At 36.1% G+C, this 143,776-nt stretch overlaps 8 protein-coding genes and 5 pseudogenes across 13 annotated transcripts in view; 6 read left to right on the top strand and 7 right to left on the bottom strand.

The window, feature by feature from the left end:
• Nucleotides 1-4,386: 4,386 nt before the first annotated feature.
• On the top strand, nt 4,387-26,823 carry LOC132167082 (proline-, glutamic acid/leucine-rich protein). 2 transcript variants are annotated; one of them, XM_059577977.2, is made up of 13 exons: nt 4,387-4,744; nt 5,922-6,038; nt 8,933-8,997; nt 10,070-10,175; nt 11,147-11,218; nt 12,109-12,168; nt 12,285-12,414; nt 12,489-12,682; nt 12,849-13,033; nt 14,187-14,314; nt 17,143-17,405; nt 24,032-24,275; nt 25,992-26,823. In XM_059577977.2, exons 1-13 carry the CDS (start codon nt 4,475-4,477, stop codon nt 26,786-26,788), a joined length of 2,631 nt encoding a protein of 876 aa, XP_059433960.2. In that variant the 5' UTR covers nt 4,387-4,474; the 3' UTR covers nt 26,789-26,823. The 2 variants fall into 2 exon arrangements, with proteins under 2 accessions (XP_059433960.2, XP_059433959.2); XM_059577976.2 differs by having other exon boundaries at nt 12,846-13,033.
• A 16,451-nt stretch (nt 26,824-43,274) lies between these two features.
• Nucleotides 43,275-44,174, top strand: LOC148587403 (secreted RxLR effector protein 161 pseudogene; annotated as a pseudogene).
• A 19,992-nt stretch (nt 44,175-64,166) lies between these two features.
• On the top strand, nt 64,167-67,069 carry TBL36 (TRICHOME BIREFRINGENCE-LIKE 36). The gene is made up of 5 exons (XM_059575358.2): nt 64,167-64,507; nt 65,163-65,334; nt 65,430-65,611; nt 66,343-66,501; nt 66,607-67,069. Exons 1-5 carry the CDS (start codon nt 64,212-64,214, stop codon nt 66,908-66,910), a joined length of 1,113 nt encoding a protein of 370 aa, XP_059431341.2. The 5' UTR covers nt 64,167-64,211; the 3' UTR covers nt 66,911-67,069.
• A 3,962-nt stretch (nt 67,070-71,031) lies between these two features.
• LOC132167893 (germin-like protein subfamily 3 member 2 pseudogene) lies at nt 71,032-71,673 on the bottom strand (annotated as a pseudogene).
• Nucleotides 71,674-76,145: 4,472 nt separating this feature from the next.
• Nucleotides 76,146-77,298, bottom strand: LOC132167206 ((+)-cis,trans-nepetalactol synthase NEPS1). The gene has a single exon (XM_059578115.2). It carries the CDS (start codon nt 76,990-76,992, stop codon nt 76,207-76,209), a length of 786 nt encoding a protein of 261 aa, XP_059434098.2. The 5' UTR covers nt 76,993-77,298; the 3' UTR covers nt 76,146-76,206.
• A 1,269-nt stretch (nt 77,299-78,567) lies between these two features.
• On the bottom strand, nt 78,568-79,209 carry LOC132167712 (germin-like protein subfamily 3 member 2 pseudogene; annotated as a pseudogene).
• A 1,892-nt stretch (nt 79,210-81,101) lies between these two features.
• On the bottom strand, nt 81,102-82,515 carry LOC132167309 ((+)-cis,trans-nepetalactol synthase NEPS1 pseudogene; annotated as a pseudogene). Its single transcript, XR_015911452.1, has 2 exons — nt 82,135-82,515; nt 81,102-82,044 (listed from the first exon to the last, which is right to left on the bottom strand). The product of XR_015911452.1 is annotated as a (+)-cis,trans-nepetalactol synthase NEPS1 pseudogene (transcript).
• A 1,774-nt stretch (nt 82,516-84,289) lies between these two features.
• Nucleotides 84,290-85,419, bottom strand: LOC132167386 (germin-like protein subfamily 3 member 2 pseudogene; annotated as a pseudogene).
• Nucleotides 85,420-89,790: 4,371 nt separating this feature from the next.
• ACR12 (ACT domain-containing protein) lies at nt 89,791-98,478 on the bottom strand. Its single transcript, XM_059596198.2, has 10 exons — nt 98,184-98,478; nt 97,147-97,201; nt 94,087-94,209; nt 93,238-93,332; nt 91,640-91,724; nt 91,444-91,503; nt 90,970-91,025; nt 90,667-90,772; nt 90,497-90,565; nt 89,791-90,037 (listed from the first exon to the last, which is right to left on the bottom strand). Exons 1-10 carry the CDS (start codon nt 98,345-98,347, stop codon nt 89,975-89,977), a joined length of 876 nt encoding a protein of 291 aa, XP_059452181.2. The 5' UTR covers nt 98,348-98,478; the 3' UTR covers nt 89,791-89,974.
• A 5,847-nt stretch (nt 98,479-104,325) lies between these two features.
• Nucleotides 104,326-125,929, top strand: LOC132166876 (uncharacterized). Of its 4 annotated transcripts, none has more exons than XM_059577721.2 (15): nt 104,326-104,447; nt 105,785-106,292; nt 106,579-106,807; nt 107,310-107,590; nt 110,572-110,739; nt 110,898-111,674; nt 111,775-111,869; nt 114,589-114,651; nt 114,766-114,854; nt 116,820-117,494; nt 117,732-117,803; nt 118,434-118,504; nt 118,630-118,687; nt 124,502-124,769; nt 125,020-125,929. In XM_059577721.2, exons 2-15 carry the CDS (start codon nt 105,874-105,876, stop codon nt 125,736-125,738), a joined length of 3,984 nt encoding a protein of 1,327 aa, XP_059433704.2. In that variant the 5' UTR covers nt 104,326-104,447; nt 105,785-105,873; the 3' UTR covers nt 125,739-125,929. The 4 variants fall into 4 exon arrangements, with proteins under 4 accessions (XP_059433704.2, XP_059433703.2, XP_059433705.2 ...); XM_059577720.2 differs by having other exon boundaries at nt 106,573-106,807; XM_059577722.2 differs by having other exon boundaries at nt 106,537-106,807; nt 124,502-124,673.
• Nucleotides 125,930-129,189: 3,260 nt separating this feature from the next.
• On the top strand, nt 129,190-131,190 carry LOC148587402 (uncharacterized). The gene is made up of 6 exons (XM_088512593.1): nt 129,190-129,253; nt 129,671-129,735; nt 129,799-130,038; nt 130,141-130,253; nt 130,395-130,680; nt 130,969-131,190. The coding sequence occupies exons 1-6, from the start codon at nt 129,190-129,192 to the stop codon at nt 131,188-131,190; spliced, it is 990 nt and encodes a 329-aa protein (XP_088368719.1).
• Nucleotides 131,191-135,526: 4,336 nt separating this feature from the next.
• LOC148587401 (uncharacterized) lies at nt 135,527-136,945 on the top strand. Its single transcript, XM_088512592.1, has 5 exons — nt 135,527-135,647; nt 135,777-135,965; nt 136,080-136,242; nt 136,490-136,600; nt 136,717-136,945. Exons 1-5 carry the CDS (start codon nt 135,527-135,529, stop codon nt 136,943-136,945), a joined length of 813 nt encoding a protein of 270 aa, XP_088368718.1.
• A 4,558-nt stretch (nt 136,946-141,503) lies between these two features.
• Nucleotides 141,504-143,776, bottom strand: part of LOC132167752 (uncharacterized) — a 5,295-nt gene continuing 3,022 nt past the window's right edge. The window contains 4 exon segments of the mRNA XM_059578776.2: nt 141,504-141,730; nt 141,732-141,898; nt 142,238-142,409; nt 143,047-143,291. Of these exon segments, the coding sequence (XP_059434759.2) occupies nt 141,700-141,730; nt 141,732-141,898; nt 142,238-142,409; nt 143,047-143,291 (615 nt within the window). The 3' untranslated portion in view covers nt 141,504-141,699.

Below are 143,776 nucleotides of genomic sequence, written 5' to 3'. Positions count from 1 at the left end.
AGCGCAAAATGCGAAGAACAGCAGCATAATGAGTAGATCGAGGTGCACTCATAAATTGACTCACGAAATGAACAGCATAGGCAATATCAAGCCGTTTAATAGAAAGATAAATGAGACTGCCTACTAGCTGCCTATAGAGAGTAGCATCTGATAAAGGCTCACCAACCGTGGCTATAAGTTTGACATTGATCTCAAGGGGGCTGCTCACTATTTTACTATCTGTTAGACCCACTGGAGAAAGTAGGTCAGATCCATATTTGGCTTGAGATAGATAATAACCATCATTACTCGAAGTAACCACAAGACCAAGGAAGTAGCTGAGTGTCTCCAAGTTCTTCATTTCAAAATTTTGGCTAAGGAAGGATTGAAGAGCACGAATGCCTGAAATGTCATCACTAGTAATAATCATATCTTCTACATAAAGAAGAATAAGGATAATATCAATATCAGTAGTCCGAAGAAAGAGGACTGAGTCATATGAACTAGAAACAAAGCCTTGTTAAGCAACCACAGAACTGAATTTGGCAAACCAAACACGAGGAGCCTGCTTGAGACCATAAAGTGTCCGACGGAGTCTGCAAACTTTGTGTGGCAGATGGTAATAGCCAGGTGGAGGGTGCATATAGACTTCTTCTGTAAGATCACCATTGAGGAATGCATTTTTAACATCCATCTGAAATAACTGCCAATGACGAACAACAACAACTGCAAGTAAGGATCTGATAGAGGTTAGTCTAGCAACAGGAGCAAAAGTCTCCTTGTAGTCAATACCATTCTCTTGAGCAAAGCCTTTCGCAACAAGAGGAGCCTTATAGCGTTCCACAGATCCATCTGCACGAGTCTTAATTTTATAAGTCCACTTACATCCCACTGCAAACTTCCCAAGAGGCAAATCCACCAAGTTCCATGTATGGGTTTTAAAAAGTGCATCTAGTTCATCACATATAGCTTTCTACCAAAAAGGGTCAGCACTAGCCTCACGATAAGAGTGAGGTTTGTGAAGAGTAGCAAGAACAAAAAAACAATGATAATCATGGAGATGGGCAGGTGGTGTTCTTATCCTATTGGGGCGACAAGGTTCATGGGAAGGCTCGGAAGTGTGTGATGTAGCAGGAGGATCTGTAGTCGAATTAGGCAAATTAGGAGCAGCCGTAGAAGGTTTGTCCAATGAGCTTAAGTTATCTGCAGATGATCTAGGAAATAAGACAATGGAGGGGTCAATGAAGACAGGAGAATATATGGAGGAGGAATGCGGAAAAGACATTTGACTAGTGAACATTTTATGTTCCCAAAACTCTACATGACGAAAGATCTGTAGTCGTCGGGCAATGGGGTCATAGCAGCGATAACCTTTTTGAGTGACGCCATAACCAAGGAAACAACACAAGCGAGAGCGGGGTTCAAGTTTGGTACGCTCATGTGGAGGAAGAGTGACAACCCTTCGGTGGTCCTTCTTCTTCTTATATTCGAACTTCTTAGGCAATTTTCGAGCTAACTTTATTGCTTTCAAGGTTTCCTCTTCATTGATGAATTCCTCCACCTTATCTAACAGTTCTTGGAGGTTGTTGGGTTGTTTCTGTGCAAGTTTTCTCATCATCGACTCCTCGGGAGAGATACCTTGATAGATGGTGGAAAATATCACACCATTAGTGGGCTCTTCCACCTTTAATTTTTCCAGATTGAATCGGATCATAAACTCTTTCAAGCTTTCTCCCTCTCGCTGATGGAGTGTTAGGAGATACCGGGAAGGCTTCTTTCTTTCTCGGGACCCCAAGAGTTGAGTTAGGAAGATCCGTGCGAGATCTTTGAAGGTACTTATGGAGTTAGGCATCAAGCTCTGGAACCATTCTATGGCATTTCTTAAGAGAGTTATGGGAAAGGCTCGGCACGCTATTTCGTCAGGTGTAGCATGGAGCGCCAGGTGCATTCGGTAATTCTCTAAATGCTCAGTTGGGTCCCCAATTCCACTGTAGCTCGAGATCTGAGGTGCTTTAAACTTATTGGGGAGTGGATGGTCAGTCACCTGTTTGATGAATGGCATTTCTGTCCCTGCAAAAAGTTTACTAACCATGGCGGTCTTATGTTTTTCCTTCCATTCCATAGCCTTGCATTGCATTTTCAACTCCGCCAAGGCTTTGTTGACCTCACTTTGTTAAGTAACTACCAGCTGATTCTGGTGGCCGGTCGATGGTTGACCATTTTTAGGTTTTGTGGTTTTTTGGGAGTTTTTACCTCTACGAGCGTTTTCCCGAGTATTGCACTCTAGGTTGCTGTTTTCCCCTCCGGTTGTTGTTTTGTTGATCACTTCCATGATGGCGGTGACGACTTTCACCCTAATGACTGCGACCATCAGAGTGGTGGTTGTGGTTTCCTTGCTCCTCCAAATGTCCATTCCGATTGACTTCGGACTGGGATTGTGCGGGGAAGCGCAGCTCCTCATTTTGTTGAACGAGGAGCGCCATTTGAGCTTCTAGAGCCACAATGCGCTCCCTATCTCCTCCAGTTTGTGGTGCTGGTGGAGGTTGTTGAATGGCCTGAATCGTTGATTCCTTGCGGCGGGCTTGGCTTCTGGAGCTTGTGTTCACCATAATCACATATTTTATTTTGTAAGAACGAAAAAGATATCGTTTCCCACAGATGGCGCCAAACTGTTGGTACAGTTTTCAGTATGGTGGACCCAAGGGGTGAGATCAACTTTGGATGTCACTCCTTTAATCTGCAAGATAGAAATGGGGTTAAGAGAATACGCCGGGGGTGTTCTGGCGAATCCTCCTCCGATGCTAAAGTTAGCTCCTTTCTGAGTTCTGTATAATGTTTAGTGAGAATGAGTCATGTCCCTATGTCTTTGACTTTCATACCCTTTTATAGGTGTAGTGGTGGATGTGACGATGATGACCAGGCAGAGGATCTGGTATCCAGGCGTAATGGACGGAGAAGTTAATATTACTGTTCCCTGGCCGTTATGGTCATTGTGAAACTGTTGTTGTTGTTAGTCCGAATCCCGAGAATGACGCATAACTGTCACAGCAATTGACCCAAAGATATTTGTAATCAAGGTCGACCCAGAGAATGGTCCGTAATGGCGGTGGCTATCATGAATGTCGATCCAAGAGTGATTTGTAAGTGTTCCTATAATCAATGAGTATCCAAGAGTGTGGGTAACCATTGATGTGATTAATTCATGTGTTTGACCCCGAGATTGTTGGCTTGATGACCGCTGCAAACGTGGTGGGGGTAAGTTATCTCGAGCTGTCATAGAATAGCGATGGCGATGGGCTTAGACTTTCAGTATTAGGCTGTGCTTGTAATATCATTTTGGGCTTTTATCACCCACTATGGGGCCTTGGGCTTATTGAGTTTGGTGCGATTTTTTTGTGTAACGCACATATTTTTTTATAAAAAAGTAAAAAATTGCAAAGATGTTGCAAAAATATTGCAAAGATGTTTTTTTGTTTTTGTTTTTTTTTTTTATTTTTATTTTTATTTTTTATTTTTTATAAAAAAAATTACTGCTTGAATCTTTGCAATTACTTTATTTAATAAAAACATATAGACATTTGAAAATTTTGACAAGATTTAACAAAAATTTTTAACAAAAGTTGATAATTGAAAGAAATTAAAAGTTTAATACCGTTAATTGAGAGCTTTTGCACTTCGTAATACTTTCAAAAAATCATGTGAAAGTTTTGGGGGATTTTGTAAATTTATTTTTTTTATTTTTATTTTTTATTTTTTTCATTTAAACTCTAGTGGTAGTGATGTGGCACTTCCACATCAGTCTGTAAACCGAATACGTGTACTACAGTTTACTATAGGGGTGTAAATCCGGTCCCGGTTTCCCCATTATGGGCTAAAACCGGGAACTGGAACCGAGGTACCTGGTTTTTCATTTTTAAAAACCGAAACCGGAATTGGGTACTTGGTTAATCGGTTCTACAATAATCGGCTGGTTGTAGTTGATACCCAGTTATCCGAACCGGGTAACCAGTTTTTTATTTATTTATTTATTTATTGCATTTTGGGCTTATTTTGGTATTGGGCCTTTTTTTTGGGTTTAGGCCTAACTTTTGGGCTTAATTTAACTATTTTGTGCCCCATTTAAAGAAAACAATTAAAAAATATTAATAAATATACTAAATTCGAAAATATATATATACATATAAAATTAAAAATATATATTATTATTATTATATATATATACCCAGTTATCCGGTTACGGTATTTAAAAACTCCAAAACCGATAACCAAAATCGAGCACGTCGGTTACCCATTTTTTTCCAATCGGTTTCAAACCAATTTCCTTGTTCCGGTCCGGTTTCTCGGTATTTTTCACGCCCCTATTTTTTTACTGCACCCTATATACTTTTAGGCTTTTAGAAACAACGGCTACCAAATCTGGGGTTTAACAGAACGACCTTAAAACCCTACTCTCTCTCAATCTCAATCTCAGAGCTCAAGCTCCGATTCCATCCCAATGGCGGCATTCAATCACTTCAAGAATATGTACGACGTCGCTCTGAAGCCCCGCCTCCTTCGAACGCTGATCAAAGAGCATGTCCCCGACGATACGCACCCGTTTCCGGACCCCGCTGGGCTCTCCACCGTCGTTTCGGGGATCAAGACGCACGGCCTTCTCGCCGAGTGGTCCTTCGAAGAATCCACGGACCAAAAGAAAATCCAGAACTGGAAATCCGCGGTCGATTCCTGGGTCGAGCGCTTGCTCTTGCTCGTCTCTCACAATATGGTACTCATCAATAGACCTCCGTTTATATGTTTGTTTATTGGTTTTCTTTTATTTTAGGATTAGTTGAAATGGGTGTTTAGATTTTTTATTTTTATTTGCTACAGTGTCTTGTGGTGAAATTGAAGTTAAATTCATGGGTTCTGTTGGGTTTGTTCAGAAAAGTGTGGACAAGAGAGGGAAATATGTTAATTTAGTATCTGTTTGTGTGGTGTTGGAGGTAAAGGATTAATTGTATTAGTCTTGTAATTGTACATAACGTTTGTTTTCGGTTTGAAGTAATTTGGAGTCAATTAATTTTTTTTTTTTTTTTGATAAGTAATTTAAGAGTCAACTAATTGGTTAATGATTTTGAGTGATTTTGCATTTGAATACATTTTTGTGAATGGGGGCGTAAAAGAAATGGTAGCTCTGAGTGGTGACATTTCACTAAGTTTTGGAGCTGAAAGTGTCTGAAACTGTGCCCTTGGTGGTGGTTAGGGCTTCAATTTGCTTTGATGGGCTCCTTCTGTAGAGTACATTTGTACTTCAGCTGGCATGTGGAATGCATTGGAGGGATATGATTTCTGTGGGCATCCAACTGGATGGCAAATGATCTCCTCTTCATGTTATGGATAGGTGGGTGGGTGGATTTTACCCATTCCTCGACGATATATACTCAATTAACCTCTAAAACGTTTTTGCCATGTCACTGGTATTTCCTTGAAGTATAGAGTTGGAACTATTTATCTGATCAAAATGTAGAAAATCAATTATGTTTGATGAGGATAACCTTCTAGTATTGATCTCTTGTTTGGACTGTGAGAAATTATGAGAAGTTTCAAGGTGAAAGCAAGGAAAATAAATATGTGAATTCAATTAATTGTTTTTATCAAATTATTTGCTTTGCACCTGGTGGATATATGAGAATTCACCTAATTGGTGGATTCTCAACCTTTTAACAGTGCTTATATGGTTAGATTTTAGTGGTGAATGGAGGATTTGACATCGATGTCGTTGGAATGAGCAATGCAAAAAATGTGTTTTGGCTTGAGTATTATTTTCTTAAAATTCTACCTTTAGGAGTAGTTTGTACCATGTGAGTGGGAAAAGAAAGAAAAATTCTATGTTTTTTGTTTTACTAGAAGACTCTAAATATTCCTTAAATATTTATTTATTAGATTGTTTGATTCTGTCCTAGCCAGATAAATGCTGGGCGGGAATCTGCTTACTGGGGGTGACTTGTCAAGAGTGCAGCTCAGATCGTTTCTTGGCATCATACACTCTTTGGTTTCAGAAGCTTCTACCATATATTCAGGTACATAAAGCTTAGTAGTTGTCATGCATTATAATTCTCATCTTAAGGTTTTATGGCTCTCCAAGTTTATTGTACTTGTGAAATATTAAAAAGCCTACTTACTGCTATTTTAAAAATTTTCTGAGCTACTTGTGGATCAATGTCACTACCATTTTTTTTGGTGAATAATTTAATCTTTTAAAGAAGTGCAGAGGTGGACAACTCATGTACACATGAAGTATACACAAAAAACACCCAATTAAAAAACGAGAATAGTTGTAGGCTGGCATCTAAACTTAAAGAGATTTGAACATAGTGGCTTTTAGTTCTGCTCCTATCCTTACACAATCTTTGAAGTTTCGGACATTGCATTCTCTTCAAATACACCACATTAAGTATAAAGGAATCATCTTTCAAACTTCTATATTATAGTGTATACCAAAGTGATCTTTCCAACAAGCCAACTGTTCCACTTGTTGGGGGCATGACCCACTTTATCCCGAAAAGAAGACAGAAGATCAAATCCCTTAAGTCTCTAGTTACTTCACAATGGAGCAAAAGATTATCAATGGTTTCTCCGCTCTTTTTACACCTAGATCTTCAATCCACCACTATAATGAGTCTCTTTCTTAAGTTATCCATAGTTAGCATCTTCCCTAAAGTTGGCGTCCATACAAATGTACAATGTCACTACCCTTCTCCTCATCATTTACTAAAATGGTGAGTACGAGTCAATGGAATAAGCCCCATGGCCTCTTATTACCATGTAAAGGACATGAAGAGCACAAATGCCCTTTTTCATTTCTATTCGGATGGACTTTGTCTTTCATAAGCTCGTTATTCATATTGCATTTTTGTTTATTATGAAGCAATGTATGGGGTGGGACTTACATTAGCTTAAATGCGACAACTAGCTACGATATAATGTCTTACCCTGCCAGTAGGCTTCCGTAAGGCTGATGAACTATTTCAAAACCTAGAGACTGAAAATGTTCTTGTCTTGGACTTGAAATGCTCGAGAGTAAATTATATGCGATCTGCATTAAATTGTCATTATGAATATGACTTTTTCCTTCTTCCTTATGGGTTCTAAAGGAAACCATTGTTCTAGGTAAATTTTGGATATCATATCTAGATGAACCATGTTGTGCAAATTTATTTAACTCGCAAGTGTACGAATCGATTGTAGTTAATGGATTGCAAGTGCGAGGTCGATCCCACAAAGAATTGTATTCTTGAAAGAGCAATTTATATCTAAACTAATTAAATCCTAACCTAGTTCCAAAAGGGTTTTGATTTTGGTTTTGAAAATTAAAAGACTAAACATAAACTAAATAAACTAAGTAAATCAATAGATAAAGGCACTAAAGATGCGGAATCTACACTCACCAAATCATAACAACATATTTTATATTCATCAATATTAACCCGAAGTTGTCACAATTTAAATCTTATGTATGTTTTACTATGCTTCAAAGAATTAATCAAAACCATCTCATGTATCCATTCATTGACCAAATCACAAAAGGAATTCAAATTTAATTGAAACACCAGATGTATTCGTAGAACAAATCACAAGGGATATCCAATTTTTATGAGTTAAAAACCAAGCAATCAATTATGTGAAATTATCCTAAATCATCAAGTGTATCATTGAATCACAACAGGATATCCAAGAATCATGCCACATATTGAAAAGAAGTAAAACAATTGAAATAATAAACCAATAATATCGGAATAATAAAAACTTACAATAAAACAATGTTGTTCTTCATCGGTGAGGCTTCATCCCCAACCTTAGTTGAGAATTTAGCTCCACATGACTATGAAACTAAAACCTAAACCTAAACCTAAAGAAAAACTAAACTAAAAGAAAAGCTGTGGATTACATTCTGTCTCCAAAATTGTATCCCAAAACTAGTCTCTGGAATTCTCTATCTTTTCTTGAATGCAAAGAAGTCTATTTATAGGCTTAGGGAAGTCCTAGAAGCCCAAGTAAACCTAGATAATTCGGAGGTCTGTCTCCCAGTCAAAATAGAAGTCTGAAATCGGAATAGGATTTGTCCAAATTTGTGTCCTTTTATTGTGAGGTGATTTTGGCATAGTAACCGTCCGAATTAGGAAAATCCTATTTCACAACGAATTGTAGCATTTTGAGTTAGCTTTCCAATGCCACTTGAATCACTTCAATCCGATATTTGAGCCGGAAGTTATGGTCAAAATACTGAGACGTGTACAGAATCTAAATTTGAATCCAATCCGAAATCTTATCCAATCTGAAATTTAATCCAATATGATCTTTAATCCGATTTAACCATTTTCTTGGATTTGGTTAAACTTAACCACATCATCTAGGTCTTCTCAAAGTATGTTTTCTTCCAAACTTTGCATTTTTACCTTTAAAGCTGTAGTTTTTCTTCAACGACTTACAAAATACTAAAAACACAAAACTAACACAAAACATTAAATAACGACAAATCTAAAGGATTAACTAATGTAAATAAAAGGTCCAAATATGCAATATTTCATATTTGGCACTTATCAAACCACTAAATCAGTCTACTCTTCTTGAAAAAAAAAATCTGGGACAATTGTCTTAATGCAATCCTGTTTCTATTTTGAGTAAGAAGACGATTTGTATTACATATGATACATCTGATAAGGAAATGAACTTTCTGCCTACCTGTTGAGATGGATAATCTGATATCTGCAGCTTAAAATAAGATGAAGACAATGCTAATCTTAAATTACCATTTCTTTTATAGAGCAACAATATGCTGAGAAACGTGCAACTAAAGATTGTAACTTGTCTGTTAATATGCCTAAAATATTGTTTGCATTTCAAAGCTTAAAATGTAATTAGATTTTTAAAATTCCTCTATTGACATGGCTGTTGTATTTTTTTTTTTAAATAGTCACCGGCAGATTCTCATTTTGTGAAGGTGGCTTCATGTGCTTCGCTATCAGATATGTTCACAAGGTTAGATCTCCTTTGTTTTTGGCATAAAATGAAATTGCATATATATATATATAAATTGAATTGTAATTGTGTTATATGTATTTTGGAGTTGCGTGGAATTGATTGATTATGTATGAGTTCAGATCCTGATATCCATAATCCAGCACCTCTCTCTCTCTCTCTCTCACACACACACACACACACACACACATACACACCTTGTCATGTGAGTCGTTTTAAAGAGTTTTATATGATGGTGGACGATAAAACACACATTTTGCGAAATAGGGGAGTTATGTGTGTGCATACAAAAACTTATACACAAAAACCCACCCTCATTTATTAGCTATTAAACCTTATGCATCTAATGGAAAATATAGAGATTAACTGCAAATTTATTCAACACTAAAAAGCACTATAATCTATGTCTCTCTCACTTGATATTATGGAGTAGCTACCCTTCTTTGATGATAGACTTGGTAACTTGGGGAGCTCATGAAGAACTTGTTGCATCTTCTGGAATAGGCCTTAAATTGATTTAGTGGCTTACGTTTGGCCAGAAATGAAGCTTCATATTGCACCAGGATCGTTCCAAAAGGCGCTTTCAATTCATAGACCTGGTTATATTTATTTTTTGTGTTTGTGAGCATGTCCACACGAACAAGAATATTTCTTAAAGTATATATCACAGAATTGTTACCTTATAAGAAGCCAATTTCAGAGTAGTCATATTTCTTGTCAAGTGAATCGAGTTAATTGCTTTGATGGGAAAATTGGATTGTGCATGTAATTGAAAAACATTCCTCAATTTCGCTTGAATTTCAAATTAATGTTTATGGCCTATGGGGTTCCCCACAGTGGTTATCAGTGTTCTATTAAAACAGCTGGTAGCTTCTACCTATGATTTTCAAAGACTGCTGGCATGTTACTGATGAATGGCTTCTATGTTGTACTTTGCTTCATCTAGTTTATGAATCATTTGTTCCAAGTCACAACTTATAATTTGATATCAGTGTATAGTACTTGTAGCTTGTATTTATTTGTCATATTGTGAGTTTTATGACTTGTTGAGCTTTTCTCTTTCCTGGATTAGGTTGGGTGGATTTTCAAATCTAAAGAAGGATGGCACTTCCCATGCTGGGAAAATTGTTCAACCAGTTTTGAAGCTGTTAAATGATGAGAGTTCAGAGGCTATATGGGTAAGAAGCATAAATTTTAGAGAACATTTAGATATAATTATTTTGGGTTTGTGGGTGTTTTTAGGTTGGTTGGGTTGTGAGTGTTGCTGCTTTTTGGGTTTTGGGCTTGTGGGAGCCCGTGTATATGTCCTGTGTACTTGGGCCACCTTACGCTTTTTCAATAAAGTTTTTCATTAATTATAAAAAAAATAAAAATTGCTTCAGGCGTTAAGCTTTGCTTGAGGAAATCCATGAACATTTATAAGTTTTCCTTCTTTTAAATTAGTTAATGAAAAATTTTCGTATGACAATTGCATTAAGCACTGCGGATGTCATTGAACAATAGTTTTTAAGTTTTTCTGTTTTTGTTCCATCCTAGATTGTGAGCAAAAATAGAGATGATAGAATCATTGACTAGTTGGCTAAAGAGGCTATTGTAGTATTGAACCATTTTATAGCTTTTGTGTTTGCTCAGTATTGTAAATCCATATTCCCATATCTTGATGAGTTGTTTGGATGATACTTATATTTGTGATGAAGATTATTTGATGGATAACATTAATTTGATAGTAACTTGTGTTTGATTTTGTGCATGTGCATCTTGCTTCACATGAGAAAATTGCAACATAAACATACAATTCTAACGCATGCGCTCTCTCTCTCACTCTCTCTTCCTCTCTCTCTCTTTGTCACTCACGCACACACATGTATTCACTCACACACACACACACACACACACACTGAGGTAAATGTGTAATCCTAATAGCATAAACCTCTTTCTTGAAATCTGTTGGTGTTAGAGATGCATTTTCTACCTTACCACCCCTTATTTCTGTGCGTGGGAATAAATTATTTTCTGGCAATCTTATTGTATCAGATTGCATGAAGATATATTATAATTGTTTGTCGTTGATGGTCTTATCAAAACACATTATGTGGACTAGTTTTCTGTCTTCAAGTTTCATTTGTCATCTCCGTCATGGTGTGTGCAGGAAGGAGCAGTTCAATTGTTATGCACTATTATAACTTACTTTCCATCTTCCATGCATCGTCATTATGACAGTGTAAGTTTTTCATCTTTTGTTCCAAGACTTCTTTCTATCAGTATTAGTATTGTATATATTTCCTATAAATATTTTACTTTACATTTCAAGTCGAACTTAGGAAATGTAGGTTGGGTAGTGGAATATATATTTGAACTAGTGACATCACATTCTATAAGTGCTTGTGCAACTACATCATCTTTTAAATGAAAGAAATGCAAGTCTCATATCTGCATATGGTTATTGAGCTTCATTTACACTTCATTTTGCAATCAAATGTCAAATTTGCAAATTTAAGTATGTAAACAATAAACCCCAAAGAAAACCTTATTTTGACAACATTTGATTCTTGAGTTTCATTCAAATGATTATATAAGTTGTCATAAATTACTTTTCCAAGTGAATGCGATTTTTAACATATGATATATGATTACTTTTTTTTTTCTTTTCAAATTTTTTATACTCAAGTATATTTTCATAAAATATGATTTGATACACTGTATGAATATAATTAATCAAGAGAATGTAAAAAAAAAAGATTTGACACTATGCATCCAGTGATTTCACATAAGTCTCTCACTTCATTGAAAATATAGCGCTATGTGTCGGGTGCTCAGTAGTGTTTCAGCTCTTTATGGTGATTCTTCATCCACATTTACCAATGCCCTTTTGATCTGGGTTAGAATTGGTGCTATAGATTCTAAAACAATACATATTAGAAGCATGTAATACAAAATTTTAGATGATTTACTGACATTGTGAAGATAAACCTTGTAATCTGCTCTCATTGTGGCTTATGTGTGGAAAAAGCCTAAAATTTCTCCTTTCTGGGCTTCTATTTCATTTCAAAGCCATTAGTTTTGGCTTGTTGATGCATTCATGATATGATGGGTACCAAATACTTCTTGCAGGCTGAGGCTGCTATTGCTTCAAAACTTCTGTCCGGAAAATGCAGTGTTGATATGCAGAAGGTATAGTGGTTATTTTTCCTTGGTATGATCTGTCTCTTGTATTTGACTAAACAAGCAAACTATGAGATGTATGTGAATTTGTTCTGAGGTATTTCTTTTTGGTGTTCAACAAGCAGAGGCTTGCCCATTGCCTAGCATTACTGCCAAAATCAAGAGGAGATGAAGAAAGCTGGTCCTTAATGATGCAGAAGATCCTATTATTAATAAATGGTCACCTGAATGATGCCTTCCAAGGTTTAGAAGAAGGTACAGTTGAAGAAATCTTGGTTGTGCTGGTTCTGGTCTTAAGCCTTGTAAGTGACAAATTTCACGTGTTGCAGAAAGTAAACGGAATGAAGCTGTTAGATTATTGGTTTCGGCTGGAAAAGATCCCCCACCTCCCTTAGGAGGTCATACATTGTCAGGAGAAGCCTCAGACTATCCCACAAGGAGGTCTGAGCGATTGCTGATGTCCAATGTCTCTTCACTGATGCTGTGCTGTTCAATGATGCTTACAAGTTCATACCCTGTGCAGGTAGTATTGTATAATTAGTTCTTTTGAGATGCTTTAACGAAAAATAGGAATGCAGATCTATTCAGTGTACTTCTTAATAGCGTTTATGCGTTCTGACTTTATTTTCGAGAATCTAAAAAACCGAGAATGCGAAATTTTTAAGATATCTCAGATATTTGGCTAGCAGGTAAACGCCCCTGTTCGAGCGGTATTAGTCCTTATTGAGAGAGTGCTGATGGTGGATGGATCATTGCCACAAGCCTTAATGCCCTTCATGACTTCCATGCAGCAAGAGCTCATATGTTCAAAACTTCCAGTTTTGCACTCATGTAGTTTGGAACTGCTCAGTGCAATTATAAAGGGCGCACGCAGGTAAATTAGAGTATTTGCCTGTCTTTTATATAACTATATACATGTATATATATACGGACATATATGTGTCATTTATTAACTTGGGTGGGAAGATGGTGCCTTTGTGCCTTTTGTGGTGTGTATAGAAAGAAATTAATGATAGAAGTTTTGAGGACCGCGAAAGGACTTTGGAGGAGATGAAGTCTTGACTTTTCAACACTTTGTATCTTTAGACAGTTGCTTATGTTTCTCCTGTGGTGATTAGTTATCATGATTTTCTTGTTCATTTTGCCCCTACTAGTTAGGTGACTTCTCTTGTTTACTTTCTGTGTATATAGGGTCACCTTACACTTTTAATGATGGACATTGCTATAATATTGTAAATTTATAAATGCCTTTATCTTGAAGGCATAATTTCTCTTTGAGATTTATGCCTAACCTATTTTAAGGTCACAATTCTTCATCCGCTTTTTTTTTATTTTTTTATTTTTTTATTTTTATTTTTTTTTAAATTTAATTTAATTTAATTTTTTAATTTAATTTTTTATAAGTAATAAGATTAAAGAGAAAAAAAAGCGTGTGGCGCCCCTAATTACACATGGAGTATACAAAGAGGAGCCAAAGCTGACCCAAAGAAAAACCCTAGCAAACCCACCCAAACACCCTCAAAACAATCCTCAGAGAAATCAAAGCTACCCCTAGAAAAACCCAAAAAACCACCCAAAAACCCTCAAACAAACACACCAACGCGATGCCCTACACAAATGGCTATGACACAATAGTCTTTCCCTTCCTTCTCCTGGAGGACGCACTAGCAATGCCATAGTTAATGGAGCTTTCTAAATTTAACAGCTCCCTTTTGCTCTTAATCCTAGGCCGCGCGACCTTCATCCACTTCTTTGTCCGCTGAAAATTTTTTTGAGGCTGGAGGTCCTTGAAATAAATTCATACTTGCATATTGTCAGGCTTACCATGGCTTGATAGAGACTTCACAACACTCCTAATCCTTTTAAACCAGTGAATGTAGAGTTATGCTTCAAATCCTCATTCTGTCACATTAATACATTCTCCTGGTTGTTTGTGGGCTTTTTTTTTTTTTTTTTTTTTTTTTTTTTCCTCAACCTCTTCTTGATATATCTTCTAACTTTCTGCACATGATTATTTTCCTTTGCAGTCAGCTATTACCACATGCTGCTTCTATTGTGCGTCTGATTACATCATATTTCAAGAGATGTGGATTGCCAGAATTAAGAATAAAGGTCTACTCTATAACAAGAGTATTGCTGATATCCATGGGTGTTGGTATGTAGTAATTCCTTAAAGAATATATATATATATATATATATATATATATATATATATATATATATATATATTGTTTATGTTACTGCAAAGCTGCCAACAGCAGAGCATCACTGTTTTCTTTTTGCCAAAGGAGTGCCCATACCTGAAAGTTAATATTGTGTACCATATCAATAAATTTAGAAATATTGTCTGTAGGTGATAGTAAATCATTTACCTTCTACTTATCTAAGAAAAATAAAAATCATATAAATCCTTTAAGTTTCCTCTTTTTCAAAGAGCGTTGTCGTTGTCAAAGTGGTTAGATAGTTGTTGATCTTATATTTTATATCCTTGTTAGTGGATTGTTGGCAATAATTGGAGTGCTAGTGTATGGAAGATGATGCGCGCGTGCCTTTTGTGGTGTCTATGGAGGGAAATGAATGATAAAAATTTTAAGCACATGAGAGGACTTTGGACGAGATTAAGTTTTTCAACACATTGTATCTTTTGACAGTTGCCTTTGTTTCTCCTTTAGTGATTAGTTATCATAATTTTCTTCTTTTTGGTAGCTTCTTCTATATACTTCCTGTGTATTTAGGGGCGTAGGCTTTTAATGATATTTTGATTACTTATCAATTTTTTTTTTTTTTTTTAATCTTATATTTTATATCCTTAAGCATAGAATGGGTTTATACCCATGGGATGAAATATTTCAGTATTATATAGATACAGATGATTTGACATGAACTTTTAGTAATCTGTTTTATAATTTATATGCCCTTGCAAAAGAGCCCTAGGTAATTCTAAGATTAAATACACAATATTAAAATAGGCCACAAGTATGTACCATAGAGCCTCAAGTCTACAAAAGGAACTAACCTGCACAGCCTGTAAACAAAACAAAGCAATTCATTGGGGAAACTAGGATCAAAAGCAGACCTAACATTTGTGTGAGCTGATATCAACCACTTCATACAGACTTTGACTAGCTTACAAATAGCATACCTTCCTTTGTCCCCAAATTGTTAAGAGGACAGTGGAGTACTTCAAGCTTAATACCTTGCTTTCCCGAAGCAGCAAAACCTTCACACTGTTTAAACCAGAAAATTCTCACGGTAGCTAATCAATAGATCACAGATAATCAACTCTCCCATGCATGTAATTATTATGCTTATCCAGCACTACAAGATGTTTCATTGTAGATTTGAGGGGAGCTAAATAAGTTTCATGAGTAGGCTTTTCTTGACATTTAGCTATTGAATTCATCAAAAATCTTTCGAAGGGTGGAATTTGTGGCTCAAAGATGCAAGGTTTAATTTTTTTTTTTTTTTTTTTAAATTTTTTTTAATAAATAAGTAATTCATTGAAAAGCACAAAGAGGCGCAACCCTAGTAGAAAACTGAGAAATATTAATGCCCCCGCCCAATGGAAAAGGGTCTTGAAAAATATCTTTTTGAGCTCGTCCAGCATCTTGTCTTGATCTTCAAAGCATCGTGCATTCCACTCTCTCCAAACAATCTACATTAGACACAATGGGTCTATTCTCTACACCCCCTTTACTGAATGATTACCTTTCTGACTCGGCCAGCATGCTAACAAATCTGCCACCCTTCTATGCATGACCCATGTGACATCAAAGAGAATAAATAGCACACTTCATAAGGCTCGTGCCACTTCACAATGAAGGAGGAGATGATTGAAAGACTCACCGCTCCGCTTACACATACAACACCATTCCACCACTATAATTCCTCTCTTACGCAGATTATCCAAAGTCAAAATCTTACCAAGAGTTGCTGTCCACACAAAGAATTATTGGCTTTTGTTAATAACCTGGTCACTTTGTTGGCTGTGTTGGTTAGTACAAATTTGGAGGTGTAAGTGTATTTGAGTGCTAAGTGGCTTATTTATCTGTTTTTTCAGCGGTTGTCTGGTCCTGTTATTGAGGGGAGATTTTTGTTTTGGTCTTTACGTGCTGTTGGGTATGTTTGTTTGTATTGCTTTGGATAAATGTTAACTTGGTATGGGTTTTGTCTTCTAGGTCAGGTCTTTCTATATAATCGCTAAATCATTGTTTCTGTTTCTTATAGACAATCTCTTTCGCACAAAAACATTAAGAAAAATCAGTTAAATTTTTTTCTTACTTACCTTCGCATGGCCTGCAGCTCTCTCAGGCCCAACAACACCTTGGCCCTCCTCTAACTTAGCCATAAAACATTCCAATTCCTCTTTTAGAAGGATCATCATTGTCCATAGTGTGTGAAAATTCGGGTTTACTCCCATATCATCCCTCAAGGACGTTTGCTACAAACGGTGTCAGCGTGATTCAAGGGATTCCTTGAGAATGCCCTTATCGTACTCCTGCCTCTGACATTCGGACCCCTCATTACTTTGCCATCTAAGAATTCCATAATTGTCGTGGACAATGGTGGCACTTGACGGAACCGTCCCCAGCCCTACCTGCACCTCCGCATACGACCAACCTACCACCAGCAGCCCCAGCTGAGTCCTTCGCTACCATTGAAACAGAACTGCCCATATCGATCATCTGAACACCATTGTGAAATACTTTGCTAGACGTACACCTAGCACCGAAAGATGTCTTGAAGAAAGCTAGCATGTTTCACAGCTCAAGATCACAACCTTTCCATCCTTTCCCTTCTTGTTGCTCAGGGATGACAATAAAGCTACACTAACCACCACCACTGTATTCCACCAAAGCCAAATTGGGCTACCTCTTGTTTGTGCATGAAGCTCTCTCTGGCTATACTTTGTCTAAAATTATCATTCTTGTTGGAAGTTAGATCTTGTGGTTTAACTAACAGACAGTCATATATCATGATCAGGGATGGCTGTGTGTCTTGCTCAGGAAGTTATCAACAATACATTTGTTGATTTGAATACCATTGGTAATGAGAATGGTCGCACATCTTCTAGTGCTAACTCAAAGCCCTCTTCTGAAGTGCTGCCGCAGCCAAGACATAGGAAAAGGAAACATGTTGATACAACTGGATATCTTGAGGAGAAGCATGACCCTAAGAACCATGCAATATCTCCAATTTCCGTGAGGATAGCTGCACTTGAGGCATTAGAAGCACTTTTCACAGTGGTATGTGTATTTCATTTATGAAGAATGTTGTATCAGGGTGTCTGTCTACGCATTAGAATTAATTTATCCTCCTGCATAATTGTAGTCAATAGTTATAATTTTTTATTTCTCAGTTTTCAAAATTTTCCCTGGAGGGTTCTCTTTTATTATTTTCAGAAGCTGGTTGTATCTTGATCTTTTAGGACTTAGAGAACTGTTTACTTTTTTATGAAGTTCTCAATTACCAAATATGCATTCTCTCATTGACTTCCAGAATTATATTTATGCATATCCTGATGGATGGAAATAGACGTGGTAGGGAAGACTAGATTGTTTTGGCATTTTGTTCTCCGTAAGTTATACTCGACATTGTTTACAATATAAAATGAAGAGTTATATGATTCATACCCTTCTTCCTTTACGTATACTTATATTTGTGAACATGCATTTAGATACTAACACATGTCAATTCCTGAATATAGGGATGACTGACACTGTAAAAGGATGACTATGTTTTGTGTTAAATTTTGGAGGAAGAATACATTTTATCTAGTGCATGAGGTTGATCACTTAAAATACTGTCCCAGTAACTTCTTTGTTATTGACAAGAGAAAGAGAATAGACCAACAATAATTGGATCCTGTATATCTTGCTAAATACTACAATTATGATGGCGACTTGGTTCATATGATTTTTCTTTGTTGCTTTAGAGGGTGAAAATGCATTTTTGGATGGTGTCAAATAGAAGTCTTCTAATCAGATGGTTCATAGTCCTCCAAATACTTGAATTCTGTTTGGTCTTGCTTGTAAGTTTGCTATGTGTTATACCAGATTGAGTCATTGGGGTTTCATGTAGAACTTCCAACGGAAGCCATTCCCCCAATGTTGGTTCGGTGTTTTGTTTCATTTTTTCTGTATATGCTGGAAGGTTTTTAGTCACTGGACAAAATTGCAATTAGTACATGTGTCTTCACTTTGACATAATCCTTTTGGCAATTACATGCATGCTAATTGTAATTCTGCTAAATATTATATGGCTGCAAGAAGCTTGAGACTTGTGTGGGTTTGTTTGGAAAAACTTTTTAGAGAGTTCTTTTTACTTTTTAGTTGTGATATGACACAAAGATGAAAGTATTTTTCAGTGTTTTGTGTTTTGAGTTGTTTATTAATACTTTTGCTTTTTTGCTAAAAAGAAAAAAGCTACCCTTAAAAGCGTTGCCAAAGGAGCCCTATATTTCTTAGCTGTTTGCTTCTATAATATTACAAAAAGAAACTTAATTTCATGGAGATCAGCGGGCCTCCTAGGTTAAGTACAGGGCCATGATAATTCATAGGGCTGTCAAATGGGCTGAGCTGCGCAAGCTAAGTCACAGATCATCTCCATTAGTAACAATCAACAAGCTCCATGTGGTCCAGGGAGGAAGCTTTAGGCTCGCCTGAGTAAAGCATGTTAATGAGATTATTGGTCTATACTAAAGATCAGAACACAAAAAAATTTGATTGCTTTTACTTTAAAGTAACTCAACTACATGTTAACTAGCTGAATCACAACTGAATTTGTGAATGCATTGTAGAAATATATAACATAAGGGGTAAATTATAAATTACATTGCTATGGTTAAGTGGTAGTTACAAATTACCTCATTGTCTTTTGGAAATTCACTATTTCCCTGTGGTTTGGAGTAAGATGAAAGTCTGATGTATCAATCCTAATTGTTATATTCTCCTACATGACATGCCCACATTACTTGATCATGAAATTTAGCCACCAATTGGTCCTCATTAGGGCTTAAAGCTTCAAGGAAGAGGTAGCAAAATAACTGTGTCCTTGGATTTGAAAAAAAGAAATAGCTCTGTTCCTCCCCATTTTGAGGGCCAACTGAGGACTAACTTCAATGTCATGGGGCATGTGCACATCACATGGCAGAATTCTTCAATTGGGATGGAAAATATGATGAATCCATTTTACTTTAAATCATATGGAGGTTTATGACAGTTTGTAAAAGATAGAGAGGTAATTTATTGTTATACCTTACAACAGAGAGGAAATTTATAATTTGCTGTAACTTATACAAGATGCACCTTCTAGGTTTGTGTTTATTCTCGATGGAACCACTGACAATGTGCTACGTTGGTCCCACATGTACTGGAACAACTTGTACTATATTTCTTTTTAGTTACTAAGCTTACATGCTAACTGATGAACCTATAACAAAGACTAGTAAATTTAGGACTTAGACTGATGCCTGCACTCCTGAACCTGCTATGTTGGTTAGGCAATTTTGGTCATGAAGTTTTTTTATTGCTTCCAAGATAACAACTTCTTTCCATATTTTAGGTTGTCAAGTTGAAATGGGAGTGTTTAGTGTATATTTGGACCTTATGACACTTGATTGCTCCAACTATTCTCTTATAATTTTGTTTTCAGGTTCTCCTTTTTCACTATTGTTGTATGGAGCATTATTACTGAAAAGTTTTTTTTTTGACAAGTAATCGACAAATTTTATTAAAAGGGTGAGGCGCCCCTAAGTACACAAGGAGTATATAAAAAGAAACACCTAACTGAAAAAAGCCAAAAAAAAAAAAAAAAACAGCCCCATTACACCCCAAAACCCACCAAGGCAGGTTCCACCAGCTGATCCAACCGTTCACTTCAACCCTAAGAAACCTTCTAACCCTATCATAATTATAGCCAAGGTAAAACCCCACCCACTCGCCTATGTCCCCACCCTTGTTGAAGCCCCACCTCACAAATCTAATGTGCCTTGCCTTTTCCACAGCTTGCATTGCCTTTGGCATTGTAGTTTATGGAGCTCTCCAAATTGTTGAGCCCCTTGTAGCCTTTTATACCACGATTTGAGAGAGAAGTTAATTCCTCACGCTGAATTTCTTCTTCAATGGTTGTCGAAAGAGCCAAAGTTTGCTCCTCACGACCTCGCAAAAGATCCCCACAATAGGACATAAGTCCTTCACACAATGCAACGCCCAATTTGAGTAACCCGAATCTCCTAGCACAATAGGGGATTGATACACAAAGGCGGATACAGGACTTCTCCAACCTCACCAAAACTAGAGAAGGGTCCATTTGCAAGACACAGCAATTTCTATCCCCATCTCCACTTGTTGCTATTCCCCACCATAAGGGGAAGAAGCCCCTGCAGAAGACCTTGTAGTATTGTCACCAACGATACTAATAGGCCAACACCCCAACTCATTTGGCTCCATCGCCGAAATTAGCCCAAGGGAGACCTAAACAACCAGGACATCACTTGAAAGGTGCGGAAGGACTGCTGGCGTGCTTCCCGACTGGCTGATGACCAAAGCCTAATTGCTATGCGGAGTGCTGATCCAGCAAAATCTCTCCTGCAGAGGTGGGTGAGAGGAACCCATCCCCTACATCGTCGAAAACTGCGACAGCCACCCCGTATAGGGTTTCGGCGAGGCCACCGGCTTGCACCTAGGCTAGGTGGAGCTCCACCTTGTTGCCGAAAAACCCATACTCGTGACAAGAGGACCCGAATCACTCACAAAACCTAGAGCTGAATCCTTCTTCGAAGCCCCCTTGGCCTTGGACTTGAGATTATTAAAAAAAAAAAAAAAAATCATGGGCTTAGGTGATTTCTGGAGGCGACCCCGATCTACCAATGAGTTCAGGGAAGCCAAACCTACCGGCGAGAACACTGGCCTCGGCGATAGTTGCAACTGACCACCGGCGACATCTAACAGCTTCGACCTAGCTTAAGTAGACCCATCATTCCGGAAAACACCAGACGTGCAGGACACTATATTAATTAGATTTTATTTATTCTCAAATAGGAATTTATTTTAGGAAAATATTGTGCGAAAATATTCAATCAAGAGGCTTGTTTTAATTCATTCATAATTAAAGACTTATTTAACGAAATTATTGTATAAAGATTTTGTTGAAAGGCTTGTCTCTGGGATAGGTATTAGTTGGACATCTCCACCTGCTAGTCCCATAATCTGAGCCTACAACAAAAAAATTGTGGAACTAACACTAGTCTATTTTATTGTGCACAAGTTCATAGTGTATCCAAATACATATAATAATGTTTTATTATAACAGGCAATAAATTAATCATTGAAATTTCATAATTGTAATACTTTATGTTATCATTCTTTTAGTTTGATATCTTGAATCGACATGAGAGTCCAACAACATTGCATTGCCAGAATCCATGTTGTATATTTGAAAGAGGTTGACCTCCTTGCGTTTCTCATATTACAATCCTCTTCTGGCTAAGTCCCCTTTCTTCTCGGTCCACAAAGACAAAACAATTTGAACCTAAGTCTATTCTCAACCATTGCTCCCTGGATAAAATTTGATGTAAATCCTGCCAGAGAATGCTTGGCTTACTTAAGAAAGCTGCTCTCTAGGGAGATTGTTGTGTGGGATTAGGGAGACGAGGTTTTGGACGGGGAGTATGAAGATTCCCATTACCCTTTGGATTTTTTTCCCCCGACCCCCTCGATTGGGTGTTAGATTGTGATGAAGATGAGGAGCCAACCTTGGCGCGGTTGGATGCCGTTAAAGAGGACTTTATTCGGAAAGTAAAGGTTGTGCGGCCTAAGCAAGAGGGAGCTGTTGAATTTAGAAAGTTCTCTTAACTATGGCGATGCAAAAGTGTCTTTTCGGCGAGGGAAAGGCAATGCTCACATGCGGTAGCGGAGTGTTCTTGTGGGTTTTGGGTGTGAGGGCTTTAGGTCCTTGTGGGCTTGTCGGGTTTCTTTGTTTAGTAGTTCCTGTGTTTTGGCGTTGTTGGGTTTTCGCGGGTGCTTTTTCTTGTTTGTTTGTTGTTTTTTTTTTCTTGCTTTTTGTGTCCTTTTTTTATACTTCCTGTATGCTTGGGGGTGTTTACGCTTTTTTTAAAGCTTCTTTGATTACCTATCTTAAAAAAAAAAAAGGATTCAACTTCTCTATTTGTGCATTCCCCCCCTCCTTCCACAAGACACGTGACACATAAACCTAAAGGAAAAGAAGTTATTGAATTTCTAATGAGATACAATGGCCTCTCTGGTGGGTCTCGTTGGAAGTGACTTAATGATTATCTTGACCTCTGTTATTGTGTTATAATTGTTCATTATTAGCTATGATGATTTTTTTGTTCGTTTTTCTTTTTCTAGTTAGGTGATTGTTGTTATACTTCCTGTCTACTTAGGGGCGCCTTACGCTTTTAGTAAAAATAAGGGACTATTACTTATTAAAAAAAAAAAAAAATTTTAAAGATCAGAAAACTGGTTGTCGTCATCATCATTTTTTTTTTTTAATGATTATCATTATCTTCATAATCATGATTAAGTGTGTCTCATCGTTGAAATCATCATTCAAGTTCTTGTATGTCTTTTGATTTTCTATACAGTTTAGGATGAGCATTCAAGATGCTATCCACACTGCATGCTGAAAATATTACATTCTTCTTTGTTAGTTTCTTTTGTGTCATTTTTCTGGTAGTGAAACTCAGAATAAGGAGACATTGTGGGTTTGGTTATTAGGAAATTGAAATTTTGAAATCCAGGTGAACGTCCTAATTTAAAGATTTAAGTCAATGAGACATGATAAAATGCCTCCATGTTTACTATTTTTGAATGTGTAGTCGACTTCTAATAGGGATATACCCGTAAACCGAATGTTTCATGGCATGCATAGATATAGGGTGTCCCATGCATTTTGGCATAAAATTAAATATACTTCGGCCCTAAAATTTTTTTGCGCCAAGGGCAGGTATTATGCTAGCTAAAAATGGTCCTAAAACCTGACTTGACCAATCTGATTTTATTTCTCTAAAATTATGGAGACTTCTGCTGTTGATCTAGAAGACAGGTAAAGGGAAGTCATCAAGTTGTACTTTGTGGAGAGACTTTGTTCATAACAATTACGCACATTCCAAAATATAGATCGGGATACCTTTTTTATTTTTGGATGTAGCTATCTTTTTTAAGAATGAAATAGTATTTCCTGGGAAGTATAGTCTATTAATATTCTGTTTATGTCTCATCTAATGGCGTTGATGCTTTTTAGTCCTCATATTTTATTCCATCAAACTGAATGGAGCGCTCAGCACGCCATATTTTCCCTTTGTCAGTGTGGTCTTACATTGAACTTTTAACATATTACTAAGCAATAATGCCACGTTTAATGGCATTGAGTTGTTTGTTCTTGTGCTAAATTCCTTGTTCAACTGGTTTCGGTAGCCCCTATCCATGATACCCGATGGGCTGGTCACTCAGGCCATCAATGGATGACGTTGATGACCTTCCTTTTAGGCTTTGTTGATTTTTATTGAAACTTAGATTGTAATTCTTTTGGGGACTTCAATGGGTACTGCCTGCATATTTAGGTTTACTCTTTGTAATAAAACTATTATTAGTTATTAATTTGAACAGTAATTTCCATTAATTCATTGCTGGTCCACCTTTTAGTTGTTTTAGCTAGAATGTCTAGTGCACCTGACCTAAATTATTGTTCATATTTATTCTAACAGAAGAATTTTGTGCTTTTTCCAAGCTTGTTTGTGTTCTTAATCTAAATATAAAGAAATATTAACTCCTTATTTACGCAATTTGGATTTTGTGTTCTTGATTTGAATGGATACTATTGAGTGCTAAATGTTCTATATTTTTCACAGGGTGGTGCTTTGAGATCTGAACGTTGGCAGTCAAATGTTGATCTTCTTTTGATCATGACAGCAACAAATTCTCTAGAAGGGGGATGGGTCAGCGAGGAGAAAAGCATTTTCCAGTTCAATGAACCTACTGCTATTTGGGTAGATTTTCAGCTTGCAGCATTACGAGCACTTTTGGCATCCCTTCTTTCCTCAGTTTGTGTCCGCCCCCCATATTTAGCCCAGGGCCTTGAACTTTTCCGGAGAGGTAATTATCTTCACCAACAGGTATCGTGATAATGATATCTGTCAGACGACAATAATGCTCGCACATTTTGTTTACTGACAATTAAGAGAAATATGTTGAGATAACAATTAGCTCAACCATTAAAATACATGTATTTGTAGAGAAGATACCGAATTGAAGGGTTGGGGAATGACATTTAGAAATTAGTGCATAGGAGAGAAAAAAAAAAGAAAAAAAAAAAGAAGCCTAAATGTCCTCTTTATGATAGCAAAGTTAGGTTGTATGTGGTTACTTGGTCTTGTGGAATGGCACAATTACAGGATGAGCACTCTAGCAAGAGCCCAAATCCCAGGCACAATATCTGTTATTATGCCTACACTTCCATCAAGATGCGAACACCCTTCACAACAAATGCTCATTTCTAAAGACAGCACCCCCTTTCCTTGGAAGAGCATTTGGTGTACTAAAGCCCCTCCGAGGGTGGCTTTTTTTTCGCTTGGTCGGCTGCTTTTGGCAAGATTCTCATGCTGGACAATCTTAGAAAGAGGAATATGGTGGTGATCAATAGGTGTGGGATGTGCAAAGTGGATGAGGAGTCGATTGATCATCTGTTACTCCACTGCGAGTATGCCCAATTTTTATGGAACGCTTTTTTTAGTCGTTTCGGTTTGGCTTGGGCTATGCCTTGTGGGGTGGTTAATCTGTTTCAGTGCTGGTGGACGGGTGGTCGTCCTCGAAGTGCCGTCGTTTGAAAAATGGCCCCTCTTTGGATCTTGCGGTGCTTATGGTCTGAACAAAATGGGAGATTTTTCGAGAATTCCGAAAGGAGCTTGGAAGATCTCTTGCACTCTTTTCTTACTACTCTTTTCACTTGGATGACAGCTTGGCTTACCCCCTTAGTGATTAATTTCGCTGATTTTCTTATTCTCTTCTCTTGTCCCCATTAGGCGTTCTCTTGTATACTCCTTGTATACTTGGGTTGCGCCCTTAGCACGTTTTCTATACCACATTACTTATAAAAAAAAAAAAGAAAAAAAAAGTGATCAAGTTTATTGGCCTTTATATCTTTCACTCATCTAGTTCAAATGCTTATCCTATAGCATTTTACAGGAATCATCCCATGGTGAGTCTGCTTAAAACTTATAACTATCATGGTCAAATTAAGATTTAGCATGTTTTGTACTCGGAATAAATCTCATAATAGAGTAGCTATTCTAGTTGGTGTAGTGGGTCAATTGTTTGTTGACGTTTTAGTTACAAAGAATAGCTATTCCCCTGTAAGAGCTATTCCTCACTTTTAAGGAATAACCATTCCGTCTCAAAAGGGTTGGTATAGCTATAAATAAAAAGAAATACAAAACGTTCAGAGACGTGCTACAATGACCTCCAGTTACCCCTCTCAATCTCTCTTTTCTGTTACCTCTGGTAATCTGTCTCTCGGCATGGCAGCCATGGAGAAAAAGTGACATAGAACCAGCTGGTGGTGCTCTTTTTTCTTTTTTTCTTTTCTTTGTTGTCTCCCTCTTTATAATCGTATCCCAGACACAATGGCTAGATCAATTCCTACCCATCATCTCCCCCGTCCTTTCCTCTTAGTGGCTGAGCACAAGCATTATTTGATGCGACACTATTAAGAGTAAAACATCTTTAGCTTGACAATACTATAGGTGTGCTACAATATGTCGTCAATTATTTGATTTTTCTCCATTGCTATAATCACATGAAAATGCCCTGCAGGCAAGCAAGAAACTGGAACAAAACTTGCTGAATTCTGTGCCCATGCACTTTTAGCCTTGGAGGTCCTTATACATCCCAGAGCCCTTCCACTTACGGATTTCCCCTCTGCTAGTGGTAACTCCTCTGAAGGAGTTGACCATAAATTTTCTGAAAACGTGTATTCCGGTACTCTGAAGCTCGATGGACGATTTACAAGTGACGTCCATGGGATAAGAAACAATATTCATGATTCCGACGATGATGACCTGTATCACAGCTGGCTGGAGAATGGCAAAGAAACTGAGGCTCCAGACAGCATCCCACATAACAATGCGAGGTATAATGAAGAGCCTTCTGAAACTTTAGAAGTTAGGAGTGGAGAAAACCTTCATGTGGATGGTTCATCTAGTGCAAGAATTCCAGAGAAAGTGGGGCAGGAGCCAGCAGCAGCTCGTGTAGATATGAGGAGGGGAGGCAACAGTGATGAGATAATGGTTGAGGCAGATCAATTCCAAACAAACATAGCACAAGTTCAGGAACCTGTGCCTTCCAAAGGTGCCATTGTTCCTGCAGAGGAGGTTGTGTCTGGGAGGTTTGTTTTAGGCATTGATGCATCTGATCATGCAGATAATGTACTTGCACCTGGGCAGGATGTCTTGGTGGCTAAAACCACTGAATTTGATACCACCGGTATGATTGCTCCGGCTACAACGTCAAATTCTGCGAAAATTACCGGCGATGCATTTGATTTGGATGGTGAGGATCCATTTCCTGAAATTTTTGATGATGAACCTGATTCTGATGATGAGGAAGATTAGGGTTTTGGTGATATTTATCCTAGGAGTAAAAGAAAGTTTTGAGTAAAAAGGTGTACTTACATTCTGTACAAGTTAAAGGAATCCAGATTGTAAGTCTAATTTATTTTTCTTTTTATTTACATATATAATCCAGACTGTAAGAATGCATAATTTTTGAATCATAACCAAGTACCCAGAAAAGTTCTATATAATTTATTTAACTGCGAATTGAAAATTTTACGTCTTTCTTAGTATCTATTTGGTTATTTTTTGTTTTTGGTTAAAGTCAAAAAGTTCTTTTTGACTTCAAAAGCTCTATTTTTCAACACAATTATAAATAAGCTCAAAATAATCTTAAAAACAGAGATTTATTTTTTATTTATTTATTTATTTATTTATTTTTTATCAATGAGATATTCAAGTCTCTTGGGACATATACTAGGTTTATTTTTATATGTGAAATTATAGGAATAAAAAATGTAGTAATGTGCACTCATGGCTAGATAGTTTGATGATAACATAATTTATTGCACGCTAGGTGACAATGAAGTGATCAACGGCCATGAGTCCTACAACTTTAGTTGAGCTAGCATTTATTTTATTTTCTTTTATTTTATTGTCAAGTGTGAGATATTGCAAAGTAGATTTTTTTGGAAAAATCAAATTTAGTCTCTAAATTTTTATTCGATTTCAATTTAGTCCTTCAATTGTTAATTTTGATAACTAGAACCTTAGTTTTCATAAGATTTCAAATAGGTTCCTTTGTAATTTTATCGTCCAATTAATTAAAGACATGTCACGTTAGACCAATCAATTAATTTCATGTGACACTCGTTTGACAAATTATGTACCAATTATACATGACACAATTATTTTAAATTATAAATATACTAAAAAAAAAAAGGCATATTAATAAATAAATAAAGAAGTTGTCGGCCAACTTTGCCGCATGGTACATACAATTGACACATAATATGTCAAACGAGAATCATGTAACATTAATTGATTGGTCTGATGTGTTATACCATTAATTAATTGGATGATAAGTTGACATAGAGAGTTATTTGAAAGAGAAATGTTTTGTCCCTAAGGGGTAACTCAATCGGTTGGAGACCACGCCTCATGAAGCGAAGGTCAGTAGTTCAAATCTCCACTCCCCTTCTTGTGTAGACATGTCAAAATAAATAAATAAATAAAAAGATATGTTTCATCCACTCTTAATTAAAATGAAAAAATATATATATATCAATATGTTAGACATGCACACCATGTCAGAGATATTATTCGGTATTCACTTTATGCTCCACTTGGTGCATGGAAAATTTAAAAATAATTGAAATTTCAAATTTTTGATATTTTAAAACTTGATGTTGGACAAAGTAGAAATCCATAGACTCTTTCTTGAAATGAGTATATTTTCTATAAATCAAAACAACAAGAAGCATAAGATTGGAAGTTTGTATTTTTCTTTTCTAACTTATTAAAAACAGGACAGGTAGGCGTGGAGACTGGCATAGGATTAATGAAATCCCAATACTAGAATTGGTTTGAAAAGGTGTACTCAAGACTCAACGTTCCATTTAAAAAAAAAAAAAAAGAAATGGAGCGGATATATTATTAAAATCAACTTAAGCATAACGCTCTACAGAGTGATATTAGAGATACAATATGAAACTTCCTCAATAACACCATACTCCACGGTAAAAGATAAAGTTGCTTCTCTAAACAGTTGGCTGCACCATTTAAATACCGTCTTACATAATTAATCTTATTGACATCCCAATACATATATATGATTTCTTTGTTTGCTTTTAATCAAATTTCAATCCAGTTGAGTGGCAATTGTCTTTAAATTTTGTTCTTTTTAATTTCAGGCATTGTGATCAACTTCTCAAATTTGTTTATTCTTTTTGTGTAAGTAATTATGTAGTGATAATAGCTTAAAAGTGCTTAATTTCTCTATTAAAGTGAGCATAATCAGACTTTATTTTATTATAATTCTTACATTTGATTTTTAATTGTGCAATAGTATTTAATCACTAACATTGAGTTTAATAAGATATAATAATGCAATTAATTGCATCTTTGTAGGAGTTGAAAAAGAATAAGACAAAAGCCAAGCCAAGCCAATAAATAAAAGAAAAACCAAACAAAAATTGGAAGAGGAAAATGTGCTAACATGTGAAAAGATTGAGAAAAATTGCACATGAAAAGCAAAAGAAGTTGTTTTCCTGCTTGCCAAACACAAAGGAGGAAAGCTCCGATTGGGATTTTCTGGAGAAGCAACAGCGCCGCATCGATTTCTGAATTTCTGGAGCGCAGTTTAATGTTTAGCATTTTATTTATGGAATTTATTTTCATAACTATGAGTGGTTAAATCTCTGGTTAGGGTTAGGGGTAAAGCTTAGTATTTTTATTATGTGTTCTTGAGACTATTTGTTGTTCTTTGTAGATGAATGATTGAATTTTGGGGATGCTTTGTAATTTGAGAATAATTTCATGCCACAAGTTTATTTTGATTCATTATGATTTTTGTTTATATGAAATGATTACTTTGTTTGATTTATTATGATTCGAAAATGCATTGAATGTTTAATTTATTGTAACATTGTTATTAAAATCAAATTCTCCACAAATCTATGTTTAATCTATTTTATATTTGATTGGTGCTTAATTCTTTTATCTTCCGAGTAGGAAAATTGATTTTTTATCTAGTTAAGTTAATAATTAAGGGTAATTACCTTTCACTCTCATCAACTACAATGCATTGTCACTTTGCCCCCATAAATTAACAATCCTACTGTCCGACCCTATAAGACTACAATTTTCTTCCAAAAAAGCTCATTCCGTCAGTCAACTACGTTAAAAAACTTGAATATTATATAACTTAAAAAAAAAAAAATTAAAAAATAATAATTTGGGTGAGGGGGTGGCCAGCAAGCCACCCCCAGAGGTTGCTAGGGGTGCCGGTGTATGGGGGTGGCGCGCAGCCACCCTAGCCGCCTCTGAGGTTGCTCGTGGGCCACCCCCAAATCTGGCTAGGGGATGGCCGCGCACCATCCCCAGCCACCCCAGAGGTGGGTGGTGGTAGTGCGCGGCCACCTGACGGCCACCCCCAGCTAGATCTGGGGGTGGCCAGACGGTCACCCCATCTTAAGGGTGGCACGTGAGCCACCCCAGGGTGGCTCATTGGCCACCCCCTCCCTTTTTTTAAAAATAATAATAATAATAATTTATATATTTATATTTTTTTGTTTTAATTTTTTATTTGAGGGTATATCTGTCTTTTAAGGAGATTTAACATCTAAAAGAGAATATTTCGTCCAATTTAACGTGATTAACTGATAGAAGGGGGGGTTTTGGAAGAAATAATAGTCTGATAGGGTCAGGTAGTACAGTTGTCAGTTCATGGGAGCAAAGTGACAATGCGTTGTAGTTGATAGGGAGAAAAGGTAATTACCCATAACAATTATATGTCTCATGAGTACGTAATATAATGTTACATGAATCATTAAAACCCTAGTACTTTTCTCATTAATTTTTACCTAGTGTTACTTCTATTAATTTAGTTTAGTTAATTTAATTCTAGTTTACCTTTTACTCAATTGCTCCAATAAAAAACTTTTTTGTGGAAAACCAAAATCAACTTCTTTTTTTTTTAAATCATAACCGGTTAACTTTTTTTTTTTTCAAAAAAAAAAAATCAACACAATATATAAAAAAAAGTTTAGAATTCAGACAACTGTCACAAAATATAATGATAATACATTAATACTTAAATTGTGTTTATAAGTAACACATTGGTCATTGTTTAATCCAATGTCAATTATTTAATTTGATATTATACGAATCATATCATCATTGTACATTATTAATATGATTCACTTGAAGTCTTGAATAAAGTATTTGAATTGTCATTGAATTATATGATTAAGTATTGATATTATACATTTATATTATTCATATGCATATGTAGACTTATATAGACTTATAAGTTTATAACATACATTGGAAATAAGTCTCTAGATATTTAATTGTTGTATTAGTATGAATTGGTATACTTATGAGTTATGTCATATTATATATGTATAATTTGTTATTATATAATCAAATAATTTAATGATCAATTGATCATGTGATATAATGATATAAATTATAGTGATAATATATTAATACTCAAATTATGATTTAATTATTTTTTAAAAAAATTACGATTTAATGATCAAGTGATTATATGATATAATCATATAAATTATAGTGATAATATATTAATACTCAAATTGTGATTTAATTACTTTTTTAAAAAATTGTGATTTAATGATCAAGTGATTATGTTATATGTATAAATATTTTTATAATTATAATTATAAAAAATATATTATATAAAAAGGTGGTTAGCGATTAGCGGTTACGGTTAGTAAACCCAATAACCGCAAACAGCTAGGCGGTTATAGCGGTTAGGCGGTTAGGCGGTTAGCAGTTAATACGGTTAAGCGGTTATAGCGGTTAAGCGGTTATAGCGGTTAACTGCCCGCATTGACACCCCTAGCTATCGCAAGTAATAAATTTTTGATAAGTACAAAGTTGATCATCACGAAATGGTAAAACACTAAAGTAAAATTCCTATTATTGTACGGAAAAGTAAAAATATTTGGTTTTTGTTTTCCACTTAAAAAGTGAAGCAATGAAGTGATTAAATTAACAAAACTAGTAAAATAGACCTATGTAAAAAGTCATGAGAAAAGTACTACTGTTCAATGATCCACCTAGCAGTCTTTACGAATTCGTGAGACATAAATTATTAATTCAATTAGGTAGAAAATCAATTCTCCTAATCAGAAGATAAAAGAATTAAACACCAATCAAATATAAAATAGACTTAATATGGATTTGTCGAGAATTTGATTTTAATATATAATGTTACAATAAATTAAGCATTCAATATATTTTCGATTCATAACAAATCAAAAAAAGTAAGCATTGTAGGCAATAACATAATCAAATGCTAATTAACACTAATTAAATAGAAGCGGAATGAATTGATTATATAAATACCTTCGGCCATTGCTTTGCTCAAGTGAAGTGAAGAAAACTTTTTTGCAACAATCAGAGAGTCTGAAAATAAAAAATTTAAAGAGAAGTTCTTCTAACCTATGCCAATCAATGCCAATAGATGGTTACACGGGGTTCTATCTATAGGTCAGGGACCCTCAATCTTTTTTGGTTAACTGATTTTTCTTATCCCATCAGGGAATAAAATTAAACTAATATTAGTGAAACCATAATTGTATGTATTTATTTATAATTATAATACACCACAATTACAATTATTAACTAAGTATCGCTACAGTGAAACTGTAACTATATTTATTTATAATTATAATAAATGTGACATAGGGCCATAAATGAAATTTCTTACATTCTCCCACTTGGCCCTTATGACACATAATTCATTCTGATGTTTAGTTCTACAATATGGCCATTACTTTATTTATTCCAACCATTCATGGAATCCTCCCACTCACCCAAGAAATATTACACATGAATCATGGCGGTAAAACCTTTATGTAATAAGCTGTTCATTCCATGCATTACATATATAATATTCCCTAAATGAGTACTATATGGGCAATCAAACTTTATGAATAAACTTCCCATAAGTTATTCGGGTCCTACTTTAATTTTATCCCCACAAATAAGGTAATAAATATGCACAAACTTTATAACAATAACTTGATGTTTATCGACTTATTAGAAAGAACTAAGTACAAAATGAATCAATGAGCCCCATATGCTCCACATGACTTTTAAACAGCTTTACCTGTAAACCTTTAGTCATAGGATCTGCAATCATCAATTCAGTACTAATATGCTCAATGAACACTTTATTTCTTTTGATGTTCTCTCTCATACGAAGGCACTTGATGTCAATATGCTTACTTTAGCTTCCACTTTATTATTCTTAGAGAATAACACGGCAGCATGATTATCGCAAAAGATTTTTATTGGTCTGGCGATATAATCGACAATTTTGAGACCACCAACAAAGTTTCTCAACCATAGTGTCGTGTAGTGGTTTCATAGCACGCAATAAATTCTGCCACCATTGTAAATGTAGCAAGTATAGTTTGCTTGTTGCTTCTCCAGGATATAGCCCCTTCAGCAAGAAGAAAGATATACCTTAAAGTAGACTTTCTACTATCTACACATCCAGCAAAATCTGAATCTGAATATCCAACCACCTCCAAATGGTCGATGTGTCTATATGTTAAACTGTAGTCCTTGGTTCCTTGCAAATACCGCATGACTTTCTTTGCAGCTTTCCAATCTTCCAATCCTGGGTTGCTTTGATATTGACCCAGCATTCCAACTACCATACAATAGGCTGCCGACTGCAGATGCATATGTAATATTTTTCATCTACTCTTATTCCAATGCATTTCGGAGGCATTGATCATTATTGAATTTATCCCCTTTAACGATAGGTGCTACAGAAGCCGAATAGTTCTTCAGTCTGAATCTCTTTAAAACGTTTTCAATGTAGGCCTTTTGAGACAGTTTTAATATTCTTTGCTTTCTATCTTTGTGAATCTCTATGACAATGACACAAATCCTTCATTTCAAAATTTTGAGAGAGGAATGATTTGGTCTCATGTGGCAAACCTAAATCATTATTTGCAAGCAAAATATCATCTACATACAAGACTATAAAGATTACTTTACTCCCACTGATCTTAAGGTATATACATTAGTCAACAAAGTTCTCAATAAAACCATATGAGTTAATAACCTTGTGAAATTTGATATACCATTGACGGGAGGCTTGTTCTAGCCCATAAATAGATTTCTTTAGTTTGCAAGCTTTTTGAGTGTTATCATCAAAACCTTCAAATTGTTTCATGTAAATCCCCTTCAAGATCACCATTTAGATATGCTATTTTCACATCCATTTGATGTAGCTCTAGATCAAAATGAGCTACTAATGGCCTGATTATCCTAAATGAATCATTCTTTGATACTGGAAAGAAGGTTGCATGATAATTAATGCCTTCTTTTTGTGTGAAACCTTTGGCCACAAGTCTAAATTTATATCATTCAACATTATCGGAAGCATTCGTCTTAGTTTTGTAAACCCATTTGCAGCATACGGTTACAGCTCCCTTCGATAAGCCAACGAGATCCTAAACTTGATTTTTAGCCATGGATTCCATCCCTTCCTTCATGGCATTTACCTAGAATGTGGAGTGATCTCTACTCATGGCTTGTGAAAATGATTTTGGATCATCCTTAGGCCCAACGTCAAAATCGGAATCTTGGAGGTATACAACATAATCACTAGGGCTTGCTGGTTTACTTATTCGAGAGGATCTTCTTAATCCTACTTCCTTCGCATTTGGAGGAGGTTGAGTAGGTTCATTCTGAACTTGTTCCTCATGAGTTAGCTATTCTGAAATTGATTGTGGTTCAAGGTAATCAGTTTTGATTTCCTTGAGCATAATCAAACGTCCTTTAGATGAAGGAGCTTCAGTCAACTCTTTGGCTTCCTCTAATTCAATCTTTTGAGGATAAACACTCCCACTATGTTCAAAATCCTCTAGAAATTTTGCATTTATAGACTGAACAATTCTATACTACGAGAACGACAATTAAACTTAAATCCTTTCGAGTTTACTACATTGCCAATAAAATGACCGCTTGTTATCCTTGGGTTTAATTTCTTCATATTTGGATTGTAAATCCTCACTTCAACAGGACAACCATATACGTGTAATTGATTTAAACTTAGTTTCCATTCATACACAACACTTTTTAAGGCTTCACTCCATAGAAATAATGGTAGCTGAGAATTACTAAGCATGCTCCTAACCATGTCCATAAGTGTGCGATTCCTTCTTTTTGATACATCGTTTTGTTGTTGTGTGCCAGGCATTGTGTATTAAGCAACAAATGCCTTCCTCTTCAAGAAATTGCGCAAATGAGCCTATCATTTGTCCCTTTTCTGTGTACCTTTCATAGTACTCTCCGCCTTTATCAGATCTTACGATCTTGATTTTCTTTCCATTTTGTTTCTCTACTTCTACCTTGTAGGTCTTGAAAGCATTTAGTGCTTCAGCCTTATCATTTAGAAGATAGAGATACATAACCCGTGTATGGTCATCAATTAAAGATATAAAATATCTTTGACCATTCAGGCAAGGAGTATGGAAAGGTCCATAGATATCTGTGTATGATTTCAAGAATCTCAGAACTCCTTTTGGCACCTTTAGTGGTCTTGTTAGTTTGCTTTCCCTTTATGCAATCCACACAAGTACCAAAATTAGTAAAGTCAATAGTTTTTAAAACTCCATCATTTACTAATCTTTTGATTCTCTCTATGGAGATATGTCCCAATCTCCTGTGCCATAACAAAGCGGAGTTCTCATCCATAAGGCTCCTCTTAATGCCAACATTAGTATGCAATAACAAACAATTGTTTTCAAAGTTGGGATCTAGATCAATTTTGAATAAACCATCAACTTTTATTCCACCACCAATAAAATTTTCACATTTAAAAATACTTAATGTAGAATTTATAAATAAAAAACCAAAACCAACAATATCCAATTTAGAAAGAAAAATCAAGTTTTTAGAAAAACGCGGACTGAAAAATACATTATCAAGATCTAAAACATATCCATATTTTAAAATCAATCTAAAAGTCCCAACTGCATCCACATGTGGAAACAATTTATTTCCTTAGTAGACCCGTTGTTCATTGCTTGTTGGTTCCCTTGTGTTGAGAAAACCCTGCATTGTGTTAACAATATGGATTGTAGAACCAGAATAAATCCACCATGTATTACTAGGAGCCTCAACAAAAAAAGATTCATGACATACTAAAGATATGATATTACCTTTCTTTTTGAGCCATCTTAGATACTTTTGGCAATCTTTCTTCATAGGCCCATTTTTCTTGCAGAAGAAACAAGTATCTTTTTTGCCATTTTGATTGATTGACTACTTGTTTTCTTGCTTAAAGTGTGGGGCATTCTTGCCTCTCTTGGTCTTTCCTTTATCATGAGTAGCCATGTGAACACTTTGTGGCTTCTCTTGCTTTAACCTCTCCTCTTCTTGAACACACATGGTCAGAAGTTCATTCACTGACCATTTATCCTTATATATGTTATAAGATATTTTAAAATTAGTATATTTAGAAGGGAGAGAGTTCAATATGAAATGAACCAAAAATGACTCAGATATATCAACCTCTAGGGACTTCGGTTGAGCAAACATGTCCCTCATTTCCATAATGTGCTCTCGCACACTTCTGGAATTGTCGAAGGTTTTGCTTGAAAGCTTTTTCATTACGGGGCTGGCTAAGGCCATATCGGAACTCACAAATTGTTCCTCAATGGCCTGAATGAATTCTTTTGCCTTGTGGCATTCTGAGATTAAACACCTAATGCTCTTAACAACATGAGATTTCATGAACGTGAGACTTCAGTGAGTAGATCGCTCCCACCGCTCATGCTTAGCAATCTCTTGTGGTGTACTTATGTCCATGTGGGCGGGTGGTTCGTCCACACGAAGTGACAAGTCAAGTTCTATACACCCCAAATAAAAAAGCAAATTTTCTTTCCATTCAGAAAAGTTATTTTCATTCAACATTGGAACAATACTTTTAATAACAACAGTAGGAATAGCTGTGATGATCAAAGAAAATAAAAATTCATTAATACTATGAAATTAGGGATGGCCAATACTATATCTGCGAGGATAGGGTATTTGGGCGCATTAACCTTCCGCCAACCTAAAATATTAAAATATTTTGTTGCTGCTACACACCCATCCAATATCGATCCAACTCCGACCTACACGCCAAATCATTCTCTTCCTCAAGGTGTTGGAAAAACATCTTCCTATATTGGTCATCGCCATCTTCCGAGACATCACAACCAACATTCAAATTACCATTTGAACTTCCTATATTGACATCAACGGTAGACAACTTCCCATCATTAAACTTATTGTATTGGTACATAAAACGTTTTAGGAGGGATTTCAATATGTTTTTCACTCATGTAGGCCCATTGCATCTTGTCAACCAAAACACCCTCATCTTGGAACGCGGGTCAAGCACTAAAGCAACATACATCAAAAAGTTGATGTTATCCATATTCCCTCAACATTGTTCATACTTTTGTTTCATACTAAGACTCACACTCCCTAGGATAGGATCACAACTAAGACGCCCATCACTCAGTGTATGTTGAATGAAATATGAATTGGAAGTGACACAATTTGGACCTAAAAAGTATTAAATAACTAAAATTAATAAATAAATAAATAATGAAAAGTAAAGTGAATTTGAAAGTAACTAATTTATAAACATTTACCTGAAAACTTCCATGTAACATCATAAAAAGTTTTCAAAAACCTCACAAGTCTAGCATTTTCCAAATCAGTAATGGAAGGAACAACAAACTGATTATCTTCTTCACCTAGTAGATCAAAAGTTTTTTCATATTTTTTAGCGGTACTCAATATTAAGTATGTAGAGTTTCATCTAGTTTGAACATCTAGACACACCATCTTTGCACAATTAATAATTTCCTGCTCTATATAACCTTTAAACTTTACCATCATCGTCGGTGAAGACCTCACATATTTTACCGCATTCCTTATATTATCTATACAATCTCCCAATTCGTCCAATCCATCACGTACAACAAGATTTAAAATGTGACCAGCACATCGCATGTGAATAAATTCAGCTTCCAAAACAATATAATTCTTATCTTTCAACCTCCTCTTTAAATAATCAATCCCCACACCATTTACCAAGGCATTATCAACTATAATAGTGTAAAAACAACCAATCCCCCACTCTATCAATGAACTCTCTAACATTTTTCCAATAGTGTCACTCTTATGGTTGGAAATTAGGCAAAACTTGATTATTTTCTTATGCAGTATACAATCACTATCTATGAAGTGAGCGGTAACACACATGTAGTTCAAAATTTGAAGGGATGTCCATGTATTAGTAGTGATGCAAACCCTTTTGCCGTGCAAAAGTTTCTTCAACGCAAGCTTTTCTTTCTCATGCAATCTTTTTGTAGGGTAATACGACTTGGTAATCTGAACATAGGTTCAAGTAAATTCGTCCATTTTCGAAATGAAGGACTCTCCACATGCCCAAAAGGCATCTCACTCTCAATGACATAATCAACCAACCCATTCCTTAAAATTTCCGGATGATACTTCTTGAATCCCAATTGGTTGCTAATAGTGCCTTTCACCAATTTCTTAAGTGACACTTGCAACAGAGTTTGGCCTTTGGGTAGTTTCGATTTCAAAAGTAGAGATGTTGGACAACCATAGGTAAGGTGGGTCATCATGGCTGAATTGTCATTTCTCCTATAATGACACCCTATCAACCTAGTGCAATAATTACACATAGCTTTAGGGTTGTCTTTTTCAATTGGTTCCACTTTCTTAAGGTGCTCCCACATAATAGATTAATTTGTAGGTAATTTTTTGGTTTTTTGGGAAGATGAGGAGCCTCTAACATTTTCAGAGGTTCCAAGTTCTTGCACTTCCGTAACATGGGAGGGTTACTCGTTGGCAAGATATTTGTATCACTCAAAGTGTCCTCCATCTATTAAAGTATTATTAGATAGGTAAATTGATATGTCAAAAAAGTGATAAATCGATTGAAGATCTCATAGTATAGTAAGCAATTTGTGGATAATTATCAATTAAGATCTCATATCAAATGCCATGTTTTGTCAAGAAATCCTTATGAGCATTATTCGAAATATATTGATTGTTTCAAAAGATTCAGGTTAAATCTTTTGAAGGAAATTGATATGAGATCTTAATTGATAATTATCCACAAATTGCTTACTATACTATGAGATCTTCAATCGATTTATCACTTTTTTGACATATCAATTTACCTATCTAATAATACTTTAATAGATGGAGGACACTTTGAGTGATACAAATATCGTGCCAACGAGTAACCCTCCCATGTTACGGAAGTGCAAGAACTTGGAACCTCTGAAAATGTTAGAGGCTCATCATCTTCCCAAGAAACCAAAAAATCACCTCCAAATCAATCTATTGTGTGGGATCACTTCAAGAAAGTGGAACCAATTGAGAAAGACAACCTTAAAGCTATGTGTAATTATTGCACAAATTTCTTACTATACTATGAGATCTTCAATCGATTTATCATTTTTTTGACATATCAATTTACCTATCTAATAACACTTTAATAGATAAAGGACACTTTAAGTGATACAAGTATCTCGCCAACGAGTAACCCTCCCCCTGTTATGGAAGTGCAAGATCTTGGAACCTCTGAAAATGTTAGAAGCTCCTCATCTTCCCAACAAACCAAAAAATCACCTACAAATCAATCTATTGTTTGGGAGCACTTCAAGAAAGTGGAACCAATTGACAAAGACAACCCTAAAGTTATGTGTAATTATTGCACTATGTTGATAGGGTGTCACTATAGGAGAAATGACAATTCAGCCATGATGACCCACCTTACCTGTGGTTGCCCAACATCTCCACTTTTGAAATCGAAACTACCCAAAGGCCAAACTCTGTTGCAAGTGTCACTTAAGAAATTGGTGGAAGGCACTATTGGAAACCAATTGGGATTCACGAAGTATGATCCAAAAATTTTAAGGAATGGGTTGGCTGAGTATGTCATTGAGAGTGAGATGCCTTTTAGGCATGTGAAGAGTCCATTTCAAAAATGGACAAATTTACTTAAACTTAGGTTGAAATTACCAAGTTGTATTACTCTACAAAAAGATTGCATGAAAGTGTATGAGAAAGAAAAGCTTGCGTTGAAGAACCTTTTACGGGGTAAAAGGGTTTGCATCGCTACTAATACATGGACATCCCTTCAAAATTTGAACTACATGTGTGTTACCGCTCACTCCATAGATAGTGATTGGATACTGTATAAGAATATAATCAAGTTTTGGCTAATTTCCAACCATAAGGGTGACACTATTGAAAAAATGTTGGAGAGTTCATTGATAGAGTAGGGGATTGGCGGTGTTTACACTATTACAGTTGATAATGCCTCGGCCAACAGTGTGGGGATTGATTATTTAAAGAGAAGGTTGAAAGATAAGAATTAGATTTTTTTGAGAGCTGAATTTATTCACATACAATGTGCTACTCACATTTTAAATCTTGTTGTACGTGATGGCTTGGAAGAATTGGGGGATTGTATAGATAATATAAGGAATGCACTAAACTATGTGAGGTCTTCGCCAATGAGGATGGCAAAGTTTAAAGGTTGTATAGAGCGAAAAAATATTAATTGTGCGAAGATGGTGTGTCTCGATGTTCAATCTAAATGGAACTCTACATACTTATTGTTGAGTACCGCTGAGAAATAAGAAAAAGCTTTTAACGTACTGAGTGAAGAAGATAATTAGTTTGTTGCTCCGTCCATTACTAATTGGAAAAATGATATGGCACTTGTGAAGTTTCTAAAAACGTGTTACGATGCTACGTTGAAGTTATCAAGTAAACGTTATTAGTTATTTTCAAATTCACTTTACTTTTCATAATTTATTAATTAATTTTAGTTATTTATTACTTTTCAGGTTCCAATTGTGTCACTTCCAATTCATATTTCATGCAACTTTGTATTATTCAACACACATTGAGTAATGTGTGTCTTAGTTGTGATCCTATCCTGAGGAGTATGAGTCTTAGTATGAAACAAAAGTATGAACAGTATTGGGGGAATATGGATAACATCAACTTTTTGATGTATGTTGCTTTTGTGCTTGACCCCTATTCCAAGATGAGGGCGTTAATGTTTTGGTTGACAATGCAATGGGCCTACATGGGTGAAAAACATAGCGAACATAGTGAAATCCTTCCTAAAACGTTTGATGAACCAATACAATAAGTTTAATATGGGAGAGTTGTTTACCATTGATGTAAATATAGGAAGTTCAAGTGATAATTTGAATATTGGTTGGGATGTCTCGGAAGATAGCGAGGACCAATTTAGGAAGATGTTTTTCCAACACATTGAGGAAGAGAATGATTTAGCGTGTAGCTCGGGGTTGGATCGATATTCAATGGATGGGTATGAAGCAACAACAAAAGATTTTAATATTTTAGGTTGCTCAAAGGTTAATGCGCCCAAATACCCTATCCTCCTAGAGATGGCTCATGATGTATTAGTCATCCCTATTTTCACTGTTGCTTTTGAGTCTGCATTTAGCACTGGTGGGCGTGTATTAGATTCCTTTAGGAGTTCATTGTCTCAACTTACCGTTAGGGCCTTGATTTACAAACAAAATAGGATAAAGGACCGCCTAAGCAATGAGGAGTTGGAGGAGTTTTTGGCAGGCTTTGATGAGGCAAGTAAATGTTTATAAATTACTTACTTGCAACTTCACTTAGTTTTCATTATTTATTAATTTATTCTAGTTATCTATTCATAGATGTGACTCAACATTTAAGTTCAAGTGCTGATTCCTCTTTTACCTAGAGGTTTCTTAGTAATGAATGTTATCATTTTTTGAATTGTCATGGTAATTAAGGTTATCTTATTTATGCTAGTTGCTAATGTTTCCCATTTCTGCACATAGGTGGGTACTGACATGAATTTTCATGGCTTGAATCCACTTAGAGTGGAAATGAGACCGAATGGAGATGGAAGTAGAAAATGAATATGTTTATATTTGTGTTGGGTTTCTTTGGTTGATTGAATTTTCATTTATAAGCTGAATGTGAGTTTATGGATTTATAAACGAAATGTGTGTTTGTGGATTATGGTTATTATCTTTGATTGTGAATTTTTTGATGTGCTTTATTTGAATGTTGTGTACAAGTAAAATGATGATTTACAAGAATTGTTGTAATTTTATTTGTATTATATGTTGTGTAGAAGGTGACCTACAAGGATTTTGGAAATGTTATTTATATGTTGTTTTTAATTCCTTGTTTAAAACATTAGTAAATGTTGATTCTTAACAAGTTATGAAATGCATTTAAGAACCTTTATTTAATACAAGTAAATGTAAACTAATGTAAATTTGTGGTCAAATATTTTAGATTTTTGAATATGGGCTCATTTTATACTAATTTTGCCCAATTTGAGGTGTATAGCGAATTTTGATGCTAAAATGGCCCTGAAAAGGCAAAAAAAAAAAAAAAAAACGATTAAAGTGAGCCTAAAAAAAGCCCAAACCTCAAAATTAGCCCAAAAGGCCCAACTTGTAAAAGCAGTTAGCGAAGAAGGTTATTTATTTGAGCACTGATTCACGGCACGAGGCGTGAGTGGCACGCCCGTGCAAATTTTTTTTTTTTTTTTTTTTTAAAAAAAAAAAACAAAATGTTGCACGCGGCGTGCCATGCACGCCGCGTGCTGTTTTGTTTTACCCTATTTATTTAATAACCACTAACCGGCGGTTAACCGCCTTGCGGTTGCGGTTAGTAAGTCTTACTAACTACCTAGGCGGTTACGGTTAATGGTTTTAGCCACTAACCGCTAACCGTAACTGCCTTTTCACTCCTAGAATCTACGGCTAAAAATCAAGTATAGGATCTCGTTGACTTACTGAAGGGAGCTATAGCCGTAGGCTGGAGATAGGTTTACAAAACTAAGAAGGATGCTTTCGATAATGTTAAAAGATATAATGCTAGACTTGTGGCCAAGGGTTTCACGCAAAAAAAAGGCATTGATTATCATGAAACCTTCTCTCCAGTGTCGAAGAATGATTCATGGGGAAAGTCCACATAACCCCCTCAAACTACCACTAAATTGACAATGTCCCCCCAAACTTTCAACTGTAACAATGTTCTCCTCCAAACTACCAAAAATTGTCAATGTTCCCCATAATGACGAAATTATCCTTAGTAAAATTAAAAACAAAAAAAAACAAAACTTCTAGAAAAACCCTAAAACTAACAACAACAAAAAAAAAAAAAATCCAAACATTGGCCTTTTTTTAAAAAAAAAAATCAATTTTATAAAAAAAAAATTAAAAAATTTTCGATTTTTTTTTTTTATAAAAATTGAAAATTTTCATTTTTTTATTTTTATTTTTGTTTTATAATTTTATTTAAATAAAAATTTACGTTTAAAAAAATAAAATTTTCGTTTAATAAAATGAAATTTTTTATTTTTTAAAACTAAATTAAAAAAATAGTTTTTTTTTTTAAATAAAAATTTCCGTTTTAAAAAAAAAATTAAAAATTTTGTTTTAAAAAAAATATTATTTTTAGATTAAAATTTTTCGCTTTTAAAAAAAATCTTTTTTTTTTTTTGAATTTATACTGGTATTTTTGTCTTATTGAGAAATCTATAGGGGCAATTTTGTCTTATTGCTAGTCTTGGGGGGAACATTGACAATATTGTGGTAGTTTGGAGGGGACATTGTCACAATTGAAAATTTGGGGGTACATTGTCAATTGGGTGGTAGTTTGAGGGGGGTATGTGGACTTTACCCATGATTCATTTAGGATAATCATGGCATTAGCCGCTCATTTTGATCTAAAGTTACATCAAATGGGTGTAAAAACAGCCTTTCTAAATGTCGATCTTAAAGAGGAGGTTTACATGAAACAACCTGAAGGTTTTGATGACAACACTCAGAAAGCTTACAAAACTAAATAAATCTATTTATGAGCTAAAACAAGCCTCCCGTCAATGGAATATCAAATTTCACAAGGTTATTACCTCGTATGGTTTTATTGAAAACTTTGTTGATCAATATATATACCTTAAGGTCAGTGGGAGTAAAGTAATCTTTCTAGTCTTGTATATAGATGATATTTTGCTTGCAAGTAATGATTTAGGTTTGCTACATGAGACCAAATAGTTACTCTCTCAAAATTTTAAAATGAAGGATTTGGGTGAAGCCTCTTATGTCATTGGCATAGCGATTCAGAGATAAAGGAAAACAAAGAATATTAAAACTATCTCAAAAGGAAGGCCTACATTGAAAAAGTTTTAGAGAGATTCAGACTGAAAAACTATTCGGCTTTTGTAGCACCTATCATTGAGGGGGATAAATTCAGTAATGATCAATGCCCCCGAAATGCATTAGAACAAGAGCAAATGAAAAATATTCCATATGCATCAACAGTCGGCAACCTATTGTATGCAAGGGTCTACACTAGACCTGGCATTGCAATGGCAGTTGGAATGCTAGGTCGATATCAAGTCACCCCAAGATTGGAACATTGGAAAGTTGCAAAGAAAGTCATAAGGTATTTGCAAGGAACCAAGGACTACAGTTTGACATACAGACACGCTAACCATTTGGAGGTGATTGGATATTCAGATTCAAATTTTGCTGGATGTGTAGATAGCAAGAAGTCTACTTCAGGGTATATCTTTCTTCTTGCTGGAGGTGCTATAACTTGAAGAAGCAACAAGCAAACTATAATTGCTACATCTACAATGGAGGCAGAATTTATTTCATGTTATGAAGCCACTACTTAGGCACTATGGTTGAGAAATTTTGCTGGTGGTCTCAAAATTGTCGATTCTATAGCAAGACCAATCAAGATCTTCTGCGATAATCGTGTTGCCATTTTCTTCTCTAAGAATAATAAAAGTGGAAGCAGAAGTAAGCATGTCGACATCAAGTACCTTTGTGTGTGAGAGAACATCAAAAGGAATGTAGTGTTCATTGAGCATATCAGTATCGAATTGATGATTGCAGATCCTATGACTAAAGGTTTATTGGTAAAGTTGTTTAAAAGTCATGTGGAGCATATGAGGATCATTGATTCATTTTGTACTTAGTTCTTTCTAATAAGTCTATAGGCATCAAATTATTGTTATAAAGTTTTGTGCACATTTATTACCTTATCCCTGGGAATAAAATTAAAGTAGGACCCGAATAACTTATGGGAAGTTTATTCATAAAGTTTGATTGCCCATATAGTACTCATTTAGGGAATATTATATATGTAATGAATGAAAGGGATTGCTTATTACATAAAGGTTTTACCGCCAAGATTCATGTGTAATATTCTTTGTGTGATTGGGAGGATTCCATGAATGGTTGGAATAAATAAAGTAATGGACATATTGTAGAACCGAATATCATAAGGAATTATATGTATCATAAGGGCTAAGTGGGAGAATGTAAGAAATTCTATTCATGACCCTATGTCACATTTATTATAATTATAAATAAATACAGTTACAGTTTCACCACGGTAATTATTTAATAATTGTAATTATGGTGTATTATAATTATAAATAAATGCAATTTCGGTTTCACCGTAACTGTAACTATTTATAATTATGGTGTTCAAATTATTTATTCCATATAAATGATTCATGTGAAACTGAAATTGTATTTAATTTATTCTGATTTTATTCCTTGACGGGAGGAGAAAAATCAGCTAACTAATAAAGATTGAGGGTCCCTGACCTAACTATAAATAGAGCCATGTGTAATCATCTATTAGCACTGGTAGGCATAGGTATTCTGGTTTTCAAGCTCTTTGATTGTTGCAGAAAAGTTTTCTTCACTTTGCCTGAGCAAAGCAATGGCCAAAAGTATTTATATAATCAATCATTCTGCTGCTATTGAATTAGTGTTAAATTAGCATTTGATTATTATATTGCTTACATTATCATTGCATACTATAAATTTTGCGTTTTTCTGTTTCCTGAGAATAATTAACTAAGCCACATTCACCAACATATGTGGCTTAGTTAATTATTCTCAGCTCTAGGCATCAAGCAATTTATATTTAAATCAATATAAATTAAAAGAATAAATATATTCCTAAGTTTATGCATTAAAGAAACAATAATTTTAATCCTCAACAATTTAAATCACAAGAGAATTAAAATTGTAATACGAGAACATATTGAATTGCATGGCCTAATGGTCGTATACTTGGAAAACCTAAGTTCTAAATCCACATGAGCCCAAATTTTTTTATTTTATTTTTAATCCGGATGGGCAACTTGAAACGGGTTGGGATTCTGGGTCAGCCCACTTAATGACCCAACTTTTTTTTAAACTGGATCGGGCTTGGGTTAAAAAATAAACATGTACCCAAAGGCCCAAGACATTAGACCTGGTTCCTATATGAGTTTGAAAACTGTACCCAAAAACCTTAAATCCCAACCCGGAAAAATCCTAAACCCTAGCCGTCACCCCTTCCCCTTCCCCATGCACTGCCACCGTCGCCTCTCACCTTACCACACAAGGCCGCCGCCCAACAGCCAAACGGTCGTGGTGATCAGCCAGAGGGCAAAATTCCGTCCAGCCCACAAGCAACCCTATTCGGGCTACCACTACTGTCCTCCACAAGCTGCTGTGATGGGCCACCTCTTGCTTTATGCAGCAGCCATGCAAGGCCACCGCACAGCAGCCCCAGACAACGCCGACCGATAGGAAGCCGTGGCCCTTGAGTCACATGCGGGCCGTTGCTCACTTTATGCGGCCAATGCCGCTGCAGGTGGGGGGAAGACCAGTGCACAACCGGGAGCCAGAACTCAGCCATCCATTGAGGACCGTCTCTCAAGCAGCACCTAATATGGATCTCATGGTGGTTTGGTCCAAATGGTTTCTCTATGAGACAAAAGTGTTGTTTGAATCTAAAACAAGACAGCATTTGCAAAACAATTCAAAAATAAAACTCTCAGATAGTGTTAGAATTGCATGCCTTGTTTTACCCATATGTTTCATTTTGTTTAAATAATCACATAAACAAATATATCAATAGTAAACATATAATCAAATGCTAGACTGAGCAAATACAGCCTAGAGATGGCTCTAATACCACAAGAAAGTAAGAAAATATTCAAATGCTAATTAACACTAATTAAATAGCAGCGGAATGAATTGATTATATAAATACCTCCGACCATTGCTTTGCTCAAGTAAAGTGAAGAAAACATTTCTGCAACAATCAGAGAGTCTGAAAACCAAATATTTAGAGGGAAGTTAGTCTCACCTATGCCTACAAGTTCTACATGACTTTATTTATAAGTAGGTTAGGGACTCTCAATCTTTATTGGTTAGTTAATTTTTCACCTCCCATCAAGGAATAAAATTATAATAATATTAAATATTATAATGTTTTTCACATGAATCATTTATATAGAATAAATAATTTGAACACCATAATTATAAATAATTACAATACTTATAATTATAATAAATGTGACATAGGGCCATAAATTGAATTTCTTACATGCATTCGAAATAAACAAAAATCATAATGAATCAAAATAAACTTGTGACATTAAATTTTTCTCAAATTAAAAAGCATCCCAAAAATTCCATCATTTATCTACACATAACAACAAATAGTTTCAAGAACACATAATAAAAATACTATTCTTCACCCCTAACCCTAGCTAAAATATTTTTCAATCATAATTATAGAAATAAATTTCATAATCAAATTACTGAACATTAAACCTAAACAACCGAAAGAAAAGAAACTGAAAAACCAAACCAGTCTGCCGAGCTGCTCCCAAGACGGCGCCTCTGAAAAACTCCCCCACAGCTCCCGGTGCTCTGTGCCAGACTGTGCGGCGTCAAGACTTCCCCCATAATATAACTGTCTCTTTTGTGTCGTGCGTGCGTTGGCTCTCTTTTATAGGGAAGGAAGAAAATCCTATTGATTTGAGTCTCCTTCTCTCTTTTATATTCTACTAATACACGAATTCTTTTTCAAATTTTACCATGTTGGCCCCACGACAAAGCTAGAGGATGAAAAAAATTCCATCACAATAGAATATAGATAAAAATAAATAAATAAATAAATAAAATCACATTGCAATAAAGGAATTTTTATAGAGTCTCACCACCAAAAAGAAGAGAATAATCATGCATCCAAGAAAGACATATTTTTCATTAACCATCATTTGCCTCCAGAGGAGTACAAGAATTTACTTAAATAGACTAACAAAACTCTAACCCTATTTTGAATGACCTTTGGGCGAAGCCCATTATTAAATTATAAATGAACTTTAATTCTATTTTGACTGACTCTGGGCCAAGCTCATTATTGAATTACAAAATACACTTAACTCTTAAAATATAAAGCCTAAATATCACTAAAACTTAAATAAATCTAAAAAACTAATTAACTCTTTGTTCTTGCATTACTTGTCCTTTATTTTGTTTTATTATTTATGATAGTTTTCCGTGTTAAAACTTAAATAGAGCTACCTAATTTCGAGGATAGCTTGTGAAGCATAGGTTCACATTAAAATATTTGAAACTAATATGTTGTTTATTTATCTCATTATACTCTTTTTTGGTTGTACAAGAAAAAAAACATATGGCAATTATTGTCATCTTTATGCTTTTTCGAATTATAATAACCATTTTTGTTAGAATATATGGAAAATATATTATATTTTTCATATATTCCATAATTATGCTGATATTGAAATATTTTCTATTTATGGGTTGATTGTAATCATATATTGAGATTGTAATCAAATCTAGGGGATTTGATTATCAAACTTGTATTTAGATATTACCCTATAAATAGGGACCTTTGTATTATAGACAAATCAAGTTAATGAGCAAAATGTAGCCCTTAGGAGTATCTGAGTGGTGGACGTAGGTGTCTAACACTGAACCACCCGTAAGTTCTTTGTGTTTATTTTCTATATTGCTTCCGCTTATATTCCCCCATATTTATTATTTCAACATAGTATCAGAGCCATTGCATGATCCAATGGTCTCTGTATTTCTTTTTGGTATTTTTTTTCTTCAATCTATTGTTTTGTTTCTTAAAAAAAAAAAAAAAAAAAAAAAAAATTACTCTCACGCACGTTGAGAAGGGCGAACAGCGGCACAATAAGTCATCACTGGAGACGACCAGATCGTCTTCCTTCGGCAGCTTGCCAGATCGTCTTCCTTCGGCAGCTTGCCAGATCGTCTTCCTCCGACCACATCTCCATCAGCGCCGATCGTTGCTACCACAAGACCTCAACCCCGAGGCGCCGGTTTGCCATCGCCTCTGCCGGACTCACCTTGCTGCACCTTCCTAGCCGTCCACGGCCCAGCTCATCTCTCCGGAGTGGTGGTCTCTCGCTCATGCCCAAACCGTCAGATCTGTCGGCGCCTCCATCACCGATCCTGGCCCACGATGCCCACAAGCCATCGCACCAGCCCACAGCCAGCCGAGCCTCGTGACTACCACAAAACCACCGCATCGTTCCTGCTGGCCGTCGTTCATCAACCCACCACCGCCTGCTCCACACAAATTCACCACCAAAAAGCCACCTCCTCCGGCGGATCTCACCCGCACCATGCCGTTAACAGACGAGCAGCACCGGCCTCTGCTAGCAGCGCACACTGCCACATCTCTTGTCTATCATGCCGCTAATTAGTCTTTGCAGTGCGTCGATTCCTGGGTGTGTGCTCTTGTTTTTGTTTTGTTTCTTTGATTTTACGTCTAGTTCTGTTTGTAAAGTCAGCAAGGCAAAAAAAAAAAAAAAAAAAATTGCTGCGTGTGGTGTGGAGTGAGGAAAAAAAAAAATTGCTGCTTGTGGTGTGGAGTGAGGAGAGAGAAAAGAAAGAAAAGAAAAGAAAAAAAAATTGCTGCGTGTGGCGTGGAGTGAGGAGAGAGAAAAGAAAGAAAAGAAAAGGGAGAAAAGAGATGGTGTCAGCCAAGTGATAAAAAAAAAAAAGGGAGGAAGAAGAAGCTGTCCAAGTGGACACATCACGCGCGCCACGCGCCGGTCAGATTCGGTGCGCCGATCTGATAACCGCCCAAGTGGGCTCATTTTCTTTCTATTTTTGGCTCATGTCGGCCTTTTTTATTTTTGGCTCATTGTCAGCCTGGCCCGTTGTCGGCATTTTTTTAAAGTTTGGCTCATTGTCAGCCTTGGCCCGTTGTCGGCCCCTTTTGAAGTTTGGCTCGTTGTCAGCCCTGGCCCGTTGTCGGCCCCTTTTGAAGTTTGGCTCGTTGTCAGCCTTGGCCCGTTGTCGGCCCCCTTTTGAAGTTTGGCTTGTTGTTAGCCTTGGCCCGGTTGTCGGCCCTTTTTAGAGTTTGGCCCATTGTTGGCCTTTTTTAATCTGCATTCACCAGCCACCTGCCGCCGTCGCTGGCTGCCCGCCAGCCTCTATCTCCTTCGGCAGTCGTCATCATCTACGGCCCGTTCCCCACCTCCACCACCGCCGTCATCATTGTTTCGGATTTCAAACTCAAGGTTCCAAAATATTCCACCTTGAGTTTGAGGGGGGATGTTAGAATATATGGAAAATATATTATATTTTTCATATATTCCATAATTATGCTGATATTGAAATATTCTCTATTTATGGGTTGATTGTAATCATATATTGAGATTATAATCAAATCTAGGGGATTTGATTACCAAACTTGTATTTAGACATTACCCTATAAATAGGGACCTTTGTATTGTAGACAAATCAAGTTAATGAGCAAAATGTAGCCCTTAGGGGTATCTGAGTGGTGGACGTAGGTGTCTAACACTGAACCACCCGTAAGTTCTTTGTGTTTATTTTCTATATTGCTTCCGCTTATATTCCCCCATATTTATTATTTCAACAATTTTAATCATAAAGGATTATTGACTTCCCTTCTTGTGAAGCCCAGACACTGAAGAACATAAATTGGCGAGAAAGTCCTTGAGATCATGGACTAAGAATTTGGTGGTTGATACAACTTACTACAAAGAACAAGTGATTAACAATTTAATGAATCATATCTAGCTGTTCTGTACGTAATGAAATATATGATTACTATAAAAACCACCTGGACCTGGCCAGGTCACCACCGAGACCCAGCTGGGACATTAGATATATGACATCTATTAAAAATCATAAAAACCCAGAATTTTGTTAGAAAGCACTTGAATTGATGCTGAAATTATAAATCATAGAAGCTATCAGATGGGGAAGACCAAATAGTTGCTTTTCACAATTATATATCATATGCCTCATCCTATATTGTTGCTCTTTTTAGGCTGGAAATGCTAAAGGTGTTGTTTTTGGTACCACTTTTATTTTATTTTATTTTATAACAAATGAACTCTTTTAAGATAGGCCATGTTGTATATCAGTCGGGTAAACCTCGAACATGTGTAAAGCGCCCCCCTCCACACAGATCGGGTAATACTCTAATTTTGCCTAATGGAATGCTAGCAAGACCAACACCCTTACCACTTGAGCCAACCTTAAGGTTAAAGTCTTTCTTTTTTTCTATTTTTTTTTTGGTACCACTTCAACTATATTAGCATGTAATTCCCCAAAATGATAGAAAAAGATCGAGGAACTAGTGATGAGGTTCTCTCTTTTCCTTGTTTTGGGCATACAAGAATTTTTCTTCTTCTTAACAAATCTATACAGTAATTCTTTATTTTTAATCTCCTCTGTTTTATCTATAAAAAAGAAAAAAGAAAAAGAAAAAGAAAAACCACTTAAACTCGTTGGACTTTTAGCGTTTTTGCAATTATTTTTCTTAACTTTAAAAACTTTCAATTTAGTATATTCAAATTAAATTATTTAAAAATTAAATATATTTTTTTAAAAAAAATAGGGGTAGAAGAGACATTTCACATATACTTCGAATGATCTAACCCAAAACACTAACGGTATAGGTGATATTGCAAACTTTTTAAAGTTTGATACATTAAATTAAAAAAAAAATTAAGTTAAACTATTAATAAAAAAAAACCTACAACAAAAACTCTTTACCAAATGGGGCCATTTTTTTAATTCAAATATATTTGCCAAATGGGATTTTAGCTTCTAAGTTAAGAAAACTCACATAAGTAATAAATTGAATTAAGTGTGTTTGGCAATTCATTTTCATTTTTCATTTTTTATTTTGAGAACAGTAAAAAGAATTGATTGATGTGATATAAGTGTAAAAAAAGATTTAAATTTTTTGTGTAAAAAAAAAAAGTGAAGAAAGTTCTTTAGTAATAAAAAAATAAAAATAATTGACTCTTTTTTTTTTTAGAGAAAATTAAGAATTGATTGATATGATATAAATGTTAAAGAAGTTTTGAATTTTTTGTAAGAGAAAAGTAAAGAAAGTGGTTTGATTAAAAAAAAAAAAAAAAAAGTTAACTTGTTTTGAGAGAAAAGAAAGAATTAATTGATGTGATATAAATGTGAAAGAAGTTTTGAATTTTTTTTATGAGAAAAAAGTGAAGAAAATTGTTTGGTAATGTAGAAAGGAGATTGATTTTTTTTTTTTTTTTTTTTTTTTAAGAGGAAAAGAAAAGGAAAAAATGGGAAAATCATATTTAGTCCTTAGGTTTTCATCTTAATTGTATTTAGTCTTTGGGTTTTCTATTTCAAGAATAAGGTCCTTAAGTTTTGCCGAAGTTTAAAATAAGTTATTTATCACTTTACCATCAAAATTAGTAGTGTGTCATCTACAACTTGTTGTAAAATTATTTGGATTGTACAAAAATTCTTGTCGATACTAAATAATATTAATCCGAAAAGGAAAAAAAATTAAGATAATTACAATGCAATTAAAAGATAGAGAAACGAAAGATCTCACAATGCTATAAAGTCACGTAAGAATATTATTTTTAATGGTTGATTCGTGCCTCCTGTAGTATTTAATTCGGTACGATTAGATTCTTTAATACGCAATCTTCGAAAATTAAACTATAACGTCTATCTTCGTTAAAGATGTACTTTTAAATATGAAAATTAAATGAACAACCTTTGACCTAATTGATGAAAAACCACAAAGTGAAAACACATAATTGTTTGATTAAATTGCCAAAAAGGCCCGAATGGCTTGAGAGTAGGGCTGGCAAAACGGGTCCGCGGGTCGACCCGTTTATGATCCGCGGGTACCCGCGACCCATTTATGCAATACCCAAACATGACCCGTTTAATAAACGAGTCGGACCCTCCGACACAACACGGGTATTTTCACGGGTCACCCGACACGACCGGTGAGACCCGTTAACCCAGCTTCTGCTAAAAAAAACCCAAACAGCAAACTTCACCCAAGAACATAGTGTGCAGTGTGACGTCGGCGGGTCATAAACGGGTGTCAACGTCCGCGACATCAGTGGAAGAGAGCGAGCGGCAGTGCGACGTTGGCGGCGCAACAGAGAGAGAGGGAGAGCGGCAGTGAGCGGAGAGCGGAGAGAGAGAGCGGCGAGCGGGAGAAAGAAAAAGGGGCGGCGAAAGAGAGAGGCAGTGGAGAAAGAAAAGAAAAATGGAAAAGGTTGGAGAAAGAAAGAGGAGCGGTGGTGGCGTGGGTGTGAGGACTGAGGAGTGAGGAGTGAGGACGATCGGGGACTGGACTCTAGAAGTCTGGATCTGAAGTCTGGACTCTTCACTCTCGAAAGAGGGTCTGGACCCTGGAAGTCTGGATCTGGAGCCTGGAGGAGACTGACTAATTGACTATGCGTTTTTCACTTTTTCGGTTTTTCTTGTAGGCTAAAAGTTAAAAAAAAATAATAATAATAATAATAAAATAAAAAAAATAAAAAAGAGCAAAGGGGTCTGGCAGGTCACCCGCGGGTTGACCCGTGACACGACCCGCCAGACACTCATAAACGGGTTGACCCGTTTGGGTTCAACCCGTTTATGACCCAAACCCGTTTAATGTAAACTCAAACTCGCTAATTTCATGTCGTGTTCGTGTCGGGTTGTCGGGTCGTGTCAAAATTGCCAGCCCTACTTGAGAGGACAATAGGTAGACCTTGCACTTAGTATACGAGGCTGGTTTTTTTAATAGAAAAGTGCATATAAAAAAATATATCTTCTCCTCTCATCTTAGTGCACTTTGATGGACTTCTATTATATAGATGTGATGCTAGGTGACATTATTTCCATATCTGAAGAGAAGCTAGAAGCCTTGAAAATTGGTTTACGACCAACGCTCAAAATGTTGGAAACCAAACGGTCAAAACCAAATCCAAAATTCAATAGCAACATCACCAAACAATTAATTAAACAAAGTCAATTTTTTTATTTTTGAATTTGTTAAGGATAATCTCCAAGCATCAGACTCCAACTGTAACTCATTCACATCAAAAGCCACTTTTACTATAATGACGTGCATTACTCATCCAACAGACGTGAGTTACTCAAATAGCAAGTCCAAAAGTCATGTGTCAATGCAAAGAGATAAATGAGGCACGTTACTCAAGTCCAAAAATCAAGAATTAATGACAGGCATTTCAAATGTATTAATGTAATATATTGTACATATAAGATTCAATTGTAAACAAACTATCTTTTATATATATATATATAGACAACCTTTACTCGATTGAGATAAGGCAACACAACCCAATCATCTAAGTTTCTCTAATTTGGTCAGTTTTTTTTGGTTACCCATGGCTTCGTCCTCAACCAATACCAACTCAAATTCCTCTAATCCAAACTCCAATCAAAAAGTAGCTGCTTCACTGAGTCCTCTCAATCAATCGTTTCCTCACAAGCTCACACGAGACAATTATCTCTTGTGGAAAATAGCCATTCTTCCTATATTCTCAAAGGGTCTGGCCTATATGGTTAAAGTGGTGGTCGCTCTTCTTTCAATCAGTCAGGCTGTGGTGGTCGCTTTCTTTCAATATGTCAGGTAGAGGCAATTTCTCAACCAATAGTAGTTCCAGAAATTATAGAGGCAGAGGGCGTGGTCGAAATTCGACTTCATCACCCAACCCTTCTCGCACCATATGCCAAGTTTGCAACAAACTGGGCTATGTTGCTCTCACATGCGACTACCGCTTTGACAATTCCTACCCGCTAGCAAATCCCACCCCCCATGCAAGCCTATTTTGCATCACCTCAGGCACAATCTGATCACACCTAGTACCCAAACTCTTGTGCCATTGAGTAAATAGTTATGATTCTCTGAGGCCCTTCACATTGGACTTATTCCCATACCTTTGTGACATCTATATGTGTAGGTGTGGGAATTTGGAATCGGGGTGAGAGCACAAATGTGGCTAACATTTTTTCCTGGGTCGTTACAAATCTCATAACCTTTCTAATCAACTTAGTGTCAGAAACTTTCTTTCCTAGATTTATCATGGAATTTCTAATTTCACTAAGTTTACCAAAAAACTCATTGAATGTCTCATCCTCTAACATTTTAATATCCTCAAACTCAGAAACTAACATTTGAAGTTTTGAAACTTTAACAAGATTAGTTCCTTCATAAGTAGTTTCTAGGATCTCCCATGCATCTTTGGCACTGTCACAATTTAAAATTTTAGAGAACTCAGTCTGTGAAATTACGAAGCATAGGGCATTCATAGCTTTGTCATTCGCCATACGAGTTTGTTTTTCAACAGTAGACCATTCGGCAGTCGGCTTAGTTAGAGCTTTAAATCTAAATTCAATGACAGACCAAACGTCTATAGATTTTAAGAAAAATCTCATACAAGACTTCCAATAGCAATATTTTGATCCATCAAAATTAGGCACAGTGTTAAGGACTTGAAACATCTTAAGCAAGAAACAAGGATCACACTCAGAAATTTAATCCTTCATGGAGTGAACCTGCTCTAATACCAATTGAAAAATGTATAACCACTCCAAAAACTTGTTTATCACAATTTATGCGGAAATAATCTTATGAAGCAATAAACAATTCAATCACCAAAATATGTAAAATCAAACATAAGGATTTTTGTGACAAAGAGAAAACCTTTTAGAAATCGATCTAAAAGTAAAAACTCTCCGGAGCAGCCAAACCCAAAAAATCATTATCAAAAGATGTTCAGAGATTACAGACACTAGGAACACTTACAACTCGATGCAAGACATTGACTCTGTAAGATCAACAAGCCTCCAACTCGTCTCCTCGCTCACAATCTTCTTCAACGTGATTCTCTTTCACCGAATCCTTCCGATAGACTTCTCAATTAAAGTACACAATCAAACTAACAAGATCCTCTAAGAGGAACAACTAGGCTCACAACAATTCTTCTCTCTAAGCATAGCCTCTCACGAACTCTCTAGAGTGAAAATTTGTACCTCTCTCTTTCTACAGAGATGTATTTATAATAGCCCTTTAATCCCTAAACCTAGGACATAGTTTATAGGGTTAAATACTCCATACCCCCATGGGGTTTTCCAACTTTATTTTTTCCCCCCTAGTGTTTCATTTTTATCACAGGAGGTCCCTGTGGTTTTGATAAGTGACCAAATTAGTCCATCTGTTAGTTGACCGTTATGACTGACACGTGAACCAATCAGACGTCGACATGTGACACATATATTATTATTATTATTTTTTAAAAAAATAAAAAAAATAAAAAAATGTATTTAAAAAATAAAAATCGGAAAAAAATTGGGGGTGGCCGAGCCACCCCCTTGGCCATTTGGGGGTGGCTCGGACACCCCCATCCGGCCAGATGGGGGTGGCCTGGCCACCCCCATGGCCAAAGGCCACCCCCAAATTTTTTTTCCCTTTTTTTTTTTTTTAATACTTTTTTTTTTAATTTTTAAAAAAGAAAACATTTTTTTTTAATTTAAAAAAATAATAATAAATAATAACATATGTGCCACGTGTCGACGTCTGATTGGTCCACGTGTCAGTCCGTACAGTCAACTAACGGATTGACTTATTTGGTCACTTATCAAAACTACAAGGACCTCCTGTGACAAAAATGAAACCCCAGGGGGTATGAAGTATTTAACCCTAGTTTATATTCATTTAAAAATGTAACAGGTACGCAACACCCGGCGGAGCACGCAAAACATGAGTTAATCTCGGTTTTTCACATGGCCGTCCGAACAAAGACATTGGCCATCCAGAGGGTGCCAGGGCAAAGCTTGAGTCTTCATCACATACTTGGATCTTTTGATGTGGCGCATCCGGACGGGGTTCAAAAGAGATTGCAAATGAAGCTCTCGGGTTTTCTTGTTTTTCTATCTTGTCCGAACGGCTTGCAGACAAAGATACAGACGAGGCTCTCGGGAAAAATTACTTTCTTCGAGCGTCCGGACGACCTTACTTCCCGTCTGGACGGCCTTGCATGGAGATGAGCCAACAAAAAAAACCAATAGGTTGGAATAAAAAGGAAAGTTGGTGACCATTTTTGTGTTGTGTTTCGCAATCTGCAAATTGTTGGCTAAACAAATACTCGATTACCATCTTGCTTTAGATCGGGGCCTAAAGCCTAATGCGGGTTCTTGATTGCCAAATAGGCTTTTGGGGCCAGAAGGGCCCCCACTGTAGTTGGGCTTAAACGGCCACATGCCCACATCCCAACAGAATCTTAACTTATTGTGAGCTGAGCTAAGTACAAAACCCATGCATAACATGAATTATGCTCCTAAACATTTACATAAATTTTATCATTTTACCCTACTTCAGGGGCTAAACCAGAATATCACCTAGGGAGGAAAACTAAAACAAAAACTTTTTTTGGAGGAAGGGGGGTAAAAACATAATTTTAAAAGAGATTATTCCATAATTTTTTTTTTTTTTTTTTTTGTCATGAAAGCTGAAAGAGCTTAGGATTAAGTGGTATGGTGGAACGAAATTTCCAACTTGGTTAGGAGATCCTTCATTTTGCAATTTAGGGACCTTATTATTCATAATAAAACAACCAATTTAGAGAAATCACAACCAACCAACAAAATCTTCAATCATATATATTCAAAACCCAAACATCAATTTTTCTTTAATTATTTTTTTCTTTATAAATAATACTAGACGAGCAGAAACTAAAGCACAAAGTTTTCTTTATTTGTAATGCTATATCTAATAAAAGTGTTAATTTCTATGATGACTTCGATTCAATCTCAACCACATTTGGCCATATTCAATTTACTAAGGGAATCTTAAAGGTCGCCCACTAATGACTCAGTTGCGTTGGACTCGGTCTTGTCTTCTTGGACTATTTTGACTGACTTACACCCTTATAAAAGGCTTGTAGCATTAGGCCTTTTGGTGGGTGCACAAAACATAGAGCAATGAGATAGCAAGCAACAAAGCTGGGAGCTGAACATCAAAGAGTGGGTTGCTAGAAGTTGGTGCATGCGGTGCAACTTCTTGTGGTTTTCCCAACAACGTGGAAAATCAAAGAGAGCCGTTCGTCTTGGTTTTTAGTCGTGCCATAAGGAGTATGAGCAGCAAAGAAAATAAGAGAGAAATAGCTACATAATGAGAGAGAAAAAGAGAGACCAGCCGTACAGTGAGAGAGAAAAAGTGACTAGTTGGCATCGTATCAAAAGCAAAGGAAAAAGAGTTTGTATTCCTGTTCTTTGTATTCTTTTGGGGAATAATCTATATTATATGATAGTGAGATTTTGCGTTTATTGGGGTTTTGGGTCTGAATGATTTTCTCTATCTACTATATTTTTGTATTCCATCTTTCATAGTGAATTTCTTCATCACCTCCACCAGTGGACGTACCTCACATTGAGAGAACCACTTAAATCTTAGTGTTATTTTGTGTGTGATCATTCTCTCCTTCTTTAACCGTAATTGTGATCGTGTGTTTTTACACAACAAGAGGAATTAGAGCTCAGGTTCAAGAATCAAATTAATGACAAATATGGCAAGTACCAAGTTTGAAGTGGAGAAGTTCAATGAGAAGAACAATTTCTCTCTTTGGCAGAGAAGAATGAAGGATTTGCTGATTCAACAAGGAATCCACAAGGTGATTGGGAAAAAGCAAAGAAACCCGAGAAGATTGACAATGATGTTTGGGAAGAGATAGATGTGAAAGCTGTTAGTGCGATCCGTCTTAATTTATCACATGAAGTCATTCACAATGTGATTGATGAAGAAAAGGCAGAATCAATTTGGCAAAAATTGGAGAGTTTATATATGGCAAAGAATTTGACAAATAAGTTGTATATGAAGAAGCAGTTATATGGTTTACAGATGGAAGAAAATACAGATCTATTAGAGCACCTTAACAAGTTCAACATGTTGAATACACAGTTGTTGAATTTGCAGTAAAAATTGGAGAAGAAGATAAAGTGATACTTCTGTTGGCATCGCTTCCCCCTCCTTATGATCACCTAGTTACGACATTATTGTATAAGAAAGAGACTCTAACGTTTGAAGAGCTGACGGGATCTCTCTTGTCACATAAGACTCAAAGGAAACCTATCAATGATGAGGCTGATGGGCTTGTGGCACGGTTTGAGCCAAAGCGCAGAAGAGATAAGTTTAAAGAGAAGAATGACAAAGGTAAGCAGTCTTGGTCTATGTCACAATCGGCACAGGGTGGAGACTCTTCGTCTGATGCAAAAGATCATGTGGAGTACTATTATTGTTACAAGAAAGGACACTCTAAAAAATTTTGCAAGCCGATGAAACAAGACCTTGAAGATAAGAAGAAACAAGGTTCCATAGATACAGTCCGTGTGGCCGATGGCGAGTTCGATGACAGTTTGGTCAATGCAAATGCTCTTTCAGTTTCCTCAGGTACAAATTCTGTCATAGGCTCTTGGATTTTGGATTTTGATTGTTCATATCATATGTGTCCAAATAGGTAGTGGTTCGACACATTTAAATTCTATAATGCGGGTATAGTGCCAATGGTCAATGATGCTAGGTGTAAGGCAATTGGACTAGGTACCATAAAAGTAAGGATGTTTTATGGGATTGTTAAGATACTCACTAATGTCAGATATGTTCCCGACCTTAAGAAAAATTGTCACAAAATGCATGCATGCTTTTACAATCTCATCATATTCGTTATCTTGTTAAGTAACACACTTTCACAAAATGTAGAGTTCATAGCATTGAAAAATGTATTTTATGAGAGTTGTAAAAATGCATCTTTGGTACACAAAATAATCGTGTAATGCGAAAAAAAATAACGGCTAGTATCATGTGAGTTTGTACTTAGCCGGTTCGTATAAATCCTCCCAAGATCCCACCGATGGTTCTAAGTTTTCCAAATCTGTGAAAAGCCTAACATTAGTTCTAAGTCCGAGCTAAAACGATCCTAAATCCTAGAACTTTGAAAACAGAGGCTACTGTCTGAACATTAGGACAAAATGGCATGCGTCCCTTAAAACACTTCTGGGCGAACGTTCAGGCGTTCGGGCTCGACGCCAAGTGTTCGGCTATAGAGTTTCAGGTAGAACCCCATTTGGTCCAACGATCTCCTAAGCAGTCCTAAACTGGTTCTAAGGCTACAAAAATGATTTCTAACAAATTCTAGCCCAAAACAACATCACCATGCAACAAGAAGTACATTAGACGATCAGTAAACACTAAATCATGATAAATCAGGGTAAAAACCTAAGATGAACATTGTCTAACTAAACCATAGCATAAAATCTAAGCAAAGTAACAACTAAATAAAACAAGAAGTAAGACAAGGAAGTTACCTCTCTTTGAGTAAAGCCTTCCAGAACAGCTCTCATCCTCTCACAATCCTCACCAAACATTCAAGCAGGGTTTCTCTAGGGCTCAGAGGGCAGAATGGGTTGGTGAAAGGCATGGGAGGGGGTATTTAGAGGGTGGGAAAAGCTGTGAGCTATGCATGAGTAGATCTACAATGTAGGGAGCGTTCGGTTCTATTGTGCTGAACGTTCGTGTACAGTTTACCTAGTGATTTTAGGGTTGTAGTCGTACACTCGAACATTAACTAGTGGTCAACAAAAAGTCAACGAACGTTCAAGCTGTTCCCCACACGAACATTTGTGTACTATTGCAGGCAAAAGTTCTGGTGGTCCCCACTGCAGAACGTTCTGTTAGAAGGTCCAAAATTCTCATAATAGAATTCCAATTAATCCTCAAACCAAGCTATCTTAGCCTAGTTGATTGTTTGGGTCACTACAGATCCACCCCTTGAGCCACCCTCGACTGGTTTTCGGGGGTGGCTCATCAATCTCGGAACTGGCCGATCCACCCTCTTGGCCACCCCTGTGTGGTTTTTCAGGGGTGGCTCAGCCACCCTCACCTCTTTTGAGGGTGGCCGAACCACCCTCAAAATTGCTGCTATGAGTGGCTTAGCCACCCCATTAGTTTTGGGGTGGCCCAACCACCCCTATGAGTGGTTCAAAACTACCCCAATTTTTTTTTCTTTTTTAATTATATTTATATTCTTTATACCACCCAAACATTATCTCACTTCTTTTTTTTCTCCTTGATATTTAGAATTTTGTAAAAAGTTGAGAAAAATATAATGGCGGAGCCACTTGAGGCTTTGGGGGTGCCATGAGCTTTTTTTAAAAAAAAAAAAAAAATTTGTTGTTTTCCTACCCAAGCTCCACACGGCACTCCCAACAAAATAAATAAATAAATAAATAATTTCTCTTCTACTTACGCAAGTTACCACTCGACACCCTTAAAAAAATTTTAGTGGCACCCCCAATATCAACTATCTAGCTCCACCACTGGAAAAATACAAAAAAAAAATCACATACCCAAACGGGCCATAATTAGAACCCTCTTTTGGTAAGGCTCGGTAAACTTCACCTGCACTTATCAAATGGAGAATTGGGCCCATTCCAAAACTATTTTCCAATTTTTTAAAATATTTGATCTTTTATAGACAAGCAAGGTTTTACTAGGGGTGATCATGCGGTTGCGATTAGCGGTTAACGGCTAAAACTGCTAACAACAACCACTTAAGTAGTTAGTACATTTTACTAACCACTTCGGCTAACCACATCCAGCTAACCACTTTGTTTACTAACCGCTTTTTCGGGCTTGGTTTGGGCTTTCTTTTTTGGTCGAATTTGAGAATTAGACTTTTTTTGGGCTCACTTTAAATGTTTTTTTTTTCACTCTTTTTTTTCAGGGTTTTTTTTTTTGGTTTTTTGCCTTTGGTCCAATTTTTTGTTTTAGGCTTATTTTGCCCTTTTCGGCCTTTTATGTGCCTTTTTGGCATCAAAATATGCACTATTTAACAAGCATATAGGTTGCAATACACCACATTGGGTTTGCTCCAAAATGAGCCCGTATAAAAAAAAATAAATAAATAAATAAAATGTAAAGGGTACCTAAAAAAACCCAAATACTCTATCAACAAAAAAAAAAAAAAAAACATAATTATATGAAAATCATCACTCATCAGGATGAGATAAATATATAGAAGTGCAAAACGACATAGTTTTGCACTTCTAAATTATATATAATTATATATAATAAAAATATAATATTATATATATTATATTAAAAAAGCGGTTAGCGATTAACAGTTACAAAGCGGTTAATAAAAACCGCATCAACACCCCTAGGTTTTACCATTGCCAAAGAAAAAAATATATATATTTACCATTTCCGTTGCGTTATCATTCATTAGAATAAATTTCCACTATCATAAACCTCGGTTAGGTAAAACTTTTTGACCTAAAAGAGCGAAAGATAGAATAATTCATGGTGGGTCTTCCGTTAGAACATCTCCCTTTAATCTTTTGATCCATTGAAAGAAGAAACACAAATCATTTCATGGCATACAAGGCCGTAACTCTCGGGCTCAAAAGCTTCTTTTGTTATCATTGCTTCTATCTTATCCACCTAACTAACCAACCTCTTTCTCTCTTTTTTTCTTTCTCTTTCAAATCAACTAGACACATTAATAAAGAAAAGATAAAATTACTTATTTAGCCAACTTAGTTTTTGCAGTTGGATACAATTACTGTGGCTAATTTGTCAATTATACACTATTCAATATTATTTATTATAAAAGTGTAGTAAATCAAACATTTTCCAGCTATATGAAATATTGGAGTAATTCTAGGTGGCCTACTTGTGTTCTTCTTGTACCCTACTAAGAATGATGTGACTATTAAAATCACCATTAGGCTTGTGATTGATAATTATTGAATTTTAATTAAAGAGTGATTTTAATAGCCACATCATTCTTAGTAGGACATAAGTAAGACACAAGTAGGCCTTCTAAAATTACTCGAAATGTTGGTTTCATTATAAAAAGTCTAAAAACCATATCCTTTCAAAGCAAACAATTTATTAAAGAGTAATGCTATTTAGTAGACTATTATACGACTGTCATTCAATTTAATGAAGTGGTAATGAAAATTAGCCATTGAATCATCATGTAAAAAATAAAATATAATTAATACTAATTTTTACTGTTACGTTATCCCAATTGTATGAGAATCATATAGAATTACTCTTCGTCGAAAGGATAATATATCACATGATTATATTATCTCAATTTAGGAGACTATTATATGACTATCATACAACCAAGATGATGTGACAGTGAAAATCTGCTTTTGATTTTTCTTTTTACAAAACCCTTATTGATTCAAAAACTAATTGTTCACTGTAAAATCATCTCAGATATATAGAAGTACGTCGTATAGTAGTTTATTAAATAAGGTTACTCTAATATACTTTACACTAATTAATATTGTCAAAAAATCAACATGAGTTGGTTTGTTGGCTGAATTTACTGAACATGCTAAAGAAAAACACAACAATATTGTAATGATGAATGATGTATCTAATTACTTTTTTTTTCTAATTAAAAAGAACACAGAGGGGCAACCAACTGTAGCTAATCTATTTGGGTGTGATCATAGTAGTATTTGCCCGCTAAAACTACTTTGAATGGGCATAAACAGCAAGAACTGCTTGTGTGAGTGATTCTCCATTGTGGAGAGTCGAACCTACACCCTAACACATACCCATTCTCACGAAAATTTTCTTGAGACTACTAAACCACAGACACTGGTGGTTGTACCTAATTACTTTGAATCATCACATTAATTGACAAACCTCACCATGAATAATATAAAGAAGTGGGAAATCAAGCTCATTTATGAATTTTGATCAAACCACATGTACTAATAAAAATTCATGTTCTAGACTTTAGAAGATTTCTACCTCCGACGTATTACAACTTTTATTATAAAATTCTTTACAAATTAATATAACAATTCATAATTAGTGAAATAATTATTGTGGCTAATTGGTCAATTATATACTCGTAATTATTTTACCAATTACATGTCCGTTTGTATAAAATTTTACAGTAAAAGTTATAGTACTTCAAATATTTTCCAACTATTTGTATATTGGTTTTACTCTAAAAAGTTCAAAAACCATATTCTTTCAACACAAAAAATTCATCAAAATGATAATAATAAATTGAGAAATATTATTTAGCAAAGTCTTTATACTCCTATTATACAACCAAATGGCGTGGCGGTTTCTTTTTACAAAGCCTTTACTAGCACGTCATTCAGTTGTATAGTAGTCGTATAGCACTCTGCAAAGTAATATTAATATATAGATTTTACACCAATATTGTCAAACATCAACACTAAAGTTACTGAAAAAATGTTGGCATGTAATTTTTATAACCATATATTTTTCGTTCCAATGATGAAAAGAAATCATAGACATCAATGAGTAGAAACAATGGCAATGAGTAAAGAACATGACATATGGCCCACTCCCACCGTAAGTCATGCCTTAATTGAGCCCTTCTAGTCAACATATAATGCCTTTAATTTCCTCACTTGAAGCTTTGAAGCTTCTCCCACTGCCGGCTTTAATGGCTGCCTCTTTTATCTTCTTCCTCACCATCTTACTATGCTTCTTGCATGGCGGATCATCGTCCGAGCCATGGCTGAATGAGGAAGATGACGAAGTGATCGTGGTGGAAAGCCGCCATGATTCACGAACAAGATGTGACTTTTCCGTTGGCAAATGGGTTTATGATCAAACTTATCCTCTCTACGACTCAAACTGCCCATATCTTAGCACAGCCGTAACTTGCCAGAAAAATGGACGGCCCGATTCTGATTACGAGAAGTGGAAGTGGAAGCCTCAAGGTTGTTCTATTCCAAGGTAAATGCAAAATAATATCGTGTTTCTTCTCCATGGCATGCATTTTCTCTATACTTTTTCCACTACAATTTGCAATTTCTTTTGGAATTAATGTTGCTTAGTTGAAACTTACAATTTTTTTTATTTTTTTTTTGTCTAATTAAGTAGCTAGGACGTTGGCCGGTACAGATTAGCAAAGGCGGCTATTCATCAGTCTTTAGAACAAGTTTGGACCGAGGATTTTCCTATTTTTATTAACAATATTGTACTTGTTAATCAAGATATTTGTACTTGATGTTTTAATGAAATTTATCAAGATTTCTTTTTTCTTTTTTTTCTTTTTTCAAAGGATAGTTATGTTTTGTTAGAAAATTAATTAAATTATTAAATGAACTATTATCTATATTCTTAAGCTTTTAAGACAATTGCTGGTTTAACATTGTATTGGAACAAAAGTCTTGAGTTCTAGCTTTGTTTCCGTTATTCACGTCTCATTTTAATTAAATATTCCACGAGTTGGGCATCACTTATTAATGAAGAGTTTGAGTTCACACGTTAGGTGAAAAGTGTTAGAATATTAATTAAAATTGATTGAATGATTAAATTAGCAATTTCTTATAAACTCAAAACTTTTGAGATAAGTGATAATTATCGTGCTTCTGCCTCCGTTGTACAGGTTTGATGCGTTGGGTTTTCTTGGAAGGATGAGAAGGAAAAGAATAATGCTTGTAGGCGATTCTATAATGAGGAATCAATGGGAGTCTCTTGTCTGCTTAGTGCAAGGAGTTATTCCAACAGCTCGAAAGAGGGTGACCTATAATGGTGTTTCCATGGCCTTCCATGCTATGGTAATTTAATTAATTAAAATATATTTTACTTAATTTTTTTTAGTAGAAGCCTCAAATTAATTAATTTAAATAGTTAATTGTGCATGTACATGCAGGATTTCGGGACATCAATAGAGTTTTCTTGGGCACCACTTCTTGTGGAGTTGAAGAAAGGAGATGACAACAAGAGAATCCTGCATTTGGATCAGATCGAAGAGAATGCAAAGTATTGGAGAGGCGTTGACATCCTTGTGTTTGATTCTGCCCACTGGTGGACTCATTCTGATCAATGGAGTTCGTAAGTCTTTTTTTTGCATTAATTATATTCTTTCCTTTTCTCTATCTCTTCATTTAATTCTTTTCCGGTCCGGCAATCCAAAATTTGTTTAGTAGGCTACAAGTTGAAATGAATTAAGATTCACAGTAATTAGTTGTCTAAATTGCTGACAGCCTCATGTGGAACTAATCAGTTGTTCGGATACGTGGCCAGACAGTTCTAAATTTATTTGAGCAGCTAAGTTTTACGTGAGTCTCTCACAATAGTTGCCCAAATTTTAGGTTGTCCGATCACTAGGGCAACTAGATCCTGTATGAACTCTCTCAATTACCTAACAATTTCGCTAGCTAATTGCTGTGAATCTCAATCAAGAGGAAATATTGAAAGAAAATATTTTTTGCATTTTCTATATTTCACTTTGTAGCATATATAAAAAGTTTAATACTTTTGTCGACTATATGGTTCCTAAATGGATAGGCGAATATGTTTAACAAAATTAATTTTTCTTTTTCTTTCCTTTTGTTTTTCTGAGCCTCATTAATTAATCATATAAATTATTAAGAATGTGGCTTAGCTCCTTTTATGAGAGGCCTTCTGAATATTGATTAAATTCAACTGTATTTCATCTTTGCAATAGTAATTGTCTAGCACTTCATAATTTTTAATTTTATATATATATTCATTTATTATTTAATTTTTGTAGCCATAAGAATTCATGATTAATTCTAACTCAGGGCTGTAAATAATTTTAGGTGGGACTATCTAATGGAGGGAAATAGTGTATATAAAAGCATGAATCCAATGGTTGCATACGAGAAAGGACTCACAACATGGGCTAAATGGGTTGATTTAAATGTAGACCCTCGCAAAACCCAAGTCATTTTCCGCAGCATGTCACCTCGACATAACAGGTACAATTTCTAATCTTTTTTTTTTTTTTTTTATCTTTTTTCTAGAATTATATCCTTTAAATTAGATATTAATTAATTTTTTTATTATTATTATTTTTTTGGCAGAGAAAATGGATGGAAATGCTATAACCAACACCAGCCTCTGGCTTTCTTTAGCCACCAACATGTTCCAGAACAATTGCTTGTGTTGCAAGGGGTGTTGAGAAGGATGAGATTTCCAGTGTATCTGCAAGATATTACCACCATGACTGCTCTTCGAAGAGATGGGCATCCTTCTGTGTACAGAAGGGCAATGGACCAAAAAGAGAAGCAGCATCCAAAGGACTTTTCCTCTGACTGCAGCCATTGGTGCCTGCCTGGGGTCCCTGATCTCTGGAATGAGATGCTGAGTGCCTTGCTCAAAGAATGATATACTTTTGTGTGAGAAATTAGGTCAAGTTTTAATCATTCTACTCTATGTGATGTTGTGTGATGGTGTTGTGAGATGGATAATGCTATATTTGTCTCCATTAATGTGACTCTAACTCCCATATTAAAATACCATAAGTTAATCTATAGCCAATCTATAAGAGCGTTTGGGATTATGTTTGAGAAATATAATTTTTAAGTAAAGAAAAAAAAAAATTTTTGCAAAAGCTTCATTTTTAAGTTTTTCCCATAAGTGTGTTTTGCTCATTTTTGTGTTTTTTAGACATTTAAAAGCGCTTTCAATTTTTTTACCAAACAAGTACTTTTTTCTTTAAACAAACTTTTTGAGTATTAAACGCACTTTTAAGTCTCTCAAACACACACCCAAACAGACTCTAAATATGTATACACACCCTACATGTGACCTCAACTAAAGGTTGGAACCTTATTGCCGGAGATGGAACCAGGATCTTTTATTTGAAGGGTTAAAAGTAAGAATATGGGGTTAAACTTCATTTTGATAAGAATCAAACTTAATTCAGCCTAAATTTTCATATATATTTAAGTTAAATAAAAGAAAAATTGAAAACTTAGGAGGGCCTCTTTGCTCTATGTAGTTTCGTCCTTGCTTATTGCCAACTTTTATGCACTTCTATGTAAAAAAAATAAAAAATAAAAAATAAATAAAAAGGAAAAAAGAAGGAGGTAAGAAAGAAAAAAGAAGACAGTATGAAATGTTTTTCTTAAAGGTAATTGAGGACTGAAGGAGGATATTTTGAAGCATAGGATACCTAACAGGCTAACAGGACACAAAAAGTAGTAATAGGGGAATATATATATATATATATATATATATATATATATAGAATTAGTCATGTTGTTTGTGATTACTTTTTCAATGGTTGCTATATATATAAAAGGATTCTCAGCAATTTTGCTCCTTGATTGCTAGCAATTCATATGATTTTTTATTTTTGTTTTCTTCTATAGCAAATAACGAAAAGGTTACAAAAATTAGAATACTAAAAATAGGGTGGACTCTCCGACAACAAACCAAAAAATAATAATTATAATGCGAGAAATACAAGTAAGAAGTAGAAAATTGGTTATAAAATGACCCGGTGCTCTCAATGAAGACAACTAAAAGCAGTTTAAGCACCAAAACAAAATAAGCACATAGAGACTTGACCGTCTCGAAACCCTTCAACCCTAACCAAATCCCCAAAAGAGAGTCAGACAGGGACGTAAGAATCAATATGGAGCCTATTTGCCCAAACAAATTTTGGGTTGTCCGCTCACTTATTTAGATAAATAAATCTTATAAAGATTCTCTCACTTTTATGGTCTAAATTACTAGCGATTTAAATAACAAATTACCATATCCCCAGTTCCATACATCTTAGATAGGTTTTGCTTCACCAATCATAGTGCATACGAGAATGATGGCCAGTCATTATGGCTTAGAACCTGCATGCGCATGTTCCAAATGGTCCTTTACAATTTACAACTACCGCAGGAGAAATGATTTTGAGCATAGCTTTTTGAGAGCCATGACTCACTCTAAAATCATAGTGTCTCAAGGTGTGATTAGTTAGTACTGTAGCTTTTCCTTTATTTTCTTTCCAACCAGGGACAAAAATTTCTGATCATCGATGTTCTGGAGACCATGTATAAGTTATAATTATGTTTTTAGTGTCATAGACATATACATGAAGATCCTCTCCAATTCAAATGAACGAGAGAGCAGGGACGGACTCACGTATAAGGTTGGCAGGACGAGTGTTCTCCCAAAATTTTTTAAAACTCTTTCAAAAATATTATTAAGTCCTTTATTACCCCCTCATAGTTCACTTTTTGTCTCTCTAAATTACTTTTTCGCCCCCTCAAAGGAAATGAATGTTGCATTTACATGTACAAAAAAAGTAAAAAAAAAAAAAAAAAAAGGGAGTAACTTCACTTTGACCCCCTGAATTTTTACCCATTTTGACAAATCCTCTCTGAACTTTCAAAACTCTCACTTTGGACCCTAAACTTTCAATTTCTATTACTTTGGACGCCTCTGTTAGTTTTCAACGTCAACTGCAACGGAATGAATTTTTATGCCCATTATACCCTCACCCAAAAATTACACTATTTTGGGCCTCAAAACTACAGCACTCCAGCCCAAAACGACACCATTTTTGGCATTAAAATTATCTTTAAAAAAAATGGCAAAATATTTTTTTAAAAAAAAAAATTAATTGTTTTTTTTTAAAATAAAATAAAATAAAAATCTGGGTGGCTCCAACCACCCTCTTGGCCAAAAATGTTGTGGTCCGACCACCGCACTTTTGGCCAAGGGGTGGCTGGAGCCACCCCCATGGCCAAGGGGGTGGTCCGGCCACCCCCAAAAGGCCAAAACAAAAACAAAATACGGAATGGGCTTTTGGGCTTTTGGGGGTGGCCAAACCACCCCCAAGGGCATGGGGGTGGCTTCGGCCACCCCCTACGGCCGGTATGGGGGTGGCCAAAACCATCCCAGGCCCTTGGAGGTGGTCCGGCCACCCCCAAAAGCCCAAAACCCATTCCGTTCGTTATTTTTTTTTCTTATTCTTCTTTCCTTTTTTGGCCTTTTAGGAGTGGCTTGGCCATGGGGGTTGTTGAACCACCCCTAGACAGGCCATGGGGTTGGCTCCAACCACCCTGATTTTTTTTTATATATATATTTTGCCTTTTTAAAAAAAAAAAAAAAAAAAAAAGAATAGATGCCCAAAATGGTGTCGTTTTGAGTTGGGGGTGGGTGCTGTAGTTTTGGGTGTTTTTGAAATTTCAAGTGGACTAGGTGAGGGTATAATGGGTATAAAAATATAAATCGTTTGAGTTTAATGTTGAAAACTAACAGAGGGGTCCTAAGTGAGAGCAAATCAAAATTCAAAGGTCTAAAATAAGAGTTTTAAAAGTTTAAAAAGTTTAAAAAAATTTGTCAAAATAAGTAAAAGTTTAGTAGTTCAACGTAAAGTTTTCGAAAATAAAAATATATTGAAAACTCAAATATGAAAAGTAACTGCACATTTTTCACACTGCACAAGCTGCACGTCTTGTAAGAAATGTGTAACTTAAAGGCTATGGCTAGTCAAAGAGGAAAAGCTTATTTTTTATACCGTACAAGTTTTATACTTAAAAACAAAAAATAAAATAAAAAACCTTCTATTTCTTCTCTCTCCTATTCCGTATGAACCAAATTTCTTTCCCGGGCAAACCTAGCACAAGATTGAGGGTTTAAGTCCCCCAAAAATTTAAACATCTATCTAAAAAAATTTTCTTAGGATGTAGACCCTTAAAAATTAGTTTCCTTCTCCTTAATTTTTTTTTATTTTTTTATTTTCGTTCCCCCTCTCTCAAACTTCTGATTCCGTCCCTGCTAAAGCGTATCCCGTTAGTTATATTAGAATAATATTTTTGTCTTTTCACTTTTTAAGAGGACAAAAATATCCCTTCAATATAACTAATTGGATAAATGAACTGGAGAAAATCCTAATTCCATATACATGCGTTGAATTCTGAGGTGAAACCAAAATTGATGAGGGGGAGGGGAGCCTGGGGAATCATTTTGAAATTAAGTATTGTTGACTTAGACAAACGAGTTTGTTTCAACGTAAAATGTTTTTTCTAGTTGGAAAGTAGTTTCATCTAAATTAGTTTTCAAAAAATTAATTTTAATTAAAAAAGGTTTAGGGCATTTGACTCGTATAGAAAATCAACAATGATGGGCAACAACTAGCGAATTTCGGGCCCGGTAGGCTTCTGGCAAACTCTAGCAGCATATTCTGACGAAATCCGGTAGCTGGCAGCATTCAATGGTGAATTCTGGCGACCTCTGAATATGGGTGACGGAAAATGCACTATGAAAAAAGACATGTGCAAGAATGAGAAATTCAAAATCTAAAAAAATAAATAAATGAAAAACCATTTTATGCAGCTCAGAGGTTTTTTTGATCAACCCAAGTTTTATTGGAATTTTATTTTCATGAGTCATCAATAGATGCCTTTATTACTTTTAAGCATAACTTTATGCAATCTAACTTAAATAGCCTATAAAACACGGTGCACTTTTGAAGTGTTTATCAAACACTTGGGACACGATCAGAGGGGAATTTGAAATCTCTTCCTCAACTTAGCGATCTCGTTAGCATCCAATCCAAAAGCCTTCTCCAAAAGCGCTTCTTCGATTCCAGATCCAAAAATTGCAGCTGGGATTCTCTGCGATCCCGGGTTTTGGCTGTTGAAACTCCCCACAAAACTCGCCGGTGTATTTCCAACATTCATTTGGAAGTGTGCAAGACCTCTTGGGAAAACTATAACCTCTCCTTTCTCCATCACTTTTGCATAAACCTTGTTATTCGTATCGACAAATCCCGCATAAATCCTTCCCTCCATCACAAATAAAGTCTCGGTCGCTCTCGGATGGCAATGCGGCACGTTGACGCCGCCAACAGCCAAGTCTGCTCGCACAAATGACATGCCAAGCGTGTTTAAACCTGGAAAGACATTTGAGTTCACCAGCATAATTGAAATGCCTGTTCGGTTGTAGTTTCCGGGAAATTTTATGCCCTTGAAAGTGAAATCTTCCACCGTGACAGTTGATGGGTTCTTGCATGACGGGTTTCCGCTTGCAGAGTCTTTCAAGGCTATGCAGAAGTCTTGGACTGGATCTGGGTCAGAAGCATAGGCGACATGGCTGTGGAACAGAGTAACAACTAACAAAAGTTTCAGTTTCTGCGACATTTTTACAAACAGGTGAGATGATCGAGGTACTGAAGAATTGGATGCAGGGAACTTGAGTGGATTTAGGGAGAATTGCAATAGCTTTATACAGCAAACGAATTAGTGTCGAGTAAATTGATGCCTCAACAACTGACAAAGGAAAACTTAAAAGGTTATGATTACCGCTACGCCTTCAAATTTTATGACTACCGCTACGCCTTCAAATTTTAAGAAGCGACATTGAGGTCATACTATCACCGCAAAGTAATGCTAGGTACTATCTTTTTATTCTCCTAAAATTCTCCTAAAGTTGATATACCTTTCAAAATCACTATTGAATCAAAATTCAAGTATAATTTATATAAAATTTAATGGTAATTTTAAAAGCCACATCAGCTTTATGATGATTTTATAAGGATAAAAAGATGGTACCTAGCATTGCTCTTCAAGCATATTAAATATTTTTCTTCTCAAAATATCTTTAGAGTTACTAGAATTAACCGTTTGAACAAAACTAAAAAATGTCTAATTTAACACGCAAGGATAGACTTGATAGTAGCAGAACTATAATAAGTGGGGTAAAACAAAAAGGAAAAAGTGGGAGTGATAAATTAATTTTGAGGGTTCATCTCATAACAAATTTGGAGGCTTTTTTAAGATTTTGGGGTACTAGGGATCCCCTAACCCAAAGGGTGATTCTGACCCTAAAGGCTATAATGTTAATTTTTAAAGTTTAGAAATATAATAAAAATATAGTAGTAATTCAAATGAATTATATTTGTCCCCTTTTTAAGTTTATCTTGCTATAATTAAAGGAAGTGATTTCTTCGTGGCCTAAAGAGAGAGGATTGATTAACCTAAAAGATAGCATCTACTTTGCTTTTGTTTTTTGGAACTATTAACCTCCACTTCATAAAGTGTGATTTAAAGCTATTAAACTACCCATTAAAGACGCTTTGAAAATTTCTAGTAGGAGAATTGGATAAAGTGAGTTTGAGTTGTGTTCATGGCTTCATGCCTTCAATTTATTGCTCAGCGTGTATATCCAAAGACATAGAATGCTCACAAATCCATCACTCAAACACCTTCTTCTTTTTTTTTTCAAGAGAAAAAGGAAAAAATTAGTTATGTGATTTACCTTATTTACAATTAGGTTCATGTGATATTAAAATGAACTTAGAGATTCTTCAGGTTTCCCAAAAAAAAAAAAAAAAATTACTCCTACAGTAAATTTCGTCTACTAATTTAACAGTTTTTGTTAGTGTGACAATTACTTAATAGAACGCATGTCACAATTTTATTGGTTCTAACATTTTGCGTTATCAAAATCAGTGGACGGAATTTGGTCGTAAGAACTAAATTGTATTTTTAACATACCTCAGGAACTTTCAAGTTCATTGTGATACCACACGGAGGTAATTGCAAATCAAGTAAATCATAAAAACTGATTAGTGTGACAATTACTTAATAGAACGCATGTCACAATTTTATTGGTTCTAACATTTTGCGTTATCAAAATCAGTGGACGGAATTTGGTCGTAAGAACTAAATTGTATTTTTAACATACCTCAGGAACTTTCAAGTTCATTGTGATACCACACGGAGGTAATTGCAAATCAAGTAAATCATAAAAACTGATTTTACATGTTGTTTCTTTTTATTATTATTATTATTGCTTTCCTATTCAAATATATTATACAATAGCTTTCCTTATTTTTTCTAATTTCATTAAAATATTATTTATTTAGAAAATACAAATTCTCTACCTACCTTTACCTTTTTTACATATTCCTAACACCATTCGCAGTAGCTTCCTTGTCATTTTCCCTACATTTAAGGATTCAAACTATTTTTTACTTCCTCATGTCAAAATACACCCCAATAGATTTTCTTAATCATTTCATATGTCATTAAAATATTTATTTTTTGGGTAAAGTCCACATACTCCCCTCAAATTACCATCCAATTGACAATGTCCCCCCCAAACTTTCGATTGTGACAATGTCCCCTCCAAACTACCAAAACATTGTCAATGTCCCCCCCAAGACTAGCAATAAGACAAAAATGCCCCTATAGATTTCTCAATAAAACAAAAATACCCCTATAAATTCAAAAAAAAATTGATTTTTTTTAAAAAGGAAAAATTTTAATTTAAAAATAATATTTAAAAAAAAAAAACAGTTTTTTTTAAAAAAAAAAATTTAATTTTTTTTTTAAACGGAAATTTTTATTTTTTAAAAAAAAACCTATTTTTTATTTAGTTTTAAAAAACAAAAAATTTCATTTTATTAAACGAAAATTTTATTTTTTTTTAAATGAAAATTTTTATTTAAATAAAATTATAAAACTAAAATAAAATAAAAAAATAAAAAATAAAAAATAAAAACTAAAATTTTCAATTTTTATAAAAAAATTGGCCAACGTTTGGATTTTTTTTTTTTTTTTTTTGTTAGTTTTAGGTTTTTCCTAGAAGTTTTAGTTTTTTTTTTTTTTTTTTTAATTTTACTGAGGGTAATTTCGTCAATGGGGGGAATATTGACAATTTTTGGTAGTTTGGGGGGGACATTGTCACAATTGAAAGTTTGGGGGGGACATTGTCAATTGAGTGGTAGTTTGAGGGGGTTATGTGGACTTTCCCCTACATTTAAGGATTCAAACTATTTTTTACTTCCTCATGTCAAAATACACCCCAATAGATTTTCTTAATCATTTCATATGTCATTAAAATATTTATTTTTTTAATTATATTATATATATGAGAGGAGAGAGATGAGAGACAATTGTGAGACATGAAAAGAGAGAGAATCATTTTTTTTTTTTTTAATAATCATAAGGATTGCAATAGTAGAACCCAAAACATTGGGTTCCACTGTAGCAATCTTAATGTTTAGAGTTCATTTAGAGAGTCTGTTGTGGGATGTTTTTGTAATTTTTTAGACATACTCTCTAAACTTAGGGAACAAATTCTCTATAAGGGAGTCTGCTGATAATACTCAAAGTTTTCAATATAAGGCAAAAAGACAAGAGATGAGAGAGATGAGGAAAATATTGTGTTAAAATAAAGACAAAGAGAACTTCTTCTTTTTTTACCACTCGGCTGTGGTAAAATATTGTGTTAGGCTTCGTTTGGCAACAGGGTTGTCCTAGACCCTGTTCACCTTTTGACTAGTTGACCATCCAATTTTGAACTTTTAACATCAATATTTCAGCTTCTTTGACCATATTGCCCTTATTTTTCTCTGGATACTTTTTGTGTTTTTTTCCCTGTTTGGTTGTCTAGAAAATAGAGGAAGGGAAATGTTTGGAAATTGGGATTTTGGATCCTTTATAGCTGATTTTACGGTTATTTCTGCTGTGTGTAGGATTTTAAAGTAGTTTCATTCATTTTTCACTGATTCTCTAGGCAAATAGTTAGGGTTTTATATTTTGGGCGTCCCCCCTGCGCTAGCTTCATGTCCATCAAACTAATCGGGGAGTACAAAAAAGAAGAAAATGTTGGCCCAGGTAAAACTTATCGAGAAACAAAAATCAAGAAAAACCCAAAGATCCCAGGCACAAAAATGGAATTACCCATAATCGCAGAACAACAACACAAAAATATCATTCAAAGAATCACAACTCCTCTGCAAAACCTCAGAAAAACTAACCCACGGCCACAACAATCAACACACAGAAAAATTTCAATGAAAAGACAAAGAATGGAAAAGAAAAGGTGCCTCGTAGTCCTGGCCTTTGAAGACATGGCAGTGAAAGAATGTGAAATTCATAGCTGTGAGCTTGGAAACCTTCTTTCAAATACCCAAGAAACAGAGTAGGCGGTGAACAAAAAAATAGAACAGAGCAAGCGGAGAGAGTGTGGAGAGGGCGAGAGGCTGTGAGAGCAGAGAGTGAGAATGTGAAATTCACGGCTGTGAGAAGACAGGGAGAGGAAAGAAAGTGAGGGAGATGGAGGGTAATCGAGAGGGTTGGAAAACAAAAAGAAAAAAAGTGAAGGCTAATATGGTAATTCTACTAAGAGTTATTTTATTAAATACACATATATCAAAAATCTACAGTATCTAGGCTGGCCCAACACCTTTGCCAAACACCCCAACACATTTGAGATTGGAATTTTGTAAAACAAAAAGCGTGATTTAAACCAAATCGTAAACAATTGATTCTTTAAGATTACGTTTTTAAAAAATTGCGACGTGAAAAAACACAATTTTAAAGACTAAATTATAATTTTAAAGGTTAAACTACCATTGAGTGCGTTTTTAAAATCACGCTTTTAAATCGTTATTTTTAAATTGCAAACTCAAACTCAAACAATTGATTTTTTAAGATTTGTGGACTTATGTGAGCTCCACATAAATTAATGATAAATCCCACAAATTTTATGATTAACCTATTAAATTTACAAGATAATATAAAAAATATATATATATATATATATGAACAAATTATTGATACCAATCATTTTTCAATGGAGTTCAACAAGTATACGTGTTATTATAAGGGTAGAATTGTATTCAGTACTTTTTTGAAAAATTTACAATTTGCTGCAATCAAGTACTACCCCGCGAAGCTACCATCCACCAACAGATCATGTCCAGACACAAACTCATTACAAGCAAGGAAGAGCACAGCATCCGCCACATCCTTAACGTTCAGCACAGACCCTTTCAGCCTCGCGTATGTCTCATACGCCTTCTCAATCTCCTCCACGCTCTTCCCTAGGGCGTGGATCGTCAACGGCGTCGCCAGCGCATTCGGTGACACGCAGTTCACTCTAATCCCGTGCTCCCCAAGCTGCACGCTCGCCGATCGAACCAGGCCTAGCACTGCGTGCTTCGACATGCAGTAATCGGTTCGCTTCTTCCCGCCGTGGCTAGCGGCCACACTCCCCGTGCACACGATGCTCCCCCTCACGCGCCCTTCGACCATCGCACGCGCCGCGTGTTTCACGCACAGGGCCATGCCACGCACGTTGATTGCAAACAGCCGGTCAAACTGCGAAAAGTCAAGCTCGTGGACGATCTGATCGGAGGGACTTAGAATCCCAGCGTTGCTGAACATGATGTCGAGCTGGCCGTGTTTCTGGACGGTTGATTCCACCATGGATTTGACTTGGTGTTCGTCAGCAACATCACAGTGGATGTAGTTGCACTTGTCTATGCCGATGGATGTTGCTACTTGTTGACCCAGTTGGTCTTGGATATCGGCGATCACGACCATGCGTGTGCCGTGTTGGGCAAAAAGGCGCGCCGTGGCCTCGCCGATGCCGCTTGCACCGCCGGTTACTATGGCTACTTTTCCCTGAAGACCGTTGTAGCGCACTGCAGAGGCGGAGTCCGTCATTGGAAAATGGAAACCACACAATAGAGATGATGAGCAGACGACGCCTGTCACCTGCAATAATGTTTCTCTCGTTTTTCCTTCTTTTTCTAAAGCAAATAGCAGAATTAAAAAAAGAAAAAGATTCTTGGATGTGGATCCCACCTGCTGACAGATGGTACTGAGAGAGCAAAGACTTGGCGTTATAATTGAGAAAAAGTAGTGACAAAACTGTGTGCAAAATCTTTTTGCTCCTTATTGATAAATTATGTCTACTTATTTAACATATTTCGTTTAATTTGTAATTTCTAATGTAGTAGAGAGAGTCTATAGTTGAGAGAATATGTTTCTTATTTTGTGTAAGGGCCTATTTATAGACTTGAAGGTTGAAATAGATTTGAACTAGTTCTTTTTATTTGAGTTGATTTGAGAGTCCAGATTCCAAATATAATTCAATAACTATCATGTGGAGATAGAGCTAAATAGCTATCCTCTATAGATAATTTTAAATAATTATCGTGTAAAGATAAGTTGGGATTCTTGAGAGCTTGAGTTGGAATTGAGCTCATATTCTCCTGTAGACTTTGAATAGGGTTTTTTTACTCTAATATTGTACCAATTGGAATATCTTCTATTAATTAAATAGAGCTTGCTTATTTAATTAATATTTTCATGGGCCTATCCTTAGCCATTGGGCCCAAAATTTGGTGAGCACGTGGTGTAAATTTATTCCCAACCGAATACATGTTACAATTTTATTAGTTGTAACGTTTCACGCTATCAAAATCTGTTAAATCAATTAACGGAATTTAGTTGTATGGACTAAATTGTATTTTTAGTATACCTCAGAGACCACTCAATTCTTTTTAATACCGCATGGAACTAATTGCAAATTACTGAACTGAATCATATCTTAATTTCATGCCTAAACTAAATATATTATGTTTTTCAAGATTTTTACAAAACTGTTGTGAGTGCTCTAAATCCAAAAAAAAAAACTCCCAACTGCTACAAATGGACAAATTTTAGCATTATTATGGTTTGGTTCATAAGGACAAGGCCATTCACACGAGTTCATGTGCAGATGCGATAGATTAATTGTAACAATTTTAATTGGGTGTGATTATAATAGTATTTGCCTGCTGGGAGCTACACAGGAAGAGTCTCTCTCAAGTCCGACTGAGATATAGCATGACTCAGCCCTATCAAATAATCAGTAAGACTCATGGAGACTAATACTAATAAGATTAAGGATTCTCATTTTGAGAATTGAAGTCTCACCTTAATACATGCCTAATTACTTTGGAGATTTTCTTGACACCACTTAACCACCACTAATGATAACTGGTGGACACTGAACCATCACCACTGAACCATCACCAAGAATGAGAAATTCAAAATCTAAAAAAAATAAATGAAAAACCATTTTATGCAGCTCAGAGGTTTTTTTGATCAACCCAAGTTTTATTGGAATTTTATTTTCATGAGTCATCAATAGATGCCTTTATTACTTTTAAGCATAACTTTATGCAATCTAACTTAAATAGCCTATAAAACACGGTGCACTTTTGAAGTGTTTATCAAACACTTGGGACACGATCAGAGGGGAATTTGAAATCTCTTCCTCAACTTAGCGATCTCGTTAGCATCCAATCCAAAAGCCTTCTCCAAAAGCGCTTCTTCGATTCCAGATCCAAAAATTGCAGCTGGGATTCTCTGCGATCCCGGGTTTTGGCTGTTGAAACTCCCCACAAAACTCGCCGGTGTATTTCCAACATTCATTTGGAAGTGTGCAAGACCTCTTGGGAAAACTATAACCTCTCCTTTTTCCATCACTTTTGCATAAACCTTGTTATTCGAATCGACAAATCCCGCATAAATCCTTCCCTCCATCACAAATAAAGTCTCGGTCGCTCGCGGATGGCAATGCGGCACGTTGACGCCGCCAACAGCCAAGTCTGCTCGCACAAATGACATGCCAAGCGTGTTTAAACCTGGAAAGACATTTGAGTTCACCAGCATAATTGAAATGCCTGTTCGGTTGTAGTTTCCGGGAAATTTTATGCCCTTGAAAGTGAAATCTTCCACCGTGACAGTTGATGGGTTCTTGCATGACGGGTTTCCGCTTGCAGAGTCTTTCAATGCTATGCAGAAGTCTTGGACTGGATCTGGGTCAGAAGCATAGGCGACATGGCTGTGGAACAGAGTAACAACTAACAAAAGTTTCAGTTTTTGCGACATTTTTACAAACAGGTTAGCTGAGGTACTGAAGAATTGGATGGAGGGAACTTGATTGGATTTAGGGAGAATTGCAATAGCTTTATACAGCAAACGAATTAGTGTCGAGTAAATTGATGCCTCAACTACTGACAAGGGAAAACTTAAAGGTTATGATTACCGCTAAGCCTTCAAATTTTATGATTACCGCTACGCCTTTAAATTTTAAGAAGCGACATTGAGGTCATACTATTACTACAGCATGTTAAATATTTTTCTTCTCAAAAAATCTTTAGAGTTAGTAAAATTAACCGTTTGAACAAAACCAAAAAAATGTCTAATTTAACACGCAAGGATAGACATGATAGTAGCGGAACTATAATAAGTGAGGGGTAAAACAAAAAAGAAAAAGTGGGAGTCATAAATTAATTTTGAGGGTTCATCTCATAACAAATTTGGAGGCTTTTTTAAGATTTTTGGGTACTAGGGATCCCCTAAGCCAAAGGGTGATTCTGACCCTAAAGGCTATAATGTTGATTTTTAAAGTTTAGAAATATAATAAAAATATAGTAGTAATTCAAATGAAGTATATTTGTCCCCTTTTGAAGTTTATCTTGCTAAAATTAAAGGAAGTGATTTCTTCGTGGCCTAAAGAGAAGGGGGATTGGTTAACCTAAAAGATAGCTAGCATCTACTTTGCTTTTGTTTTTTGGAATTATTGACCTCTACTTCATAAGGCGTGATTTAAAGCCGATTAAACTACTCATTAAAGACGCTTTGAAAATTTCTAGTAGGAGAATTGGATAAAGTGAGTTTGAGTTGTGTTCATGGCTTCATGCCTTCAATTTATTGCTCAACGTGTATATCCAAAGACATAGAATGCTCACAAATCCATCACTCAAACACCTTTTTTTTTTCAAGAGAAAAAGGAAAAATTAGTTACGCGATTTACCTTATTTATAATTAGGTTCATGTGATATTAAAATGAACTTAGACATTCTTAAGGTTTGCCAAAAAAAAAAAAAAAAAGTTTACTCCTTACAGTCAAATTTCATCTACTAATTACTTAATAGAATACATATCACAATTTTATTGGTTCTAACGTTTTACGCAATCGGAATCAGTGGACGGAATTTGGTCGTAGGGACTAAATTTTATTTTTAGCATACTTCAGAAACTTTTAAGTTCATTGTAATACCACATGGAGGTAATTGCAAATCGGGTAAATCATAAGAACTGATTTTACATTTTGTTTCTTTTATTATTATTATTTTTGCTTTCCTATCCAAATATATTATATAATAGCTTCCCTTATTTTTTTCTTATGCCATTAAAATATTATTTTTTTACAAATACAAGTTCTCTACTTACCTTTACCTTTTTTACATATTCCTAACAAAGTTTTCAATAAAAGGCAAAAAGACGGGAGATGAGAGAGACTTCTTTTTTTACCACTCGGTTGTACATGTGGTGATTAATGGTACGTTTGAGATTGCGATTTTGTAAACAAAAAGTGTGATTTAAACCAAATTGTTAACAATTGATTCTTTAAGACTGCATTTTTAAAAAATTGGGACGTGAAAAAACACAATTTTAAAGACTAAATTATGATTTTAAAGGTTAAAGTGTAATTTTTCCAAACGCTTAAGTGCATTTTTAAAAATCACGTTTTTAAATACCTATTTTTTAAATTGCAAACTCAAACTCAAACAATTGATTCTTTAAGATTTGTGGATTTATGTGAGCTCTACATAAGTCAATGATAAATTCCAAATTTTATGGTTAACCTATTAAATTTACAAGATGATATAAAAGAAATATTGATACGGATCATTTTTCAATTTCAAATGTAACAATGATGTTCAACAATTATAAGTATTTTCACTTTCTTATACTCATTTATTTTTTGGCCCGGGCTTCTCTTCGGTTCATTTGGACGGAAAGTAGCCTATCCTTGTTTGTGTTATTATACGGGTAGAATTGTATTCAATACTTTTTTGAAAAATTTACAATTTGCTGCAATCAAGTGCTACCCCGCGAAGCTACCATCCACCAACAGATCATGTCCAGACACAAACTCATTACAAGCAAGGAAGAGCACAGCATCCGCCACATCCTTAACGTTCAGCACAGACCCTTTCAGCCTCGCGAATGTCTCATACACCTTCTCAATCTCCTCCACGCTCTTCCCTAGCTTGTGGGTCGTCAACGGCGTCGCCAGGGCATTCGGTGACACGCAGTTCACTCTAATCCCGTGCACCCCAAGCTGCACGCTAGCCGATCGAACCAGGCCCAGCACTGCGTGCTTCGACATGCAGTAATCGGTTCGCATCTTCCCGCCGTGGCTAGCGGCCACGCTCCCCGTGCACACGATGCTCCCCCTCACGCGCCCTTCGACCATCGCACGCGCCGCGTGTTTCACGCACAAGGCCATGCCACGCACGTTGATTGCAAACAGCCGGTCAAACTGCGAAAAGTCAAGCTCGTGGACAATTTGATCGGAGGGACTTAGAATCCCAGCGTTGCTGAACATGATGTCGAGCTGGCCGTGTTTCTGGACGGTTGATTCCACCATGGATTTGACTTGGTGTTCGTCAGCAACATCACAGTGGATGTAGTTGCACTTGTCTATGCCGATGGATGTTGCTACTTGTTGACCCAGTTGGTCTTGGATATCGGCGATCACGACCATGCGTGTGCCGTGTTGGGCAAAAAGGCGCGCCGTGGCCTCGCCGATGCCACTTGCACCGCCGGTTACTATGGCTACTTTTCCCTGAAGACCGTTGTAGCGCACTGCAGAGGAGTCGTCCGTCATTGGAAACCACGCAATAGAGATGATGAGCAGACGACGCCTGTCACCTGCAATAATGGTTCTCTCGTTATACTTTCTTTTTCTAAAGCAAAAAGCAGAATTAAAAATAGAAAAAGATACAAGGATGTGGATCCCACCTGCTTACAGATTGTACTGAGAGAACAAAAACTTGGCAAATATCTTTGTTATAATTGAGAAAAAGTTGAAGCAAAACAAGATAAATTATGGTACTTTCTTAATAGAATATGTTAAATGTACTTTTTTCGGGGCCTTCAAGATCTGTGAGCTCTAATATGTAATTTCTGATGTAATAGAGAGAGTCTATAGATGAGAGAATATGTTTATGTATATTGTGTAGGGCCTATTTATAGAGTTGAGGGTTGAAATAGATTTGCACTAGTTTTCCTTATTTGAGTTGGTTTAGAAGTCCAGATTTCAAATATAATTCAATAGCGGGAGATAGAGCTGGATAGCTATCATGTAGAGATAAGCTGGGATTCTTGTGATCTTGAGTTGGAATTGAGCTCCTATTCTCCTGTAGACTTTGAATATGGCTTCTTTACTCCACTATTGTCTCAATTGGAATATCTTCTATTAATTAAATAGAGCTTGTTTATTTAATTAATATTTTCATGGGCCTATCCTTGGCCATTAGTCCCAAAATTTGGTGGACCTGTAGTGTAAATTTATTTTCAACAGAATACATGTCACAATTTTATTAGTTGTAACATTTTACGCTATCGAAATCTGTTAAATCAATTAACGAAATTTAATTGTATGGACTAAATTGTATTTTTAGTATACCTCAAAGACCGCTCTATTCTTTTTGATACCCATGAAACTAATTGTAAATTACTAAATTGAATCATATCTTAATTTCATGCCTAAACTAAATATATTATGTTATTTAAGATTTTTACAAAACTGTTGTGAGTGCTCTAAATCCCCAAAAAAAAATTCGCAACTGCTACGATTGGACAAATTTTAGCATTATTATGCTTGGGTTCATAAGGATAAGGCCATTCACACGAGTTCATGTGCAGATGGGAGAGATTACCTGTAGCAATTTTAATTGGGTGTAACTATAATTGCATTTCCCTGCTGAGAGTTGTACAAGAAGAGCCTCCCTCAAGTCTAACTGAGATATAGCTTGACTCAGTCCTATTAAATGATCAATGAGATTTAAGGAGACTAATACTAATAAGATTAAGGATTCTCACTTTGAGAATTGAAGGCTCACCTTAATACATGTCTAATTACTTTGGAGATTTTCTTAAGACCACTGAACCATCACCACGAATGATAACTGGTGGACACTGTTTTGTCTCAACTTTTCCTCAATTATAACAGTTGTCATAATTACACTATTTTCGGATCAAGAATAGAGAGATTATTGTTTTGTCTCAAATTTTTCTGAATTATATCCATAGACAATAGACAGTGAGATGTTGCTTGATTTTGTCCAGGCGTTCTGGGCCTTTGAGGTCCATTTTATATGGCCCGTTTTTTGTGCATTCCATAATTGAGGGCCCTTGATTCTGCTCAAGCCCACGAAAACTCTGGGCCTCATGGACTTTGGTAGGCGCGGATCAATCAAGAATGAGTGAGGAGAAGCAAGAATTGATAACATGTATACCACTTCCCCTTTTCCCCCTCTCTCCCACTTTGATTTTTTTTTTTTAAAAAAAAAAAAAAAAAAAAAAACATGGATGATGTATACCACTCCAGACAATACATCACTAAAATAAATACCAATAAATGCCACGTGTATACAATTCCAGGTAAGAGAACGATAAAAATGATACCAGTAAATTTGAGAAATGCTAAGGGTCAATAAGTTTTTCATACTTTACTTATATTCTCTTACAAATTCAATAGATAAATCTTCAGATTTGTGGGGTTCGCATAAGTCTACACATTTAATATTTGATTAGTAAGATGAGATAGGTCAAATATAAAAAAAAATATTGACCCCTAATATTTCTTAATAAATTTCCTTTTTTTTATCTTTTTTTTTAATCAAATGCGAGAAAAGGTTACAGGGATTCTTCATAAATTTCAAATGTTCAGCAATGATGCTACCAGAGAGCAGTGATAATTGGCAATACCTTGAACAATTTCACCCTTTCTAAACAGCTGCCTTTCTACAATACTTAATATATAGCTCAATCGGCTGGAACCACACTTAATGAAGTGGAGGTCACTAGTTCGAATCCCCCTCCTCCCTCTTATACGGACATGTCCAAAAATATATATATATATATATATATATATATAGCATTGTCATGTACTCCACACCAAGAAGCAAAACTAAATTACATCTCTTGCCACATAAAAACTGCACCAATATTGGAATTTTTTTTTTTCATAAACCATCAGTGGATTCTGTTATTACTTTTAAGCATAAATTTCTGCAATCTAACTTAATTGACTTACATTTAGAAAATAATAATAATAATTAATTAATTAGCTTTTGAAGTGTTTATCAGTGGGGAAGAAACCTCTTCCTCAGTTTGGCGATCTCCTTAGCATTCAATCCAAAAGCCTTCTCCAAAAGCGCTTCTTCGATTCCAGATCCAAAAATGGCAGCTGGGATTCTCTGCAGACCCGGATTTTGGCTGTTGAAACTCCCCAAAATACTCGCTTCTGTATCCCCAACATTCATTTGGAAGTGTACAAGACCTCTTGGAAACACCATAACCTCTCCTTTTTCGATCACTTTTGCATAAACCCTGTTATTCGTATCGACAAATCCCGAATAAATCCTTCCCTCGATCACAAATGCAGTCTCCGTTGCTCTCGGATGGGAATGCGGCACGTTGACGCCACCGACATCAAAGTCTGCTCGCACAAATGACATGCCAAGCGTGTTTAAACCCGGAAAGACATTTGAGTTCACCGGCGTGGCGGAAAAGCCTGTTTGGCTGTAATTTCCGGGAAATTTTATGCCCGAGAAAGTGAAATCTTCCACCGTGACAGCTGATGAGTTCTTGCATGATGGGTTTCCGCTTGCAGAGGCTTTGAAGGCTATGCAGAAGTCTTGGAGTGGATCTGGGTCAGAAGCAAAGGCGACGTGGGTATGGAACAAAGTAACAAATAACAAAATTTTCAGCTTCTGCAACATTTTTACAAACAGGTGGGATGCGCTACTGAAGAATTGGATGTAGGGGAATTGCAATAGCTTTATAAAGCAAACGAATCAGCCTTGCTATAATTAAAGAGAGTGGTTTCTTCATGGAATGGCCTACTTGTTGAGAACGTGTGACTTGAATATTCAAGTCGGTGGGCCCAATTGCTTTGTCCACCGACTTGGTGTAGGAGAAATGGAGAATCTTCACCACCAAGTATTAGTTTTGGTTCTTTGTCCGGCGTGCCACCAATTGAGAGAAAAAAAAAATGTGAAAGCATCAAAAAGAGAGTTATTTTACTATTTTTCTTTGGGTGTATTCACTGTATTGAGACTTTGGATTTGAGTACTTTTCTCGCATGTTATTTTCTTGTACTCATCTTTTGATAGTAAATTTTTTTCGAACAAGTATAAGCTTGTTAAGCCGAACTACTTAAATCTTATTTTTTACATTTCACGGGTATTGAAAAATAAGATAAATTTCCTAACACTACTTGGGTTGGAGATAAAGAGAGAGGATTGGTTAGTCTAAAATTTAGCATCTACCAATACTAATTTGCTTTTGCCTTTTGACAGTTTCTAGTGGGAGAATTGGTTAAAGTGTAGTGGTTCATAAGGATAAGGCCATTCACACGAGTTCATGTACAACTTGTGAACATTGTTTTGTCTCCACTTTTCCTCAACCATAAAAGCTGTCATAATTTCACTTTATTTTCAGAGCACCAATAGGGATTACCTATTACGGAATTTAAGTTGTTTTTAGGTATCGAAACTCTTGAAAAATGTCATAAATTAAAAATGTAGCATATTATCAAAATAAATAGAAAGCATTTTCATCTCAAAATGCTTCTTCTTCACTTTTGTAGAGATACTTCTTCATCAGAAAATTAAAATACAATTTTTAGTTCAATTTTTTTTTTTTTTTTTTTTTTTTTTTTTTTTTTACGACATAAAAGCAAGGATCTGATAAAAACTTACTCAATTCTCAATCGTAACATACTATCTTTATTAATAGATAACATTCTTTAAGCGTTTCAATAATTATAAGAATAATTATAAGAGATGCTGATAGAAGAATAGAGAAATAATCTCTACTATGCCTTGTAGAAGTAATAAGGGGGACCAACCGGTGATTTAGAATATAGTCAGCCAACTGTATTTTATTTCTTTTCATATCTACCACAGGGCAGACCTATGTAGATGGGTCTTTTATTTCTTTTAGGTAAAGTCCCAGCCCATTATCAATCACTCCCTCAAACTTTCAATTGTAATCATATTTCTCCAAGGCTTGCAAAATGACAACATTAGCCCTATAGAATTTTTAGTTAGACAAAAAATATTCCTATAAATTTGAAAAAAAAAATATATTTTTTTTAAATGAAAATTTTAATTTAAAAAAAAAATTGAAAAAAAAGTAAAATAATAATAATAATAATAAATATATTTAAATTTAAAAATAAAAAAAAAACAAAAAAAAAAAAAAAACAAAAAACAAAAACAAAACATGGGTGATTCATAACGAACGTCCGAACCACCCCATGGGTGGCAGTGCCTGGGGTGGCCAAGCCACCCCTAGAGGATGGACCCAAGGGTGGCCGAGCTGCCGAAAACGCCTTAGGGGTGGCCGATCCACCCCCTGGTGGTTGACCAGACCATCCCCAATTACCTAGGGGTGGTCTGGCACCCCTAATTTTAATTTTTATTTTTTTGTAAATTTTAATTTTTTATTTTTTATTTTACTAAGGTTAATTTTGTCATTTTTCTAGCCTCGGGAAAACATTGTCAATGTTTTGGTAGTATGAGAGAACATTGTCACAATTGAAAGTTTGGAAAGATAATTATCAGGTAGTTTAAGAGGGTTAAGTGAACTTTACCCTTTCTTTTATATTTAAATATTAATTTGGTAACCCCGAGGCAGGCCACTGAATGAAAAATCAAAAAGAATAATTTTTAAATGAAAATATAATATTAATATTAAAATAAATATTATTTAATTAATATTAAAAAAAAAAAAAAAAAATCACTTAAACTTTTCACCTAAAGCGAATATATCGAGCCGGTCTTGTGCTTGAATGCAAAGACGATTTTGTTCCTCCCTTATAAATCTAATACTATTAAACTGGACTACATATGTAAGAGCATTCGCATCAAGTTTTTTAAATTTTTTTTAAATTTAACTTTCAAAATGTGTTCTTTTTTTATTATTATTTAACTAGCCACTTTTTAAAACTACCAAATATTAAACTCTCTAAATATTTCTCTACTTTAACTAAATATTATATAATTGCCATGAAACTCACTCACTTTGATTCCATGTGAGAGATTTACCAAAATGTCATCCTAACAATAAAAATAATATTAAAAAATAAATAACTTTTGCTTTTGGTGTCTTTATATTTGGAGAGGAGTTAAAACAAATGTTAAATTTACCTTTGAATAAAGAATTTGATAAATGATGTTTTCTGACAGGTTGGATTATATAGCATATCATATAGATGTAGACGGTAGATTGGTTAATTTGGTTCTGACAGGTTGGATTATATAGCATAAACTTCCCTAAAAATAAAAATGTCTAATTGAGAAATTTATTTGAAAAGAAACTTCACAAAACCAACCCTCTTAAATTTTCACACGTTTTAAAATTATTCATGAAGTTTAAAAACTCTTAATTAAGGGTATCGAACTTTTAATTTCTTTCGATCCTTGTCAAAATTTCAAGTTAAAGATTTAAGCATATATATATATATATATATATATATATATATATTGACAAAATTTAACGGAATATGATAATCAAAAGAAATTGAAAGTTCAATAATACCCTTAATTGAAAGTTTGAGGTAATGTCAAAACAAGTGAAAGTTTAGGGATTCGGATCATCTCCAGTTGAAATAAACGGGATACTCTCCGGTTTACGGTTTAGATTTTTTAGAAAAGATCTAAGGTGCAAAATTTGCCACATCATCAAACAGCCAATTAACGGCATCTAAAAGAAAACCTAAACTTTAACGGCAAATCCCTCTTCCATCCAAACCCATATCCCTCCCCACTTCCTCTACCGCGGCTATTTCTCCAATTTGGTTTTTCCACCGCAACCTCCTCCCTTGCTACTTGCTTTTTGTGTGCCATTGGCCACAAGATGTTCGAGTATTGATTTCTAAATTGAAAAGTGGTTTTTTATTTATTTATTTTTTCTCACTTTTGTTTGTTTCTCCTATGTGTCTTGGAAGAATGGTAGTAACTACAAAAACCCAGGAAGGATTAGAGGAATGGGGATACGCTGAAGTCAGACCTAGTAAAATACTCAAACATCTTGTGTCCGCATGAATCCAAGAAGGTTCATAATTGTATAAAGTTTCATTCTTTTTTTCTTTTTAATTTTCTCAAATGGAGTGTTGATATTTGGTGAGGAACACTTTACACACAAGCCTGCATGTTTTGGTGGCTCACAGAAGTCCCTATAGAGTTGCGGATGCCTCTAAGCCGAGGATTTGAGATTGGAATTTTTTAAAACAATTTGCAACCGAGGACTTCGACATGGTTGCAAAAAGTTGATCTTTTGTTTGTAGCTGAGGAACACCAAAATTCAGCTGACGATGAGGTGGTGGTAGAGAAACCTGTCACCGGTACGAGAATCATTTTAGATCTCAAACTCTTTCGAAAGCATCATTATGTCTACATCTCTCTCTTTTTCTCTCAAGCAATAACACTCAAACTAAGAGTCTTCTTCCTTGTTCTTTGTTCATGGTTAAGGAACGCCAAGAGCAAGCAACGAAGGAGATGGTGGTGCAAAAATACATCACAGAGAAGGATCCGCCGGAGCCAGAGAAGCTAGGTGTGGTGGTTGAGGAAGTGGGGAAGGAAAAGGGGAATTTGGGTTTGGATGGAAGAGGAGAAGATTTGAGGTTAAAGTGAAAGTTCCGCTAGAGCCGAAGAAGGCAGGTGTGGTGGTTGAGGAAGTGGGGAAGGAAAAGGGGAATTTGGGTTTGGATGGAAGAGGAGAAGATTTGAGGTTAAAGTGAGAGTTTTCTTTAGATGACAATGTTAGAGCTCAACTAGTTATTTTTAAACACATGGCAATGTTTAAACCTTTGATTCTTTTAAAATAATCTTGGTCGTGAACTGGATATTCTCCATTTCATTTGAAATTGAAAGGATTCCTTTCCGAAGTTTAGGAAGTGGTTTTGTGAAGTTTTCACAAACTAAAACCACAACGATCTCTTAGATAAATTTCAAACCATAGGGACTATTTTAGAAGATTGTAAACCACATATATTGATTTAGTATTTTTTTCATAATGAAATGTAACTAATTGCCATTATGCAGATGATAAATAGTACAAGAATTCGTAGAGCACAAGCCATCAATTGTATAGCACTTCTACAAGTTTTCTAGCTCACCTCCACTTTCATTTGGGATGAACTTTCTAAATAAAAGGTAAAGAAACATTGTGTAATTTTCCTCACTTAAAAGACTCAATTTTAAATTGAGTACTGTCATATACCACATTTTTATTTCACAATACTAACGTGACAATCCCAACCATTTTTTTTTTTTTTTAACAATAAATTATTTAAAGGTTGGTTGAGACTATCATATCAACATCATGAGATAATTATAAAATAAAAATGTAATTTCTAGCATTACTCTTAAACCAGACAAAATCTAAAACAAGATCTGACTGTAATGCACCATCAGTTTCAAAAGAGTTGCCAAATGCAATTAAGAACCATGCATAGCTCAAATTCTAGAAGCACACAATTCAAACAGAGGATTTTAATAGCTCAAGGATGATTTGGTACAAGAACAGTTACATTGGGTTTACAGCCAAGAAGTGGTACTCCCGAGTATTAGTAACTATCTATATCTGTTTCCGGCCTTCGGAGATAATAGCGTAGACAATTCACCAACACCTGCACACTCAAAATATTGTAGTCAAATAGAGAAATGTATCAAAAAAGTAAAAAAAATACTTTTGAAACTTTTACCAAACATGCTAGCTTTTTATTTAGCACAGTTTTTAGGTATTACAATTACTTTTTACCCTCCCTAACAAAATCCCAAACAGGCTCTTAATCATTTAAAAGATATAAACCATGTCCAAAACCTAGAACATATAAGCTGAGCACATGCTCTACAAATGCGACAAAATTTCCAAGGCACCCAACATTGGGAATAAGATCCTCTCCATTTCAAATGAAATTGAAAGTATCCATTTAGTGTAAAAGGAGGAGTAATATTGTAAATTTTGTCATTCAACTTTAATGTTAAGACAATATTACCCCTCATTTTACACTAAATAGATACTCTCCATTTCAATTGAAATTGAGAGGATCTTGTACCCCAACATTGTTGGCACCAAACCATTTTACCTGAGACAGGGAACTGTTTAATGCTGTCCCTTTGTAGCTGACATGAAACTTGTCTTTGGCTACCAGTCCCTGTTAGATCAGAGATGAGAAAATGATCATGAGTGGGTGGGTGGGTTGGGGGGGGCGGGGGGGTGGGTAGGGTGAGAAAGAGAGAGAGAGAGAGAGCATACTTCAGTATCAATCTCTGCTGATTCCACATCAATGTTGATATCAGCAATAACTTTGATGATTTCTACCAGTAATCCAGGTCTATCTGCTGTCTCTATATAAAGTAAGCTGTAAATTGTAGAGAAAAATGCATAATAAGATGAAAGATCTTTGCACCCATTCTTTGCAAACAAGTGTCAAACTTCATTCATGAGTATGACCTTCCCAATAGGTTGGGTCATGCAAAAAGGAAAAACCACAAGAGAAACATAAAAATAAACAACAAATTATAATGCTTAAAGACAACTTAATAACAAGTGGAAAACCTCCTCTTAGGTCCATCTTCCTTGACTTGTATATGAGTTGCAATATCAACATCAAGCTGCAGAACAAAATCACAAAGTTCAGTTCGACTTTGTAAAGTCACAAAAAGCACATGAAATTGAAGTTGGTTGAGCTTACTAGATCATAGCTATGAAAATTCTGAATGATCCCCAATATATTACAAATTATACCTTTTATTTGAATAAGTCCCACCCATGGAACCACATGGAAAATGGGGAGAACATTTGATCAACAAATCAGTAATACACCATAAAAGTTTTGAGATGCCAGTTTAGGGAAAACTATGAATCCTCTATTTGTATTTGCACCCCAAGTAAATGTCAAGGTAAATAAGAAATCTGCACTGGAAGCTCAATCTCTGAAAAGTTTGTCCAATGTAGAGAAAAGGGAAAAAAATAATTTATAAGAAGAAACGGTTAAAATAATATAGCTAAAAGGATCTTCAACAAAATCACCTTCTTTTCTGGAGCTATTATTCCAAAAGCCTCACCCATAGCAAGTTGCACACTAGATTCCTACAAGAAATTAAGAAGAAACCATAAGACTTACAGATGATAAAATTATTTTTGTAAGAAGTGTAAGTTCAGCTTGTATCCCTCAAAATTTTAAAATAATAAAATAAAACTTAAATATAGTATTCAGCATACTCACTGGATGATACTTCAACAGATTGTTAATGATGGTAAGTCGAATTCTCTCCAACATATCAGGATCTTCAACTTTGCGCCCAGTGTCTCTATCATAACCAAATTCAATCTGTAAATGCTAAAACTTGCAGTAAAAAAGTTACAGTAGACAATTAGACTATTGGACTGACGTAAAATTTTCAGAATTCTGATAGCTAGTGTTGGAAACGTTGCCAAGTTGGTAAACTATTTAAAGCATCTTATTGAATTCCACTTAGTAGTTCTCCTTCTAGGTTAATGCAAACACAACAAAATCCATTACATAAAAGTCTAAAAACAGAAACAAGAAGAATTAAGTGAAGGTGCAACTAATCTCTCAACAATCTCAGCTTCAAAATTTGGGTTTGCTTAGAAGCTTATATCTCCAAAAGGAACTGAGTTTATTTATTGATATGTTGCACTATGACAAGTCTGGAAAGTGTGGAATGGATTTAACAGGAAAATAGACAGTTTCATCTTGGAGTCTACAACTATTAGTTCATGCAAAATGTGCACTAATACTCCCTTAAAATTTGATCTAGGAGCCTTTTCGCCATTCTACAATGCCATCTGAAAAGGGAGTATGTCGGCATAATTATTTAGAACAGACTAACGGGTTCCAGTAGTTTTTAGTTAAAGTGCATGCTTTTGTCCATGCCCAATTGCTGTTGCTGACCTGCTTGACTAAAAACTCAAAGTTGCTTAATAACTCCAAGACTGACCATCAATTTCACAACAAAGCTTCTAAAACTAACAGCAATTGAGAATCCTGCCTCAACTGAAATCAGACTTTCAAGTGATGAACTTGTAATCAGTCTTTTCTAGTGCAACAAATGCGTCTATCCTTGAGCCAGCGGTCGTTACAAGAAAAATGACTGCTGGTGCATCTTATAATGCAAAAATAAGGCAATTTTCTGTCCTACAAATATAGGTGTTAGGAGAAACAAGCCCTTTTATTCAGGTTTAACCATAAATGCAACATGGTTAAGAGAGCAACGTTTTTTTCTCTTCTGCACAAAAGAATGAACTGGACCATCCACACAACATTATGGCACTGATGGGTTCTACCAAGAATCAAATGCAGTGAGGGAGATGGTTTCATCTTCTTTTTCCTTTTTTTTCTTTTGGTGGTGTGTGTTGGGGAGAAATAAAATTTATTAGAAAAAGACACAAAAGGGCACAACCCTTGTACAATGGAAGTATACAAGAGATGCACGATAATAATAATAAAAAATAATAATAAAATAAAAATAAAAATAAATTTTTTAAAAAAAAGAGTCTAAAATCACAAAGAACAAAAAACTCAAAAAAGGGAAAAATAAGAGAAGCCAATAGTTTCCCTCATCCCATCAAGAAGTGTTGCCAAGTTTTTGTATCAAAAATTTTAGTTTCAAACATCTACAGATGGCAGATTGAATTTATTGCACACATTACAACCAAAAAAGGAAGAAATGTGGAGAAAAAAAGCATACTCAAAGAATGTTTTGTTGCAGCTAACCACTAGACTATTCTTACAGAACATCAAAAGTTTCCTTTAGATCTCTATGAAAGTACCATTAAGATGATGCCAATAGAATTACTTACAATCGTGTAATGAAAAACTTTGTTTGTTTTACTGATCCCTCAGTGGAAACAGTTCCCTTTGACACATCCAGTCCCAAATCTTTCAGTGCTTTCATCTGTCCTAGCATAATAAATCAAAGCAAGTCATTAGCTTTAATAATATTAAAAAATATATCAGTATTAAAAGAATCAAAAATTGAGGACACTTGCTCAACTCTGATCTCCCACAAGGCCTTTCTTTCCTTCAAAATTAATCCACTAATAGTTGCATATTTTCATAAGTACTTATTCATAGATAGAAGAAAATGGAAAACAAAAAAAAAAAAAAGAAAATGGAAATAATAGTTGTTAATAAAACTTTTTATTACTTATCAAAAAAAAAAAGAAAATGGAAAACAAAAGTATTTAGGTAGCATACTAAAGGTTTCCCTGAGATTTCAAATTAAAGTGTATAAAGTATAAACTCCAAACAATCCATTAATGATTGTCAATCATTGAGTAAGAACAAGCAGTTGATGCTTAGATTAATGTATTTTCCACCAATAATCCCAACCATATGTGCTTATTGTCTAGTGATCCTTTAAAGCTTCCACTTTTCAGTGACTAAAAAATATTAATTTATGGAATTCAAGAATATCAAATGTAGTGCTATTTGAGAATAAGTTAGGAATTTTCTTAGAAAATCAGTGAAGAAAATTTTCTTCATAAAGAGGGTAAAGTTTCAGCCTACTCCCACAGTCCTTCACAATATGGTAAGAACCTCAAGTGGGTTTCCATGTACAATAAATAAAGAAATTCCTGATATATTTTTGTCCTATACAAGTGTTTCTTCAGGGAGTGAACCGCATAAATTGTCAGTAGCCACTTTACCGTGTCAATAAGAGCTCCCAGGCGATCTCCAAAGCTGAGCTGTACAATTGTTGCATCAGAATCTGAATCTTGATCGATTAAAACCATTGGCATAGGGACATAATCAGCATCTTGATCAGACTTCTGCATTTACAGTTATACCATCAATTCAATGGTAATTTATTTCTTATAAGAAAAAGATTTAGTAATACTTGAGCTATATATGATGCCATTCTCATAAATATAGCTGTAGCAACCAACTTCCCCCTCCCACATATAGCATACATAAAAAAGAATGCATAATAAATCAGATAGTGAACTCATGGATTGTAAATAATTTTGGCCACTTGGATTATTCCTAGTGACCTTTGGTCCAAATTCAAATGCTTAAAAAGCAAAGAATAAAAGAAAAAGCAAAAGGATCACAGACAAAAACTTCTAAAAAATAGAAGGCAATCAAACATCTTACCAACTCATGAATCTTTGAGAACTATAGCTGAATTGAAGGGTTTTGATCTTAGGAAAAAAAATTAACATTATTGAGTACACTCTTTGTTTATAAAGTAAAAGGATGTAAAACAAATTCAAGAGGAAATTTATAATCTAATCAAAGGAAACAAAACACAGTAAATCAGCATAACAAAAGAACACTATAAACCATATGATACAGCACCATTGCCAACGTCTTAGAGTGCCATGTGGGATTCTGACCATTTCAAAAGAAAATTATGTTTCTTTCCTAGACATTAGTTTAACATCAATTTTTAAATATATTACCTCTTTTCAGACAATTTTTCTATTAATGATTGAGAAATAAATATGATGTGTCTTTTCTAATAGGATGGATAAGGTTACTTTTCATTGGTATGAGAAAAGAATTGCTGGCAAGATTTTCAGCAGAAATGCGCAAAATAATAGCACTTCCAGCAAGCTATAGCAGCTACTATCAGTAGAAGATTTTATGCCATGTGGCTCAATTTTCTAAAGGAATACCAACCACACTAACATCCTTCAATGGAAAAGCCCATAATAGACAGATTTATGGGGCCCACTGAGATCCAAAGTCAGCCAGCTTCACAAGGAGATCCATAGACAAGATGCATCAGCCCAAGGGTTTGGTCCTTTACTCTCCACACTAGAAGGTTTGGTGTATTTTTTATAGACTTACCTAAGTCCATAGGCAAACCTCCAAGTTAACTCAAGGACCACTGAAGCACACTTAGAGCTCCAGACCTGAATCACAAAGCAGCCCTTGAAGGACCAAAAATCTGCAATATCTTCCATTAGCTTCAACAGCACTGGAGGTAGAACAACAAACCCAACAGGCTACTACTCTTTATTGGCATCAAAGACAGCGTGACCCATGACCAAGTCAGGACCCACTTTTTACAATCAAATTCAACTTTAATCACAAATATAATCAGATCAACTCCAAAATTACACATGAAATGTTGAATTCTGGGGTATTAAAGAGGAAATGTTGCCACCCGACCAAAAAAAGAGAGAGAAGACGTCAGTTAAAAAGAGTGGCTTAACAAAGGAGACTGCAGTAATTACAGGATTGATGCAAAGAAGATGGGAAATTTTGGTGGTTGTCAGTTTGTGTGTCAATGGGAGCTTGACATTGGCGCAGCCACAGCGGGTATGATGGAGTGGGGGTTGCTTCTGTTAATTTGTCATAGGGGCAATGGTTTTGGTTTGTGATGATGATGGGTGAAGGTTTGACGAGGGAGTGTTCCTTGCTTCAATGGTGGTAGTGCAAGCAAAAGCTTTGGCTGATGGTTAGTGTTTGGCAGTAGCATTAGGTGGTTAGAAGCAGTGGTGAAGTGGGTGGCAGTGATGCATTGAGGTTGAAGACATTGATGGCTGAGCTTGATAGAGGTACTATCCAATGGTTAATTTACAGCGGTGATAGTTGACCTAAGAGATAATAAAGGTGGTGGAAGTGCTTGCCCAAACTGGTTACACACCCATAATCCTAGAAAACCCTCCTCTCTCTCTCCATCTCTTTAACATTGAAAATAAAATAACTTTAGAAAATTAATGTAAAGGAAAATCCATTGATAAAAAGATAGATGTGCCCATTTTGTCATTTAAACCAATATACTTTGCACTCAAAGACCACATCAACAAAAATGGGTAAATCTGTAAATTTTCTTTTAAAGAAGTAATAAACCAATCTCATTGAAAGCATAAGACGCCCCTAAGTACACAGGAAGTATATAAAAGGAACCACCTAACTAGAAAGAGCAAATAAATCTATAATGTTCAACCTACCACATCGTAACGCCTTTACTATATAACTCTACCAGGGAGGATAAAGTAATTTTTCAACTTATGAGGCAAGCATGCGTCATTTCATCATCTCTCGAAAGAGTGATTTACCTTTTCTTTTATTTTAATATCAGTCCTTTCTTTCTGGTTGATCGTCTAACAAAAATATATTTGCTAGGGAAGTAATACACTTCAGTCATCAAGACCTTAAACACATCCAAGCTCCCTTTCCTAACCTATGTGACCCAGACCTTCAATCATGCCCCAAAGAAATCCAACAAGGAGTAATTATCAATAATATTGAAGTACGAATAGCCATAGTACTGTAATTCCTGTGATCTCATCCGCTATAAGCTCCTCAAACACACGGCAATTAGGATAGAATCACGCTCCTTATTTTAGTACTTCCATCCCACATCTCAGATATTTAAAAAGAACATTTTAAAATATATAATATATGAGAACATTTTGTGTGTGTGTGTGTGTGAAAAGCAAAGAACTGTTTAAATTCTCATAAGCATGTACCACAACACCAAAGGCATGATGACCATGCAAGACTTAGAATAACACGTTCTTCCCTTCAACAATTTATTCAGTCGTTACGGGCATTAACATGGAAAAAATATGGCGAATTTAATTAACTCAATAGAGTATTAAATCAATTATGGAACCAAATGTATCTATCAAATTAATGCTCATGAAATCAAAACTATATCTCCATAATCATTGATAATGAATTTATTTTTTCTTCTTTCAAACTGAATTTTTCCTAATAACAATTGAAATACATAACATATTCTTACTGACCAATGAGGTTGAATCAACTGCATTCAAACCATCAGTAGATGCATGCAAAATATTCCTGCATAACAGTAAGAAATATTATAGACAAAGTGTTCAGGGTCACTTCCTCCCAATTTCGTATAAAGAAAACCCAAATCACTTATTGTACATCAATATTAGCATAAATTATTAATAACAAGTGCAAAGATTAATAGAGTCAGAAACCATGAAGTACAACTAGAATTACAAGATCAGTGAACAAGATAAACAAAAGCCACAAACATCAATCGAAATAAACAATTTTTCTTTAACTTAGGCATCCAGAATGTAACGTGATTATAACATGATGAGTGGGGAGAATCATTCATAAGCTAATGTTCTGCTGGAAAGAAAAAAAAAAAAAAATATATATATATATATACACTTCAGCTGCCTCTATAGCCCCAGCCAAGTAACACATTCTGAGATCACTGTTCTTCTTGATGAATAAATAGAGAGAGTGAAAACAAGACAAACTCAAATAGGTTTAAGAAAAAGAGGAGAAGACCAAATACTTCACTCAACTATTTATAGTTTTCAAACCACAAAACTCTAAGTCCTTGTTTTCTTTTCTTTCCCTTCTTATTTTTCTCAGTAACCCAACGGACCATCAATCACTTAACTACTTATATTTTTCAAACCATTTTCTCAGGAGCCAAACACAGCACCAGTACACAAACTGAAGTCGTTTCACACTATTTTATCAACAAAGAGCTTCCGGATTCAAGCACCTTTCTTTTTTATTCTGATCAATTTTCCGAATTGAAGATACTTCGGACAAAGTAAATATCACCAATCGACAACAATAATCCCCCCGTTTTGTTCCTCAGAAAACAGAGAAGGCCAAATTTCTCATCTGAAGTTCGCAGAAATGAAAATTTCAAGTTACAAAAAAAAATGAAGTGGAGGTTCACTTTCGCTGGGGCCATAAGGTGAAAATTTCAGTTACGGATATATTGCATATAAACATTTTCTTGGCAAGCAAACAGCTAGCGGAGGAGAAATCGGAGGCTGTGTCTTACTTTTTCCTCGAGAAAATGAGTACAGGCTCAGTGCAGTCGTGGCGGAGTGGGAAAATCTTGAGTGACTCGCATGGAGAGAGCTGTGGAGCGAAATCGAGACCCGAAACCCTAGATCGAAGGAGGGAAAAGGAAGAGGCGAAGAAGGCGGTGTTTGCGAGAGCCATGGAAATGGTTGATTGGCAGACTGAGTGTAGCTGCGAAGCAAATTGGGGTTTCGAGAGGAGGTGAGTAGTTGGTCTAGCGTAGCGTCACTTGTGTAGAAGCGACGAGAGCTGGTTGGAGGCCACGTCGGATTGCACATGAAAAGGTCAATGGAAAGATATTTTGTAATGGGAATAATTGTCTAAACTAAGGATAGATATTGTCTCGATTGTAAGGATATTTTAGTCCATCTGACTTTATGGCCCTGTTGCTGGCACTGTACTAGGGCCAGCCTCACTCCACAAAAAAAAAAAAAAATTCACCTCAAAATTAATCCTAACATTTCTTCTTTTTATAATACATCAATCATTTTTTTTTATTATTATTCAAATAAAAAAATTACTACACAACAAATTTTTTATATTTTTTCATATAAAATATATTTTTTCACTTTTTTTCACAAAATATTTTCACAAAAACCAATCAAACACATATTTCTAAAAAGTGTGCTATAGTACCAATCCTGAAACAGTGCCCGCCCCAGCCCTTTCGCAAACACTGCCTATTTTTCTTCTTCTTTCCTTATAGCTAAAAGTTGTCCATAGTGGCTCAAAAAATAAAATAAAAAAGTTAAATATTTTATTAGTATTTAAGTTTGCACATTTTTATAAAAAAAGTTAAATATTTTATTAGTATTTAAGTTTGCACATTTTTATAAAAAAAGTTAAATATTTTATTAGTATTTAAGTTTACACATTTTTATTTTTTCTCACCTAAAGTTTAAATCCTATCATAAATATAATACATAACTTACGGAAAAAAACAACTTAGTACCTCCAATAGATTCCATTAAGCAAAACTAACGGAATGAAACCTATCGTCACCTAAAAATGTTACGTGTCTTAAAAAAATATTAAATATTAAAATTAATTAAAAAAATGAAAAATTTATATGGGTGGCTGGTCTAATAGGTTTTATTTTTATTTTTAATTATTATTTATTATTATTTTTAATTTTTTTTTTTATTATTATTATTATTTATATATGTTCACACAAGACGGGGAGGAAAATTCGAACTAACGACCTCCGTTTCATGAAGCGTGGTCCCTAATTGATTGAGCTATCCCTTGAAGACTATTTATGTTTTAAGTTTGTTATTAGGGTATCCACAATTTTTTTTTTTTTTTATCTGGTTTTAATTCCTGGTAACCCTTTCCTTATATACTAATTTTTTTTTAAAAAAAGGCATTACCAATATACCCCATCAAAAAGAATCAATCAAATGCCAATTAGGTTAGTAATTCCGTTTCTCTTAACCTTGAGCAAACACACTTTTTTTTTGGGGGGGGCGGGGGTTGGGCTGCAAAATCCCAACTTCAACAGTTTTGGTCCCTTGCAAGATCTAAATTACGAGCTATTAACTAAAATTGCAGGAGCTCGAATATACTTGAAGTCTAATGTTCAAATTATGGGCCATTGGCTAAAATTGCTGGAGTTCAAATTAAAGAATTAAAGGCCAAAGTCCAATTACATACTATCGGCTAAAATTGCTGAAGTGAAGGCCAAAGTTCAAAGACGGGCTATTGGCTAAAATTGCCGAAGTCAAGTTAAATTTGAAGGCCACAATTGCCAAGCTTTGAGTTTCAATCATAGCAATCAATTGTTCAAGAGGTCCAAGATCAACAATCCTATCGGACCGTTTATCTTGAGGGAGAGTATTAACTATTAAGCCATACAAGAAGAAAAGGAAACAAAGCAACAAAAGAAAAGACAATGAGACAAAGCAACAAAAAGAAACAAATTAAGCAACAGCTACAGTATAACTGCTAGTAAATCACTTGTATAAATAAATCAATAGTGAAATGAAATGTATTAAGGGAAAAATGCAGTCTCTAATATTTCTGAGTACTTCTTCCTCTTTTCCTCCTTACCTTCTCAATAATCAGTAACTTTCATACTTAATAGACTACAAACAGATAAAAAGATAAAACAGGAAAGGAAAGAAAAGAAAAACAGAGACTTCCCCCTCTACATTCAAGTGGACTGCAGTATTCCACAAAATCGACAAGAACACATTACTTGCGGCTGGCAAATTGAAAAATATTATGGCATGTCTAAGTTTGGAATCAAACTTCCATGTTTCGCCATGTATGGAGTCTTTTGCTAGATTAAGATCCATTTGGCCTGCCTGGATAAAAGACAATCTCATAAAAAAAGGAGTTTTTTGAGTGTTAGCATTCCTCAAAATTGTTCTTGGAGCAGGAAGAAACTTCTAAAGTTGGGGGATGTTGCTACAGGTTTTTTGAAGTTTGAGGTTGGGGATGGGGAAAACATTCATCTCTGGGTGGATCAATGGCACCTGCTGGAATTTTACTTGAGAAGTTTGGGTATAGAGTTGTCTATTATGCTTAAAGTAGTGTGGAGGCTAATCTATCTTCTGTGATGTACAATGGGAATTGGTTTTGGAGGCCTCCCAGATCTAAAGCTTTAGTTGAGATCCAAGCTAGACTTTCAGAGGTTAAGTTGGGTACTTGTGGTCAACCTATCTGGACTGATTCTAAGAAGGGTGTTTATGTGAGCTTAGAAACTTGGGAGATTCTTAGGGAAAAAAATGAAGAGATTGATTGGTGGCAGTCAGTCTGGTTTTCTCTTGCCATCCCCAAGCGAACTTTTATTCTATGGTTTGTTATGAGGAATAGGCTCATTACTGGTGAACGTTTGGTAAAGTGAGGTTACAAGGGTGATGTTTAATGTTTTTTCTGTCGAAGTAGACTTGAGAGCTGTGACCACTTATTTTTTTGAATGTAGTTTCAGTTATCGTATTTGGAAGTTTTGCATGAATTGTTACAAAGAAGGTAAATTAAACTTAAAAAATTTCCATTATTTTCTTGGTAAATTTTTTCATTTTGTCTTCTAAATGCCAAATTATTCTTACCAAGATTCTTTACTACAGCAATAATTCTCAATAATACTCTTTTCCAATGATCTTTCTCTTTGTTAATTTGTTCTTGGACATTTTTATCAATTGTTTTATTTTTTAACAATCTCATTTATAAATCAATCCAATCATTCATGTTAGTAATATGTTCAATGGTTGTTTCATGACTTTTTAGTTTAGCACTAAGATTTTTCCAGTCATTAGTCCATTCATTAGCTAGTTGCATTCTATTAGGTTTTGAATTAAACAACTTGCAACAAAAACAAAATACTCTATCTACATCTTTTGAATAGACTAGCCATTTTTCTATTATGTTGCTCCCCATTTGATAATTTTCGTATATAATATGTATTAGAAAAATGCCTAGAGTTCTCATCTTTAGGAAAATCTATAGTATTGTATCTTATTGGACAATTTTCTACTAACAAATCCCTTAATTTTGCATCAATATTTTTCTATTGGCTAGGGTCATAAATATTTGTAGCAATAGATTTAGATACATCAATAACATTTTTATTATCTTCTAATTATTTTTGATGAGTTTCTTGTTCATTTATGAGTTTTTCACCTAAATTATCCTCAATATTTTGTTTATTGCTAATAACAAATTTATTTAGAGCTCCTTTTTTAGATTCAATCAATTTGTCTACTTTTTTTTTTTTTTTTTTTTTTTTTTTAAGTTTTTCATATCCAGATGCATATTTTCTAGTAGACATGTTTAATTAAAAATACTAACAAATTAAACAAACACGATTTATCAAAAATAAATTATGACTATAATAAAATAAATGACAAAAATATAACAATAAAACCTGATTTGGCAAAGGAATTATGAAGCAGTTCTTGAAGATAGGACAAGAGACTTAGTCACTCGGAGTCGGAGAGGAAGAGAAAATGATGAGATAGGTAGAGAAGAAAAACTCAAAAAAGAGCAAGCAAAGAGGAGAGGTAAAGTGACAAATATAGAGACTGATATTTAAAATGCCCATGGTGACAGCAGTTTATATTTTTGGCTTTTGGCTTTCCCTATATGGCTAAATAATAAATAAAAAATAAATAATAATATTTTATTTCTAACGTTTATATTTTCATAAAAAAACAAAAAATTTATAGAGAGAGGCCATGATGATGAATGAATGAGGTAGGCGTGTATAGTGTACTGTAGCGTCAGGGTACTGTAGCGTCAGGAGCTCTAGGGAATTGGCCTTAATGATGTATAAGGCTTTAATGCTTTGTCTTTTTTTAATTTATTTTTTGAATTATTTTTAAAATTTATAGTGGACTTATTAATTGAGGTCTTATTAAATTGAGGCCTTAAATTTTGATAAAAAATTTTTTTAGGTCCTATTAAAAAAAATTTGGGCCTTCAATTTTTTTTTTGGGTCCAAAATAATTTTTATTTTTTTTTTAATTTTTATTTTTTTTTAACTCAAAAATATTTTTTGGGCCTTATTAAATTGGGGGCCCTAGGCGAGGGCCTAACTCGCCTAGTGCCTGAGCCGACCCTGTATGTGAGCTCAGAAACTTTGGAGATTCTTAGGGAGAAAAATGAAGAGATTGTTTGGTGGCAGTTAGTCTGGTTTTCTCTTGCCATCCCCAAGCAAACTTTTATTCTATGGTTTGTTATGAGGAATAGGCTCATTACTAGTGAACGTTTGGTCAAGTGAGGTTACAAGGGTGATGTTTAATGTTTTTTCTGTCGAAGTAGACTTGAGAGCCGTGACCACTTATTTTTTAAATGTAGTTTCAGTTATCGTATTTGGAAGTTTTGCATGAATTGTTGCAAAGAAGGTAACCCCCTGTGTTTTGGGAGGATATTTTGCAGCTAGGATGCCGTAAATGGCGCACCATAAATGACATCAAGCATGATGGTCAACTGAGAATAGAGGAGCAGATTTTAAAGGAAATTTTGCGGGAAGTTCATACTAGAATTGTAGGGAAGAGCAAATTTCTAAGACTAGGGAGAAATTTAGTTTTGTGTTCTTTGTGAAATCTACCTGCAGATTTGCTGGTGTAATATCTGTGCTTGTTTTTCTGTAGGTTGTAACTGTTGTGTTGTTTTCTTAGCCTTCTATGAAGGCGTGTAAGCTGGGTGTTGTGTTGCTTGGTTGTGTTTGGTTTTAATGAAATTACTCATTCATAAAAAAATAAAAAAATAAAATAAAATCTAAATTCATTACAAAAAGATTATGAACATACTGAATTAATTTTTTTTAATCACTTCATTACCAACTCATTGGAATTGAACCTTTTAGATAGTTCCACAGAATGCATGAAGCCTGTGGTAAGGATATCAGAAAGGAGGCAATGACATGCATTGGTGAAAATAGGTTCCAACTGAGTTTATCTAGACACCATATACCTCCATAAGGTGTCACAAAGAAGTCCATCACAACAGAAACACCTATTGGCTAGAGTAAGAAGGCATGTTAGGGAGGAAAATAGCAGAGAAAGGGACAAACAAAAAAAAGGGAATAGTTTTCAATTTTTTGGACATACCATCTTGTGTTGTGCTCAAGCTTTTTTGCAATCTATAAATTGATAACAAAAAACATGTAAAATTACAATTATACTCTTAAGATTAAAAAAAAAATTAAAAGAAAGCAAAACATTAAAAGTTTTAAGCTCCATGGATGGAGTCTCCCTGCCCATGGAGTTGGACTACATGGATAATGGACATTGTCAGCCCATGGAGCTAGATTTGTTTGTTTGTTTTATTTTTTTTTTAATCTTAAGGGTGTATTTGTAACTTACAAACTATTTATTGTCAATTTTTTTTTTTTTAAAAATAAGACAGCCATCGTATATTAAGTAGTCGAATCGAAGACTGCCACGCCGAGTACTTGAAGAGAAGTCAGCAAATTAACGGAAATTTAGCCGTGATTTTCCGATGATTTGGAAGCTCATAGACACGACGTCGTTTCATATGAGAGTTTAACGGAGATAGATCTGTTTGACGTCAGTTTGTTGACGTGTAAATTTTAAATGACGTGGTGATACACTAATCGTCCTGTTCTTCTCCTACTCAGCTGAGTATTTCCCCTACTAAGACTTTCTGCGGGACCCCCAAATTCCTCTCTTTCTCTCTTTGAGAATCTCCAGGACGACCGCTCTTGAGCCCAAAACGCACCGAATCGGCGTCTTTCTCTCTGCAATTCGATCCCTAGCTTGATCGGTCAATGCCGGTACGCCTCCGTCGCGTTTCGGGTTTCTTTATATTTGCTCTCTTGAATTTTGAGGGTTTTCTGTTTTTGGAGAAACCCTAAACTTTTTTGTTTGAGTTAGGGTTTCGAAAGTTGCTAATTTTTAGTGCCTTGTAAGTTCTTCTATCTTCGCGCCTTTGGTTCTGCTGAATTATGCGATTTTTAGGCCTTTTTTTAGTGTACAAGTGTTTGAATTTTCAGTGTTTATATATGCTTTAAAGATTTGGATTTCTGCTTCTTTTTTATTTCTTTCATTGAATTTCTGGTAATTGTAGTTTAGCAGTTGTTTGCATTGCTTAAGCTTCGTCTGTTTCTGAGAGAATGTAGGAAGAGAAAAGAGAATGAAATTTTGAATTTTCCCCCTTTTTTGGCTTGTTCGGAATATCACTGGAGAAAGGGAACTTTTACTTGACTGTGCTTAATCTACGTTTTCACTGAGTTGAACCGAGGCTACGTTTGTTACTGTAGTCGGATAAATGATTATTATTATTTTTTTTAAAAAGTGTTTTGACCTGACACAAAACTGAAAAGTGTTTTTTTGGTGGGATTTATATTTAAGAAAATGTTTTTGTGATTACAAGTGGACTTTTTACTAATAAAAAAGTAAGGAAAAGAGAGTGGCAGTGTGGCTACCTCAGTTGTGGAGGAGGGAGAGGGGTGGCTGTGCAGCCACTCTCTTGGCTTATTCTCATTTTAGTGGATGGGCGGCCACCCATATCCTCGACAGAGGTGGTCACACGGTCAATCTAATTCTCCTATTTAAAATTTTTAATAATAAGTTAGCTCATACCTTTGCAAAAATTAAGCATTTATTTTGTCAAAATATTCCTCCAAGAAGATCTGATAAGACTGATATATATATTTTAATAAAAAGTGCCTTTTGTTTTGAAAATGTTTTATTTTTTTAGTTGTTTGTTAATGTAGTTGAGAAAAGTGTGTTTTTCAAACTGAAAACAGAAAGCACTGGAAGAATACAGCATAAAACATAGCTTGAGCCTTTTCTTTTTCTTGGGAAAGTCAAAGTAGAGTACAATATGATTTTTTTTTTTTTTTTCCCGTTAGCTTACAGGGGTTTAGTTAGTTAGTTAATTAATTAATTTATTACAGGGTCTTTATGAAAACTACATCCTATAAAAGCTGTACCCCATTGTTACTTTATTGAGTAGTACATGCTGAGGATGTGGTTGAAGTAAATAATTTGAGTAAACAATGGGTTCCAGACTAATTCTAGCTCATGGGTATTGTAAATGCAGTATGTTTGAATTTATACTTGTGCTTATGTTTGGATTCTTGACGTGTTCTTGAACATGTTGCATTAGGTCACTGCTTTGGAGTTTCTCAAGTCACTGAAATGAGTTGTTGAGGAGAACTCTCACTCAATTTGATTTGGTTCAATTGAGTTTGGGTGATGGCTGAAAATGTGAGATTTGAGTCGTGTTCAGCTAGTCCTGAGGAATATGCATTTATGGGGAGCTATACAAATGTGCAGAGGGGGAGTTATACAGGTGTCAGTTTGGATAGGTCTGGAAGCTTCCGTGAGGATGGAGAGACTCGTGTTTTTGGTTCCACTATGAGTTCTCGGGGGAGTGCTATGTCAACAGGGGATTTGCCCCCGCTATCCGAGTGTTTGATGCTGGATCCTATTACAATGGGGGATCAGAAATATACTCGATCAGGCGAGTTAAGGAGGGTATTTGGGATTTCATATGGGAGCACTGTGGAAGATAATATTTTTGGGGCTGCTCATTCAAAGTCTCTGCCTCCAGTAGCTATAGAGGAACTAAAACGGTTTAAAGCAACTGTGCGAGACGCCTCTATCAAGGCCAGGTAATTTCAGATTTTTCTGAAGCCTACATTTGTAGAATTACATCGTTATTGCAAAGTGCTAAACGCCTATCTTTGAACAAGATATCTGAAGTTATGTTTGACCAAGGTTAATCTTTTTTCTCTTTTGGTTGTTTACCCCGGGTCATATATACCAGAATAATCTTGTTGTTGGTGTTGTGTGGCATTTACATGAACCTTGATGTAATTCTGAACCCCGAATGTAATGATGTTGTCATTTAAATAGCCATTCTCTGCTGAAGATTCAACAATTTTTGGTCAGGGGTAGGGCAAAGAAGTTTGATGATTACATACACAAATTGAACAAGTATTGCGAAGCTTTAAACTCAAAGAAGCAACAAAGGAGTGATATGCTAACAAATGAAAGATCAGGGGGGTCAAACTTCTTGAAGACAGGAACTCAGATTCAGAGATACCTCCTGGCTCAAGGAACAGAGGACAAGCCTAAAAGTGTTGTTCTAAATAAGAGAGTTCGCTCATCTGTTGCGGAGACAAAGGTTTGTATACAACAAGATTTTGAAAATTGTTCTTTATTTGCTGCCTTCACATTTTATTGTTTGTGTTGCAGTTTTCATTTGGTAACACAAAATTGTGTCCTTTCATGTTATTCTGTAATTTCCTTATATTCTTTGCAATAGAAGCTTGCAAATTTTGGACAATTCTGGTTTTAGCATCTCTATGGTGCAAATGAATGATCCACGATAAGGCTGACAATTAAACAAGAATCAATTAGCGTGAAAGATCAATTGAATCTTCCTTTAGAGAAAGAACCTTGCAGCTAAAAAAACTCGAAAATGATGTACAAAAGAATATTTGATTGTAATTTTTTAGTTCCCTATGATGTCTTTGACCTTTTGAGATCATTAAATATATTGCTAAATGCTACTCTAGTAATGGTTGATTGTCAAAATGCCTCTATAACTCAATGTGTGTACTTATTTTTGTATATTTTATGCAATATATCTCTAACATCTCAAATGTTTCCTCTAAATTTTGTAGGCTGAAGGTCGAAAAAATTCCTCTATGAGGCAGCCTCTGTTCATGGGAAAAGATAGAGGTATTATGCTTAAAGATGTTGGTGAAGGTTCTGATACTATTGAAGAAAAGATTCGCCGACTGCCTGTTGGAGGGGAAATGTGGGACAGAAAAATGAAAAGAAAACGTTCTGTGGGCACTGCCTCTATGAGACCCATAGATGGTGATGTAGAGCCAAAACGAGTGATGCATCATAAGTATAAAAATGAGCCTGCTCAACAATCTTCTGATGTCCAACGTTTTAGGTATAAACACTTTCTGTTTTGGTGTCGTGATGCCATTTGTTTCCAGATTTTCTCTTGAGTCGTTATTTTGTTTAACAACGGAAATGGAATCCAAGAACAAGGATATGATTTCCATTTATGATTCTGTCAATTTTCTAGGAAAAATATTTGCTACACAAAACTAAGGCCCTGTTTGGTAAAATTTTCAGTTTTCGCTTTTTAAACACTGAAAACACTTTTCAGACTATAGTTTTTTTTTGATAAGTACTTTTCAGACTATAGTTATCCAAATAAGTTTTCAGATTTGGCCCAACATAGACAACAACTTTCAATTTTCATTTTCAAAAAGCAATATTCAAAACACAAAATGGTTTTTGTTGTTTATTTTCTTGAAAGCATGTTTAGTAACTAGTCTTAAAATTGTTTTTAAAAATCAGAAAATAAGAAATAGTGTTAGATATGTCTTCTGGCAACTCCGTGGCTGTCAGATCTGCATGGTTTTATCGTGTGGCCACCGGATCTATTTAGTGGGGACAATCTGTCTAGTGGCCACTGCGTAGGTGTCGGATCTGCGTGGCCATTGGATTTCGGCCCCACAGATAACATTTTTTCAGATGTACACTCTACAAACAATACTTTTTAATTCCACTTTTTCAAAAATACTTTTCAAATCACCAGAAACACTCAAATCAGGCTGCCTAAAAGTTTGGTATGGATTTCTCAAATGAAGGTGGGGAACATGTTCCTAAGATAGTTCTGCCACTCCCCGCCCTCCCTGCAGTGTAAGTTTTGAAGTTTATCTTTCACACCAGCTGGGGTTCAACTATTTCAAACAACTTGAGTGGCAGAAAAGACAGTTTCTCTTGTGGCGGTGTGCTTTATCAGTGTTGTTTAGTATTGTAGATAATATCACAAATATTAATCAAAATGAAGAACCAATCTGCAAATCACTTGATCATGCATGTGAATTGCAACACTGTTGTGGTGGATTACTGCTCAACATAGAAAACTCTTATAAGGATAGAATCAGAAAACAAGTGTAAGGTAAACTGAACTTGATTTGTTAAGTCCCAAATTATAATTGAGAAATATTGGATATTAAGTTTCTTGTTCTATACAATCAAACTCATCATTTTCTCTAAGGAGAGAGCAAGAAACTTGGTTTTCCAATTCTTTTTACATATTAAATGCCAATTGGTCAACCAATGAATCTGGCAGAGACTTCTAATTTCTGGAGTACACTACTCCGCTTATTTTGTTTACATCAAGGTTATGTCAGAACATGATAAAACTTTATTTATTTTTGTCATTGTTGATTTTATAATTTTTAATTTCTTTCAATGACCTAAGGGTAGAGAGTGAATTTAAAAAGGATCTTTGTCAGTTACAGTAATTTAAGGAGAATGTTTAGCAGTTAGAAAAATATTAGTGGTTAACTAATGGTGAAGAACAAGGAGCTGTTTGCCGAGGTTGTAGCGGAACCTTCGGAGGTGGCTAGATGTGGTGAAATTCGCCTCTAGTGTGGGACTGTCTAGTGGTGAAGGAGGTGATGAGAAAAGTCTTTTGAATCTCTTTTCGAAAATTGAAGAGGAGCGGGTGCCCTATACCTCTAAGGTAAAAGGGAAGAGGGAACTCAAGAATTTAGAATACTCCATCAATTATGAGTCTAGAGAAGGACCTTCTCCGGAGAGGTGCCATAGCCAACGGGGTTGTGTTGGGACCAAAAATACATTTTCCTTTCCTCCAGAGGTGCATTAAGGGCTTTGTGTTTTTTAGGGCTGGCGGTGGGCCATTGTGGGCTTCAGTCTTTGGGTTTTTTGGATTCTTTCTTTGGTTTACTGTTTGGTTGTGGTTACTAGTTGGGTTTTTTGGGTTGGGTCTTCTTGGGTTTTGTTGTTGGGTTTAAATTGGGCTACCTATGTATACTTTCTTGTGTACTTAGAGGCGCATTGCGCTTTCTTTGATATATGTAATTATCAAAAAAATATATTAGTGGTTAACTGGCTTGAGTGTTGATTAAAATCAAGTTCTAAAAGAGAAAAGTGATGTACTCTCTTGTGCATCATGCAGAACTATATACATCAATTGTGTATAAGTAATGCAATATCATGTGCTGCTACATGCAAAGGTAAACTTTGATGTTTTCCTTCAGTTCTATTGACAATGGAGATACTAATAATGTGGATTGTTGGCCACTTTTTTAATGTTTATGTTTTCGGTTTTATATTTGTTGACTTTTTGGAAGTCCAAGTTTTTTGCCCTCTGATTTTGGTTCTTCCAGCATCTTTAAGTATTGTTGAAAAGATGTTCAGATTCACACTTGTCAAAATTTTTAGACTAGTTATACGTTAAGGTTCTATAACAGCTAATTTGACTGATGATTTTCACCTTCTCCCCCACTGACCTACTAAATGTTAACTAGGATGAATGGATCCTATGTGAGACAACTATCCTAGTAAATTTTGAGCTTGAGAGAGATAGAGAACCTTTGATTAGCTAGTACAAGAGGAAGATATCCTCCCTTGTCAAACACTATTACAGCTTCAGACGAAATTTGAGGGAATTTGTGACAATTAATGTTATTGAAGAAATATTGATTACTGTCTGACTTCAGCTGATATAATGCAAAATTATTGAATGTGAACTCTCCCACCCCTCCCCTCCCCTTCAATTTATGTATAAAGAGACAGGCTTAAACCATTGGTGTCATTATGCTCCTTTTCTTTTGCAAATTTGTTTCCTGTATTTGGACAGTTGCACTCCTTGTTTACAGTTTCTATGTTTCAAAAACGTTTGATATTATCCAATTTCGTACTAGTATTGTATTGGAAATATAATTAGAGGTTTGTATCTTTTTGGTATCCAAACTTCTTAAACTCCATTCTTCATATGGATTGTGTATTCTGTGCCCCTGTGTGGACTTGAAATTATGTAGTCTTGTTTTTGTGCAAAATGAACAAAAAAAGAGTGACATAAATGTTCTGAAACTTCATATCTCGCAGATCAGGATCCTTTAATGGTAGTAGTGGGATTAGCAAAGATGGTACTTCCCTTCCTGTTGGTTCAAATGCTCGTGTGATTCCCAAGAATGAATTTGACAGAGTTTCTCTTTCAAGGGATTTAACCTCTCCATTGAGTAAGGAGCGGAAAATAGCGAAAGGAAACAATAAGTATGTATCCACTCCTTAGGATCAATCTTATTATTGTTTGGTATCTGACCTGTACAAGCAGATATTGAAGCTGCATTAAGATTCTTATTAATAGTTTTATGTTGTACTATTTTATTCTAATCTCATTCTAATGATTAATTTGTCATGGCTGTGTTTAGGTTAACTACTTGTGAGGGTGATTCTATTGTCAGTCCTAATCCATTAACAAAGGGAAAGGCTCCACGGGCACCGCGGTCTAGTCCTGTAATGGCAGGAAGCTCATCTCCTAATCTTCCTTGCACTTCTGGGGAACATGAAGTTTGCGAACAACCTCCAAGCATAAAGAAATTTCATTCTGCAAGTGGGGCTAACAATCGCAAGTGTCCTGTGCCCTCAGGATCACCCTCTCACCCCATGGCTCAATGGGGTGGTCAGAGAACACAAAAAAATTCTCGCACCAGAAGAACAAATCTGGTGTCTCCTGTTTCAGGTCGTGATGAGCCGCAGACATCATCAGAAGCGTGCTTGCCTTCTGATTTAGGTGCTAGAGTAACTTCTGTTGGGACCAATGGGTTGCTTCTTGCCAGGAATGGCATCAAACATTTTAGAGTGAAACATGAAAAGGTCTCATCTCCAGCGAGATTATCTGAAAGTGAAGAATCTGGTGCTGGTGAAAATCTTGAAAGTAGATCGAAGGATAAAGGGTCCGGAAGTTTTGAAGTAGACAAAAGAGCTGTAAATTCTGTTCAGAATGTTGTTCCTTCTGTATTGTTTACCGAGAAGATTAAAGTACTCAATAAGGGAGAAACCAGAGATGGTAAGCGGAAACAAGGAAGGACTGGCAGGGGCTCATCTGTTTCTAGGGCTAGCATTTCACCAATGAGGGAGAAACTGGAGACTCCTGCTTCAACAAAGCCGCCTAGATGTACAAAGCCTGCTTCTGAAAAGAATGGAAGGTGTGAAAATTTTTCTTTGCTGATGGATGAAAGTTGTCTCTCTCCTATCCTTTTCCCATAAAAAATTCATTATTGTTATGTTCAATCTATGTATTTTCAGTAAGTCACGCCGTCCTCCTCTAAAGAAACTGTCTGATCGCAAGGCCTTTACTCATCTTGGGCATACTTCAATTGGCGGTTCCCCAGATTTAGCTGGTAAAATCTCAAAAATAGTCCAACTTTAGTATGAATTTATATATAAGGGGGTTAGAGTAAGCACTTATTCTCATTGTTCTGGTAGTCCTAGCAATTGGTTTTATTATATTCTCAGAAATTTTTGAGAAAAAAAAGATTGAAAATTATGCAATAATGAGAAGCTCTTGGAAATGAAGGATTAAATACCAAAATAGTACGAAGATATTGTCTAAAATGTTATGTGGGGCCTAGTCGGGAACCCTATAAAGTCTTGGTATAGCTGGTAAAAGTCTTATTTTTATGTTTATTTGCATAAGTATGCTGTTGTTTTTGTTTAATTAAGTTTTCTTGAGTTTTATTAATCATGGTAATTTGGTAAATTGTCGATTTGCTGGAATTGGCTGTACAAGAGGCCCATGAATCTTATTTTAAGTTTTGGAGTCTTTTCTTGCTTTATTTTAGTAGTTCCCAAAGTAGTCATAGTAGTTCTTATTGTTATCTTCTTTTAGTAAGGAATCCTAGTCCTTGTTGGCAATGGGTTGACAATATCCTTTGTCAAAACTCAAAAATTCAGAAAGACATGGAGAATAATGTGAAAACATATCCAGCAGATTTTACTATCTTTTTTTTTTTTTTTTTTTTTTGTTTTTTGTAACAAGATTTTACTATCTTGAGGTTGTGATTGTGAGAATCGATTTTTAGTACCCAAAAAAAAGAAAAAAAAAATTCATAAAAAAAACTATATGGAAGTTTTGATTGCTTAAACTGAGCTTCCCTAGGTTTTTTTTTTCTCAGCTATTACTTCGCATGCCACGATGCTCTTCCAATTTCCAGTGACCAAATCTCAAGCATCAAATTAAGTCTTTTCGCCTGATTGAACCATAAATCCTAATTCCTACCCTTAATTCTTTCCTTGGTGGATTGCTTAGGAACCTAAGTGTAATTGGTTAGGCATTTATCTGCTAAGGAACTGTGGCCTTGTACACCATAAATATACCTAAACCAACATATATTCCAGACTTTTTTCCACCATAAAAATCCTAACCACTATCTCTCCCAAAATCCTATATCTAAGCTGCTGCCAGAGAAAATCTGCATTTTTTCTTATTGCGACCTAAGTAAGACTTATCAGCATTCAATCTTTTCTAGCCTTGATAAAGCTTCTAGCCTCTGAACCTAGTTTCAAAATCTTATGTAACCTTTTGCTTCTGAAAGCTTTCATGAAAATATCCATTGAAGTCTATTGCTGCTGCTGTTCTACATCAGAAAATTCCAAATTCTTCATTCTCGGTTAAATTGCCAAGGAAAACAAGGAGAAGAAAAAAGTAAAGAATTTGAGTGGGTTTCCAAAAACTTGGAAGTCACATTTACTAGGAGAAGGGAAAAAAATGGAAAAATAGCATTTTACCCACCTTGGTATTGGTTGAATTTGCTTTACCAATCTATGGTTTAAAAGGTGACTGTAACCCATGTTTATATCTGTTATTTTCTGGAGTTACTGTTTGACAGAGGATGCACATGAAATTCACGGGAATGGAAGAGAAAAAATAGAAGGAAAAGTATATAAAAGATATTTGTTTTAATAAGTATAAAAGACATTGAAATATGGGATTAGTGGAGCTGTGATTGAGGGTGTATGGGTTTAATTTAGGGGGAGATCAATCAACCTTCCCTACTCTTCTACAACTTACACCTGCGGTGAACCTAATAGACGGGGACACTCCTCAAAAACTCCTTTGATCCATATAGCATGGATGCTACTAGAGTGTTCCTTTGGTCCACCTCTCTATTTCTCATGACAATAGAATAATTGAGAAATGTTGGCGCCGGTGCCTATGGGTGGCTGCGGATTCAGAGCATCTAAGTTGATTTGAGATGGCTTAGATGGGTTTAAGGGGAGTTTGGTGGTGACGGTGAAGTTTGTTCAGTTTGAAATGGTGGTGGTTTGATGGTAGCTATGAATTGTGGTGAGCTTGTTGATCATGGTGGGAGTTGGTCGTGATGATAGTGGGATTCGGTCATGGTGGTGCTGAGCCAAGGCCAGTGATGGCTCGGTCTTAGATTGCACAAGATCCCTTTGGTTGAGTTGCCATTGATAGCCCATCTCTGCCAGTGTATTTGGACACCGCCAGAATTAATTACTTCAGTTTTGGTGGTTTTTTTTTTTTTTTGGGTTTGATAAAAAAAAAAAGAGTAAAAAATAATGTGGTTTTTTTTGGGAAAACCTATTCTAATCCTCATGGAATAGCTATTCCTCTAATTTTTTAGAGGAATATGTATTCATTTTCATAAGAAAATAGTTGTTCCCTTGGGAATATATATTCTTAAGAATGGTATGCAACCAAACAATTGAATAACTATTTCATGGGAATAGCTGTTTGACCTATTCCGTGAACTAAACGAGCCCCAAATATGTTTGTTTCATGGTTTTGCTATTTGGAATCCAGTTGGGTCCGCTTTAAATAATTCTGACCAGAGAAGGCTATGGAAACCTGTATTTCATTTGGGTGTGCATCTATATTTGTCTTTGTGCATGTGTGTAGATTTTAGTTTTGATATACATTTCTATAAATATTACATTTTCGGCTCTACATAGTTCCCGTTGTTATTTACAAAAACATAGTAGTTCTCATTACTGTGATCTCCAGTTGAAAAATAAAATTAGAGAGAATGCTCTCATAGCTTTTTTGTTTTTGTTTTTTGGTGTTGGCATGATATACTACTATTTATGATGTTCCAGGTGAATCAGATGATGATCATGAAGAACTCTTAGCAGCTGCCAATTTTGCTTGTAATGCCAGCTGTATGTGTTTGACCTCCAATTTTGTTTTACTCATTTGAAAGATGTACCTAAATGTATTATTCTCATCTATGGTTATATTTTTTTTTTAAAAAAAAAATTTGCTTACTTTTGCAGACCTTGCCTGTTCAAGTTCATTCTGGAAGAAAATGGAACCAATTTTTGCTTCTGTCAGCTTAGCGGATGCGTCCTACTTGAAGCAGCAGGTGGTAACTAGAAAGTAGAACTCTAAAGATGTTTTGAATCTTACTTTCAGTTATATAGTGTAATTAGTTTCAGGTGGTCTCTCATTTATACTTTCTTTTGCTCTTGTTATTTGGATTAATTGAAATCTACAGAAGAGAATCATGAAAGGCTGTTATCCTTGGCCATGACAACAATATTTTGGTGTCTTAGTGCAGATAATTGCTTCTTGAGATAATCCTATCCATGCCCATCTTACTTGAGGCCCCCCCCCCCCCCCCCCCCCCCCCAACACACACACACCCACACCCACACCCACCAACCACACATGTGCACGCAGCTCCGAACCCCTCCTAATCAAAGGAAAAACAGGAGTGATACATACAGCAAGGATTTATTTATTAGTTAAAATTAGTTTTGGGAGATAAGTCTATTTTTGTAATTTTAATTTGTGGGCATAAGTTGTATTTTTGATCCATTAGATTTTATTTAGGGTTTTATGGTGTTTTGTGATTATATTTGTGTGTTCTTTTAGTTATTTTAGTTTGGGCATAGTAATCAAAGCCAGTAGAGCCCAAGTCTCATTAGGGTCAGGTTTAGTTTTCTATAAACATCGATATTATGCTTTCAATTCAGTAGAGAGTTCAGTTTCATGAACATTTTGCAGCAATTGTGTGTTCTTGAGGCTTGCGTAATGTAATCCTTCTGTATGGTGTGATGCTTAGGAAACCCTATGTGTAATACTTTGCAAAACTGGGTGTGATTCCTAGATCTATCTTCTTCTCTAATTTCCAGCAATTAATCCAGCCTTCAGACTGTACCCTGAACTTGATTTCCCACCTTTAGAAGCCAAAATTTCATTATCCTAGCAACACCCAACTTTTCTTAGCCTCCAAACCCACAAAACCAGATTTACTATAGTTAAATTTCATAGGATAAAAACCCTACGAACTCCCAATTCGAATTCTCTTCCTTCTTCCACCTCCAAATCAAATCTCCTTTCTTACCCTATTTGAAATCCTAAATTACATAATACTTTTCTCAGTCTTTTCCAGCATAAATCTCTAATAAAAACAACCCTAATTCCCTTCAAATACCTGCTACCAAATAAAATCCTGTAGCCTTATTCCTGTTTCCAGCCTTCTTCCTAGCCTGATTTGAACCATAAGCCTGCTACTTCTTTTTCCATCTTTTAGTTCCTCAAAGCTACAGTCTTTCCCTATGCTTTACCCTAATTAAATGTAGACAACATCCCTGTGCTGCTGTCTACATCAAATTTGGTATCTCAGTCATTTTGTCCTACATCAATATGACTTATGGTTTTATACAAGCCTGTGCAATAAATAAAAGGGTGTTTGGATTTCTGCTGTAAATAAATTTGGTACGTTTTTTTGAATGAACTTTAATGGGTAACATTCATCCTTTAGATTTTGTGTTGCCCAAAAAGATCTAGAAATCTATCCTCAGGATTTATATTGTTAGAAAAAGATTGTTCCTTAAAAAGTGATAGTAGTATTATACTTGATGAACTTATTGAATTGATCCTCCATGCAGCAATGTCCACTGATATCATGAAGGAAATTAAATTTCTATATAAACGCAATGGATTAGTTTTCATGGGATGTAACGTCAATCTAATCAGATCCTGGTGTTAGATACCATTAGGTTTTGTTAACAAACATTTTCTCTGATATATAACAGCACGAGTTTAATTTCATTGTACAGGTCTATATTATGCCAACTCACCTTATTAGGTGCTATTCATGAGTCCAATTGATTCTATTATCCATTTCAATCAGCTTTTCTTATTCTTGTACATCTTACTTTGCCTCAACATTCTTATCTGTATTCACCAAGTAGCTTTTATCTCGGTCTCATTAATATTCAAAATATGAACCAAACACACCTTTGGAGAACTAGTTATTCTTATTTCTAAAAATGTTTATAGTTCTTTGAGTAGTAGTTCTAAAATTATGGTATTTTCTCAGGGTGAGCCTGTGCCTGGAAAGAATTGTTCCTCTCAAGCGCCTGATTCTGGAGAAAAGGAGAGAGTCCTGGAAGAACAAATTGTGTCAAATGGAATGACTAAGACTGGCGATTTGGATGATCATGACCAGGATATTGGTAATTTTGAAAAAATTGATTTAGAAAGGACAAAAAATGTAACACCATTCTACCAAAGAGTGTTGGCAGCTCTGATTGTGGAAGATGAAGCTGAAGAATTTGAAGAAAACAATGGGGAAAGAGATATGTCTTTCCAATATAATAGAGATCATTCTCCTAATGATACTTGTCTCCCTGTTAATGTTGATGATACAAACAGGGTCAGGACTGAATCTAATTCTGAGTCCATTTTGGGTCTTCAAACTCAGAAGCAATGTGCTGTCAACAGATTTTCTTGTAGTGGGAGAACTAACCTCACCAGGGGCACAGGCATCCACAGTAAATTATCAAATAATGATCTGTTCCAAGGAGATCATGGATTTATGCATTCCAATAATGGGATGTTCCCATCGTTTTCCGGATATCTTGTTGAGGGGCCGCTAGCTGAACATACAAATGCTTCAGGCATTTCCTCCATTGGCTGCCCATATGATCAAATGTCGCTGGAGGACAAACTGTTCCTGGAGCTGCAGAGTATTGGCCTATATCCAGAAACAGTGGTGAGCATTTAATTTACATAAGCAATGACATTGCAGCGCTAAATTTTGCCAATCAGCTGGAAGGGTTTTGTCATTTAGTTCCTTCAGCCCCCCTTTTCTTGTATATTATTATTTTTTTCTGCTCCTTTTCTACATTGGTATATGTATTGCTTCTCTTTACCAAGTACTTTATATGGGTCTCTTTTTGTTGGACATGTGCACGTGCACTTAACCTCCTTTATGGGTCCCTTGTCACAGCCTGATCTGGCAGATGGAGAGGATGATCTAATTAATCAAGATGTTGAATTACAGAAGGAACTTTACCAACAGGTTATGTTTCATAGGTGTTACACTTTCTGGATGTCTCTAATATTCCAATTTTTATTGTATCTCACAACATTTAAGCAAAAGGTTAAGGATGTAGTCTGTCTGTTGCAAATTATACGTATTGGTTTGCCATGACATGCCTATTAATAAATAGGTAAATATCTAGGGATCTTCCTAAATGTCCTTTATGTAAACTAGAGGTGGCACAACTTTTAATGAGAATCTTTTGATTTTTCTTTTTAAGAAATGTCATGGTAAAAATAAGAAATTAGGACCCCAAGAGATAGCTCAATCGGTTAGGGAATATGCCTTATGAAACAGATGTCACTAGTTTAAATCTTCCATTCCCCCTCTTGGGGCCAATTACTTATTCAAAAAAAAAAAATTAGAAAAGTAGGAGCTTCTATTTCTAGAAAGTGGACAATTATTTTAGGACATCCTAGAAAGGAAAGAAGACACTTAAATTGGGACAGGGTACATTTTTTTTAATAACTTACTCCCATGAGAGAAATGTCCCTGCAATTTTTTTTGATCAATTCTATTCTTGGAACTTCATTTAGCATTTTTTAAGAAGTGTTTCTAGCAATATTTTTCTAAATGTGTGTTTTGTTCTATATTTGGCTGATTCTGTAGGTTGGTAAAAGGAATGAGCACATGAACAAAATTAGTAAAGCAATTGAGGAGGGCAGGAAAATGGAAGAACGGTAGGATATTAAGTAATTTAAATCTGTTTTAGATATTAGGCCTTTAATCTTTTTCAGTATGAGCATCAGTGTTAAATTATCTCTTTGTATTATGTTGGCGGTTGATGGTGTGTGGTTTATTGCAGGGACCTTGAGCAGGTTGCAATGGGCAGACTTCTTGAGTTGGCTTACAAAAAGCAGCTGGTAACTTTTGTGTGTGTGTTTCTTTTCATTATCGTTTCTTTCTTCAAAGTTTAGAGTTACGTATGTATATGTTACAATATTTAATAATATTGTACATTGCCCTTAAAGGGGCAGAAAGCAAGAATGTAGGATGTTTATGAAGGCTGCCAGCCCAAAGCAAATATAAATAAATAAATAAAGGGAAAGAATGAAAAAATATGCTTTAAATCCTAAAGCATAGAGGATCAAGACACTTTGGGAAAGAACCTGATGCTGCAAATGAAGGACAGATTGAGACCTCAATCAGACAAAGCCTTAAGAAAGCCATTTTGATATGTCCGCTGGATTCTTCCTTTCCTTTGAATGACCTGTTATCCCGGTCAACCAAATGACATAAAGCAAGAGGGACCCCTTAGGCCTCGTTTGGTTTGCGGAATAGGTATTCCTTTAGGAAAAGGAATAGTTATTATGAGTTACGTTTATGCAGTGCTACTTACCCCAACCGGTACAGCGGTGTTGTCTATATATATATATATATATATATATATATATATATATAATTGAGTTACAAAACAGTTCTAACTTAAACTCTATAACAATAATACACATTAAACCCTAGATGAGCACTATAGTCCTATTGTGAGTATTCTTCTATTGACACTTGATGTTTATCTTCCTTGTCTTCGAGCCTGTTTGGGATTGCATTTGAGAGGCTTAAAAGTGCTTTCAACACTTAAAAAGCCGGTTTGAAGAAAAAAAGTGCTCGTTTGGTAAAAAAATTAAAAGCAATTTTAAGGGTCCAAAAAGCCTAAAAATGACTAAAACACACTTTTGGCAAAAGTTTAAAAATGAAGCTTTTGCCCGAAAGCTCTTTTTGACTTAAAAGCTCTATTTCTCAAACGTGATCCAAAACATGCTTCATCTTCAACTATATCTTCCTTGTGTTTATCTTCAACTATATCTTCCTTGTCTTCATCTTCAACTATATCTTCCTTCTTATCACTTCTTTGGCACTCCAAGTTTTATTTTGGCTAAAAAGATGCGAGCTCTCAAGGAGGATATTAAGAGACGGAATAACTAGGAATTTGGCAATGTGGGAGGGCACATCAAGGCTCGGATGGAGGACTTAAAGGCTCTTGATAGGGTGGAGGAAGAGAGAGGATTATCCTCTGAAGATATTGAGAGGAAGAGGTCGCTAGCTAGAGAGTTGGAGACCTTACTGTTACAAGAGGAAATTAGTTGGAGGCAAAAATCTAGGGTCCGGTGGTTGAAAGAGGGAGATAAATGTACGAAAATTTTCCATCGGATTGCCAATGAAAATAGAAGACATAATACTATAGAGACGTTGATTGTGGAAGGCTCTACCACTTCAGATCAAGAGGTTATTAGTGACTATGTTACCCATTTTTACAAGGCTCTTTTCAAAGAGAGTCTCATTTGGAGACCGAGGCTAGATGACCTTGATTTTGACATGTTGGATGTTGGTGAGGCCACTAGGTTGGAAGCTCCATTTGAGGAAAGGGAGGTTTGGGAGGTGGTGAAAGGAATGGATAGGGACAAGGCTCCAGGTCCGGACGGCTTTTCAATAGCTTTTTTCCAAGACTACTAGGATGTGATCAAGGGGGACATTATGGCGGTCTTTGCGGAGTTCCATGATCGAGGTAAATTTGAAAAAAGTCTTAATGCCACGTTCATCTCTTATTCCGAAGTCTCATGGAGCTACAGATATAAAGGATTTTCGTCCGATTAGCCTTCTGGGAGGGACATACAAGATTATTGCCTAGGCCTTGGCCAATAGAATGAAGAGAGTAATGAACAGGGTAATCTCTAAACCCCAGAATGCTTTTGTTAAAGGCAGGCAAATCTTGGACTCAGTTCTCATTGCCAATGAGCGTTTGGGGAACCTGGCTTATTGTGCAAATTGGACATGGAAAAGGCCTATGATCATATGAATTGGAAGTTTCTTCTTTACTTACTGAGAAGGTGCGGTTTTGGAGAGAAATTGTGTTCCTGGATTGAGCATTGCATTTTGTCTGTGAGATTCTCGGTCTTGATTAATGGATCTTCTTCCGGTTTCTTTGATAGTTCACATGGAGTGAGGCAAGGCGACCCTCTCTCTCTATTCCTGTTTGTTTTGGTCATGGAGGCTTTTACTAGGTTGATCGATGCCTCGATAAATAGGGGTCTCATATCTGGGTTTTCAGTGGGGCTAGAGAAACGGATCAGGTTATCGTCTCTCACCTCCTCTTTGCTGATGACACTTTGGTTTTTTGTGGGGCGGACCCTTAAGTAAGAAATATTGGTGCTTTACTTGTATGCTTTGAAGCTGTCTCTGGGTTAAAGGTGAGCTTGGCCAAATCTGTCTTGGTCCCTGTTGGTAGTATGGACAATGCGGGCATGCTGGCTGGTATTTTGGGATGTGGTATAGCTTCTACGCCGTTAAAGTATTTGGGTCTCCCATTGGGGGCCTCGTTCAAGGTCAAGGCCATTTGGGAGGACGTGTTGGAGAAATATGTCAGAAGGCTGGCCTCTTGGAAATGCTTGTATTTATCAAAGGGGGGGAGGATCACTCTCATAAAGAGCACCTTATACAATCTTCCCACCTACTTTTTGTCTCTGTTTCCTATTCTGGCATCAGTGGCGAAGCGCATTGAGAAGATTCAACGTGATTTTTTATGGGGTGGGATTGATGAAAAGTTTAAATTCCATCTGGTCAGCTAGAATAAGGTCTGTTCTCCGATCTTTGAGGGAGGATTAGGCATTCGGAATTTGCGATTGATGAACCAAGCATTATTGAGAAAATGGTTGTGGAGATTTGCTCATGAGAAAGAGGCTTGGTGGAGAAAGATTCTGGTGGCAAAGTATGGTGCGGTTTGGGGTGGTTGGTGCTCCAAGATACCCAGAGGATCGCATAGGGTAGGGTTATGGAAGCACATATGTAGGGGGTGGAGGTCGTTCCAAAGCCACATTAGATTTGTCCCTGGTCCTGGGAACAATATCAGGTTTTGGGAGGATATCTAGTGCGGTGACATGCCTCTCAAGGGGGCTTTTCCTGGACTTTTCAATATAGCCACCAATAAGGATGCATCTATTGCAGACAATAGGGAATGCTCAAATGGCTCTGTTTAGTGGAATGTTTCCTTCACTTGCAGGGTACATGATTGGGAAGTGGAGGTCTTGGCCTCTTTTTACTAGCTATTGTATTCGCATCCGATAGGCGGGGAAGGGGAGGATAGAATAAGGTGGATCTCTTCTTGTAAAGGCAAATTCGAAGTAAGATCTTTTTATAGAATCCTTGCATCTAAAGACCCCGTTCCTTTCCCTTGGAATAGTATTTGGCACACCAAGGCTCCTTTGAAAGTGGCTTTTTTCGTTTGGACGGCCACGCTTGGAAAGATTCTTGCTTTGGACAATGTTTAGAAGAGAGGTATTGTGGTGATAAATGGTTGTTGCATGTGTGAATTAGATGGAGAGTCTGTTGACCATCTCTTTCTCCACTGTGGGGTGGCGCGTACCTTGTGGAATGCCATTTTCATTCGGTTTGGCTTGTATTGGGTTATGCCGGGTAACGTTAAGGAGATGTTCGCTTCTTGGTGGACGGGTGGTAAAACTAGCAGCGCCGTTGTGTGGAAGATGGTCCCTCTCTGCCTCATGTGGTGTATTTGGAACGAGAGAAATACAAGAAGTTTTGAGGACTCGACTAGGAATTTAGAGGACCTCATTCATTTTTTCTTGTACACCCTCTTCACTTGGACTGCTGGTTGGCTTGCGCCTATAGTGATCAGCTTCCAAGATTTTCTTTTCATGTTCTCTTCTTCTTTTTCTTCTTCTTAGTCGCTCTCTTGTATACTCCCGGTGTACTAGGGTTGTGTCCCTCTGCACCTTTATTCTATATATCTTTACTTATAAAAAAAAAAAAAAAAAAAAAAATTGGTCTAATAGTTATTACTTGGAATAGATGAAAGTGGAATGGAATAGTTATTGTTATTCCTTAGTTTGGTATTTTAATTGGAATTGAACCAAAATTACCAAAAAACCCACTTTTTTTTTTTTTTTAAACTCAAATTAAAATTATTATTATTTTTTAAAAAAGGAAAACCGTTGAATTGCAGTGGGTGGCTGGCCACCTAATGGGGTTGCCAGCCAGCCACTGCAATTCAAGGTTCTTCACCCCACCCACACCCCCCCACAACCACCCCCACCCCCCTCCCCCTCCCCCTTTTTTAATAAAAAACAAATTTTAAGGTTTTGGAACTTTTTTTTTTTTGTTTTTGAAAAATGTTGTTTATTCCTCTATGTAAGTGTTAAGTTATTCCCACGGGAATAACTATTCATAGGAGACCCCTACTAAACAAAAGAATAGATATTCCATAGGAACAGTTCCATTCTTGGGGTTTTTTCTGCAAATCAAACGGGGCCTTAGTTTTCTAACACCAACATACCAGAAAATCAACTATGGAGCTAGTCATGGAAAGTCATCTATATTGTGACTGTATTAATTTGGATTAGAAGTTAGGTGTTGATCATGTAGTTAGCAAGAATATGTTTAGCGCTCTGCTAGGAAAATGCACAGTGCATGCAAATGATCTTAAATTTAACTTATTTCTGATCTACCTTCAGACTATTTAGATTTTATTTTTTTCATTAATGGTGTATCAAAATTGAAGGCAAACTTTAGGACCTTGATGCTATTCAAGTATTGACAACTTCAGCCATGTCAGCATAGATGAAGACACTGACCCAGTATTGACAACTTCCACTCTACCAAATTTAACTATTTCATAGGAAATACATTGAGGTTGTAATTATGTGTACAATTTTACTATCAAAAAAAAAAAAAAAAATTGAGGCTAGGAGTATGTATATAGGGCACATTTGGTATGCAGAATAGACCCTTGTAATAAAATGGATAAGAATAGTCATTCTTTTGTTTGGTACACATCATTCCTCCCTAAAGAGAGGAATAGCTATTCTTGGAGGAAATGAATGGAATTTCCCAAAAGCTCATTAATTTTTTATTTTCTTCTTCAAACCCAAAATTTATTTTTTTAAAAAAGGTTTACTTCTAAAAAAAAATACATACATTGAAGCTAGGAGTACATATATGGTGTTTTTTTTAATTTTTTTTGATAAATAAGTATTTCATTAAAAGGCGCAGAGGGGCGCAACCCAAGAACATAAAAAGTATACATAGACACACCCCTTAAAGAGAAAAGGAAGAACACAACTCCACAAATTGAAGCATAGAGGAAACTTGATGCAAATTCAAAGCTCCCACCCAAAAGAAAAACAACTTGAGAAATTTATTACTAATCTCCGCCAAAGACGATTCCTTATCAGTCATGGTTAATTGAGCCTTGTTATCTTGACAAAACTGAAATTTGTCCAAGGAACTCTGTGGAAAGTGGGTTTGGATGACTTGGACTAATTTGGATTCAGATAAGAGTAATAATTTTTCCCCTAAACAACACTCAAAAGAGAGTGAGAAACGTGTGTCTACTCGTTAAGATGGTACAAAACTATTCAAATGTGGATGTTGGGCTGGGGCAATGATAGTACATTTGCATCGACTTTTTTTTTTTTTTTTTTTTTTTTTTTTAATATTAATGCTAATAAAAATCAATTTTCATTTCATATTTTCTTTTCTTATATTCTCTTTCTTTTTGGGCATAGAGTGGGGTAGGGAAGTATACTTTTAAACTAAAGCTTCTAATAGTACTTGACTATAATTGATGTTTTTTAACCCAAAAGTGCCTTAGGACATGCCTTTTGCAAATTCTAATTATATGATGCATTACTGTGTTTCATTGGTTTTCCTTTGGCTAATATTGACAGGCCACTCGAGGAAGTACTGCTTCAAAACTTGGGGTCTCTAGGGTTTCAAAACCAGTTGCCTTGGCTTTTACAAAGAGGACCCTTTCTAAATGTCGGAAATTTGAAGACACAGGGAAGAGTTGCTTTACTGAGCCTTCACTTCGAGATGTCATTCTTGCTTCACCTTCTCATGGTAATGCTGCAGAATCTATTAATTGCTTTGACTCTGCAGTTGCTATAAGTTTGCCTCGTGAAACTCAAAAATCTCAAACAGAGAGGAGGATATCAGGTTTGTGACTTGATCTATTTGTTCCGATTCCAAGGAATATGTACTTTTGGCAAATTGTCTAGCATGTTCATCCCATTCTGCTTGAAATTGAAGGGAGGATTTGTTTGATTAGGGACCATTTACATAGATATAAACCACTCTTTGTGATGTGGATTTCTATTTCCAAACTCCATTTTTTTAATTATTTTACCTTAACAAGTTCTTGTACTAGCTTGATTGTATTTGACATATGGGTCTTCTGCTCTTACAGGGCCCTTCCCCAGTATATCTGAGCAGCATGATCTTCATAGCGATAAAACTGGCAGCAGTTCGTTTGATGATTTTGGTAATCTCACTTACCAATCTGACCAGGATTTTGCCAAAACTGGACCCATATATAACAGAGGGAAGAAGAAGGAAGTGCTGCTTGATGATGTTGGTGGCATTGCTTCCTCAAGAGCTGTATCAACTCTGGGTAATACTCAAGTGGGTGGAGCAAAAGGAAAGAGAAGTGAGAGAGAAAAAGATAAAGATGCTGGGAGAAATTCTGTCGCCAAAGCGAGCCGTACATTACCGGGTAACATTAAGGGAGAGCGTAAAGCTAAAACAAAGCCAAAGCAGAAGACAGCTCAACTACTAACTTCAGGAAATGGATTTGGTAACAAGTTTACAGAAACAATTCATTCTGAATACCATTCACCCAGAGGTTCTAGTGAAGTGGTTGGCGATGGCAGCAATGCAAAAGGAGGCATAGCATTGATGTCCCACGGTGATATTCCTCAGGATCCATCTACAGAGATAAAGGAACCACTAGATATTACAAACTTTCATGAATTAGACTCTATAGAACTAGGTGTAACGAATGACTTCAGTGGGCCTCAAGATTTAAGTACTTGGTTGAACATTGATGATGACAATTTGCAAGACCTTGATTTTGAGGGCCTTGACATACCTTTGGATGACATCTCAGAGTTGAATATGCAATTTTGAAGACAGAATACTGTATATTCCCATGGATTATTCAATTATTTAGATAAGAATGATTGTGCTGTTGCTGGGGGAAAACCTGCCAATATAACTTTTGCCTCCAGCTATTGGCACTTGTAATTAAGCCATTCTTTTTGTATACTTATGGAAAGAAGTTAGTTAATGGGAAAGAAAAAAAATATATCTTTGCTGTTTATGTGCTCCAGATTATATTTCACTTTGTAACAAATTACATTTACCTTTAAGTGCCTTTTGGTTTGTCTTTCCTGAAGCTTTCTTGACTTATTGATTGCATCATTTTTTTTTTATGGTACTTAGCAGATGTGCACCCACACGTATAGTAGTGTGTTAGATATTTTGTTTCTTTGCTAGCTGAGCAATCTAACAACTGTTGTTTCTGGAAATAAATTGCAATTTTGGCAAGTTGTAGACTTTTGTGATATTTATCAATTAAAATGATTGCTTAATGAATTCTTGTCAAAGTATCTTGGACCAATCTGTAAACTGTTACTAGCCGTGCAGTGCTCCGCTTCTGTTGGATATTAAAATGTCTTCTGCTCAATGCTTAAGAAGAAAGTCTACATTATTGTGAAGTTGTTATGCAAGGAAAATATAGTACCAGTCCCTAGATTGTATTCTAGTCAATATTCATGCCTCCAGCCTTTTGTTCTGAATGTCTTGAGGGTCTGAATAAACTTTCTTCACAGTTGAGATGCATATTTAGGGTTCAATTTTTGTGCTACTTAAATCTTGGAACCTGAATGTTTGCTTCATTTTTTAATTCCCCTTTTATACCTGAATTTGTGGCTCAGAAAGGGTGTTTCTTAAGGTATGTTCTCTTTTCATACTTTGGAATAAATATAATGCTTTTAACTTGGGGATATCTTGAGACTCTGTCACCTTGTGTTGTAACTTTCAAATGTGAAGTCAGGCATGCATCAGTTTGGAGTGCTTCAATTCTTCATAGGGAGCTGTTATGATCTCATTGCTTATGGTTCAGGAATAGAGCATGGTGCTTCTGTTCAGCATGTATGTATTTTTTTCAGGAAATACTTTGTACTGTTGAGGAACATGATGAATGAAATTGTTGTATCAATCATGGCCGTCCGTTTTTCTAATTGTTGATTGGCTTTCATGAGGATGCTTGCCTTTAATCTGTCTTCTTGTGTTCTTGTGCTGTCGAGGTTTAGATTCTCACAAGATGCTTGTACTGAGTTTGTCTTATAATACCTTTGTGCCATTGCTGCATCAAATTTGTTTTTACCATGACGGAGGTAATTGTATTTTTGCTATCCTAAATCAGGGCTGATTTATTGTGTTCTAGTTATTGGTTTGTTTGAAATGTGTTTCCTCAAATTAACATCTTGTTCTGATTATTGCCATCTTTGTGTTTTGGTGGTTGGAACGTACACAGGCAAAATTTGTATGAGAAAGCTGCAATTGGTATCGTTGCAGCTTCTGCTGTATTATTGCTCGACACAAATTTTGGTTTATGCTGTCATATATTGTTAATTTTGTTTGCATTTGTTTTGGGTCAGTTAGTTTTAGACCAAACATTTAGATTGTTATGGTTGTTTCAACTTATGGAAGATAATTCTCTGATCCCAGTTTGATATTTCCTGGGATGGGGTACCTGGGTTTCTTTTATGTGGAGACTGAGGCGATTGTTTTCCGGTCAGATGTGAGAGGGGGTGTTAGATTGGCGGAAAAAAGTAGAGGTGTTTCTCGGTCGGTGATTATGGCTTGGCCGACACTGTTCTGGTTACTTCTTTCATCGGGTTATCTGACTCAAAGCGATAAGACACGTGAGACCTGGAGGATGTTCCGATTCGGTAATATTTTTTCGTGATGCAGCGAAGAAACAATTGATATGGTAGTTTCATGGAGTTATCAGAATATGGAGGGAGTGGACGGAGAAGCTTCGAGATAATTCCGGAGGGTGACAAAAGGAAGGGTTGGCGAGAGTGTCGCGTGCAAATACTGCGTCTGAAACAGTATTATCAAAAACAACGTGCAAGTGGCCCGATCAAGGGTCCATAGATGGAGAAGGTGCTGGTAGAGAATCCGTCGGGGAATATAACGGAGGGGCGCCAAAGGGAGTCCTTAACAAAGGATCATATGCGGCAGTGGCGGTGGCAGTGGGCAAAATGCAAGGGGATGAGAGGAGGATTCCAGGGCAGGCTACTGCACAAACCATGCTGGCAGGTGATCAATTTGCTGGCAATCATGATGCCGGGGAGGGGGCGACCAAGTTAATTAAGGAAATAATGGAAGACAAGCTCGCTGGATTTAATGAGGAATTACTGTCACACCTCATTATGGAAAGGAATGTTAGCGCTATTCCTAACACGCTGATTGCCTTTATGAAGGAAATCAACAGTTGTCTGGAGAAGATTGATGTGGGCTGAGTATCTCAGGGGGCTGGTCAGAAGTTGGGCCAAGAGAACAATAACCGGCTCAACCCATGGGCAAAGTCAAGGGCGCATGTGGGGCAGTTCACTAATGGGTCCTTTGGTGTGCAGCCCAACCCATTTTTTAAGAAAACTTACTTTCGCAGAAGTTGGAAACAGCCCAGGTGGCGTGTGAAACACACTGGGAGCAGTGAGTCAGGCCGTACTGCTTCTGACTCGGCCGTTGACGTCCAGGACAGTGAGCAGGAGACCACTCCGAACCCAGACACTTCAAGAGGACCTGAAAAGGACGATAAGGCCCTTGGGAAGCAGCGGTTGCCTAGTGAGGAGGCTATGCCGTGTCACGAGATGGTGTTCGGAAGGCCGGAGATGTCGCCAGCCAGCCACCCAGTCACATCAGATGAAACAAATAAGGCCGATAAGGCTAGTGGGCAGAAGCTGTCTTCTAGCGAGGATGTTCTGCCGCGACAAGAGTTGGTGGCCGGAAGCTAGGAGTCAACGCTGAATAGCTTCCCAGTCAACCCAGAGGAGCCAGACATGACTGACAAGCCAAGTGGACAGAGCGGACGCCCAGTGAGGGAGTTCTGCCACTTGCAGAGGGGGAGGATGGAAAATCGGAGTTGGAAGAGATGCCATCACTGGTTGTGATAGACTCAGAGTTGGTTAACGAGCAGGGTGAGAAAATCATCGCGAGGGAGGCTGCAGCAGGAAGCAAGGTTATGACCAGGTTAGAGCTCTGTACCCATAACAAGGCAGAGACGGCAATTGGGGATGCGGGTCATTCTGGGATGAAGAAAAGGAATGAGAGTATGGAGGAGAAGTTGAAGGGGCCAGTGGTGGAATATCCCAGGTGCTAGTGGACACCTTTGGACAGTGTGCCAATAGTGTTACTGGAAGATCAATAGTTACACATCATTGATGATGTGAGTGATTGCAGCCCATCTTCAGCTGCTGGAGATAAGCAGTATACTGGATTGGAAATGCTGCAACTTAGTCATGAAGAAGTGCTAGAGATAGAGCCGCTGGACGCACATTGAGGGGACATGCCGGAGGGTGCGACATTGAATAAAGCAGAGGCGTGCGAATGGGCGGTGGAGAGAGTGAAAGGTTTTTGCCATATAGTGGGTTTGTCATTCGACAGGCATGAGAAAACAAATAATGGATCTATTTAGAGCAATTGAAGATAATAGAAAGAATTCTCCTAGTCCTTCAGTGGCACAGTAAAAAATTACATCCAAAGGCAAAAGAGAGTTACAACGGCTCACTTGTTCTATAAATTATGATGGCAAGAAGGGGACTGCCATCAAGGTTAATGGGAAAGTCTCAGTTGTTTAATGAAGCCTAAAATTCTATCTTGGAATGTGAGGGGGCTGAACTTGGAGGAAAAAAGGATGAAGATTAAGGGACTCATAGGGGAGTGGAAGGCAGATATTGTGTGTTTACAAGAAACTAAACTGCATCATGTTGCTAGCGAGCTAGTTAGGAGCTTGTGGGGTTGCACACATATGGATTGGTGTTATTTAGGGTCACAAGGAGCTTCCAGAGGCATTTTGCTTATGTGGGATAGAAGGGTTGTGGAGAAGATGGAGGTTTGTGTGGGGCATTTTATCATTGCATGTTCTTTTTGAAGTGTTAGTGATAACTTTGAATAGGCATTCGCAGGCGTGCCTAGTCCTAATGATGATAATGATAGGCAATTCTTGTGGAATGAATTGGTAGGCATCATGAGTTTGTGGGAAATGCCTTGGTGCATCGGAGGAGACTTTAATGCCATTAGGTTTCCGAGCAAAAGGGTAGGTGTTACTCAGTATTCCTCTCCTATGGGGGAATTCTCCAGTTTCATTTTTGATCAGGGCCTGATGGACATTCCTTTGGTGATGGACATTCCTTTGGTGGGTGGGCAATAAACTTGGTCAAATAACCATTGCTGGTCTAGAATTGACAGATTTTTGTTCTCTCCTAGATGGGAAGTGAAGTTTCCTGATGTGGTTCAGAGGAGACTTCCTTGTCTATTGTCTGATCGTTTTCCTATTTTACTTGATTGTGGAGTGAGAAATAGAAGTGGAGGATACTTCATGTTTGAGAAGATGTGGTTGAAATTTGAGGGGTTTGTGGATCAGGTGAAAATTTGGTGGCAATCATATCAGGTTCATGGGAGTCCCAGCCATGTGTTGGCATGCAAATTGAAAGCTTTGATAGGTGACCTGCGATGATGGAATAATGAAATTTTTGGGAATGTCGGGAAAAGGAAGAAGGTTTTATTGGATGGTATTAGGGAGCTTGATATCCTTGGGGAAGGTCGAGGGTTGAATGAGGAGAAAAGGAGGAGCAAAGATGAGTTGTCTACAGAGTTGGAAAGACTGTTGTTGTGTGAGGAAGTCAGTTGGCGTCAGAAATCTCGGGCTCTATGGTTGAGGGAGGGGGATAAAAATACAAAAAAATTTCATAGGGTGGCAAACTCAAATAGAAGGAACAATGCCATTGAGTCTTTGATTGTAAATGACACTCTGTCTTTGGAAGCCACAGATATCAAGGTGCATATTGTTCAATTCTATACACAAGCCTGAGAGTTGTAGTTGATATCCTTGGGGAAGGTCAAGGGTTGAATGAGGAGGAAAGGAGGAGCAAAGATGAGTTGACTACAGAGTTGGAGAGATTGTTGTTGTGTGAGGAAGTCGGCTGGCGTCAGAAATCTCGGGCTCTATGGTTGAGGGAGGGGGATAAAAATACAAAAAAATTTCATAGGGTGGCAAACTCAAATAGAAGGAACAATGCCATTGAGTCTTTGATTGTAAATGACTCTCTGTCTTTGGAAGCCACAGATATCAAGGCGCATATTGTTTAATTCTATACACAAGCCTGAGAGTTGTAGTTGGAGGCTTATACCTGATGATTTATCCTTCCAGTCTATTGGAAGTGAGGAGGGCTTGTGGTGGTTAGAAAGGGATTTTGAAGAGAGTGAGGTGTTTGAGGTAGTTAAGGAGTTACAAAGAGACAAGTCACCAGGTCTTGATGGCTTTTCCATGGGTTTTGTCCAGACATGATGGGGAGGGATTAAAGCAGACATAATGGATGTTTCCGAGAGTTCCATAGCAAGGGGAGTTTTCAAAAAAGTCTGAATGCAACATTTATAGTGCTAATTCCTAAGAAAGCAGGGGCAGAGGAGCTAAAGGACTTTCAATCCATAAGTTTGGTGGCTGTTGTGTACAAATTGATTTCTAAAGTGTTAGCGAATCGATTGAAAACTGTGTTAGAGATCATATCGAAGTTGCAAAATGCATACATTATGGGGAGACAGATTTTGGATTGAGTCCTGATAGCTAATGAATGCATTGATTGTCGTCTCAGATTTGGGGTACCTGGTTTGATATGTAAGTTGGACCTAGAAAAGGCATATGATCATGTGAATTGGGATTTTTTACTATTCATATTGCAACGAAGTGGGTTTGGGAGAAATTGAGAGATTGGATAGTTTTTTGTATTTCTACAGTCCGATATTTAGTTTTGATTAATGCAGAACCCTCATGTTTTTTAGTAGTACCTAGGGTATTAGATAAGGGAACCCGCTTTCTTTCCTATTTGTTATTGTTATGGAGGTGCTGAGTAGAATGATGGCGGCAATAGAAGACAGTGGCCTTGTTGGATTTTCAATGGGAACAAGAAATAATCCTGGAGTCAGTGTCTCACATTTTTTGTTTGCTGATGATACATTGATATTTTGTGGGGCAAACATGGACCAACTCTGAAATTTACGCTGTCTTTTTCTATGCTTTAAAGCTGTCTCGGAGTTAAAAATTAATTTGACGAAGTCTGAGATTGTTGCAATTGGTGAGATGGAGGATGTTGATAGGCTGGCAAGTATTTTTGGTTGCAGGGTGGTAGGATTACCTATGAAATATCTGGGTCTTCCTCTGGGTGCGGCTTATAAGTCTATCACCATTTGGAATGTATTGTTGAGACGATGGGAAGAAAATTGGTGGGTTGGAAGAGACTGTATTTATCAAAGGGTGGGATGATCACACTGATTAAAAGCACTTTGTCTAATCTTCCTACGTATTTTTTGTCTCTATTCCCTATTCCAGTGAGTGTGGCAAACAGAGTGGAGAAGCTACAACAAGATGTCCTATGGGGGTGATCTAAATGAGGAGCCTAAGTTCCACTTAGTGAAATGGTCTCAAATTTGCTTTCCTATGAAAGGAGGTGGTTTGGGAATTCGGAACTTGCGCAATTTCAATCTAGCTCTATTGGGTGTAGTGTTGCGGCGTTGCCTATGAAGTATTTGGGTTTGCCACTAGGGGCGAAGCACAAGGATACATCTATGTGGAATGGTGTACTTGAACAGATGGAGCGTCGTATGGCAGAATGGAAAAAATTGTATCTATCATAGGGAGGTCGCTTAACTCTTATAAAGAGTACGTTGTCTAATCTCCCAACTTATTTTTTATCATTGTTTCTTGTTCCTATGAGTGTGGTCAAAAGGATTGAGAAACTTCAAAGAGATTTCTTGTGGGGAGGAATGGGAGATGGACAAAAATTGCATCTTGTTAATTGGAACCAAATATGCCGTCCCATGTGGGCTGGTGGTCTTGGCATTCGGAATATACATAAGTTTAATCAGGCTCTTTTGGGAAAATGGTTATGGAGATTTGCGACAGAACGTGAGGCGCTTAGGTACAAAATAATAAAAGCCAAGTATGACGATCATGATGGTGGGTGGTGTTCGAAGGAGGTGTCGGGTTCTTATGGTGTGGGTTTGTGGAAGAATATTAGAAGAGGTTGGGATACTTTTGTAAAAGGTGTGCGGTTTGAGGTGGGGATGGGGTTGAAAGTTCGTTTTTGGCATGATATTTTTGGTGATGATCAACCATTGAAGCATGTTTTCCCTTCCTTGTTTGGTATGGCGAGGTACAAGGACGCGTGTGTGGAGGATAATTTTAGTTGGAGGAATGGGAGGGTGGAGTGGAATGTCCTTTTTGTGCGCTCCGCCCAAGATTGGGAACTGGATGGGGTCTCATCTTTCTTGGAATTGCTGTACTCTTATAAGGTTTCTTATGGTAATGCGGACCGTATTCGATGGTCCTTTTCTAAAAAGGGTACGTTTGAGGTGAAATCGTTCTATAAGGCCTTGTCCATTCCAGATTGTGGGGGGTTTCCAAGGAAGAGTATTTGGCACTCTAAAGTGCCCTCAAGAGTGGCATTTTTTGGGTGGACTGCGGCTCTCAGTAAAATTCTGACACATGACAATTTGCGAAAGCGGAGAATTGTGGTAGTGGAATGGTATTGTATGTGTAAGAAGAATGGGGAGTCTGTAGATCATTTGCTGATTCATTGTGAAGTGGCTACTCGGTTATGGAACTATGTTTTTACTTTGTTCGGTATAGAGTGGGTCATGCCACAGTGGTTCATTGATTTGTTGTCTTGCTGGAATCAGGTGGGGGGTAGGGTTATCTCTAAAGTCATTTGGAGGATGGTTCCTTTGTGTCTCACGTGGTGTGTTTGGCGGGAGAGGAATGCTCGAACGTTTGAGGATAAGGAGGGTTCGGTGGATGGGATGAGGAAGAATATGATCTCTATGCTACACCTGTGGGTGCTGGCTCATCATCATAGTGTGGTCCCGAATTTAGATGAGTTCTTGAATATGTGCTCTTTGTATATTCCGTAGAGGTTTCTATTGTATATATGTTTTGTATTAGGGTTGCACCCCTCTGCGCTTTTTTCAATAATATTCTCATTACTTATCAAAAAAAAAATGGAGTAGATGGTTCCCACATTAGTTTTTGGCATGATATTTGGTGCAGGGATCAGTCTGTGAAGGAAGCTTTCCTTGAGTTATTTCAAATTGCAAGTAATAAGGAGGCATGGATTAGAGATCATATGCTGCTGTCCAATAGTGTTATATAGTGGAATGTTCCTTTCTTACGAGTGGTCCAGGATTGAGAGGTAGAGATGGTGATGGCTTTTTTTGGAAAGTTATATGCCTTCCGTAGTCAACTAGGGAGGATGGATTGCATGTGGTTGACTCCTTCCAAACAAAAGATTTTTGAGGTGAGGTCTTTTTTTCGCATGCTTTCTTCTTCGGGGACAAATGTGGTAGTTTCCTCTTTCCCGTGGAGGAGTAAATGGAAAGTTAGCATTCCATTAAGAGTAAGTTTCTTTATGTGGGCAGTGACTCTTGGAAAGATTTCGACTTTCGATAACTTGCATAAGAGGGGAGTCATTGTGGTGAAATGCTGTTGTATGTGTAAGCAGAGTGGCAAGTGTATCAACCATCTTCTCCTTCACTGTGAAGTGGCACGAGCTTTATGGAGTGTGTTATTTACTCTTTTTGATGTCACATGGGTCATGGTTGGAAGGGTGGCAGATTTGTTAGCTTGTTGGCGTGGTCAAAGAGGTAATAGTTCAGTAAAGGAGTTGCGGCAAATAGCCCCACTGTGTCTAATGTGGACTATTTGGAGAGAGCGGAATGCAAGATGTTTTAAAGATCAAGAAAGGGCTTTGGATGAGCTCAAAAAGCTGTTTATCCAGATTCCATTTCATTGGGCGGATGCTTTTAATGTGTCTCAGTTTTCTACTAGGACTCACTTTTTGTCTTTATGTTTCTCTTTTTGCCTTTAGTGGGGCATTTCTTTATATACATCCTGGTGGAATAATGAAGTCTTTGGGCATGTTGGGAAGTGGAAAGAGGCTCTTCTAGAAGAAATCAGGGAGCTGGATAGCTATGAGGAAGATCTGGGCTTGGATGAGGAGTGAAATAGGAAGAAAATGTTGCTGTCCATGGAGCTGGAAAGACTTCTTCTATGTGAAGAAATTAGTTGGAGACAAAAATCTCGTGCCCTTTGGTTGAAAGAGGGGGACAAGAATACTAAGTTCTTTCATAGGGTGGAGAACTCCAACCAAAGAATCAGTACTATTGAATCCCTCAAGGTCAATGGCTCTTTGTCCTCTAATCCTGTAGAGATCAAGGAGCATATGGTCCAATTTTATTCTCATTTATTCACTGAGAGCTGCGGTTGGAGGCCATTTCCAGAGGGTTTACCTATGCTTTCCATTGATGAGGAGGATGGTAGGTGGCTGGAAAGGGATTTTGAGGAGATTGAGGTGTTTGAGGTTGTTAAGCATATGAAGGGCGACAAGTCTCCAGGTCCGGATGGCTTCTCTATGGGTTTCATTATGGCTTGTTGGGGGGTGATAAAAGAGGACTTTTTGGCTGTTTTTCGGGAGTTTCACAGCAAAGCAAGTTTTCAGAAAAGCCTTGACGCTTCTTTTATTGCTCTCATTCCTAAGAAAGTGGGGGCTGTGGATCTCAAGGACTTTCGTCCGATAAATCTTGTGGGGGTGGTGTGCAAACTTATCGCTAAAGTCTAAGCAAATAGATTGAAAATGGTGTTGGCTAAGATCACCTCGAAGTCTCAAAATGCTTTTGTCAAAGGAAGGCAAATTTTGTATTCTGTCCTTATTGGGAACAAATGCATTGACAGCTGTCTTCGTTCCGGAATTCCTGGTTTGTTATGCAAGCTGGACCTTGAGAAGGCTTATGATCATGTGAATTAGGATTTTTTATTGCACCTTCTTTGGAAATGTGGTTTTGGGGAGAAATGGAGAGACTGGATTGCTTTTTGTATCTCTACAGTTCGATACTCAGTTCTGGTTAATGGAGAACCAGCAGGTTTTTTTAGTAGTACGCGGGGGATTCGTCAAGGTGATCCTCTCTCTCCTTTGTTATTTGTCATTATCATGGAGGCTTTGAGTAGAATGATGGTGGAATCAGAAGTTAGGGGGCTGGTTGCAGGTTATTCTGTTGGTCCTGTGCACAATCCTGGTTTTAGTGTTTTGCACTTATTGTTTGCGGATGATACTTTGATTTTCTGTGATGCGGATGAGGAACAACTTCGCAACTTACGCTGTCTTTTCCTCTGTTTTGAAGTTGCTTCAGGGTTAAAGATTAATCTTTCAAAATCTGAAATTGTTCCTGTTGGGGAGGTGCAGGATATTGATTTGTTGGCTAGCATTTTTGGTTGTCGGGTGGTTGGCTTACATATGAAGTATTTGGGTCTTCCTTTGGGGGGTGCCTTACAAGGCTTCTACCATCTGGAACGGTATGCTAGAGAATACGGAGAGGAGGTTGGCCGGTTGCAAAAGGGGTCTATTATCAAAAGGGGGAAGGCTTACGCTGATTAAAAGCACTCTCTCTAGTCTTCCAACATATTTGCTATCTCTTTTCCCCATTCTTCGAGTGTGTCAAATAAATTAGAAAAGCTTCCAAGGAATTTCTTATGGGGTGGTACCAACGTGGAGTCTAAATATCACTTAGTTAAATGGTCCTTAGTTTGCTCTCCTTTGCAGTTTGGGGGTTTGGGGATTAGAAATCTGCGCAGGTTCAATCAAGCTTTATTGGGGAAATGGTTATGGCGTTTTGCTACGGAGAGGGAAGCCTATTAGAGGAAGGTCGTTGAGGTAAAATACGGAAACATGGAGGGAGGTTGGTGTACAAAACAGGTTGTGAGGTCTTTTGGTGTTGGGGTTTGGAAGCATATTAGGAGTGGGTGGGAGTCTTTTTCTAAGTTCATCAGATTTGAAGTTGGTGATGGCTCCCAAATTAGGTTTTTGCATGATATTTGGTGTGGTGATCAACCTTTGAAGGATTCTTTCCCTGAGTTGTTTCGTTTTACTAGAAACAAAGAGGCTCGGGTGAGTGATAATATGGAGATTTTGAATGAGGAAGGTCATTCGAATGTTCCTTTTTTACCAGTGGCTCAGGATAGGGAAGTGGAGGTGGCTTTCTTTGGGCAAATTGTATGAGACTCGGCATCATGTGGTTGGGGGGTGGGTGGGTTGGACTGCATTTGGTGGATTCCTTCCAAGAGAAAGCTTTTTGAGGTCGGTGTGCTTTCTTCTTCTTCAGAGAGGCACGAGGTAGGGAGGTCTTCTTTTCCGTGGAAGAGTATTTGGAAGGTTAAAGTCCTGCCCAGAGTTGGCTTCTTTGTGTGAATGGCTACCCTTGGTAGGATTCTCACTTTGGATAATCTTCATAAGAGAGGTTTGATCGTGGTGGATTGGTGTAGTATGCGTAAGTTGAGTGGTGAGTCCATTAATCATCTCCTTCTCCATTGTGATGTGGCTTGTGCTCTTTGGAGTGTTCTCTTTTCCCTTTTTGATGTGAAGTGGGTTATGCATGGTAGGGTAATTGATCTCCTTCTTGCTGGAATGGTCAAAGAGGTAATAAAATGGTGATCGAGGTGTGGAAAGTGGCCCCTTTGTGTCTTATGTGGACTATTTGGAGGGAGAGGAACGCTCGAGGTTTCGACGATAAGGAATTGCCGATGGCGGAGCTTAGCAAGAGGTTTCTCAATTTGCTTTTCCTTTGGGCGAGAGTTTTGAACATTCCTCAAGTTTCTACTATGCATCAATTTGTGGAATTATGTTCTTTTTATCTTTAAAGGGGTGTGTCTTTGTATACTTCCTGTGTATTAGGGTTGTGCCCCTCTGCGCTTTTCAATGATATTTTCACTTATTTATCAAAAGAAAAACATTCTGTGTATTTAGCGTTACACCCCTTTGCGCTTTTCAATGAATTACTTATTTATCAAAAAAACATTTAGATGCAAGTTAAATTAATCAAAGGTCAGCCACCAAAAAGTATTACAGGCCATGTTCCTGTTCCCTGTGCTCTTTTCTTGGTTATAATCTAACACTGGAAATAATGGTTGCATTCTGGTCCAATCTCATTTTCTGTTGGCAATCTTTTCTTATCTGAAAAATATCTACACCTTCTTGTTGATTTTTTCTCTCCCTTTATTTCTTTAATTGATTTTTAGAAGTTGTGTTTGAGGTTTTGTTCTTCTCTGACTCTGACTTATGAAGCATAATATGATTGACTTAAATTCCAACATTGCCTGTGAAGTTCTACAAAAAAAGGGATTTATTCTCAGTCTATGAGCACAAGATTTTTTTTTTTTTTTTCTTTTTGTTTCGAGCAGAATATTTGCTTCTTAATGAGTATGACATCATTTTGGAGGGCTGTTATAAGGGCAGAACAATCTAGTGGCAAGAAGCACAAATAATTTGAGGTTGCCAAATTCTAATTGCTGTTCGAATTGAATCTCCCTCGATAATGCTGCTGTCAAATGAAACAGGTCTGTTTTCTCTATGAATTCCTCTGTCATGATCTAGACCTTAGTTATTCACTCTCATCTCTCATCTCTCATATGTTTGTTGTGGCAATTTTTCTAGAAGGCACAGAACTAGTACCAACTTTGGCTCTAGTAGCAGATATGTTGTTTGTTAAGCGTATTTATTGTGGTCAGACCAACCAGAGAGCAGAATAGGCATAGCGGTGAGAGTAATATGGATATGTTTCTAGAAAGCTCTGACTTACTGTCTCAAGATGGTATTTCAGGCAGTCATTTGTAGTCATATGGATGGACATACAAATTCCTTGTTAGGAAAAGACTGGCCACCAGTGTATGAGTCTTGATGCTATTGCCAGTTACAACTACTTTTGTTACCAATCACCTATAGTCACTGTGGGTCATTCTCTTGGGATCCTCTGAATGCATGAGTGGCACTTATGTATGGTATTCTGCGTTTGATGACTTCTATGACTCATACTTGCTAACGTTGATCTTGTTCTTAGTAAAGCCTCTTTGTTTACTTGTCAGTCTCTTCTTGTAACTTTTCAGTTCGTTTAACTAATTCATTTCATCTTTTTATCGGTAAATTTGGAAAATTACTTGTATTTAGTGAGTTTCTTTATCTTGTCTTATGTCAGTGAGCAATAAACGGTGAGGAATCTGTCAAACATGTAAAAAAATAATGCTAATCAATTTCTGCTGTCAAAGCATGAGAAGGGAGAAATAGAGAAGATAAAAGATAGAGGAAAGGAGATTAGGAGGGGGCTTCCTAAAGAAACATCCTCTCTCCTTCAACCTAGGAGAAGAGAAAGGTGGTTCACTTGAATCTAGGAGAAGAGCTCTTGCAATGTAGTTCCTGCTAATCAACAGAGAGAAGGGGAGTTCCAGCCCTGTAATTGTTCTTGATATTTTTGAAAGGAATGCTTTTCAGCCTTTCATTTGAATATAGGTGGAAGGAATGCTTTGGTTAGGACCATTGATTATTGCTATAATCATGCTAGGAACTAGGAACTTTTTGCATAATAGTATGGTATCATTGCTTATCAAAGGCTATGAGTTAAACTTGAGGTGCTAACTAGCAGGATGAAAATTATGCTCAGTGTAATTAATTCCTTATAGATTTTACTAGAAATTGATATTTCCGTATAATAATTTCAAATTTTACTAGAAATTGATATTTCCGTATGATAATTTCAAATTTACTGTAGTGATAACTTTTGTGCACCAATTTTAGTGTAAGTTTGAGATTTAACTACGGTATGAAATTGATTGTCTTTGCAAGTGTGCACTGGAAATCTGACTTGTGAAGTGATTGCATGCTGATGACTGAGCCAAGCAACTCTCTTATTAGTATTGTAACGATGAAGGCAAGGAGAGCCTCACCCAAAGCAAGCCTTAAGACTCAAATATATATATATATATTTACAGTTTGAAATTTTTTAGCCTCATTGGAACCTTATACCCGTGGCATTGAGCTTCTGCAGTATCCATTATGAATTTAAAGATTACTTCTTTTGTAGTGTCCAGGGTGAGCTTGGAAAGCACTCAATTGCGAAGAATTTTCTATGCAGATTATTTCTTAGAATGTATGGGGTGATCTTGGGGTATGCTCAATTGTATAGAATTTTATGTGCAGATTATTTCTTTTAATGTCCGGGTTGATCCTGGAAATCACTCAGTTTTGTGAATAATATTCTGTGCAGTTGGGAGGGAGATATCGTTCGTCTTCATGAAACGAAAATTAGAGGAAGGATTTTGCTGTTTTTGGAAGCAAGGGAAAAGACACCAAGAGGATCCCTGTGATTCCAACTAGTGACTTCAAGCTACATGTGGAGATTACTTGAAAGCACTAAAAAAGGTAGTAATGTTCATGTTTAAGGCCATTGCTTCTAATAGTAATGTACATGTTGATTATTACATTCTTCACCTTTTTACCTGATGCGATTCATTTCACCATAAAAACAATTGTATGTCATTTTTTTGTTTTGTTTTTTTTTTTTTTTTTTAATTTCATTGTATCTAGAGATTTGTTTACTGGATTTCAATCCTCCAAGAGCGTGCTCCAGCAGGTACCACGGTCTTTTGATTGTCCTTTTTAAAGCTGTTCAATCTTCAGAGCCAAGCCTCTACAATTTTGTATGGCAGATCACCAGCTGTTCATGTGTTGATTTATCAACTTTTCAGTGGGAATGTGTTGGCAATGAGATCATAGATTTGCGATGAAAATGATTGTGGAAGCTTTGAATGACTGAGTGTGTATAGAATGCTCTCTAAAAATCGACTGCTCTGTAATTCTCCTTCTAGCATTCGTCAAACAGCCCTTTGACGTTGTCAGCCAAGCAGCATGCAATATAATTTGTTTTGGATGCATAAATTAGGGATGAAAAGTTATATACTCACAGGTTGTCATCTTAACTCAATAATTTGTTAAGATGCATGCAGTGATGCCAATAAGTTTAACATTCTACACTGCATTTTACTCACGAAACCTTTCGCATCTATACATTTTGGGTTAGATATCGGTTAAATTGGTGATGCTAGGGGCATTTTCACCCACTGAATTGCCAATTGGTACCACCGGTAACAATGTCCGACTATTTTAGTTAAGTCAGCTACATGTTGGTCGATTACCCGTTGGTTTTTTATATTGGGGCATAAATGGTTGTTTTTTTGGGTTACACAATGTTTACCGGATATATTTCTGCATTGAATTTGACAATAGATTAGCCCGTCCCATTTCAAATGAGACGATGTTGTTTTGATTTTTAATAATAACAAAAACATAGTTTGAAAGTCGGTTCAGTTAGCCACTTATAAAAAATCTCTATCGCTTATCAAATTGACATCAATACAATAATTGTATTCTGTCTCCGTTGAAAGTTAGTTGTCAATGGGTAATGATTCAGCGGCGATCGATAAGTGGTCAATGGTTAATCTGCCCACCCCTATATAAATTATACGGAAAGCAATCCTAGCAAGTTACCTTAAAGCACAAAAGAGCAAATCAGACTATCAATACTAAAATATTAACTAAATTGTTGAATTTACTATTTCTTATTAACCGAGTTTACTTGTTGACGAGAGTACAAATTTACACATAAATAAAAATGTTAAGTATTAATTAAATTATTAAATTCATCATTTTTTTAACTTAAACTTTTAAAATAAGTAATAATTTAACGTATTTAAATAGATAACAAGAGGTAAACAAACCCTAAGAAATCAAATGTATGAAGCATCTCTTACCATTTAAACTCCAACCTAAAAGTGATTCGCAACAAGGACACCTACCTCTTGTTGGTAGGTGTGAGACAGCTTGTCAAATTAATCTGTTTCACACAACTGACGGGATTACCTTTTTGAATACTAAAATTACAATGTCAATGACTTTCTAAAATATGTCTTCTTTCTGCTTCAACAATATTAGGTACTATTTTTATCAGTGGTTATGTCAAACTTTTGGATGCAAGACTGAAATCAGTTCTTCTACAGTTCGTGAGACAAAATCTACATTTGGAAGATGAAGAGCCATACGATACTCCTCTTCATTAAAATCGATCCTCTTTAATGTTCTCTTGTAACTCTCAGTGGCTGATCTTGGGTGTCCTTTTGCAATTGATACCTGTCAATCCATTAAAAGCTGTTATCCATGCAAACATTAAATGATGAAGTGACTTTAGAAATATCAAAAAATTACTCTTTTTTCATCATAAAATGATCCATCCTGACTTCTGGATGAAGGAAGATGGAACCTTATAAATACATCTTAGAATGCATCTCTCTCTCTCTCACATGAAAAATTACCATGCATGTCTGCCTTCCATGTCATAATGTACAAATACTGCAATATTCCACCAAACTGAAGATATAATTATCACACCTCCCCGAACATACTACTACAAACTTTCAAAAGCCAAGACTTCAATGAAGGAATAAAATTAAAATAGGATGAGGAACTAACCAAATGTCTTTTTCCCATCTCAGAAAGCCAAAATCCCCACTCTCTCATATCCTCCCCATTAATTTTAACAGATATGCCGGTCCACCTAGTGTTATGAAACTCCACTTTGTCTAACCCAGAGGCTAGTCCACTGCCTATGGCTTTGACATAAGCTTCTTTCAGACACCAATATCTGCAAAAAGTATACACTGCAAATTGATATTCTAATTGATCAGAGGCTCAAATCTTTGCATCATCTTATATTCCTGCTTGCTTAACAGTCATAAACGTTATCATGCAGGAGCTAACGATAGTACTAATATGCAGTCAAAAGAATAACCGAAATTGCTCTTTTGGAAGAACACGCCACTTTTCTTGTGTATTGTAGCCACTGCCTTATAAAGAGAGCTACTAGTGCATCAAATTTGCTAGGTTCCTAACCGGTTTCCTTCTTTAAAATTGTCTTTCTGATCATGAACAGGGTGGTTGTAGCTGGATGCCATAACTTCAGCACTTTAGTGGCTGCTCTCATGATAGCCAAAAAAGAAGACAATATAAAAGTAATTACATAGGAAGAATTTAGTGTTGGAAGCTTGCAAGTTCTTAATGTTTTCTTCTTTTCCTTTTCATCTGTCTTCTCCACAGCAGAACGGACAATAGATGTAAGCTGATCAAGATGGGGTTAAAGCATAATGGTGGTGGATATTGACGGTCAAATCATGAACAATATTTTGAGTGGCCAATTGCTAAGACTATATATTCCATTCCCCGCATTCTAGTTGATCTAATGGTTTTCTGATAAGAACTCTACAAATAAAGTACAACCATACCTGTAAAACTCGACCAAAATATCATCACAAGTGCCAGCATTGACTATATTATCCCATTCCAAACTTGAAAAGTAAGAGGAGAAGTTTTGAACGAATCCTAGAACTGTCTCCTTCTGGGGAATTACACAAGAGACAATATCCAACCCTACAAGGCACAAAGGTTCAGATGCTATGGCCACATGGTCACCATGATGGGATACATTGAAATTAAAATTGGGAAATTCCCAGCCAACTTTATCATATTCCTGGAAAAAAAAAAAAAATAAAACAAAAAAAACAAAAATAAAAGGACAGTAAACGTGGTATAGTAAATATAATTGTGGTGCTTGAGATACAACAAGCAAGCTAAAAATGCTACAAGAGATGCGCCCGAGGATAAAAAGAAGTAATGATGTTAATCAACTCTCACAAATACACAAGTGGAATTCAGGATGAAAATATGGGGAAAATAATAGCACTACTATGATTTGAGAAAGGACTTGTTATTTAGAATGTAAAACCACTTTTAAAGCTTAAGAAATAAATATCCAGAACTTGTATTGCATATTGAAGTAAATTGCAATTCCAACAATGAAACATTCCCAAAGGATAAAGCTTCTCATGTTCAGAAATGAGTTTTCATCTGCCATCATGCAGAAATTCCAGGTATTTTCCACATTTGAAATTCTTCATTCTGCTTGCCCCGGAATTGTTAAGGAAATACCACAAATCAAGGACCATCCCGGAGAAT

The sequence above is a fragment of the Corylus avellana genome, chromosome 2 (genome assembly GCF_965113065.1).
Source record: "Corylus avellana chromosome 2, dhCorAvel1.hap1.2, whole genome shotgun sequence".
NCBI lineage: Eukaryota > Viridiplantae > Streptophyta > Magnoliopsida > Fagales > Betulaceae > Corylus > Corylus avellana.
The sequence above is the reverse complement of the archived record's forward strand: the minus strand, read 5'-3'. Positions and strand labels throughout refer to the sequence as shown.

Coding starts and splice junctions, on each gene's coding strand:
- LOC132166876 (XM_059577719.2), top strand. CDS start 105,874: ATGGCTGAAAATGTGAGATTTGAGTCGTGTTCAGCTAGTCCTGAGGAA. Junction 114,652..114,765: donor TTTTGCTTGTAATGCCAGCT/GTATGTGTTTGA, acceptor TTACTTTTGCAG/ACCTTGCCTGTTCAAGTTCA. Junction 118,688..124,501: donor TGGCTTACAAAAAGCAGCTG/GTAACTTTTGTG, acceptor TAATATTGACAG/GCCACTCGAGGAAGTACTGC.
- LOC132167206 (XM_059578115.2), bottom strand. CDS start 76,992: ATGACGGACTCCGCCTCTGCAGTGCGCTACAACGGTCTTCAGGGAAAA.
- LOC132167082 (XM_059577976.2), top strand. CDS start 4,475: ATGGCGGCATTCAATCACTTCAAGAATATGTACGACGTCGCTCTGAAG. Junction 8,998..10,069: donor CTATCAGATATGTTCACAAG/GTTAGATCTCCT, acceptor TTCCTGGATTAG/GTTGGGTGGATTTTCAAATC. Junction 12,415..12,488: donor CTTCCAAGGTTTAGAAGAAG/GTACAGTTGAAG, acceptor CACGTGTTGCAG/AAAGTAAACGGAATGAAGCT.
- LOC148587401 (XM_088512592.1), top strand. CDS start 135,527: ATGGTGTTGGCTAAGATCACCTCGAAGTCTCAAAATGCTTTTGTCAAA. Junction 135,648..135,776: donor TCTTCGTTCCGGAATTCCTG/GTTTGTTATGCA, acceptor GTATCTCTACAG/TTCGATACTCAGTTCTGGTT. Junction 135,966..136,079: donor TGGTCCTGTGCACAATCCTG/GTTTTAGTGTTT, acceptor AAGTTGCTTCAG/GGTTAAAGATTAATCTTTCA.
- LOC148587402 (XM_088512593.1), top strand. CDS start 129,190: ATGCCGGAGGGTGCGACATTGAATAAAGCAGAGGCGTGCGAATGGGCG. Junction 130,039..130,140: donor TGGTGATGGACATTCCTTTG/GTGGGTGGGCAA, acceptor GATGTGGTTCAG/AGGAGACTTCCTTGTCTATT. Junction 130,681..130,968: donor TGGAAGCCACAGATATCAAG/GTGCATATTGTT, acceptor TGGAAGCCACAG/ATATCAAGGCGCATATTGTT.
- TBL36 (XM_059575358.2), top strand. CDS start 64,212: ATGGCTGCCTCTTTTATCTTCTTCCTCACCATCTTACTATGCTTCTTG. Junction 64,508..65,162: donor CAAGGTTGTTCTATTCCAAG/GTAAATGCAAAA, acceptor TCCGTTGTACAG/GTTTGATGCGTTGGGTTTTC. Junction 66,502..66,606: donor ATGTCACCTCGACATAACAG/GTACAATTTCTA, acceptor TTTTTTTGGCAG/AGAAAATGGATGGAAATGCT.
- ACR12 (XM_059596198.2), bottom strand. CDS start 98,347: ATGGCTCTCGCAAACACCGCCTTCTTCGCCTCTTCCTTTTCCCTCCTT. Junction 93,333..94,086: donor TGGGAGCTCTTATTGACACG/GTAAAGTGGCTA, acceptor ATGCTAGGACAG/ATGAAAGCACTGAAAGATTT. Junction 91,504..91,639: donor ATCTGTTGAAGTATCATCCA/GTGAGTATGCTG, acceptor AATTTCTTGTAG/GAATCTAGTGTGCAACTTGC.